The sequence below is a fragment of the Sturnira hondurensis genome, unplaced genomic scaffold (assembly GCF_014824575.4).
Source record: "Sturnira hondurensis isolate 20B ecotype Veracruz unplaced genomic scaffold, ASM1482457v3 Scaffold0013699, whole genome shotgun sequence".
Classification (NCBI taxonomy): domain Eukaryota; kingdom Metazoa; phylum Chordata; class Mammalia; order Chiroptera; family Phyllostomidae; genus Sturnira; species Sturnira hondurensis.
In genome coordinates, this window is record NW_028086330.1 from 598,209 (window position 1) to 742,387 (window position 144,179).

Genomic DNA, 144,179 nt, shown 5'->3' on the forward strand with positions numbered 1-144,179 from the left:
AACATAGGAAATACAGTCAATAATATTGTAGTAAATATTTATGATGTCAAAAGGATAATAGACCCATGGGGAAAATCACTTCATGTTATAGAAGTTTCTAAACACTACACTGTACACCTTAAACTAATAATTAATTGTCAACTTTAATTAAAAAATTAATTACCAAACATATATATATATATATTNATATATATATATATATATATATTATTGATTACACCATTACAGTTGTTCTAATCCCCCCTTCATTCCCCTCCACCCTGCATACCTCCTCCTCCACCATTCCCCCCTTTAGTTTATGACCACATGTCTCAAGTTCCTTAGATTATGTATTTCCCCTACTATTCTTGCCCTCCCCCTATCTATTTTCTACCTACTGTCTATGCTATTTTCTGTAACTTCTCCCCCCTTCTCCTCCTCCCACTCCACTGTTGCTAACCCTCCATGTGTTCTTCATTTCTATGGTTCCTCTCCTGATCTAGCTGTCCTCTTGGTTTGCTTTTGTTTTAGGCGTGGTTGTTAATAACTGTGAGTTTGCTGTTCTTTCACTGTTAATATTTTTCATCTTCTTTTTCTTAGATAAGTCCCTTTAGCATTTCATATAATAAGGTGATGATGAACTCCTTGAATTTGATCTTATCTGAGAAGCACTTTATCTGCCCTTCCATTCTAAATGAAAGCTTTGCTGGATAGAGCAATCTTGGATGTAGGTCTTTGGATTTCATGACTTGGAATACTTCTTTTCAGCCCCTTCTTGCCTGTAAGGTTTCTTTTGAGAAATCAGCTGACAGTCTGATGGGCACTCCTTTGTAGGTGACTGTCCCCTTATCTCTGGCTGCTTCTAGGATTCTCTCCTTCATTTTAATCTTGGGCAATGTAATTATGATGTGCCTTGGTGTGTTCCTTCTTGGATCCAACTTCTTTGGGACTCTCTGAGCTTCCTGGATTTTCTGGAAGTCTATTTCCTTTGCCAGACTGGGGAAGTTCTCCTTTATTATTTGTTCAAATAAGTTTTCCACTCATGGTTCTTTCTTTTCCCCTTCTGGTACCCCTCGATTCAGATCTTGGAATGTTTAAAGATGTCCTGGAGATTTCTAAGCCTCTCATTTTTTTGAATTCTTGTTTCTTCATTCTTTTCTGGTTGGATGTTTCATTCTTCCTTCTGGTCCATTCCATTGATTTGAGCCCCAGTTTCCTTTTCATCACTGTTGGTTTCCTGTGCATTTCTCTTCATTTTAATTAGTTTAGCCTTCATATGTTCCTCTAATTTGTGACTAAAATCAACCAGTTCTGTGAGCATCCTGATCACCAGTGTTTTGAAGTGTGCATCTGAGAGGTTGGCTATTTCTTGGTCGCTTAGAGCCAATGCTCTGGGGCTTTGAGTTCTTCTTGAGCCATATTTTGGACTGTTCATGCCTGTTATATATGAGGAGCAGAGCCCTAGGTTTCACCAGGGCGGGGCAACTCAGTTGCTGGGTTGTGATGCTGTATGTGGGGGCGGGGTCAAAGGAAAACAATGGCGGTCCCCTCTGCTGCCTCCCACCGCCGGGGCTGCGTGGTCCATCCCTCTGTGCACAAATATGCAACTGCGCTCAGCCCACCGCCTTGTGCACTCACTGGGTTCACCCTCTGGGGCCTGTGCGGTCCATCTCACTGCTCACTCATCTGCTGGTTTATATGCATGAGAATCTGTGACCGCGGTCAGCCTGCCGCCCTGCACCCTCACTAGGTCTGTGCTGCTAACCCGGCTGCCTATGTGCCAGGGTTGGGGGATATTTCCTGTCTGACCCTGCTCCGCTGCTGGCTCCGCCCCTCTTACTGGTCCAGTTGAAAGGTTCGTTGTTGGACTTCCATATAGTTCAATTTTCAGTTCTTTGGCAGTGTCTTTGTTTACTGAACCTTTGTTGTATTCAAACTTGGTTGTGGGAGAAGGCACAGTATTTCCACCTACACTTCCAACTTGGCAGAAGTCCAAAACATATATTTTTTGTTTCTCTGACTTGCCACTAACTCTATGGGCCATGTGACTTAAATGGCCATGTGTTAAACAATAATATTTCTCTTCCAAAGGACTAATAAAACTTCAGAGCCCAAGGCCAATGAACTCTTTGCCAAGTTATCCTTTTGTGTTTACTTGCAGCATAATAATTTTACTACTGACGGGTTCTGTGGTAGTATTAGTACCTCTACTGCTGATAACTTCTTTTTTAGTTCAGTGATCCCATTGGATACACTGGTCCAAATCACCAGCTGGTTGGTGGACCAACACATCTTTCAGATTTTTCAAGATTTTCAGCTTTTAATGTTCAGAGCCTCTACTCTTTATCAGCTGAGCTGTATCATTTTGGTTCATTATAAATATCTCTAGCAGGAGTCCAGTAGAAAGGTTAGCAGGAGATAAACTATAGCTGCTTATTAACTTATCATCTCTCTTACTTTAGGCTCCTGTTTTGCTATGGTTCACTCACAGATTTGTTAGTGTACATATCAAAACCTTATTACAATGAAAGAAATTGAGACAGTATTTCTAAACACTTTTAACATTCCCACACTCCCTCACTTGGTAGAACTTACTTAGATATAATGCAAATGGAAAGGCATGGTTTCCAACAAGGATAAATGGTTTCCATTTGTGACACATTCTCTTCATCAAAGAAGCTATCAACTTAGAGATGTAGGGCAAAGGTAAGCTGAAATACACATGCACATATTCATTTATATATTGAAAGACCATTATGGTTTAGACATTGTAACAGATCCCATAGAAGACCAAAAGATTAATCAAATGTCAATCCATATACCAAGTTGTGGATCATCTTAGCTGCCACAAATGCTTGCTTATCGTAAGAAAAAAAGGATCATTAATAAATCAAATGACTAGAAATATACATAAATAAGTGAAAATCAAAATATAAAGTGTCATGTAGAAAATAATACTCCACTCATCACCCTCATGTACTCTTTTTCATAAGAAAAAGATTGGCTTCCAAATAACATACATGCATGACAGATAGGCACAAACAGTGTTGTAATGGCCAGGGGGAAGACGATGTCAGGGCTGAGTGGAGGTGGGCAAAGGTCAGGGAAATGGGAATATCTGTGACTGTATCAAAAATAAATAAATAAATAAATAATAAAAATTAATCATTAACTTGTGTATACAAAAAACCCCACAGTTTTATCAATGAAGAAGCCCAAACTTCAGTGAGATTAAATGACCTAAATCAGACATGCAGCGATATCTTCACTAATGTATCTCCTAGGGAAAGGGATATAGAGGTGAGAATAAACAAATGGGACTACAGCAGATAAAAAAGGTTTTTTATGGTTAAATATAACATCAGCAAAATGGTAAGGGAACCAAGGAGGCAAGATGGTGGAGGAATGAATGGAAGCCACACTAACCTCCTCCCAGGACCAATCTGGAATTAAAACTAAGTTGTGGAGGAATCACCTGGAAGAAACAACAGAACAATAGCAATAGAGAAGCCTTATAACTTCAGACAGACAGAAGAATCAGCTTCAGCACTAACTGAATGGTAAGGAGAGCAGTTGATACTTGAGTGGGCTGACTAGGTGCCAACAGGGGGCAACACGAAAACAATAATTAAGTATTTGGTTGGATTACCCTGAGAAGAATAGGGACTAAACCCTAAGGTGACATCCCCAGCCTACAACACCAGGGCCCATAAAGTACACAAATAACAACCAGCAGTGAAAAGCACCAGGGTTGCTCTATGCCGAAGATGGATGGCTGGAGACACAAAGAGCCATTTAAAGGGACAATGCACAAATTTTCATTTGTAGCCACATACCCAGGGCTCCAGCAAAGGCAAAGGAAGAGTGGGCTACAGGCACCTGAGGAGAGACTGGGGGTGAAACCTTTAAAGAAAGAGAGCTGAGAGAATAGATGCTGAGATTGTGGTTCTGAGTCATGTCCCATAGGGCAGCAACCACCCTGCTCAGGCAGACCACACCCCTCAGAGCAGCCGAAGCCTGAGTGGAAACAACATCTCCAACACCAGTAGGTGTTCTGCTTTATCCTAAGGGGCTTAAGCCTCACTGTCAAGTGCAGAGTGACTACATTAACAATTGCAGGAGACATCAATAGACAGTAGATTCTTGGAAGTCCCAGAGAAAGCTGCCTAAGGTCTGACAGAATCAAACCTGACATGGCCAGAGGTGGATCCAGAAAGAAAAAACAGTGGTAAATAATAGAGGCTACTGAGATGAAATTCACTGTGATCTTCTCCATGATTAGTCATAGATTCTTTCCTGCATAGCTTTCTAACATTCATTTCTTATACAGCAAATTTGTGCATATTAAGTCACTAGAATTTATACTATTATTTATTTTTATGTTTTCTTATAATAGTTTTAATCTCCTCTTGCCCTTATTAATACTAGTTCATTTGGTGTTGATAGTGGGATTGACAGGGAGAGATATTATTGCAGATTTTGTTTCTTAGCCTGGGCTTTGTGTTTTGTTTTGTTTTTTTCTGGCAGGACCTGCACAACAGCATACAAGATGTGGTGGGTGAAGTGACCCTGTCAACCAGCTGGAGGGAAGGACTCACCAAAGAATGACTCCAAAATAATCAAAATCTGATTACATCCAGAGAGCCAAACAAAGGGCATCCCGAGAGCATCACATTCAAAAGATTAAGGAAACTGAACTACAGAATCACAAAGGTCTTCTACCATAGAAGTTCACACAACGAACTCAAGGAGTCAAAACAATCAATTTAAGAAGCAGGGGCAAATAAGAACTATCTCACAAATAAAATGAAGACAAAGAAACAACCCCTGAATGAAAGGACAGGAGGAATCCTCAGAAAGAATGCCAGAAGAAACAGAGGCAAGTCAACTATCAGATATTGAGATCAAAACAATAATTGCAAGGAATCTCAAGGAGCTCAGTGAGAATTACCAAAAACTACGGGAGAACTACCAGGAACATACTACAAACTATATCATAAGAAATGTAGAAACTGTCAACAAGATTCAAGAGGAAATTAAGAATGCAATTTCTGGATTGAAAAACACAGCAGAAAGAATCAAAAGTGAGCTAGTTGAAGTAGAAGATCGAATCAGCGAGCTGGAGAACAAGGTAAAAAAATCTCCCAGAAAGAGCAACAAAAGTAAAAAAGACCAAAAAAATGAAGAGTGGTTAAGGGTAATGCAGGACAACGTGAAACAGTATAATAAGGATACCAGAAGTAGAAGAGGAGCAAGGGGTAGAAAACCAATTTGAAAAAGTAATGATGGAAAACTTCCCTAATTTGGTGAGAGTAAAAGTCACACAAATCCAGGAAGCACAAAGGGTCCCAACCAAGAGAAAACTATACAGGCCCACTCCAATACACATTAAATTAAAATGGCAACATTCCAAGGCAAAAAGAGAATATTAAAGCCAGCAAGGGGGAAACAGAAAGTAACACACAAGGGAATACCAATAAGGCTAGCAGCTGACTTCTCAATGAAAACACTGCAATCCAGAAGGGAAGGGAAAGAACTATTGCGATTAATGAAAAGCAAAGGCCTGCAACCAATAATAATCTATCCAGCAAGGCTTTCAATTAAAATGGAAGGTGAAATAAGGAGGTTTCCAGACAAAAAGGCTGAAAAAATACAAGTCCACACAACTAGCACTGCAAGATATGCTAAAGGAGTTATTTTTTTAAAAAGGATGGTAAAGAGTGAGAGAGAAACACATATACAAAGGGAAGAAAATGTAAATGAATAAGTACCTGTCAATAATAACTTTAAATATAAATGGATTAAGTGTTCCAATCAAAGGTCATAGGGTAGCTGAATGGATAAGAAAACATGACCCACACATAGGCTTCCTACAAGACACCCACCTCAGAACAAAAGTCCTACATAGACTGAAAGTGAAGGATTAGAAAAAATATTTCAAGCAAATGGAGAGGGAAAAACAAGATGGTGTAACAATATTTCTGTAAGCCAACACTGACTTTGAAACAAAAGTCATAAAAGGAGATCCAAAGGACACTCATAATACTCAAGGGAAGAATTAATCAAGAAAACATGAACATTATAACATATGTGCACCCACTCAAGGAGAATACAAATATATGATAAAAATCTTGGAGGACTTCAAGAAAGATATAGACAAAAATGCACTTATATAAGGGAATTTTAACATCCTATTGTCAAAAATGGATAGATCTTCCAAACAAAATATCAAGTGTATTGCAGCAATGAACAATGCCCTAGGTCAAATGACTTACCTGATACATATAGAAAATTTCATCACAAACTGTGCTTTTCAAATGCACATGGAACATGTTCAAACATAGACCAGATGATAAGACACAAAACAAACCTCAACAAATTCTAGAAAATTGAATTTATAACAGGCATTTTTTAACACAAGGGACTGTAACTAGAAACCAACCTCAAATTAAAAACCCAAAAACACTCAAATTTATGGAGGTTGAATAGCATGCTATTAAACAATGCATAGGTTAGTAATTAGATCAAGAAGGAAATCAAAATGTTTCTGGAAAAAATGAAAATATACTCAAAACAATCCACAACTTATGGGACACAGCAAAGGAGGTTCTGAGAGGGAAATTCATAGTGATACAGGTCTACCTAGAAAAAGAAGAAATATTTTAAATAATCAACCTAGGAACTTGAGTAACACCAACAAACAAAGCTCGGAGCAAGAAGAAGGAGAGGGGAAAGGAAAAGATCAGAGAAAAATTAAATTATGTAGAGTCAGTCTAAAAGCACAATTCTAAGGATCAATAAATCCAGGACCTTGTTCTTTGGAAACATACATAAATTCAACATGTGTTTAAGAAAACTTATCAAGAAAAAAAGACAGAAGACCCAAATAAACACAATCAGAAATGAAGGAGGAGAGATTACAGCTAATACCCCAGAGATACAAAGGATTGTAAGCAGTGACCAGGGCCAAATATATGCCAAGAAATTTAAAACCCTGGATGAAATGGAAAAATTCCTGGGAAAAAGTAAACTTCCAGAACTGAATGAAGGAGATGTAGAAAGCCCTAACAGACCGATAACAACTGGTGAAATTAATCAATAAACACCTGTTATACAAAACCCCTGGACCATATTGTTTCACAGAATTTTACAAAATATTTAAGAAAGAGCTAACCTTTACCTTTCACAGACTATTCCAAAAATCCAAGAAGATGAAAAACTCTCAAACTATTTTCATGAGGCCAGCATCATCATAATCCCAAAACCAGACAAAGACACAACAAAGAAGATTATAGGTAAATATTGCTTATGAACATAGATGCTAAAATCTTCAACAAAATATTGACAAGCCACATCCAGCAATATATATTTAAAAATCATACACCATGATCAAGTGGGTTTCATCCCAGGGATAAAAGCATGGTAAAATATTAAAATAATCATTAAAAGTAATACACCATATAAACCAAAAAAAGCCTAAAGTCAGACAATCATATCATTAGATGCAGAAAAAGCATTTTGTAAGGTACAGCCCCCATTTATGATTAAAAAAAAAGTCAACAGAGTATTAGTATAGGGAGCATACCTCAAAATAATAAAGGCCATATATGAAAAACCTATACCCAACATCATACTCAATGTGCAAAACTAAGTTTCCCCTGTAACATCAGGAATAAGACAAGGATGTCTGCTTTCAACACTTGTATTAAGCATAGTATTTGAATTCCTAGGCACAACAATCAGAAAAGAAAAAGAAATAAAAGGCATTCAAATTGGAGAGGGAGAAGGGAAACTGTCATTGTTTGCAGATGACATTATAGTGTACATTGAAAATCCTATGGAGACCACCACAACCTTACATGACCTAATAAGTAAACTAAGAAAAGAGCAGGATACAAAATCAATATTCTGAAATCCAAGGCATTTTTTACACCAATAATAAAATATCAGAGATATAAATCAGGAAAAATATCCCACTTGATATACCAATAACAAAAAATATATATAAAGTAACTAGGAATAAACTCAAATGGAGAAGTAAAGGACCTGTGCTCAATGATTACACAACTCTGAATAAAGAAATTAAGGAAGACACAAACAAATGGAATAATGTACCATGTTCATGGATTGGAAGAATTTACATCATCAAAATGTCCATACTTCCCAAAGTAATGTATAGATTCAATGCAATCCCTATTAAAATACTAATTAAATATTTCACAAATGTGAACAAACATTATATATGTATATATATATATATATATATATATATATAACCATAAACAACCCCAAATAGCTGCAGCCATTTTGAGAAAGAACAAAGTACGAGTGATCACAATACCTGGTATCAAAATATAATCACTGAAATCAAAACCGTCTGTTACTGGCTTAAGAACAGACAAATAGACCAATGGAAGAAAATACATAGACCAGAAATAAACCAAGTCTCTATGTTCAATTAATATTCGACAAAGGTGGGGGAGAGAATCATGGGGGAAAAGGGGATGGACTCACCTGAACAAGTGTAAAGGACACATGGACAATAACTAAGGTGGGGGTGGAAATGGGAGGGAGGTGGGGAGCACTGGGGGGGCAGGGCTGGGAATATAAGACAAAACTGTACTTGAACAAGAATTAAATAAAAATAAAAAATAAAAAATATTTGACAAAGGGGGCAGTAGTATAAAATTAGCCTCTTCAACAAATGGTGTTGTGAGATCATAACAGCTACAAGGAAAAAAAAGAAAGAAAGAAAGAATATTGACCAACACACTATACATTTAAGAACACTGAAATACTAAAATATCAGGCACAATATGATGAAAGTCCTAGAGGAGAACATAGGCAGTGAACTCCCAGATATTCCATGCAGCAATATTTCCACTGACATGTCCCTAGAGGAAGGGGCATAAAGGAAAGAAAAAACAAAGTGGACTTCATCAAAATTAAAAAAAAAAACACAAAAAAACTTCTGCATGGCTAAAGAAAAGACCACCAAAATGCAAAGGGAACCAACTGTATGGAAAAATGTATTTTCAAATGATATCTCAGTCAAGGGTTTCTTCTCCAAAATATATAAAGAACTCATTTTACTCCAACCCACGAAGACAAATAACCCAATTAAAAAGTGGACAAAGGACCTGAACAGAGATTCCTCCAAGGAGGACAAACAGAGTGCCCAGAGACATATGACAGGATGTTCAGCATCACTAGCCATCAGAGAGATGCAAATTAAAACCACAATGGGATATCACTTCACACCAGTCAGAATGGTCATCATAACCAAATCAACAAACAACAATGTTTGGAGGTTGTGGAGAAAAAGGAATCCTATTAAGGATTGGTGAAAATTCAGAATAGTGCAGCCAATGTTGAAAACAGTATGGATACTCCTCCAAACACTGAAAATGAAACTGCCTTTTAACTCAGCAATATCACTGCTGGGATTCTACCCTAAGAATCCCAATACACTAATTCAAACGAACCTATGCACCCCAGTATTAGTAGCACCAAAATTCAGCAAATTGTTGAATTGTAGCAAAGTGTTGGAAGTAACAGTAGCAAAGTGTTGGAAGCAACATAAGTGCCCATGGTAAATGAGTGGATTATAAAATTATGCTACATTTACACAATGGAATACTACACACCGGAAAGGAACAAGAACTTCCTACCCTACACAACAGCATGGATGGATCTGGAGAGCATTATGCTAAATTAAATAAGTCAGGCAATGGAAGACAGATACCATATGATCTCACCTATAAGTAGAACCTAATCAAGAAAAAAGACAATCAAGCAAAATATAACCAGAGACATTGAAATTACGGACAGACTGACAGTACCCAGAGGGGAGGTGGGAGGGGATAATCAGGGAAAAGAGGGAAGGATATTCAAGGAATTTTATAAAGGACACATGTACAAACCAAAAGTTGATTAGGGCCAAGGGTGGGCAGTGGGGATCACTGGGGTATGTTCATAGTGGTGTGTGAAAAAATGGAGAGAACTATACTTGAAAGAAATTATATAACATATATAAATTATATAACATATACAATGATACCTTGGGCAAGAGTTTGATCTCCAAAATATGCAAAAAGTTCACAGGACTCAACATCAGGAAAACAAACAATCCAATTAAAAACTGGGCAAAGGACATGAACAGACAATTCTCCAAGGAGGATGTAAAGAGGGCACATAGACATATGAAAGAATGTTCAACGTGCCTAGTCATTAGAGAGTGGCAAATTAAAACCACAATGAGATACCACCCACACAGTTCATAATGGCCCTCATTAACTAATCAACAAATAAGTGCTGATAAGGATATGAAGAAAAGGGAACCCTTGTACACTGTTTGGTGAAAATGCAAATTGGTGTAGCCACCGTGGAAAACAGTACAGAATTTCCTCAAAAACCTAAACATGGAACTGCCTTTGGATCTAATGATCTGACTTTTGAGGGTTATACCCTAATACTGAAACACCAATTCAAAAAATGTATGTATCCCAATGTGCATAGCAGCATTTTTTACAATGGCCAAGTTCTAGAAACACCCTAAGTGCCCATCAGTAGGCAAATAAATCAATAAACTGTGGTACATTTATACAATAAAATACTACACAGCAGAAAGAAGGAACTCCTACCCTTTGTGACAACATAGATAGGACTGAAGAGTATTATGCTAATTGAAATGAGCCAGGAGGTGAAAGACAAATATTGTATGACCTCAGTTATAATTGGACCCTAATTAACAAAACAAACAAGCAAAATATAGCCAGAGACATGGAAATAAAGAAAAAACTGAGGGTGACAAGAGTGGAAAGGGGAGGAGCTAATGGGGCAAGGTAGGGGAATTTGCAAATCAAGGAACATATATAGAGGACTCAAGGGTACAGACAAGGGGGTGGGGATTGACTGTAGGAGCTGGGGAGTTGGGTGGTGCAGGGGAGAAGAATGGAAAAATGTGGGATAACTGTAACTGAACAACAGTAAAAATAAAACAGTAAAAAAAATGGGATTGATAACTCTGGAGGGAGGGATCCCAGCCCCAATCAGACTACCCAGCCCTGGGTTCAACCATCAGGAATATAAGGCTCCATAACTTCTGGCTGTAAAACCACTGGAGGTTGGGACATTGGAAGAAACTGCAGGGGTCTCAAGATACTTCTCTTAAAGGGTTCACAACACACTTAGGATTTATGCAGACCCAACCCTATAGATTCAGCACCAGGGCAACAGCAGGAAAGGCACAAGTGTCATACCTGAAGAAGAGGAGAAAGTGAAAAGCCTGGCAGGGGCTGAGTGATGGGAGACAGCTTCCTCTCAGCAATCTCCAGAGGCCAGGTAGTGTCAGAGTCCCCTTCTTGAATCCTCCCCACAAAAAGCAAAAAACAGTGAAACTGGTTGCCCAACACTGATCACTACCTAAGGCTCCACCTCACACAATTTCCAGGTGCCTGGCCAGGCTCTGTAGACAGGGAGACAAAATAGCACTACCTAATACATAGAAACAAGTACAGGGAGACTGCCAAATTGAGGAGACAAAGAAATATGACCTGAATGGGAAAAAAAAACAGATAAGAAAAAGGAAAAGAATTAAATGAAATGGGGATAAATAACCTACCAGATGCACAATTTATCACAGGTTATCACTGCTCAAATAAATTACTGGGTACTACTGCAATGGCATAAAAAAAGACCCAGGAAGAAATGAAGATTTTATTAGGTGAAGTAAAGAAAAATCTACAGGGTACAATCACTGGAGGGGATGAAGCCAAAATTCAAATCAATAGTTTGAAACATAGAGAAGAAGTTGCTCCTGTCCATGCAGATGTCGGGTTAGGTTGTTTATTTGAAATGCATTTATCTTTTTTAGGTTGTCCTGTGTTGCTACGAATTTCCTGTCAGGACTGCCTTCGCTGAGTCCCATAGGTTTTGGACTATTGTGTGTTCATTTTCATTTTTTTCCAGAAAATTTTTATTTCTTCCTTGATCTCATTATTAATCTGTTAATTGGTAAACCACATGATATTCAGTCTCCATGATTTTGAATGTTTTTCAGTATTTTTTTAAGTTGGTTTCTCATTTCAAACCCTTGTGGTTCGAAAAAATGCTTGTCATAATTTTAATTTTGTTAAATTTGTTGAGTCTTGCTTTGTGTCCTATCATGTGGTCCACTTTTCAAAACATTCCTTGAGCATTTGAAAAGAATGTGCATTTTGCTTCTTTGATATATATATATATATATATATATATATATATATATATATATATACATATACATATACATACATACATACATATATCAGATAAGTCCATCTGCTGTAGGGCAATTTTCAATGCTGCAAAATTTTTGCTGATATTTTGTATAGAACATTTACCTATTGTTGACAATTGGGTGTTAAAATTCAATACTACAAATGTGTTGCTGTCTATATCTTTCTGAAGTCCTCCAAGATTTTTCTTGTATATTTGGGTGCTTCTATGCTGGGTGCTATGTATTTATAATGTTTACTTCTTCTTGATGGATTTTTCCCTTGAGTATTATGAAGTGTCCTGTTTCTCTTTTTTTAGGTTATTTTCATTTAATTAGTGTTCAAGTACAGTTTTGTGTCTTTTACTCCCACCCCAGCCCACTGCCCCATGCTCCCCACCTCCCTCCCATTTCCACCCCCATTAGTTGTTGTCCATGTGTTCTTTACACTAGTTCCTGTAAATCCTTCCCCCTTTTCCCCTGAAATTCCCTCCCTTTGTTTTGAAGTCAGTTTTGTCTGGTATAAGTGTTATTACCCAGGTTACTTTTTTTCTGTTTGTTTGCTAGGAATATTTTTTCAACCTTCCACTTTCAGTCTTTGTAGGTCTTTTATTCTGGGATATGTCTCTTGTAAGCAGTATATATGTGGGTCATGTTTTCTTATCTACACAGTGGCTGTATAACTTCTGATTGGAGTATTTAATCCATTAATATTTAAGGCTATTATTGATGCCATTTATTCATTTCCCCCTTTGTACCTATGTTGCTCTCTCATTCTTTTTTTTCCTCTTCTCAAAGCAGTCCCTTTAGCATCTCTTGCAGCGCTGGTTTGTTGGAGGTGTGTTCTTTCAGCCTTCTTTTGTCTAGGAAACTCCTTATTTTGCCTTCCATTTAAATTTAGAGCCTGGCTGGATAGAGTAGTCCTGGTTTCAGGCCTTAGCTTTTTATTACTTGTAATACCTTCTGCCATTGCCTACTGGCATATAGTATTTCTGTTGAGAAATCAGCTAATAGCCTCATCAGAATCAGAACTCCCTTGTATGTTACTTCATTTTTGCCGCTTGTTGCCTTTCATTTTCTTTTTTGTCTTTAAAATTTTAGCCCTGGCTGGTGTAGCTCAGTGGATTGAGCATGGGCCTGCGAACCACATAATCATGGTTCAATTCCCAGTCAGGGCACATGCCTGGGTTGCTGGCCAGTTCCCAGCAGGGGACTCACGGCAGGCAACCATATATTGATATTTCTCTCCTTCTCTCCTTCCCTTCCTCTCTAAAGATAAATAAACAAAATCTTTAAAAAATTAATTATGACGAGTCTTATAGTAGGCCTCTTTGGCTTCATCTTGACTGAGACCCTCTGGGCTTCCTGAACTTGCATGGATTTTCCACTCTCCAGGTAAAGGAAGTTTTCTTTCTTTATTTTGTCAGACCGATTTTCTATCTCTTATTCTTTTTTCATCTTTAGGCATTCCTGTGATTCAAATGTTGTTGTGTTTCATGTTGTTCTGCAGTTCCCCTAAGGACTTAAAACATCAATCCCTTTATTACAACAAGTTGTCCCTAAAGGGACAGTAACAAAACACTTCAAAATACCATGACTCTCTTCCAGCTATTAAATACAAAATCACTACAGTCAAGACAAAGGGCCATGTCATTTCAGGAAAATAAATGTTCAGCATACAGAACCAGAAATAAAACTATTATAATATCTATCAAGTAAGTGTAGTCTTCATATTAGGCAAAATCACCAGAGTGTCAGTGGTGAAAGGGCTGTTCCACAGGCTGCCTACAGGAACATCATAAAAGGCTAGGAGCAGCTTCTCTGGGAGCTGTATCCCATGACAGACCTCTATCAACTAATTTGTGGGGGATTTGAACCAATTTCCAACGATTTCAGAGGAATCAAGAATATTCTGGAACAAATTACTTCAACCTAATAGTAAAGTGTGGCTTTTAAAAACTAATATCCACTTCTCTAAACTTCCACATGGCTGTATTAATGTCTATTTATATGGTGTTTTCCACCAACCCTGAGTGAAACTGAAAGGGGCTGTGTATCATTTTCAGAGGAGCCACATAATCTAGCCAATTCTGGTATATCACTCACACATAGTAAATGTGTAAATGATGAAAAAACTAATGCATGAGTGAAAAGGTATGTCAAGGCAGTGAAAATGTAATTATAATAAGCATAGGTTGAAATTATATTTTCAAATAAATCATCAATGCTAAAAAAGAAAATGTATGTAGGATAGTTTTTTTTTTTATTGGAGACTCACACACATGTTAAAGAGTTAATTAAGAGGTTTTTATGGACAAAGAAGTTCTCGTAAAAGGACAATAAAAGTGGATGAAAGACAGTCTCTGTGGTTGATATACTGTCTTCAAGAAATTTAAAATGTAGAACTAACAATGTTTTTATAATGACTGTTTCTTTATAAAAGAATAAAATATGAGCTGGTTTTCCATCAATATTTATCATCTCTTTTCCCCATCCATTATTCCTGCAAAATAGGAAAATTACATGGCAGAATGTCTCCTCAGAGATTAAAAATTAAACATCTGATTTTATCAAATCAGTCCAAAGATTTTCTGTCCACTACAGCAGTTCCTTTGAGACAGGATTTTACTAGCTCATCCACCACTGTGTGGGAGCCAAGTAGAAAAGGTTCACAACAGAACAGCAATACATATCCAAGTGGACTGCTATGGGAACTCATCAGAAATTTCTACAATTATAGCAGGAGTACCTTGAAGCTTAGCTGAACCTATTCAGTGGTGGGGGGTGGTATCACTACTCACTAAATAAACAATGAAGTTGTCCTAAACACTCCTGAGCGCAGAGTAAAAGATATGTTCAGATTGTAACACAAGGCAGCTGATGCTGAGTAAGTAAACTTTTGCATTGCTGCCACAAATGGTAGCACACAGTACTTAGTGTACCAGCTTCCCAGGGCAGAAGAGAATGTTTCCAGTTGTTATTAACCTCAAGGTGCTATCAGTTCTATATTGAATAGAGTGATGTGAGCATTAAACTAAGAATATCATTCTTATACTTTTTAGCCTCTCTACGGTGAATAAATGAAGCACATACCCCCTGATGGTTTTCTGAAGTTAATTCAGTGTAAGCCATTATGAATTATATTAATCTTCTAAGGAAGCTATTTTAGATCACTTGGAATTCATATTGAGATATTTATCTCCATAATACAAAAGTGTGTATCCATCAAATGTTCATCATTATAAAAAAGCCCTGAATTGAGCAGTCAAATTCCAAGAGTTTGTAGTGTTAACATTTCCTTTTAAGAGGAAATATGATACTAAACTTAAAATAAATTGGAGATTTAAATTGGAGATTCTCTTTAGGATGACATAACATTATGTTTAGTCAAAATACCTTATTCTAAGTGGATATTTTATGAAGGTAAAAATACTTGAAATGTTTTATTTATGCCATTGAACAGAATTTAGGTTAAGAATGAATTTAGGTTGTTGTTATAATAGGCTGATAAATTTGGTCACATAAAAATTCAAGTAGATAGAAAAAATTTTAAAAAGCATACTTTACAGACAAATATTATGGGTAAAAAGAATAAGAATAAATTTTGAAACTTGTACCATAGAAAGTTAATTTCTGTAATGTGTAATGTGAAGAGGAAGAACTCAGGGTAAAAATCAGCAAAAAAATAGAACAAATATTTTTTTTCAAAAACAGAGCACAACATTTGTAAAGACGTTCAATATTTTTTAAACTTCAATACAATTAAAATCTAAGATTAGATGGCAGCAAAGGGGAAACAGAAAGTAACATAAAAGGGAGCGCCGATAAGGCTAGAAGCTGATTTGTCAGCAGAAACAACACAAGCCAGAAGGGAATGGCAAGAAATGATCCAAGTAATAATAAAAAAAGACCTGCAAAAAAGACTTCTCTACCAAGTAAGGCTATCAATTAAATTTTAAGGAGAAATAAGGAGGTCCAAAGACCAAAGAAGGCTACAAGAATACACCTTCCCCAAACCAGCATGGAAAAGTATACTAAAGGGACTGCTTGAAAAAAATGAAGACAAAGTAAAAGAATAACACAGGTACAAAGGGAGAAATGGCAATGAATAAATACCTATCAATAGTATCCTTATAGGTAAATGGATTAAATGCTCCAATCAAAAGACATTGGGTAGCTGAATGGATAAGAAAACATGATCCACACATATGTTACCTGCAAGAGACCCACCTCAGAACAAAAGACTTAGAAAGACTGAAAGTGGAGGTTTGGAAAAAATACTCCAAGCAAACAGAAATGAAAAAAAAAAAAGAGCCAGAGTTGCAATACTTATATCAGACAAAACAGATTTCAAAACAAAGTCTCCAAAAAGACACACAGAGGGACAATTCATAATACTCAAGGGAATAACCCATCAAGAAGAAATAAATATGGTAAACATATATGAACCCAACATAGACCACCCTCCAAAAATGAAAATCTTGAAAGGTGGAAGAAATATATATAGAGAAAAACACTTATAGGTAGGGCATTTTAACACCCAACTGTCAACAATGGATAGATCTTCCAAATAAATAAATAAATAAGTGTGTGTGTGTGTACACATTTCATCTGAAAGAAACAAAATACACATTCTTTTGAAGTGCATAAAGAACATTTTCAAAGATACATCACAGAATAGGGCACAAAATAAGCCTAAACAAATTCCAGAAAATTGAAATTGTATAGATGATTTTCTCAGACAAAAAGGGCTTGAAACTAGTACAAACCTCAAGAAAAAAACTCAAAAACACTGAAACTCATGGAGATTGAATAGCATCCTATTAAAAAATGAATGGGTAAAGAATGATACCAAGAAAGAAATAAAAAAAATTACTGGAAACAAGTGAAAATTAACAAACAAAAGTTCAAAACCCATGAGACACAGTGAAGGCAGTCCTGAAAGGAAAGTTCACAGCAATACTGGCCTAGCTAAATATATAGAAACATTCCAGGTAAACAGCCTAACCCCACATCTCCAAGACTAGAGGAACACCTACAAAGCCCAAAGTGAGTGGAAGGACAGAAGTAACCAAGATCAGAGTATACTTAAATGGCATAGAGACTAAAAGAACAATTAAAAGGATCATTAAATCCAGGAGTTGGTTCTTTGAAAATATAAACAAAATCAGAAAGCCTTTAAGCAGACTCAACAAGAAAAAAAGAGAGAGAGAGAGAACCCAAATAACTAAAATCAGAAATGAAAAAGGGGAAATTAAAAATGATACTATAGAAATACAAAGGATTGTTAGAAATTACTATGAACAAGAAATTTGAAAGACTGGGTGAAATGGACAAATTGCTAGAAACACATAATCTTCAAAAAATGAACCTAGAAGAAGGAGAAAGCCTGAATAGACTGATAACAGCTAGTAAAATTGAAACAGTAATTAAAAGCTAGCACACAAAAGTCCAGGACTGGACAGTTTCACAGGAGAATTTTACAAAACATTTAAGGAAGAGCCAACCAGTATCTTTCCCAGACGACTCCAAAAATATCCAAGAAGAGGGAAGACTCTCAAACTATTTCTATTGTAACAGCATCATCTTAATTCCAAAACCAGATAAAGAAACAACAAAGAAAGAAAACTACACATTAATATCATTGATGAATGTAGACACAAAAACCCTTAACAAAATATTGACAAACAACACACAGCAATACCTTTAAAAGACTATACACTATGAACTAGTAGAATTCACTCCAGGAATGCAAGGGTGGTACAATATTTGCAAGTGATAAGTGTAATGCATCACATAAACAAAAGGGAAGACAAAAATAACACAATCACATCACTAAATGCAGAGAGACCATTTGATAAGGTACAGCACCTACTTATGTAAAAATAACACTTAGCAAAGTTGGTATTGAGGGAGCGTACCTCAGCATAATAAAAGCAACCTACAAGAAGAAATCACCACATCATACCCAGCAGGCAAACTGCTTTCCCAATTAGATCTGGAACAAGACAAGTGTTCCACTTTCCTCTCTTCTATTCAATATAGTATTGTAAGTTCTAGCGACAGCAATTAGACAAGAAGAATAAAAGACATCCCAATTGTTAAGAATTAAAACTATTATTGTTTGCAAATGACATAAGAATTTTCATAGAAAACCCTAGAGACTCCACCCAAAATTACTTGACCTAATAAGTGAATTTCACAAAACAGTGAGATACAAAGTCAATATTCAGAAATCAAAGGCATTTTTATACACTAACAACAAAGGATCAGAATTAGAAATCAAGACAAATATCCCATTTAATATAGCAACAATAAAAATAAAATACAAAGGAATAAACTTTACCAAAGAGGTAAAAGACCTATACTCAGAAAACTACAGAACACTGAAGAAATTAAATAAGACACAAAGAAATGAAAGCATATGCCATGTTCGTGGATTGGAAGAATCAACATCATCAAAATGTTCATATTAACCAAAGCAATTTATGGATTCAATACAATCCTTATTAAAATATCAATGACATGCCCTGGCTGGTGTAGCTCAGTGGATTGAGCGCAGGCCTGCGAACCGGACGATCGCGGTTCGATTCCCAGTCAGGGCACATGCCTGGGTTGCAGGCCAGTTCCCAGTTCCCGGTTCCTGGCAGGGGACGGATGAGAGGCAACCATACATTGATGTTTCTCTCTCTCTCTCCCCTTCCCTTCCCCTCTAGGATAAATAAAAAATCTTAAAAAAATATCAATGACAATTTACAGATATATAAAAACATTTCAAAAATTAATATGGAACCATAAATGACCCTGTATAGCTGCAGAAATTTTGAGAAAGAAACACAAAGTAGCAGGGATCAGACTACATGACAGCAAATTATATTACACGGCCATTGTAATCAAAACAGACTGGTACTGGCATAAGAACAAAGATATAGATCAATGGAACATAATTAAGAGCCCAGAAGTAAACTTATGTCTCTATGGTCAATTAGCATTCAATAAAGTGGGTAGAAGCATACAGTAGAATAAAAATGACCTCTTCAATAAATGGTATTGGGAGGTCTGGACAACTACATGCAAAAAAATGAAACTCAACCACAAATATATCATATATAAAGATAAACTCAAAATGAATAAGATATTTAAATATGCCATTCCACCTTAAAATCCCTAGAAGAAATGTAGGCAGGAAAATCTCAGATATTCCATGCAACAATATTTTCACAGATATGCCCCCCCAGAGGGAGGGACTTAAAGTTAAAAATAAACCAATGGGACTTCATCAAAATAAAAAGCTTCTGCTGAGCTACAGAACACACCAGCACAAAGAAGGCTAGGATCAAGTGTGGGGAGTGTGGATGGCTGGGATGGGGGGCTTGGAGGGAGAAATGCAAAGAACTGTACTTGAACTACAATACATTTAAAAAAAGAAAGCAACAAAATTAAAAGGGAACCAACGGTATGGGAAAATATGTTTTCCAATGATACTTTGGACAAGGGATTTTTCTCCGACATACATAAAGAACCCATAGGACTAAACACCTGGAAGACCAACAATCCAATTAAAAAAACAGGCATAGGACCTAACAGACACATATCCAAGGAGGACACACAGAGGTCCAGGGACATATGAAAGGATCCTCAGCATCACTAGCTATCAGAGAGATGCAAATTAAAATCACAACGAGATACCATTTCACACTGTTGAGAATGGCCATCACAAACAAAGCAACAAGCAAGTACTGGTGAGGCTGTGGGGTATAGGGAACCCTAGTATACTGTTGATGGGAATTCAGACTGGTGTACCACTGTGGAAAACTATGGAATTTCCTTTAAAACATGGAACTGGCTTTTTGCCCAGCAATTCCAATGTTGGGAGTACACCTAAGAGTCCTGAAATACCAATTCAGAAGAATCTATGCACGCCAATGTTCATATCAGTGCAATTTATAGTAGCCTCATGCTAGAAACAGCCTAAGTGCCCATCAGTAAATAAGTGGATCAAAATACTTTGGTACATTTTCACAATGGGATACTACACAGGAGAAAGAAGGAACTCCTACCCTTCACAGTACCATGGATGGAACAATAAAGCATAAATTATGCTACATGTAATAAGCCAGGTGATGAAAGACAAATACCACGTGATCTCACCTACAAGTGGAACCTAAGCAACAAAACAAACAAGAAAGAAAAATAGAACCAGATTCATGGAAATAAAGAACAAACTTACAATAACCAGAGGGGAAGAGGGAAGGGGTTAATGGGAAAAGAAAAGATAAGGTTTTCAAGGAACATGTATAAAGAACCCATGGACAAAGGCAGGGAGGATTGAATGTGGGGGTTGGGTATGGGAGAGTAATGAAGGAAAATGGGGACAATGATAATTGAACAACAATAGCCCTGGCTGGTGTAGCTCAGTGGATTGAGCGTGGGCCTGCGAACCAGAGGATCGCGGTTCGATTCCCAGTCAGGGCACATGCCTGGGTTGCAGGCTGGTTCCCTGCAGGCCAACTCCCAGCAGGGGACGCACGAAAGGCAACCATACATTGATGTTTCTCTCCCTCTCTCCTTCCCCTCTAAAGATAAATAAATAAAATCTTAAAAAAACAATAAAAAACTTTAAAAATGTCTCAAGTGCTCATGATATAATTTCTGAATTAACCATGCTATCTTAATCACATCTCTGATTTTTTTATGATTTTATCATTTAGTAGCCATGATGTTTGGGTAACATAAAACTAAAAGGTCTCTTCTTTCATTATCATTGTTACTACTTTATTATTATAATTTAATAATAATAATTGCACCCTGTTTTTATTAAGGAGATACTCTATTCAAGGCATTGTGGTGGGTGCTTAGCATGAATTCTCTCATTCTCATCATAGCATATCTCTTGCTAAAATCACATACTAGCATGTATCATTGACTGGTGCATGCCCACTAAACATTCCACATATATTCTTTCATTGAATACTCATAACTGTCACCCTGACTGGTGTGTCCTAGAGGATTGAGTACTGGCCTGCAAATCAAAGGGCTGCCAGTTGGATTCCCAGTCAGGGCACATGCCTGGTTTGCAGACCAGGTCTCCAGTAGGGGGCACATGAGGCAACCACACATTGATGTTTCTCTCCCTCTGTTTCTCCTCCTTTCCCCTCTGGATAAAAATAAATAAATAAAATATTTAAAAACCACAAAATAATATTTTAACTATCATATGAAATTGATTCTCTAATTTACTTCATTTTATAGTTGAAAAATGAAGCATAGATAAATTCAATTGCATTCCCTATGTCACATATTTAGCAAAAAAGCCCAGTTAAAGCCTTGCTCTATACCAGAGCAAGCCCAATTTCACACACAAAAATATTTTTATTCCTAAAAGTAATATGCATGCATATAAAAATATTATAAGAGTGAAGATAAGAGTAAAATGCAAATCAAAAGTTTGACTCATTTTTTCCTCAGAGGTATGCATCATCATGCCAGAAATTATATTATCTGGTCAGGCATATAGCCACCTACACACATGTACACATATTATCTATGTCACAAACAAGCTTAATAAGCATGTTCAACAAATTGCTTTATCCCATTACTTAATGTATTTCCAACAGTATTCTACACATCTCTCTGTCTTTATCTGTATCACTATCTATCTGTAATCTCTATCTTTCTCTATTCTATCTCCATAACTATATTGTCGGTCATGGAAGGCTTCAGTAAAATGTGACATTGAATCAAATATTTGAAGGAGGTGAGGAGGGAGCCATGAATATTTCTTGAGGCAGAATTATCAGAAAGAATGGATAGCAAGTGCGGCATCACTGAGATTGGAACATATGAGCATATACCAGGTACAACAAGGTCAATATGGCACAGGAGAGGAGCAGTTAGAAGGAAATGAGTTTTGAAATGTGAGGGTCCTGACTGAGAAGGGTCTTATGGGCTACTACTATAAGGACTTTGACTTGCCCTAGGTGAAAAGAGTAAACTTTGGGGGTTTTAAGCTCATGAGTAACTTATCTGATTTTGTTATACCTCAACTTTCTGGCTTCCATGTTATGTATGCCATGTAAGGGGCAAGGCAGGAATCAGGAACACTTGTTTGGAAGCTATTGGAATCAACCCAGACAGAGGCAATATTGTCTTGTATCAATGTAGAATTGACAAGTGAATGAGGACTGGTAAATTTCTGGATATACTTTATAGATCCAGAGACCAGAAGTTTGGAGGTTATGAAAAAACAAATCACAGTGATGCCAAGGTACTTGGCCTAAGCAACTAAAACAAGGATCAAACAGCAGTGAGAAAGTCAAGTTTGTAAGAGGTAAGATCAGCATTCAGTTTGGGGCATGTTAAATTTCACAGATGCATTTGACTTCCAAGTGGTTGTTAGGACACTGAAGATCAGGGGAGAGGGCTGATCCAGATATATAAATCCAGGCATCATTTGTACATAGATTTTATCAGTTAAAGTCTTGAAAATGTATTATATGATAAAATAAATATATAGAAATAAAGGAGAGAACTGAAATTATATACATAAATATTTTTCTTTTATTTATTAACTTGGTTTATATTATTTTTCTTAAGTTTTAATAACTACATTTGTATCTCCTAAAGGTACAACTTTTGATTTCCATTTACAGAAGCAGGAGCCATGGCAAAAAACTGAAGCTGAAAGGTATGAAGTAATATCCCCAAAGCTTAAGAACTAATAGGTTTCAGAGCCTAGATTGGCCTCTCTGTGTTCTTGTTCTAAAGCCCAATCTTTTCTTTTGAACCAAGTGTATCTTTATAGTACTCTTTTTTTAGTAACATTTGGGAAGAAAATGTGACTTCCTATGGCCAAATAATATTTAATTATAAAATAGTAGATTTTCTGAGCTACACCTATGTTTGGTGCTCCTGTTGTATTTTTTTGTAATTCAAATTTTGTATTAATTACACACAATATAATTTTGTATTAATTTCAGGTGTGCAATGTAGTGGTAAGACAATTATGTACTTTACATAGTGTTTCCTCTCCCTCAATATTTCCAGTACCCAACTGTACCATACATAGTTATTACAATATAATTGAATATATCCTCTATGCTGTACTTTATATCCCCATGAACTAACAATTTGTTAGTTATGAAATATTTTAGTCCCCCAGCCTTTCTGTTAGATTTTTGTTGGCACCTTAACATAGTGTCCCTGAGATTTACATTGAGATTCAATAATATTGTTTAGCCTTGCCCGGTTTTGCTCAATGGATTGAGCACCAGACTGTGAACCAAAGGATCAGGAGTTCAATTTCCAGTCAGCGCACATGCCTTGGTTGTGGGCCAGGACCCTAGTAGGGGGTGCTCAACAGGCAACCACACGTTGAGGCTTCTCTCCATCTTTCTCCTTACCTTTCCCTCTCTAAAAATAAATACATAAAATCTTAAAAAATAATATTGTTTAATCTGTTCCAGACACAAGTCTGAGCCCTTTCACATTCATTAATTTAAATTAGTCTACAATAAATTTCCCTTCCATTGTGCAGTACATAGTGGGGACAGGTGTCAAACATAGACCTCTAACAATAACATTATAGCTTTATTAATTCCATGAGATGTAGATTTTTTCCCTACCATGAACTTGAAAGGGCCTGACATTAATTTAGTTAGAAACCCAAGTTCCCTCTTTTGTATGCCTTATAGGCATATCTATAAAATCCATTATATACCTCTCCTATGTTCTGGAACACTGTTTTGTTCAACAAATACATCATTCCAAGTTAACTGACTTTCCCAAATTCACACATAAATTTGCATTGCTGTAAGAGTTAGACTCTGTACTTGGCTTCTGGCTCTAATCTATGACTCTATTCTCTTGGCAAAGTTATTTCTGTAGTTTTCAGGATTTTAAGTACACACTTTAACTTTTGTAGAAAATGTCACTTGAAGGTAGGAAAGGCCGTGCTACAATATCCCAGCCTGTTGCAAACATTACCTTCTAGCAGGCATATTAAGTAAAACTTGCCATATATGTTGGAGAGTTAGGGCCTGATTCATGAGTATCTGCTTTGCTGTGCACCTGAGTGAAGTGAGCACATTGTTTCTGGGTAATAAATTAGATAATTACCTTACATATGTGATGGGACCAATGTATTTCCCAGGAGGAAACTACTAAAGATGTGCTTAACCTAGTCACACAGTGGTAGACTGGCTAAGCTTCTTTTATGAGAACTTAGGGAGATTAAATAGCATTACAAATAAATGAACAGTGGGTTATTGTGAATTCCCTACAGGAACAATTTGTCACACAAGGGAATATTATCTCATTCTCAATAAATGTAATAGCATTTATTGAGCATCTAGAGAGCAAAAAAAAGAGCATCATAGGCTCATATTTTTTGTAAGTTTAAATATACCCTCAATTATAGAGCCATTTTCTTAACCTGCCTTGTTTATTGAAGGAAACAATTGATATCAAAATGGGTATGATTCAGTATTTAGATTTATAATAATTGGTTTTTAAAACTGACCAGTCTGTGTCAAATTATTTTATTCCTTTGGACATTGTTTTAATTAATTTTTTCTTCAAACTTGAATTTAGTGTATATTGAATGTTAATAGCTCCTCATTAGTTCTTTGGCTATTCCAACAAATCTAAAAGTTCTCCATTTGCTATTACACTTCATCTAGTTGAAATCCCATGCCTTTTAGTTATCAGTAAAGAATTAAATTCATTATTTTAAAATGCAAAAAAAATCTGTAAAATTTAAAATAATAATTATTTTGAAAATAGTATGATTTCAATTTGAGCTAATTTTAATGTACTGATAGCTATGAGAGTGGTGTGAATTATGCCATCATTTATGAGATGATAACTTAGATGCCTGCAGTTAAAAATATGAGTATGGGGTTCCTGGCAGTGTAGCTCAGTTGGTTGAGGTGTCACCCCATAGACCAAAACATTGCAGGTTAGACCCCCTGTAGGGCACATACTGAGGCTGCAGTTTCAATCCCTGGTTGGGTTGTATATAGGAGGCAACTGATCTATGTTTCTCTCCCACATCAGTGTCTCTCCCTCTCTCTCTCTGTTTCTGTCTCTGTCTCTCTCTCTCCCCCTTCCTTTTCCTCTAAAAATCAATAAACACATAGAATGAGTTTTTTCTTGAAAATGAGTGAATAATCATTCTAAATCAATAATTTCTTCAAAATTTCTTCTTCAATTTCGTCCAGTATAAAAAACAGATAGTATCATATACACAGGATTTAAACTGCAAAAGTCATGATTTAATGTTTTTTTTATAAAAATAAAGAGCAAGGTTTAAAATAAATATCATCTCTAGCTGTGAGAAATTCAGAATAATGATGCAAAAATACTACTTGTTCATAGTATAAAAATTATATAATGGGGTCATATAAGCATATTATAATGCATTTATTATTTAATCTCTTCATTTTAGAAATGCAAAGATGTAGTACAATAATAATAATAGAAATTATAATAATAATAATATAATAGCTGCAACTGAAAATTATTGAGCATTTATGATGTCACAGGTACTGCTGTAAGCACATTACATTAGCTTATTTCACCCGCTTGCAAGGCTATGAAGTCAATACCGTAAAGAAAACATATTCTTTCGATTCCATAACTTGATCCAATTCTTCATTTCATAGTTGTATGATTATTATGTGTATAGGTATTTGCTTTCTTCTTAACGATGAGGTATCACCTGCCATCCCAGGGAGGTTGCTTTACTTGAGTAGAGAAACTTACAGTGAGAATCAAGAAACATGTAATATGACAAGGGAAGTTCAACCTCATGATAAAAAATGTAAAAAATCTTTAAAATAATACAAAATTCCAAAAGGGATTCACTAAAGTTGCAGAATACAAAATAAATTTTTAAATAAAGTTGTGTGTATAAATGCTAACAATGAGTCATCAGAAAGGAAAATAAAGAAAATTTCACAATTGCATCAAACAGAATAAGATGCTTAGAAATAAGCATTAAAGAAAGGAGATGAAAAGTATATACATTAACAATTATAAGACACTGATGAAAGAAAATAAATAAGAGACATGTAAATGAATATTTTGTGTTCATGGATTGGAAGAATTATAGTTAGGATTTATATACTATCCAAAGTTATCTATAGATTCAACATAATCTCTATCAAAATTTTAATGGGATTTTTCTCATAAATAGATAAAAAATAATCCCAGTATTTCTTGCAAACTGCAAGATATCCCAAGTAGCCAAGGAATCTTGAGGAAAAAGAAAAAGTAAGGAAAAATCAAACCTGAGATCATCACACTTTATTTTCAAATTATATTTTTCAATGAGAGTTGACATTGAATATCAGTTCATATGTGTTTTAGGTATATAAAATATAATGGAGTTCTTGCCTATTTTGTAATATATTAATTGAACTATAGGCACAGATTTATTTCGAGACACACTATTCTATTCTATTGATCAATATGTCTATTTAATACAGTTTATGTGGTTTTCATTGATATAGTCTTATAGTATAGCTTGATATCAGGTAGCAAGATACCTCCATTGTGTGATTCTTTCTCCAGATTGCTATAGCTATTTGAGGTGATTTGTGCTTCCATTTAAATGTTTGAGTTATGCCCTGGCTGGTGTAGCTCAGTGGATTGAACACAGGCCTGCAAACTAGAGGATCCCGGTTCGAATCCCAGTCAGGACAGATGCCTGGATTGCAGGCCAGTTCCCTGCAGGCCAACTCCCAGCAGGGGACGCACAAAAGGCAACCATACATTGATGTTTCTCTCCCTCTCCCCTTCCCTTCTAAAGGTAAATAAATAAATAAAATCTTAAAAAAATAAATACATGTTTGAGTTATTTTTCTTGTTTTAGGAGAAATAGCATTCATGCAATGATAGAAATTGTATTGAACTATATATTGCTTTTGATAGTATGGATATTTTAATTATGTTATTTTTAAATACCTTATGAGAACAGTATATCTTATCTTCTGGAAATCCTTTCTTTTTTTATTTCTTTACAGTTGTCTCCATTTTCCAACCACCACAACCCCCTCCCCACACATCCCCATCTTGAATCCACAAAACTACCCCCTTTGTCATTGTTTTGTATGCTTTATAAATGTTCCTTGATGCCCGTTCCCCTATATTACCCCATTATCCCTCTCCCTCCTCTACTATGGTTATTGTCAGTCAGTTCTTCATTTCCATGTATCTGGTTATATTTTGCTTGCTTTTTTTTGTTTTGTTGATTTGTTTTCACTTATATGTGAGATCATATGATATTTGTCTTTCAATACCTGGCTTTTTTCATGAAGCATAATGCTCTCCAGTTCAACCTGTGCTGTTGAAAAGGATCGGAGCTCCTTCTTTCTTTCTGCTGCATAGAATTCCATTGTGTAAATGAACCACAGTTTTTGATCCACTCATTTACTGATGGACACTTAGCTTGCTTCAAGCACTTGGCTATTGTGAATTGTGCTGCTACAAATATTGGGGTGCATAGGATCTTTTAAATGTAACTAGAAACCAACCTCAAATTAAAAACTCAAAAACACTCAAATTTATGGAGGTTGAATAGCATGCTATTAAACAATGGATAGGTTAATAATTAGATCAAGGAGGAAATCAAAATGTTTCTGGAAAAAAAATGAAATGTTTCAGGACTCTTAGAGTATATTCCCAGCTTTGGAATTGCTGGGTGAAAAACCAGTTTGATTTTTAGTTTGTTGAGGAAATTCCATACTTTTTTCCATAATGGATACACCAGTCTCAATTCCCAAAAGCACACCAGAGTTCCTTTTTCTCCACAATCAATCCAACATTTGTTTGTTGATTTGTTTGTTTGTGATGGCCATTCTAAGTGGTGTGAAGTAGTATTTCATTGTGGTTTTAATTTCAACCTCTCTGTTGGCTAGTGATGCTGAGCATCTTTTCATATGCCTCTTGGCCAGCTGTATCAACTCCTTGGAGAAGTGTCTGTTCAAGCACTTTGCCCATTTCTTAAATTGGGTTGTTTATCTTTCTTGAGAGGAGTCATTTGAGTTCTTTACATATTTTGGAGATCAACCTCTTGTCTGAGGTATCATTGGTAAATATGTTTTTTCATATAGTTGTTTCTCTTTTCATTTTAATTGTTTTCTTTAGCCTGCAGAAGCTTTTTAATTTGATGAGGTCCTATTTGTTTATTCTTTCCTTTGTGTCCCTTGTTCTAGGAGACATATTGGTGAAAATACTGCTGAGTGGATTATCTGAAATTATCCAACCTTTGTTCTCCTGAAGGATGTTTATAGTGTCACAATTTACATTTAAGTCTTTTATCCACCTTAAATTTATTTTTGTGTGTGGTGTGAGTTTGTGATCAAGTTTCATTTTTTTCATGTAGCTGTCCAGATGTCACTACACCTTTTATTGAAGAGGCTACTTTTTACTCCATTTTATACTTCTGCCCCTTTTGTTGAATATTAATTGACCATAGAGACTTGGCTTTGTTTCTGGGATCTCAATTCTCTTCCATTGGTCTATGTATTTGTTATTATGCCACTACCATGTTGTTTTGATTACAGTGGCCTTGTAATATAGTTTGATATAAGGTATTGTGACCCCTTGTACTTTATTCTTACTAAAAGTTGCTGGGCTTCTAGGGATCATTTACAGTTCCATATACTTTTTTGAAATATTTATTCTATATCTGTGAAATATGTCATTGGTATTCTAATAAGAATTGCATTGAAACTATAAACTCTTTTGGTTAATATGGACATTTTGGTGATGTTGATTCTTCCAATCCATGAACACAATATATGTTTCCATTTCTTTGTGTCTTCTTTAATTTCTTTTTTCGGTGCTCTATAGTTTTCTGAGTATAGGTCTTTCACCCCCTTTGTAAAGTTTATTCCTATGTATTTTATTTTTGCTATATCAGATAGAATGTTTTTCCTGATTTCTGATTCTGATCTTCCATTTTTAGTGTATAAAAATGCCTTTGATTTCTGAATTTTGACTTTAAGCCTTGCTGTTTAGCCAAATTTCCTTGTGTCACATAGATTTTTTTTTTTGTGTGTGTGTGTGTGTGTGTGTAATCTACAGAGTTTTCCATGTATGATATCATATCTGCAAACAATGACAGTTTTACTTCCTCCTTTCCAATTTGGATGTTTTATTTATTTATTTATTTATTTATTTATTTATTTATTTATCTTTAGAGGGGAAGGAGAGGGAGAGAAACCTCAGTGTATGGTTGCCTTTCATGTGTCCCCTGCTGGGAGTTGGCCTGCAGAGAACCGGCTTGCAACCCAGGCATGTGCCCTGACTGGGAATCGAACCGCGATCCTCTGGTTCGCAGGCCCACGCTCAATCCACTGAGCTACACCAGCCAGGGCTTGGATGTTTTTATTTCTCATTCTTGTCTGATCATTGTGGCAAGGACAGCCAATAGTGTATTAATTAGAACTGGTGAAAGCTCACATCCATTTTTTTGTTACTGATCTTAGTGAGAAAGCTGTAAACTTTTGCCTATTGAATATGATGTATGTATCTTGTATATGGCCTTTATCATGTTAAGGAATCCTCCCTATATTTCCACTTTGCACAGTGTTTTGATCATAAACAGGTGCTGTAGTTTTTCAAAAGCTTTGTCCACATCTAGTAATATAATCGTGTGATTTTTGTCTTTCTTTTTGTTTAGGTGAATTACTACACTTATTGATTTGCTAATGTTACACTATCTCTGCATCTATGGAAAGAATCCCAATTGATCGTCATGTATGCTTTTTTAATAATGTATTTTATTGATTATTGCATTACAGTTGTCCCCTTGCCCCTTCATTCCCCTCCACGCTGCAGACTCTCTCCCACTCACATGCCCCCTTCAGTTCATGTTCATGTGTCTTAAGTCCTTTAGCTTCTACAGTTTCCACACTACTCTTGCCCTCCCCTTGTCTATATTCTCCCCACTGTCTATACTACTTATTCTCTGTACCTTCTCCCCTCTTCTAATCCTCCCACTCCCCTGTTTCTAACCCTCCATGTGATCTCCATTTCTGTGGCTCCACTCCTGTTTTAGGTGTCCACTTAGTTTGCTTTTGTTTTAGCTGTGGTTGTTAGTAACTGAATTTGCTGTTCTTTTACTGTTCATATTTTTATCTTCTTTTTCTTAGATAAGTCTCTTTAACATTTCATATAATCAGGCCTTGGTGATGATAATCTCCTTGAACTTGACTTTGTCTGGGTAAAGCACTTTACCTGCCCTTCCATTCTAAATTAAAGCTTTGTTGGCTAGAGCAATCTTGGATGTAGGTCCTTGCTTTTCATGACTTGGAATACTTCTCTCCAGCCTCTTCTTTTTTTTAATTTTTATTTAACTCTTATTAAAGTATAGTTTTCTTTCTTGTATTCCCAGCCCTGCACCACCCCAGTGCTCCCCACCTCCCTCCCATCTCCACCCCCCACCTTAGTTATTGTCCATGTGTCCTTTATACTTGTTCATGTGAGTCCTTCCCCTTTTCCCCGGTGATTCTCTCCACTCTCCCGTCTGGACCCTGAAAGCACATTCTGTATTTCAGTGGTTACATTTTGCTTGCTTGTTTATTTTGTTGTTTAGATTTCTGTTAAAGGTGATATCATCTGGTATTTGTCTTTCACCACCTGGCTTATTTCGCTCAGCATAATGCTTTCCAGTTCCATCCATGATGTTGCAAAGGGTAGGAGCTCCTTACTTTCTGCAACGGAGAATTCCATTGTGTAAATAAACCATAGTTTTTTGATCCAGTCATTGACCGATGGGCATCTAGGTTGCTTCCAACTACTGGCTATCATGAATTGTGCTGCTATGAACATCGGGGTGCACAGGTTCTTTTGGATTGTTGCTTCAGGGTTGTTAGGATATACTCCTAATAGTGGAATCGCTGGGTCAAAAGGCACGTTCATTTTTAGTTTTCTTAGAAAAGTCCATACTGTTTTCCATAGTGGTTGTAACAGTATGCAATACCACCAACAGTGAACTAGAGTCCCCTTTTCCCACAACCTCTCCAGCACTTGTTGCTTGTTTCTTTGTTTATGATAGCCATTCTGACTGGTATTAAGTGGTATCTCATTGTGGTTTTAATTTGCATCATTCTGATAGCTAGCGATATCGAGCAGCTTTTCATGTGTCTCTGGATCCTCTGTATGTCCTCCCTGGAGAAATATCTGATCAACTCCTCTGCCCATTTTTTAATCGGGTTGCTTGTCTTCTTTGAGTGGAGTCGAGTGAGTTCTTTGTATATTTTGGAGATTAAACCTTTGTCTGAGGTGTAATTGGCAAATATGTTTTCCCAAACAATTGCTTCTCTTTTCACGTTGATACTGTTTTCCTTGGCCATGCAGAAGCTTTTAAATTTGATGAGATCCCATTTGTTTATTCTTTCCTTTATGTCCCTTGCTCTAGGGGATGTATAAGTAAAAATCTTGCTGCATGGAATATCTGAGATTTTCCTGCCAATGCTAACCTCCAGAGCTTTAATGGTATCCCAGCTTATATTTCAGTCTTTTATCCACCTTGAATTTATTTTGGTGTATGGTGTAAGTTGGTGCTCGAGTTTCATTTTTGTGCATGTAGCTGTCCAGTTCTCCCAACACCATTCGTTGAAGAAGCTATCTTTACTGCATTTTATGTTACTGCTCCCTTTCTCGAATATTAATTGACTGTAGAGATTTGGGTTTATTTCTGGGCTCTCTGTTCTATTCCATTGATCTATGTGCCTGTTTTTATGCCACTACCAAGCTGTTTTGATTACAGTGGCCTTGTAATACAGTTTGATATCAGGTATTGTGATCCTTCCCACTCTGTTCTTCTTTCTCAAAATTGCAGCTGCAATTCAGGGTCTTTTATGGTTCCATATAAATTTTTGAAGTGTTTGTTCTATGTCTCTGAAATATGCCATTGGTATTTTAAGAGGTATTGCATTAAATCTGTAAATTGCTTTGGGTAGTATGGACATTTTGATGATGTTAATTCTTCCAATCCATGAACATGGTATATGTTTCCATTTGTTTGTGTCTTCCTTGATTTCTTTCTTCAGTGTTGTGTAGTTTTCTGCATACAGGTCTTTTACCTCCTCGGTTAGGTTTATTCCCAGATATTTTATTTTTGTTTTTGGTATATCGAATGGGATTTTTTTTCTTGATCTCTGGCTCTGCTGTTTCATTGTTAGTATACAAAAATGCCTGTGATTTCTGTATATTGACTTTGTAACATGCTGTTTTGCCAAATTCATTTATTAGTTTGAGCACTTTTTTGGTAGAGTCTATAGGATTTTCCATGCACGCTATCATGTCATCTGCAAACAATGACAGATTTGTTTCCTCCTTTCCGATTCAGATGGCTTTTATTTCCTTTTCTTGTCTGATTGCTGTGGCTAGAACTTCCAATACTATATTGAATAGAAGTGGTGAAAGTGGACAAACTTGTCTTGTTCCTGATCTTAGTGGAAAAGCTTTTATTTTTTGCGCATTGAGTATGATTTTGGCTGTAGGTCTTTCGTATATGGCCTTTATTAGATTGAGGAATGCTCCCTCTATTCCCATTTTTCTGAGGACCTTTATCATAAATGGGTGTTGTACCTTCTCAAAAGCTTTTTCCGCATCCATTGATATTATCATGTGGTTTTTGTGTTTGCTTTTGTTTATGTGGTGTATTACATTTACTGATTTACGAATACTGAACCATCCTTGCATCCCTTGTTTGAATCCCACTTAATCGTTGTGTATGATCCTTTTGATATATTGTTGGATGCGATTTGCCAATATTTTATTGAGGATTTTAGCATCTATGTTCATTAGCGATATTGGCCTGAAGTTTTCTTCCTTTGTTGTGTCTCTATCTGGTTTTGGAATTAGGATGATACTGGATTCATAAAAAGTGTTAGGGGGTTTTCCCTTCTTTTGGAATTTTTGGAATAGTCTGTGAAGAATCGGGGTTAGTTCTTCTTAAAAGCTTTGTAGAATTCTCTGGTTAAACCATCTGGACCACAGTTTTTGTGCGATGGGAGTTTTTTGATTATGTCTTCAACTTCATCTGCTGTCATTGGTGTGTTCAGGTTTTCTGCTTCTTTTTCACTGAGTTTTGGAAAATTATATTTTTCCAGAAATGTGTCCATTTTATCTAGGTTTTCAAATTTCTTGGCATAGAGCTCTGCATAGTAATTCCTTACAATCCCTTCTATTTCTGTGGTATCAGTTGTAATCTATCCTCTTTCATTTCTGATTGTGTTTATTTTGGTCCTCTCTCTTTTTTTCTTGATGAGCCTACTTAAAGGTTTATCTAATTTGTTTATCTCTTCAAAACCCAATTCCTGGATTCATTGTTCCTTAGACCTGTGCTTTAAGTCTCTATGTTGTTTAATTCTGCTCTGATCTTGGTTATTTCCTTCCTTCTACTTGCTCTGGGCTGTCTTTGTTGTTATTCCTGGAGTTCTTGCAGGAGTCGGGTTAGGTTGTTTGTTTGAAATGTTTCTATTTTCTTTAGATAAGCCTGTATTGCTATGAATTTCCCTCTCATGACTGCCTTCACTATGTCCCATAATTTTGGGTTGTTGTGAGTTCATTTTCCTGTTTTTCCAGCAAATTTTTTATTTCTTCCCTGATTTCTACCTTGACCCATTCGTTGTTTAATAGCATACCATTCACTCTCCATGCTTTTGGGTGTTTTGGTTTTTTTCCTGTGGGGTTAGTTTCCAATTTCAGTTCCTTGTTGTCATACAAAATGCTTGGTATGATTTCGATTTTCTTGAATTTGTTGAGGCTCATTTTGTGTCCTATCATGAGGTCTATCTTTGAAAATGTTCCATGTGCATTTGAAAAGAATGTGTGTTTAGCTTCTTTAGGATGAAGGGCTGTATATATATCAATGAGGTCCATTTCATCTAGAGTGTCATTAATTCTGCAATATCTTTGTTGATATTTTGTTTGGAATATCTGTCCAGTTTTGACAGTGGGGTGTTAAAATCCCCTACTATAATTGTGTTGCTGTTAATATCTTTCTTGAGGTAATCTCGGATTTTCTTTATATATTTGGGTGCTCCTCAGTTGGGTGCATATATATTTATGATGTTAATGTCTTCTTGGTGGATTCTTCCCTTGAGCAATATGAAATGACCTTCTGGGTATCTCTTTATGGCCTGTTTTTGAAGTCTATTTTGTCTGATAATAGAATTGCTACCTTGGCTTTTTTTCTTGTCTATTTGCTTGGAAAATTTGTTTACATACTTTCACTTTTAGTCTGGGATGGTCTTTTGTCCTGAGGTGGGTATCCTGTAGGCAGCATATCTGTGGGTCATGCTTTCTTATCCATTCAGCTATTCTGTGTCTCTTAATTGGTGCATTTAATGCATTTACGTTTTAGGTTATTATTGAAAGGTACTCATTCATTGCCATTTTTGTACCTGTGTTCCTCTCCGTCTCTCTCTTTTCCTTCCTTTCCTTAAAGCAGCTCTTTTAGTAATTCTTGTAGAACTGGTTTGGTGGAAGTGTATTCTTTTAGACTTCTTTTGTCTTGGAAGCTCTTTATTTGGCCTTGTATCTTGATTGAGAGCCTTGCTGGGTACAGTAGCCTTGGTTGTAGGCCTCTATTTCTCATTACTTGGAATATTTTTTGCCATTCTCTTCTTGCTTGGAATGTTTCCATTGAGAAGTCAGTAGCCAGCCTTATTGGGATCCCGTTGTATGTTACTTCATTTTTCTCCCTTACTGCCTTTAGGATTTTCTCTTTTTCTTGGAGGTCCGCCATTTTAATGATGTTATGTCTTGCAGTAGTCCTCTTTGGGTTCCACCTGCTTGGGACTCTCTGCGATTCCTGGATCTGTGTGACTTTATCTTTCCTCAACTTAGGAAAATTTTCCGTTATTACTCTTTTAGGTAGGTTTTCTATTCCTTGTTCTTCTTCCTCTCCTTCTAGTATTCCTATTATTCAGACATTATTATGTTTCATGTTGTCTTGCATTTCCCTTACATTCTCCTCAGTTTTTCTGATTCTCTTTTTTCCCTTACTTGGTCTGTTTGGGAGATTCGTTCTATCCTGTCTTCAGTCTCACTTATGCGATCTTCTGCCATATCGATTCTATTCTTCATATCTTCTACTGTGTTCTTCAGTTCAGAAATTTTATTGTTCATTTCCTCTTGGCCTTTACTGATGGTTTCTATTTCCTTTTTCATGTTGGTATATTTTGCAGAGAGTTCACTGTAGCTCCCCTGTAGTTTCTGGTAGCTCTTTGTAAGCTCTTTGAATTTCCTGATAACCAGTGCTTTGAATTCTACATCTGATAGTTGACTTTCCTCTATTTCATCTAACATTCTTTCTGAGACTTCCTCCTTTTCCTTCATTTGGGGATTGTTTCTTTGTCTTCCCATTGTTTGTGATACTCTTCTTGTTTGCCTAAGCTTCTTAAATTGATACGTTCTGGTTCCCTGGGTTTATGGTGTGAACTTCTGTGGTAGGATACCTGTCAAATTCAGTGGTGCAGTCTCCTTCAGGTATCTTGGTGTTCTCCACTTCCACCTACTCCTTTCTTTATTGTGTGTGTGTGATCAGTTGGGGGGGGCAAAATGGTTTATGATAGCAGGAGATTATTTTATGTTTTTTACAGACACAGTGGGCAGAGAAGTAATAGACAATCTTTAGGCTATCTATAGAGTTAACCGTGCTCTTCAACCCAGCTTGCCACTTTTAGGAATGGTTGGACATAAGTCTAGTTTTGGGAAGGGGGCCTTTTGAGTTGTATCTAGGAAGCAGTGTGTTTGCGCGTGGTCAGATTTGAGGTATGGTGACAGTACAGGTTAGTAACTAGGTGTAGCATGTGAGTAAATAGAGTAATAAAATTCAGGAACCTGTAAGGTGGTCTAAGGTCCGTGAGATGTGTTATGAAATATTACTGTTGTATAGAACAGCTCTTCTTTACAATAGTATTAGAGCAACACTCACATGATAGACTCTATGTGATCTGTCTAAGTGGGGGTTATAGAGCTTGGGTAGTATGGCAAAGGAAAGCAAGTGAAGTATAGAAAGTTAGCAATACACTGTGGAGGAAAGAGCAGTGGGAACCTGTCAGGTAGTATAATATAACCAGCCAGGACTAAGAAACCTGTACAGAAAGAGGAGGGATACAAAGATATTCTTAAAGTAAAAAAAAAAAGAAGTAAGAATAATGCAAAAAATAATAATGCATCTAAAAGAAAACTAAGCAACACACAAACAGACAATCCAACACACACACACACACACACACACACACACACAAATGAGGAGAAAAGAGGAGTAAGTGGAAAATTTGGGAAGAACAGAAGGACTAAAACCGGACAAAAAGAAAAAGAAATGAGGGACAGAGTATTGAAAGATGGAGCAACAATACGGTTTAAAAGATATAAGATTACTTACAAAAGAAGTTGAGAGAGAGAAAAAAGTGGGAAGGGGAATAAAAACCACACACACACACACACACACACACACACACACACATTAAAAAAAAGCACCCTTCCTTTGTTGGTTTCGAACTGTCCAAACTGGTTTTTCTGGTTGTGGCCTCTCTGCGGGCAGGTATGCAGACGTTTGCCAGCAGGCTGCTGGATTGGGATGTGGGCGCCCACACCCCTGGGAAGCTGCCTGTTTCCTTCAGTATCTGGCACTGTCCTTCTCAGTCCCGTGGCGGGACCCAAGTGTTCCCACCCCTCCCTTGGATGGCTGCTGGGTGGTTGGGCCGTGAGGCAAGCTGCTGTCACAGAGCACCTCAGTTCACTTTCCAATAGAGACTTCTCCACAAAGCCTGCCTCTCAGCCCAGCCCAATCCCAAAAGATGGGCAATGACAGTGTCCTTCTTAAATCCCCTGGGCTGGCGGGCTGGTGGGCTGGCGGGCTGGTGACCACAGAGTACACAGTTGCCACCCTTTATGTTAACTTAAGCCCCCGGTCTCTGCCTGGTATTAACCTGCCTGCCTAGATGGGGAGTGGGGAGTCAGTTCTCTCCCACGGAGTCTGTTGCCTGCCCACCTGGTGCCGGGGCTCTGGAGTTCCCTCCGCCACAGGCGCCCTGGCCCTGGATTCAGATGGGGCTTCTGTTTCCCACTGATGGTGCCGGCCCAGATTCCTGCGGCTTCTCATCCTTACACACGCTCTGCTGGAGGTCGCCCACCTTGGGCGCGGAAGGTATAGCCCACAGCCTAGAAGGCTGCAGGTGTGCAGCAGCTTTTGTATTCACTTGCCTTCTGGAGTCCTCAGCGACCTGCAGGTGTCTGGTTCCTCTCTCACACTCTCTGGTTTCTTATTTTCATAAATGTTGGGGGATTTTTGGTTCATTATGCTGTTCTTTGGTAGATCTGCCTGGATTTTCTATGAGATGCACAGGAGCTGGGTTCCCTCCGTGCTACTCTGTCGCCATCTTAACCTTGGTCCTCCCTCTCCAGCCCCTTCTTGCCCGTAAGGTCTCTTTTGAGAAATCAGCTGACAGTCTGATGGGCACTCCTTTGTAGGTGACTGTCCCCTTATCTCTTGCTGCTTCTAGAATTCTCTCCTTTATTTTAATCTTGGGTAATGTAATGATGATGTGCCTTAGTGTGTTCCTCCTTGGGTCCACCTTCTTTGGGACTCTCTGAGCTTCCTGGACTTCCTGGAAGTCTATTTCCTTTGCCAGATTGGAGAAGTTCTCCTTTATTATTTGTTCAGATAAGTTTTCCACTTGTTGCTCTTCCTCTTTCCCTTCTGGTATCCCTATAATTTGGATGATGGAACGTTTAAAGATGTCCTGGATGATCCTAAGTCTCTCCTCATTTTTTTTTAAATTCTTGTTTCTTCATTCTTTTCTGTTTGGTTGTTTCTTTTTTCCTTCTGGTCCAGTCCATTGATTTGAGTCCCAGTTTTCTTTCTAGCACTATTGGTTTCCTGTGCTTTTTCCTTCATTTCACTTAGTGTAGCCTTCATTTTTTCACCTAATTTCTGACCAAAATCAACCAGTTCTGTGAGCATCCTGGTCACCATTGTTTTGAACTGTGCATCTGATGATAGGTTGACTATCTCTTGGTGGCTTAAAAATATTGGCTCTGGGGCTTTGACTTGTTCTTCTGTTTGAGCCATGTTTTTTTGGTCATGTTGTGCCTATTATGTAGTGAGGGGCAGAGTCTTAGGTGTTCACCAGCGCGGGGCAAACCAGGTGCTGGGTTGTGACACTATATGTGGGGGTCAGAGAGGGAACCATGGTGTTTGTTCCTCTCTCTTTCAGATTTCAGTCCCCTATGTGGCTTCCCACAAGCAAATTTGGCCATTCTGATGCTGGTTCCCCAGTGGGTGGGCTCATGTGCATTATAGGACCCTGTGGGTCTTTCCAACAAATTCTCTTGTGAGTGTGGGAGTCTCTCCTGGCACCTTTTTAATCAGTGCTTTTAAGCTTTATTTCCCATCACTGGAGCCCTGGGTTGTACGGTCTGTCTCACTGCCCATTTTTGCCTACTTTATCTGCAAGTGAATGTTTGACTGCAGTCAGCCCCATGCCACCTGCACTCCTGGGTCTGGCAGCCACAGCTTTCTTTTCTTTTCTTTTTTTTTTTTTTTTTGCCACAACTGACCTATCTCCACAGGTCATTGACTCCACCCCTCTTATCAGTCTGGTTGAATGGTTGTCAGATTTCTGTAAAGTTCAATTTTCTGTCTGTTGTGGTTTTGTTTTTGTTTCTAAATATTTATTGTCCTTAATTTTCATTGTGTGAAGGGCACAGTGTTTCCACCTATGCCTCCATCTTGGCCAGGAGTAGTGTATGATTTTTTTAATGTTTTGCTGGATGCAGTTTGCCAATATTTTGTGGAGGGTTTTCATGTCTATATTCATCAGTGATATTTGTCTGTAATGTTATTTCTTTGTTATATCTTTATCTGGTTATATAATTAGTATGATGCTGGCTTTGTCAAACATGTTCACGAGTCTTCCTTCTTCTGGGATATTTTAAAATAATCTGAGAAGGAAAAGAGTTTGAATCCTTAATTTTTTGGTAAAATCTCCCGTGGAACCATTCAAGGCTTTTGTGTGCTATCATTTTTTTATTACTGCTTTGATTTCATTAGGTATTATTCATCTGTTCAAGTTTCTACTTCCTCATTTACTTGTGGGAGATTATATTTTCCTAGAAAATTGTTCATTTCACCTAGGTTTTCATATTTCTTGATATATAGTTGCTTTTACTAATTTCTTACAGTCCTTTGTATTTCTGTGATATCACATGTAATATCTCCGCTTCCATTTGTGATTTTGTTTCTTTGGATCCTCTCCAAAGAAACAATTAAAAAAAGATCCTCTCTCTTTTTTTCTTGATGAATCTGCTTAAAGGACTCTCAATTTTGTTTATCTTTAAAAATAATCTTAATTTTGTTTATCTTTTAAGAAATGATTTTATAGATTTATTAATTATTTGAATGTTTTTTCTTATGTTTGTGTCATTCAGCTCTGATCTTGATTATTTCCTTTCTTCTACTCAATCTGGACTTTGTTTATTGTTGTCCCTCCGTTTCTTGTAAATGTAGGGTTAGGTGATTTTTTTGAAATATTTCTATCTATTTTATGTATGCCTGCATAACTACAAACTTCATTGTTTGGACTGCCATTTTCTGTATCCCATAAGTCTTGGACCATTGTGTGTTAATTTGCATTTGTTTCCCCAAAGTTTTTGATTGCTTCCTTTACTTAATTATTAACCCATTCATTATTTAGTAGCATGCTATTCAATCCCCATAAATTTGATTATTTTGAGTTTTTTTACCTGAAATTGGTTTCTAGTTTCATTCCTTTGTGGTTTTAGAAAATGCTTGATATTCGTTCAATTTTCTTAAATTGGTTGAGGTTAGTTTTGTGTCCTGTTATGTTGCCTATCTTTGAAAATATTCCATATGCATTTGAAAAGGATGAGTACTTTGCTTCTTTGGGATGAAGTGTGTGTGTGTGTGTGTGTGTGCGTGTATATAGAGGGGAAGGGAAGGAGAGAGGGAGAGAAATATCAATGTACGGTTGCTTCTTGTGCATCCCCTGCTGGGAACTGGCCTGCAACCCAGGCATGTGCCCTGACTGGGAATCAAACCGCGATTGTGTGGTTCACAGGCCCATACTCAATCCCCTGAGCTACGCCAGCCTGGGCTATATATATATAGTTTTGATGGATTCTTCTCATAAGTATTGTGAAGAGTTCTTCGGTGTCCTTTTTTAAAAAAAATATTTATTTATTTTTAGAGAGGGGAAGGGAAGGAGAAAGAGTTGGAGAGAAACATCAGTGTGTGGTTGCCTCTCATGTGTCCCCTATTGGGGACCTGGCCTGCAACCCAGGCATGTGCCCTGACTGGGAGTCGAACCCATGACCCTTTGCTTCACACCGCTGGGTTACACCAGCCAGGGCTTTTCAGTGTCTTTTTATTGCTTTTGTTTTGAAATTTATTTTGTCTGCCATAGGTATTGGTGCTCCAGGTTTTTTCCCTATCCAATTGCTGGAAATATTTTTTATCCCAACACTTCACTTGTAGTCTGTGTATGAATTTTGTTCTGAGGTGGGTCTCTTGTAGGCAGCATATGTCCAGGTCATGTTTTCTTATCCATTCAGCTACTATATGCCTTTTAATTGGAGCATTTAATCCATTAATATTTAAGGTTATTATTGGTAGGTATTTATTCATTTTCCTCCTTTTAACATGTGTTACTCTCTCACTCACTGGTTTTCTTCCTGTTCTTAAAGAAAACCCTTTAGCAAATCTTGCAATGCTTGTTTGGTGGAAGTGTATCCTTTCAGTCTTTTTTGTATGAAAAACTCATAATTTTGCTTTCCATTTTAATTGGGAGCCTCTCTGGAAAAAGTAGTCTTAGTTGGAGGCCTTTGCTTTTTGTTCCTTGGTATACACTTTTGCCATTCTCTCCTGGCCTGAAGTGTATTGTTGAGAAATCAGCTGCTAGCCTTATCAGATCCCCCTTGTATGTTACTTCTGGTTTCTCTCTTGCTTTTAAGATTCTCTCTTCGTCTTTAAAACTTGCATTTTAATCATTGTGTTTTGGAGTAGGCCTCTTTATGTTCATCTTGACTTGGATGTTTTGTGATCCATGATCTTGTGTGGGTTTTCCCCTATCCAGGTTCAGAAAATTTTCTGTCATTATTTTTTCAAACAGGGTTTCTATTCCTTGTTCCTTTTCTTCTCCTTCTGGTATTCCTATTATTCAAATGTTATGTGTCATGTTTTCTTGCAGTTCCCTTAAGCAATCTTCATATTATAAATCTTTTTACGAGCTGTTGCTCTACCTGGACATTTCTTTCTACCTTGTCTTCCAGTTTACTAATTTGGTCCTCTCCTTCAATCAGCCAGGTTGTCATTCTTTCTAGTGTATTTTTTTTTTATTTCAGAAATGATATTCTTCATTTCTTCCTTGTTATTGTTTACACATTCTATTTTTTTCATACTATTGTACTTCTTACTCAGTTACTTGTAGTTGTCTGTGAGTTCCTTGAGCATTCTTATGACCATTCTTTTTTATTCTATATCTGACAGTTTGCTTGCCTCCAATTCATTTAGCTCTTTTAGTGGGGAGTCTTCCATTACTTTTGATTGCTGTTTCTTTCTTTGTCTCCCAAATTTAAGTGGTTCTTTTTGTTTGTTTCTGAGCTTCCTGATGTTCTTCTTGGCTAGCTGCATTTGTAGGGCAAACTTTTTTGATAGGAATTCTATGGGTTTTGGTAGTGTGGTCTCTATGATCTCCTTGTCTGGATATTCTAGGTTTGTCCATTCTTCTGTTTGTGTGGACTCTCTTGTTGTACATGGTTTTTGCCTGTGGCCGATTCCTTTGTTGATAGATTCTCTCCTCCAGTGAGTTTACTTGTGCTAAAAAATTCCACCTTTTTTGTATGTGATAATTGGCATGGCAAACACAAATTGGAATAAAACAGTGGGAGAGTATTTTATAGGCTATGAAGTACCAAGAGTTAGAGGACAGATATGAGATCCATTGCAGAAGTACAATGATAATTGTGATATTTCACATAAGTGTCTAATTATGTAAAAGGTGAAAAATACAGGAATCTTTTTAGATGGGAGAATGAATGTGAGTTGAGTCCAGAAAACAGAGTGCTTTTGCGAGGTTAGATGATGTGATATAGTGAGAGTATGTGATAAAAACTAGGTGTAGTGTGTTAGAGAATATAGTCAACCACAGCAGTAATAAAGATCAGGAAGATAGTGAAATGGGCCAAGACCAGGGAGAGGTGCTACATAGTATGTACAATAATAAGGAAAAACAAATATTTGCAGTAATACTGAAACAAAAATAATATGACTAGAAATATATGATCTGAATGAAAAATAGAAAGTAAAAGACCAAGAGGTATTTGTTAGTGGAATATAAGTGAAGTGAAAGAAGAAAAATTAAAATGCAATATGAAAGGGAGAACAAGGAAAATCAGTGAAACAATGCACTTAATCAAGATGAAGAAAACTGAACAGAAGAAAGAGAAAGAAATAAAACTATTAAATAGTATTCAAAATAAACATTAACTGACTGTAGAAAGTTGAGTTTATTTCTAGGCACTCTGTTCTGTTCCATTGGTCTATGTGCCTGTTTTTATGCCAGTATCAGGCTGATTTGATTACAGTGGCCTTGTAATACAGTTTGATATCAGGTATTGTGATCCCTCTTACTTTGTTCTTCTTTCTCAACATTGCAGCTGCTATTTGGGGTCATTTATTGTCCCATATAAATTTTTGAAGTGTTTATTCTATGTCTGTGAAATATGCTATTGGTACTTTAATAGGCATTGAATCTGTAAATTGCTTTGGGTAGTATGGACATTTTGATGATGTTAATTCTTCCAATCCATGAACATGGTATATGATTCCATTTGTTTGTGTCTTCCTTGATTTCTTTCTTCAGTGTTGTGTAGTTTTCTGAATACAGGTCTTTTACCTCCTTGGTTAGATTTATTCCCAGATATTTTATTTTTATTTTTGCTGTATTGAATGGGATATTTTCCTTGATTTCTGCTTCTGCTGATTCATTGTTAGTATACAAAAATGCCTTTGATTTCTGAGTATTGACTTTGTATCCTGCTGTTTTGCCAAATTCATTTATTAGTGTGAGCAGTGTTTTGGTAGAGGCTATAGGATTTTCCATGTTCCCTATCATGTCATCTGGAAACAATGGCAGTTTTGTTTCCTCCTTTCTAATTTGAATGCCTTTTATTTCCTTTTCTTGCCTGATTGCTGAGGCTAAAACTTCCAATACTGTATTAAATAGAAGTGGTGGAAGTGGACAACCTTTTCTTGTTCCTGATATTAGTGGAAAAGATTTTAGTTTTTTCCCATTGAGTATGATTTTGGCTGCAGGTCTTTTATATATGGCCTTTATTATATTGAGGAATGCTCCCTCTATCCCCACGTTGTTGAGAGCCTTTGCTGTAGCCTTTATAAATGCTACAGTCAATTAATATTTGATAAAGGGGGCAGTACCATAAAATGGGGTAAATATACCTCTTCAACAAATGGTGTTGGGAGAACTGGACAGCTACATGCAAAAAAAAATGAAACTCTACCACCAACTTACACCATACACCAAAATAAATTCAAGGTGGATTAAAGACTTAAATATAAGCTGTGACACCATTAAAGTCCTCAAGGAGAATATTAGCAAGAAAATCTCAGATATTTCACGCAGCAACATTTTTACTGCTATGTCCCCTAGAGCAAGGAATATAAAGGAAAGAATAAACAAATGGGATCTCATCAAAATAAAAAGCTGCTGCGTGGCTAAGGAAAACAGCATTAAAATAAAGACAACCAATGGTATGGGAAAACATTTTTGCCAATGATACCTCAGACAAAGGTTTAATCTCCAAAATATACAAAGAACTCACACAACTTCATTCTAAGAAGACAACTAACCCAATGAAAAAATGGGGAAAGGACTTGAACAGACACTTCTCCAAGGAGGGCATACAGAGTATCCAGAGACACATGAAGAAATGCTCAATATTGCTTGCTATCAGAGAGATGCAAATTAAAACCACAATGAGATACCAGTTTACACCAGTGAGAATGGCTATCATAAACAAAGCAATAAACAACAAATGTTGGAGAGGGTATGGGGAAAAGGGGACTCTGGTCCACTGTTAGTGGTATTGCAGACTGGTACAACCATTATGGAAAACAGTATGGAATTTTCTCAGAAAACTAAAATTAGACCTGCCTTTTGACTCAGCAATGCCGCTGCTGGGATTGTATTGTAAGAACCCTAAAATGCTAACCCCAAAGAACATATGCACCCCAATGTTCATAGCAGCACAATTTACAATAGCTGAGAGTTGGAAGCAACCTAGGTGCCCATTAGTAAATGAATGGATCAAAAAACTATGGTACATATACACAATGGAATTCTATGCAGAAGAAAGAAAGAAGGAGCCCCTACCTTTTGCAACATCATGGATGGAACTGGAAAGCATTATGCTGAGTGAAATAAGCCAGGTGTTGAATGACATATACCATATGATCTCACCTTTAACAGGAAGCTAAACAACAAAACAAACAAGGAGGCAAAATATTACCAAGGACACTGAAATAGAGAACAGGCTGACAGTGACCAGAGGGGAGAGGGGAGGGCATTTCAGGGGAAATAGGGAGGGATTTAGAGGAACAAATATAAAGGATGCATGGACAACAACTAAGACGGGTGGAATTGGGAGGGAGGGGGGTTGGATGGGATGAGAGCAATAGACAGAAAACTGTACTTGAAAAATAATTAAATAAATAATAATAATAATAACAAAATAAACATTAAAATGCAAGTTCTATAGAGTATCAAAGTGAAGTTTGTCTCAGTTTCTCAGTTGTTGCCATTGAACTTGTGATCCCGCTCTGGATATGTTTTTTAAATATTTTTAAATATTTTTATTTATTTATCTTCAGAGGGGAAGGGAAGGAGAGAAGGAGAGAAACATCAATGTATTGTTGCCTTTAGTAAGCCCCCTGACAGGAGCTGGTCTGCCACCCACGCGTGTGCCCTGACTGGTAATCGAACCACGATCCTGTGGTTCGCAGGCCCGCACTCAATCCACTGAGCTACACCAGCCAGGGCTTCTTTGGATATGTTTTTGGTCCTTTCATATCTCTAGGTCTTATTGTCTCACATTTGGGAAAAGAAAAAAGAAAGAAAGAAAAGAAAATGCATCTTCCTGACTTTAAACTATGGAAGGGAGTTTTGCTCATCTTCCTGAATGCCGCAGGCTGAGGGTGGTTGGGCTTTCTGGTTTTTCCTTTCCTGTGGTTTTGTAAGAACTGAGGCTAGGTTTGGGCTGCAATATTCACAGGTGGCCACTCTCCAGCCCAGGCCTTCAGAGTGCTGCCAGGCCCCCACTGTCCAACTGAGCCAGACCGATGCCTTTAATCCACCACCATATTCCACCTGTGAGGTGCCCTGTTCAGGAGGAACTTAGACCCCACCTACTCCCTCTTTGTTGGCCTGGGTGCTGCACACTCTCAGAGTCCCTTCAGGGCAGTTTAGTATCTTTATTAAATTAAGTCTCTCTGGGGACAGCTACCCCTCTGAGCCCCTGCTGCCCCACTTTGATCATGCCCCTCCTCTTCCCTCTTCCCTGGCCTAGCAGATGTGAGAGTTCCTTAAACAGTGGCTGAGAGCCTTTTTATTGAGTAAGTTTCTTTTGTTTGCCCTCACCTTGACAAGTACCTGTCTTTTCACACAGCCCAACTCTCTGATCAGTCCAGAAACTATCAGAATCAGGTTCCGTAATGGCCCAAAACTTTTCCTTTCTCCAGGTGTTACCCAGCTCCCTAATTTCGATGGTAATGTCTTAGCTGGTGACCACAGTCCCAGCATGGGCACACCGCTTCTGTGTATCTTCCACTACAACTTTATTCCCCCCAGCAACTTCAAGTTTCCAGGTCTCTCCTAGTGCAGGGCTGTCTTCCCTGCTCTGTTAGGGGAGGAAGCTACAAAGTTGTATTTGTTGATCCAGCTTCCCTCCAAAGGTCCTTCTGCAGCCTCAGACCCAGGGCCAGGTGCCATGATGGGAACCACAGCAGCCTTGGTCCATGTGCAAGTCCCAGGGACCTTACCATCTCAATGCAATCTCCTTACCCTCTGGTTTTCAATGTCCGCTATAATTTTGGCTTCCAAACTTCATAAAAGCTGGGATTCCATTTGCTGTTCACTCTATTTTTCAAAAGATCCATTAAGTAGCATGGGTGGGTGCATGGGCAGATGTGTTCAGATCTCACCTACCTAGCCACTATTTTGAGTCCCCTGTTTCAGGACTTTTAGTGTATAATCCCAGGAATGCAATTGCTGGGTCAAAAGGAAGTTTCATTTTTAGATTTCTGATGAAATTCCATATTGTTTTCCACAGTGGCTTACACCAGTCTGAATTCCTACCAACAGTGTACTAGGGTTACCTTTCCTTCACAACATCTCTAGCATTTGTTATTTGTTTATTTGTTCATGATAGCCATTCTGACTATCATGAACAAATAAACTATCTAGTGTGAATTGCTATAGTATTTTGCTTTTAATTTTCACCTCTGATTGCTAGTGTTGCTGAGCGTCTTTTCATGTGTCTCTGGGCCCTCTGTATGTCCTCCTTGGAGAAGTGTCTGTTCAGATCCTTTGCTCATTTTTTTTTTATTGGGCTGTTTGTCATCCTGAAGTAAATGGTGTGGGTTCTTTATATATTTTGGAGATCAAGCCATTTTCTGAGGTATCATTTATAAATGAATTTTCCCATATGGTTGGTTCCCTTTTCATTTTGTTGAGTTTTCTTTAGCTGTGCGGAAGTTATTATTTGATGAAGTCACATTTGTTTATTATTTCCATTATGTCCATAATTACATCCCCTAGAGCAAATTTCATAAAGGAAAAATAAACAAACTGAAATTCAATTATTTTTTCAATGACAGTTTCTTGAATACAGGTATTTTTCTTTCTTGATTAAATTTATTCCTATGTATTATTTATTTATTTATTTATTTTAAAATTACCTTACTGTTGTTCAATTACTGTTGATTGCATTCCCCCCCACCACTACACCTCCAGAGTAGCCAAACCACCTCCCTCTCCTTTAACTGGAACATAATCAACAGAAAAAAAAGGAAACAAAATATCGCAAGAGACATTGAAATTCAGAACAATCTAACTATTTTTATTATTTTGATGTTATTAAAACTGAGGTTGTTTTTTAGATTACCTTTCTAGCAATTTAATATAAGTGTAAAAATGTAACAAAATTTGGAATATTTATATTTTGTCTTGCTAATTGACTGAATTTTTTCATCAGCTTTAGTAGTGTTTGGTGGAATCTTTAGAGTTCTCTATAACATTATATTTTGTACAGATAATGAATGTTTTTTCTTTCTTTCTTTATTTTTAATTGGCATGTGCAGGAAAATGGTGGTGGAGTAGGAAGGAGCGACTCCAGTTCTCGTACCCCTGGGAGAAAATCCTGGCAGATTTACTGAAGAACAGCACAATCAATTCCCCAAACAACAATTACCTATCATTTATGAAAATAAGAGACCAGAGATAGTGATGAACCAGAGGGCTACAGGTCATTGGGGTCTCAGGGACGCGAGAAAGGATGGAGGCGGCCAGGTGGTGGTGGCAGCCCTCCGCTGGCACATAACGGCCCTGGAGCCAAAGCTGCCTCAGCGGTCAGGGCCCAGAAGCTTCCATCTGTGCCCAGCAACAGGGGCAACAGGGGCATCTGACATAGAGGACTCATTGGGAGCCCAGCACCTGTGAGTAAAGACAAAAGTGGCAGTGGCGGGACCAGCAGCCATTGGCAGGCACGTAAAGACCTTGGAGCTGCTGCTACTGCAGCTTCCAGGGCCCAGAGGCTTCTGTCTCCGGCCAGAGTAGGGGCGTCTGTCACAGAGGACTCATCAGGAGCCCAGCACCTATGAGTAAAGACAAAAGCAGCAGCAGCAGGGCTCACTGCCCTCAGCCAGCCCGTAATGCCTCGGAGCCACCGCTGCCACTGCCGCTTTAGGGGTGTAGAGGCTTCTGTCTGTGGACAGTGCCACGGAGGATTCATAGGGAGCCCAGCAACCAGTGGAGCATTGGGCCACCTGCAGGGTCCTTGGAAGAGCTGGCTCCCTCCCTCATCATCTAGGTGGGGCTGAGTGGCAGAGCCTGGTCTGCCTAGGTATGCAGGGAGGGTGGGGAAAAACAGGGGACCATGTTCAGTTGCAATCTTTGTGGTTGCCAGCCCACCAGCACACCAGCCCAGGAAATTTGAGAAGAGCATTGTCCTAACCAGTCAGGTTGGGGATTGGGCTGGGCTGAGAGGCATGCTTTCTGGAGAAGTTTTTACTGGAAAGTGGACTGAGGTGTTCTCCTGTGAAGGAAGCTTGAGTTGCATCTCACCCAGGCACAGGACATGAAAGGACCAGTACCAAGATCCCGTGGGACTCAGGAAGCCTGTCGGGTGGGCGGGTGCCTGCACCCCAGTCTGGTATCCTGGCTGGTGTGTGGGTGTGTGCCTGGGCCTACAACACAGGCAACAGAGGGATCCAGCTGAAACCAGAAAAACCAGATTGGACAGTTTGAAACCAACAAGGGAGGAGTTCTTTTGGGTCTCTTTTAACTTTTTTTTTTGACTTTTTAAAAAGATTTTTTGAAGCCCTGGCTGGTGTAGCTCAATGGATTGAGCGCAGGCCTGCGAGCCAGACTATCGCGGTTCGATTCCCAGTCAGGGCACATGCTTGGGTTGCAGGCCAGTTTCCGGCAGGGGCCAGTTCCCTGCAGGGGATGCACAAGAAGCAACCATACATTGATGTTTCCTTCCTCTCTCCTTCTCTTCCCCTCTAAAGATAAATAAATAAAATATTTAAAAAAAGAATTTTTTCAGTAATCGTATATTTTTTTTAAATTTTATTGTTGCTGTATCTTTCAGTACTCTATTCCTCTTCTTTCTTCTTTCCTGTTTCCTTCTTGCTTTCATGCCAAACTTATTGCTTTTTCCACACTTCTCTTGCACTTTTTCTGTGTATTTGTTTGTTTGTTTGTCTGCTGCTTTCTATACCACTGTAAATAATTCACAACACATCTCTTAGGTCTTAGCCCACTTTACAGGTTCCTGAATTGTATTGCTGTAGTGATTAACTCTACTTGCTCACACGCTATGTCTATTTACTATTTTAACTCTCACTTTACCTCAAAATTTGACCACCCGCCACCTCACTGCCTTCTAGATACAATGCACAAGCCTTCCCTCCCAAACAAGAGGCTTATCTTTGGTCTAATCTTTCTTAAAAGTGGCAAATTGGGTTGAAGATTACAATTAACACTATATAGAGCCTAAAGATCTTCTATCTCTTCTCTAAGGGCTGTGAATGTAAATATCATCAAGTACTCTCCTGCTGTCATGAACCATTTTGCCTCCCCCTCCAGCTGATCACACATAAACAAAGAAAGGAGTAGGTGGAAGTGGAGAACATCAAGATACTTGCAGGAGACTGCACCACTGAATTTCACAGGAATTCCACCACAGAAGTTCACACCATAAACCTAGGGAGTCAGAACAGATCAATTTAAGAAGCTGAGGCTAACAAGAAGAGTCTCATAAGCAATGGGAAGACAAAGAAACAATGCCCAAATGAAAGAAAAGGTGGAAGTCTCAGAAATAATGTCAGATGAAAGAGAGGCAAGTCAGCTATCAGATATTGAAATCAAAGCACCAGTTACCAGGAAATTCAAAGAGCTCACAATGAGCTACAAGAAATTAAATGGGAGCTACCAGAAACTAGAGGGGAACTACAATGAGCTCTCCGCAAACCATATCAACAAGAAAAAGGAAATAGAAACTATCAGCAAAGGCCAAGAGGAAATGAAGAATACAATTTCCAATCTGAAGAACACAGTAGAAGGAATGAAATGCAGGATTGAAGAGGCAGAAGACCGGATCAGCGAGTTGGAAGACACAATAGAAAGAATCTCCCAGAAAGAATAAGAAAGAAAAAAGAGGCTCAAAAAGAATGAAGAGGGACTAAGAGAAATGCATGATAATATGAAATGTAATAATATCCAAATAATAGGAATACCAGAAGGAGAAGAAGAAGAACAAAGGATAGAAAACCTATTTAAAAGAGTAATGATGGAAAATTGTCCTAATTTGATGAGAGAAAAACTTACAAGAATACAGGAATCACAGAGAGTCCCATTCAAGAGGAACACAAAGAGGCCCACTTCAAGACACATCATCATTAAAATGGCAAAATTCCAAGACAAAGAGAGAATCTTAAAGGCAGCAAGGGAGAAAAAGGAAGTAACATACAAGGGAGCCCCAATATGGTTAGCTACTGACTTCTCAATGGCAACACTCCAAGCAAGAAGAGAATGGCAAGAAATATTTCAAGTAATGAGAACCAGAGGCCTACAATCAAGGCTACTTTACACAGCAAGGCCCTCAATTAAGACCGAAGGCCAAATAGAGAGCTTCCAAGACCAAAGAAGTGTAAAAGAATATGCCTCCACCAAAACAGCTCTACAAGAGATGCTAAAAGGACTGCTTTAAGGAAAGGAAGGAAAAGATAGTGTCAGAGAGGAACTGTGATACAAAAATGGCAATGAATATGCACCTATCAATAATAACCTTAAATGTAAATAGATTAATGCTCCAATCAAAAGACAAAGTATAGCTGAATGGATAAGAAAGCATGACCCACACATATGCTGCCTACAGGAGACCCACCTCAGGACAAAAGACCATCACAGAATAAAAGTGAAAGGCTGGAAACAGGACTTCCGCCAAGATGGAGGCATAGGTGGAAACACTGCACCTTCTTCCACAACCAAGTTTGAATACAACAAAGGTTTGGAGAACAAAGATACAGCCAAAGAACAGAAAATTGAATTATACAGAATTCCGATAACAACTAACCTTTCAACTTGGACGGTAAGAGGGGTGGAGCCAGCAGCAGAGTATGGTTGGGCAGGACAGATCCCCCGACCTAGGCACTCAAGTGGCCCGGACCCAGTCAGGGTGTGGGGCAAACCGACTGTGGTCGAACATTCGCGTACAGTGAGACAGACCACGCAGTCCCCAGGGGGCAAGGGCTGATGGCAGTGGCACACTCTCATGCAGTGTGATGAAACTCGTGGGCCCTGGTGACAGTGGCAGCTTCTGCACCTGTGGGGGCGGCAGCAGGAGGTGGCAGAAGGGACAAGCATTGCTCCTTGTTGACTCCGCCCGCACATACAGCTTCACAACACAGGGACTGAGTGGCCCTGCTCTGGAGAACACCTAGGGCCCTGATCCTGCTTCATAGCAGGCAAGAACAGCCCAAAAGATGGCACAAGAAGAACTCAAAGTCCCAGAGCCGATAACTCTAAGCGACCAAGATATTGCCAGCCTCTCAGAAGCACAGTTCAAGACACTGTTTATCAGGATGCTCACAGAACTCGTTGCTTATAGTCACAAATTAGAGGAACATATGAAGAATAAACTAATTGAAATGAAGGGAGATGTTCAGGAAACCAATAGCTATGGAAAGGAAACTGGGACTCAAATCAATGGAGTGGACCAGAAGGAAGAAAAAAACATCCAACCAGAAAGGAATGAAGAAATGAGAATTCAAAAAATGAGGAGAGGCTTAGGAACCTCCAGGACATCTTTAAACGTTCCAACACCTGGATTATAGGGGTACCAGAAGGGGTAAAGAAAGAGCCATGAGTGGAAAATTTATTTGAACAAATTATAAAAGAGAACTCCCCAAGTCTGGCAAAGGAAATACACTTCCAGAAAATCCAGGAAGCTGAGAGAGTCCCAAAGAAGTTGGACCCAAGAAGGAACGCACCAAGGCACATCATAATTACATTAGCCAAGACCTAAATTAAGGAGAGAATCCTAGAAGCAGCAAGGGATAAGGGGACAGTCACCTACAAAGGAGTACCCATCAGACTGTCAGCAGACTTCTCAAAAGAGACCTTACAAGCAAGAAGGGGCTGGAAAGAAATATTCCAAGTCATGAAATCCAAAGACCTAAAACCAAGGTTGCTTTATCCAGCAAAACTTTCATTTAGTATGGAAGGACAGATAAAGTCTTCTCAGATAAGATCAAGTTCAAGGAGTTCATCATCACCAAGTCCTTATTATATGAAATGCTAAATGACTTATATTAGAAAAAGAAAATGAAAAATATGAACATTGACAGGACAGCAAACCCACAGTTATTAAGAACCACACCTAAAACAAAAGCAAACCAAGAGGACAGCAAGATCAGGAGTAGAACCATAGAAATGAAAAACACATGGAGGGGTAGCATCAGGGGTGTGGGAGGAGGGGAAGGGGGGAGAAGGTACAGAAAATAGTACAGACAGTAGGTAGAAAATAGGGGAGAGGGCGAGAATAGTGGGGGAAATGGAGAATCTAAAGGACTTGAGACACGTGGTTATAAACTAAGGGGGGTGAATGGTGGGGGAGGGAGTGTGTGTGGGGGGGAATGAAGGGGGGAATAGAACAACTGTAATCCAATAATCAATAAAATATATTTTAAAAAATAAAAATACTCAAGGGAATAATCCACCAAGAAGACATTAACACCATAAATTTACATGCAGCCAACTTAGGAGCACCCAAATATATAAGAAAAATCCTAGAAGACTTCAAGAAAGATATTGACAGAAAACACAATTATAGTACGGGATTTTAACACCCCACTGTCAAAAATGGACAGATATTCCAAACAAAATATAAACAAATATATACCTGCACTAAATAACACCCTAGATGAAATGGACTTGAGTGATATATATATATAGAGCCCTTCATCCCAAAGAAGCTAAATACACATTCTCTTCAAATTCACATGGAACATTTTCAAAGATAGACAACATGATAGGACACAAAACGAGCCTCAACAAATTCAATAAAATTGAAATCATACCAAGCATTTTCTATGACCACAACAGACTGAAATTAGAAACCAACCACGCAGGAATGAACTCAAACCACCGAAAGTCATGGAGACTAAATGGTATGCTATTAAACAACAAATGGGTCAAGATAGAAATCAGGGAAGAAATAAAAAAAAAATTCTGGAAACAAATGAAAATGAACTCACAACAATCTAAAACTTATAGGACAATTCCAAGGCAGTCCTGAGAGGGAAGTTCATAGCAACACAGGCTTACCTAAAGAAAATAAAAACATTTCAAACAAACAACCTAACCTGACACCGGCAAGAACTAGAAGTAGTAGAAAGAAGAAGTAGAAAGTGTCCACAGACAAATAACAGCAGATGAAATTGAAGCAGTAATCAAAACAACAACAAAGATAGCCCAGAGCAAGTAGAAGGAAGGAAATAACCAAGATCAGAGCAGAATTAAACAACATAGAGACTTAAAGCACAGGTCTATGGATCAATGAATCCAGGAATTGGGTTTTGAAAAGATAAACAAAATAGATAAACCTTTAAGTAGGCTCATCAAGAAAAAAAGAGAGAGGGCCCAAATAAACACAATCAGAACTGAAAGAGGAGAGATTACCACTGATACCACAGAAATAGAAGGGATTGTAAGGAATTACTATACAGAACTGTATGCCAAGAAATTTTAAAACCTAGGTGAAATGGACAAATTTCTGGAAAAATACAATCTTCCAAAACTCAATGAAGAAGAAGTAGAAAGTGTCCACAGACAAATAACAGCAGATGAAATTGAAGCAGTAATCAAAAAACTGTCATCACACAAAAGCCTCGGACCAGATCGTTTCACAGGAGAATTCTACAAAGCATTTAAGGAAGAGCTAACCCCTATTCTTCACAGACTATTACAAAAAAATCTAAAGTGATGGGAAACTCCTAAACTCTTTTTATGAAGCCAGCATCATCCTAATTCCAAAACCAGATAGAGACACAACAAAGAAAGAAAACTTCAGGCCAATATCGATGATGAACATAGATGCTAAAATCCTCAAGAAAATATTAGCAAATTGCATCCAACAATACATCAAAAAGATCATACACCATGACCAAGTGGGATTCATCCCAGGGATGCAAGGATGGTTCAATATCCGCAAATCAGTAAATGAAATACACCACATAAACAAAAGCAAAGACAAAAACCACATGGTCATATCAATGGATGCGGAAAAAGCTTTTGAGAAGGTAAAACACTCATTAATAATAAAGGTACTCAGCCAAGTGGAAATAGAGGGAGCATTCCTCAATATAATAAATGCCATATATGAAAGACCTACAGCCAAAATCATACTCAATGTGCAAAAAATAAAAGCTTTCCCCCTAAGATCAGGAACAAGACAAGGTTGTCCACTTTCAGCACTTCTATTTAGTATAGTATTGGAAGTTTTAGCCTCAGCAATCTGGCAAGAAAAGGAAATAAAAGGCATTCACATGGGAAAGGAGGAAACAAAACTGCCATTGTTTGCAGATGACATGATAGGGAACATAGAAAATCCTATAAACTCTACCAAAAAACTGCTTGAACTAATAAATGAATTTGGCAAAACAGAGGGATACAAAGTCAATATCCAGAAATCAAAAGCATTTTTCTATACTAACAATGAATCAGCAGAAGCAGAAATCAAGGAAAAAATCCCATTCCGTATAGCAAAAATGAAAATAAAATATCTGGGAATAAATCTAACCAAGGAGGTAAAAGACCTGTATTCAGAAAACTACACAACACTGAAGAAAGAAATCAAGGAAGAAACAAACAAATGGAAACATATACCGTGTTCATGGATTGGAAGAATTAACGTCATCAAAATGTCCATACTACCCAAAGCAATTTACAGATTCAATGCAACACCTATTAAAGTACCAATGGCATATTTCACAGACATAGAACAAACACTTCAAAAATTTATATGGAACCATAAAGACCCCGAATAGCAGCTGCAGTTTTGAGAAAGAAGAACAAAGTAGGAGGGAACACAATACCTGATATCAAACTGTATTACAAGGCCACTGTAATCAAAACAGACTGGTAATGGCATAAAATCAGGCACATAGACCAATAGAATAGAACAGAGAGCCCAGAAATAAACCCAACTTTCTACAGTCAATTCATATTCGACAAAGAGGGCAGTAACATAAAATAGGATAAAGATAGCCTCTTCAACAAATGGTGTTAGGAGTACTGGACAGCTACATGCAAAAAAATGAAACTCGAGTACCAACTTACAGCATACATCAAAATAAATTCAAGGGGGATAAAAGACTTAAATATAAGCTCAGACAACATTTAAGTCCTAGAGGAGAAAATTGGCAGGAAATTATCAGATATTTCTTGCAGCAACATTTTTACTGCTATGTCCCCTAGAGCAAGGAATATAAAGGAAAGAATAAACAAATGGGATCTCATCAAAATAAAAAGCTTCTGCGCAGCTAAAGAAAACAGCATTAAAATAAAAAGACAACCAACTGTATGGGAAAGCATATTTACCAATGATACCTCAGACAAAGGTTTAATCTCCAAAATATACAAAGAACTCACAACTTCACTCTAAGAAGACAACTAACCCAATTAAAAATGGGGAAGGGACTTGAACAGACACTTCTCCAAGGAGGGCATACAGAGTATCCAGAGACACATGAAGAGATGCTCAATATCGCTTGCTATCAGAGAGATGGAAATTAAAATCACAATGAGATACCACTTTACACTGGTGAGAATGGCTATCATAAACAAAGCAATAAACAACAAATGTTGGAGACTGTGTGGGGAAAAGGGGACTCTGGTCCACTGTTGGTGGTATTGTAGACTGGTACAACCATTATGGAAAACGTTATGGAATTTTCTCAGAAAACTAAAATTGGACCTGCCTTTTGACCCAGCAATTCCACTGCTAGGATTGTATCCTAAGAACCCTAAAACACCAATCCCAAAACACATATGCACCCCAATGTTCATAGCAGCACAATTTACAATAGCTGAGAGATGGAAGCAACCTAGGTGCTCATCAGTAAACTAATGGATCAAGAAACTTTGGTACATATACACAATGGTATTTTATGCTGCAGAAAGAAAGAAGGAGCTCCTACGTTTTGCAACATCATGGATGGAACTGGAAAGCATTATGCTGAGTGAAATAAGCCAGGTGTTGAAGGACAAATACCGTATGATCTCACCTTTAACAGGAAAGTAAACAACAAAGCAAACAGGTAAGCAAAATATAACCAAAGACACTGAAATAGAGAACATGCTGACACTGACCAGAGGGGAGAGGGGAGGGAATTTCAGGGGAAATAGGGGAGGGATTTTAAGGAACACATATATGGGATACATGGACAACAAGTTAGAAGGATGGAAATGGGAGGTATGGGGGAGCATGGGGGTTGGGAGGGCATGGGGGTAATAGACAGAAAACTCTACTTGAAAAATAATTAAATTAAAAAAATTGAAAAAATGTTTTATTGTTTTCAAGTATATATTTCTGCATTTACCCCCAAACTCTCCCCACCAGCAGAGCAATCTTTATCTCTGTCCCCTGATTTCAACCTCTCTTGGTTTGGTTCATAAGTCCTTATAGTTGCTCCAGAAAACCCTTCCTTTTCCCCCTTTCCCCCATTTTGCCTCACCACCTCCCCTATAGTTACTTTCAGATTGCTCTTAATATCAAAATCTCTGGTTATATTTTGCTAGCTTTATTGTTTTGTTGATTAGCTTCCACTTATAGGTGAAATCTTATGGTATTTGTCTTTCATCACCGGCTTATTTCACTTTCAAAATGCTCTCCAAATAACATCCACAATCTCACAAAGGGAAAGAGCTCCTTATTTCTTTCTGCTGCATAGTATTCCATTGTGTAAATGTACCATAATGTTTTGATCCATTCATTTACTGATTGGCACTTAGGCTGCTTCCACCACTTGCCTGCTGTAAATTGTGCTTCTATGAACATTGCATTGCATATATTGTTTTACATTGGTGTTTCAGGGTTCTTAGGATATAATCCCAGTAGTGGAATTGCTGGTTCAAGAGGCAATGCCATTTATAGTTTTCTGAGGAAATCTCACACTGTTTTCCACAGTGGATAGACCAGTCTGCATTCCCACTAAAAGTGCAGTATGGTTTCCTATTCATCACATCCTCTCCAACACTTGTTGTTTGTTGATTTGTTTATAATAGCCATTTTCACTGCTGTGAAGTGATATCTCATTGTGATTTTAATCTGCATCTCTCTGATGGCTAGTGATGCTAAGCATCTTTCCATATGTCTCTGGGCCCATTTTATTTACTCCTTGGAGAAGTGTTTGTTCAACTCTTTTGCCCAATTTTTTAAAATTGAGTTGTCTTCCTGGAGTGGAGTTGTGTGAGTTCTTCATATAGTTTGGAGACCAAACCCTTGTCAGAGATATCATTGACAAGTATGTTTTTCCATATACTTGGTCCCCTTTTCATTTTTATGCTGTTTTTTTAGCCATGCACAGGCCTTTTATTTTGATGAGATCCCATTTTTTAATTATTTCCTTCATGTCCCTTTGTCTAGGCAACATATTGGTGAAAATATTGCTGCATGGAATATCTGAGATTTTGTTACAAATATTTTCTTCTAGAACTTTTATGGTGTCCTGACATGTCTAAGTCTTTTATCCACATTGAGTTTATTGTTGTGTATAATGTAATTTGGTGATCAAGTTTCACTTTTTTGCATGTAGCTGGCCAGGCAGGTATCCCAACACCATCTTTTAAAGAGGCTATTTTTACTCCATTTTATAGTTCTTCCCTGTCTTGTGAATATTAATAGACCATAGAGACATGGATTTATTTCCAGGCTCTCTAATCTGTTCCATTGGTCTACATGTCTGTTCTTAAGACAGTACCAGGCTGTTTTGATTATCGGTGCCTTGTGATACAGTTTGATATCAGTTATTGTGATCACTCCTACTTTATTCTTCTTTCTTAATATTTCTGCAGCTATTCTGGGTCATTTATGGTTCCATGTAAATTTTTGAAATGCTTGTGATATATCTGTGAAATATGTCATTAGTATTTTAATAGGGATTGCATTGCATCTACAAATTGTTTTGGGTACTATGGTCATTTTGATGATGTTAAGTCTTCCAATTCATGAGCATAATACATGCTTCAATTTTTTTGTGTGTTTTCTTTAATTTATTTTTTCAGTGTATAGTTTTTTGAGTACAGATCTTGTACATACTTGGTTACATTTATTTCTTATTTTATTTTTTCTTGTTGCTATGTGAGATAGGATATTTCTCCTGATTTCTGATTCTGATATTCCATTGTTGGTGTATAAAATTGTCTTTGATTTCTGCATATAGACTTTCAGCCTTGCTGTTTTTGCAAATTCACTTATTAAGTCTAGCAGCTTTTTGGTGGAATCTATAGCATATTCTATGTACAATATCACATCATCTGTGAATGATGATAGTTTGCTTCCTCCTTTCCAACCTGTATGCTTTTTATTTCTTTTTCTTGTCTGATTGCTGTGGCTAGGACTTGCAATATACATTGTGTAGGAGTGGTGAAAGGGGACATCCTTGTCTTGTTCCTGATCTTGGTGAGTAAGCTCTAAGTTATTGCCCATTGAGTATGATGTTGGCTGTCGTTTTCTCATGTGTGACCTTTATTATGTTGAGAAATGCTCTCTTTATTCTCATTTTGATGAGTGTTTTTATCATAAATGGGTGCTGTGCCTTATCAAACTTTTTTTTCTGCATCTATTACTATGATTGTGTAATTTTTGTTTTTTTTTTTGTTTTCTTTATGTGCTATATTACAATTATTGATTTGCAAGTATTGTACCATCCTTGCATCCCTGGGTTGAATCCCACTTGATAATGATGTATGATCTTTTAATATATTGCTGGATGCAATTTGGCAATATTTTGCTTAGGATTTTAGTGTCTATGTTCATCAGTAATATTGACCTAGAGTTTTTTTTGTTATGTCTTTTTCAAGTTTTAGGATTAGGATGATGCTGGCTTCATAAAAAGAGTTTGGGAGCCTTCCATTTTCTTGGATTTTTTGGAATTCTCTGTGAAGAATAGGGACTGGCACTTTCGTGAATGTTTTGTAAGAGTCTTCTGTGAAACCATCTGGTACAGGGCTTTTGTGTTTTAAGGTTATTATTATTATTATTATTATTATTATTACTGCTTCAATTTTGTCAGATGTTATTTGTCTTTTCAGACTTTTGGCTTCTTCATTCAGTTTTTGGAAGATTATATTTTTTTTAGTAATTTGTTCATTTTCCTAGGTTTTGAAATTTCTTGGCATATAGTTCTTCATAGTAATTTCTTGTAACTTTTTGTGTTTCTGTGGTATCAGTTGTAATCTCTCCTCTTTCATTTCTGAATGTGTTTATTTGGGTCCTCTCTCTTTTTTTCCTGATTACTCTACTTAAAGTATTGTTGACTATGTTTATCTTTTCAAAGAACCAGCTCTTGGATTTATCAATCCTTATAGTTGTACTTTTATTCTCTATGTCATTTAATTCTGCTCTGATCTTGGTTATTTTCTTCCTCAGACTTGCTCTGGGCTCTTTGTTGCTGTTCCAGGACTTTTTGTAGGCATAGATTTAGGTTGTTTATTGGAAATGGTTTTATCTTTTTTAGGTTAACCTGTATTGCTATGAACTTCTCTCAGGACTGTCTTTGTGTTCCAGACGGTTGTGAGTTCATTTTCATTTCTTTTCATAAGTTTTTTTAATTTCTTCCCAAGTCTTACTCTTGCCTCACTCATTATTTAATAGCATGATAGTCAATCTCCATGAGTTTGAGTGTTTTTGAGATTTTTTCCTTGAGGTTGATTGTCATCAGAGAAAATGTTTGATATGATTTAAATATTATGAATTTGTTGAGACTTGTTTTGTATCCTATCATGTGTTCTATTTTTGTAAATGTCCCATGTGCATTTTAAAAGAATGTGAGCTTTGTTTCTTTGGGATGATTGGCTCTCTATATCCAGTTAAATCCATTTGTTCTATGGCATTGTTCTGTGTCACAATATATTTGTTGGTATTTTGTTTGGAAAATCTGTCCATTTTGACAGTGGGGTATTGAAATCCTATACTATAATTGTGTTTCTGTGAATGTCTTTCTTGAAGTATTCCAAGATTATCTTTACGTATATGGGTACTCCTATGTTGAGTGCATATATATTTACAATGCTTACATATTCTTTTTAAAAATATCTTATTTATTTATCTTTAGAGGGGAAGGGAAGGAGAGAAATATCAATGTATGGTTGCCTCTCGTGAGTCCCCTGCAACCCAGGCATGTGCCCTGACTGGGAATCGAACCACGATTGTGTGGTTCGCAGGTCCGCGCTCAATCCACTGAGCTACACCAGCCAGGGCTGTTTATATATTCTTGATGGATTCTTCCTTTGAGTATTATAAAGTGACCTTCTGGGTCTTTTTTTATGGCTCCTTTATGGAAGTCTATTTTGTTACCTATTTTGTTACTATTATGAGTATTGTTACCCCACCTTTTTTTCCCTTTACATTTGCTAGGAATGTTTGTTTCCAGCCCTTCACTTTCAATCTGTGTAGGTCTTTTGTTCTGAGGTGGGTTTCTTGTAGGCAGCAAATGTGTGGGTCATGATTTCTAATCCATTCAGCTATTCTATGTATTTTGATTGGGACATTTAATCCCTTTATGTTTTAGGTTATTATTGATAGGAACTTATTCATTGACTTTTCCAATACCTGAGTTCATCTCTACCTCACTGTTTTTCTTCCTGTTCTTAACTCAAACCCTTTAGCATCTCTTCTAGAGCTGGTTTATAGAAGGCATATTATTTTAGGTTTTTTTTTGTCCAGAAGTTCCTTGTTTGTCCTTCCATTTTGATTGAGAGCCCTGATGAATAAAGTAGTCTTGGATGTAGGCCTCTGGTTTTCATTACTTGGAATATTTCTTGCCATTGTTTTTTCTTGGAACATTCCCACTGAGAATTTAGCTCATAGTCTTATCAAGGTTCCCTTTTATGTTACTTCCTGTTTCTCCCTTGCTGCCTTTAAGATTCTCTCTTTATGTTTAAAATTTGCCATTTTAATTACGATGTGTCTTGAAGGGGGCCTCTTTGGGTTCCTCTTGATTGGAATTCTGTGTGTTTCCTGGATTTGTGTGACATTTTGTCTTACCAAGTTAGGAATATTTTCCATCATTACTTTTCCAACAGATTTTGTATCCTTAAAAGAAACCTGAAAGAATATACCTTGCTCTTCTTCTTCTCCTTCTGGTATCCTTATTATATGGATTTTATTACATTTCATGTTGTGCTGTATTTTTCTTAACCCGTCTTCATTCTACCTTAGCCTCTCTTCCTTTTATTGCCCTTTCTGTGTGTTTTTTCTTCCTTGTCCTCCAGCTCCATGATTCAATCCTCTCCTTCCTTTAGCCTGCTTTTGATTCCTTCTACTGTGCTCTTTAATTCAGAAACTGTCTTCTTTATTTTATCTTGGTCCTTGTTGATAGTTTCTATGTCCTTTTTCATGTGATATAGTTTGCAGTGAATTCATTATAGTTTCCCTGTAGTTTTTGGTAATTCTCTGAGCTCATTGAGCTTCCTGACAAACACTACTTTGAACCCAGTATGCAGTAGTTGACTTGCCTCTTTTCCCTTTAGCAGTCTTTCTGAGGGTTTCTCCTTTTCTTCCTTTTGGGGATTGTTTGTCTTCCTGTTGTTGGTGACACTCTTCTTGTTAACCTTGCTTCTCAAATTGATCTGTTATGACTCCTGAGTTTCTGGTTTATACTTCTATGTTAAAGGACCTGTGAGATTCAGTGGTGCAGTGTTCTTGATCTCCTGAGCTCACTGCTCTTGGGCTGCCATATGCTGGCTCTCTGTATGTCTTTGGGTTTTGAATGATGTTGGATCTTTGTTTGGTGGGCCCTTCCTTCCAGCTGGTTAATTGAGGGTCACTCTGCCCCCACCTCATTTTGTATTCTGTTGTGCAGGTGTGGGTAGTGTGTGTTAAAGCTGATTTTTTGTGTGTGTACAAGGTTTTGAGGTTTCTCTCTCATTCTTGTTCAGTTGTTTATTCTGGGTAATTTCTCCAAAATTCAGTTGTATTTCAAAGTCAGTCCTTGGAAATAAGGTTAGTGTGGCTTCTACTCCCTCCTTCACCTTCTTCTATTGTTATCTGTTGGTTTTCATTTGTTGGTGAGTTTCCTCTTCCAGCAGGTATAGTGGTGTTCAAAACTCCTACCTACTCTTTTTTGTGATCAGTTGTAGGGAAAGCAAAATGGTTTAAGAGAGTGGGAGTGTATTCTATGGTATTTAAAGTACCAACATGTACCAACATGGGATCTCACCAAAATTAAAAGCTTCTGCATGGCTAAGGAAAACAGTATCAAGATAAAAAGAGAAGCAACAGTTTGGGAAAACATATTTGCCAATTACACCTCAGACAAAGGTTTAATCTCCAAAATATACAAAGCACTCACTCGACTCCACTCAAAGAAGACCAGCAACACAATTAAAAAATGGGGAAAGGACTTGAACAGACATTTCGCCAAGGAGGACATACAGAGGATCCAGAGACACATGAAAAGATGCTCGATATCGCTAGCTATCAGAGAGATGCAAATTAAAACCACAATGAGATACCACTTTACACCAGTCAGAATGGCTATCATAAACAAAGAAACAAACAACAAGTGCTGGAGAGGTTGTGGGGAAAATGGGACCCTAGTTCACTGTTGGTGGGATTGCATACTGTTACAACCACTATGGAAAACAGTATGGAATTTTCTAAGAAAACTAAAAGTGAACATGCCTTTTGACCCAGCAATTCCACTGCTGGGATTATATCCTAAGAACCCTGAAACACCAATCCAAAAGAACCTATGCACCACGATGTTCATAGTAACACAATTTACAATAGCCAAGAGCTGGAAGCAACCTAGATGCCCATCGGTCAATGACTGGGTCAAAAAGCTATGGTACATTTACACAATGGAATTCTATGCTGCAGAAAGGAAGAAGGAGCTCCTACTTTTTGCAACATCATGGATGGAACTGGAAAGCATTATGTTGAGTGAAATAAGCCAGGTGGTGAAGGACAAATACCATATGATCTCTCCTTTAACAGGAAGCTAAACAACAACACAAACAAGCAAGCAAAATATGACCAATGACACTCAAATACAGAATGGGCTGACAGGGTCCAGAGAGAAGAGGGGAGAGAATCATAGGGGAAAAGGGAGGGACTCACGTGAATAAGTATAAAGGACACATGGACAATAATTAAGGTGGGGGTAGAAATGGGAGGGAGATGGGGAGCACTGGGGGTGCAGGGCAGGGAATATAAAATAGAAAACTGTACTTGAATAAGAATTAAATAAAATAAAAAATAATGTACCAACATGTAGAGAAAAGATAGAATATCCTTTAGATAAGTATAGTATTAACTGTGATATTTCACCCAGCTAGCCGCATTTTAGAAAGGTTGGGGAAAAAATGTAAGACCCTGTTAGAGGCAGGAAATGATTGTGAATTGGATCTAGAAAGCAGTGAGCTTGTGGGGTTACAGATTATGAGGTAAAGTGACAGTAAAGGGTAGAAAATAGGTGTAGTGTGCAAGAGAATAGAGTTAACCACCACAGTAATACATTTCTGGAAACAGTGAAGTGAACTATGATTCGGGAGTGGTGCTGTGTAGTATTTACAGTTGTATGGAACAGCAATTATTTACAATAGTAATGGAGCAACATTCCTAACAGTCAAACAATGCAATTTAACAAACCAACTGAAGAAGACTAAACAGAGAAAAGAAATACAAAAATACTAATAAATGAAAGATGCAATAATTATGAAAAATAATAATACAAATATGCAGTAACTTGCAAGATATCTAGTGTAGCAAAGTGAAATTTGTCTTACTGTCTCAGTTGTCGAGCTGACCATTCTTTGGGTCTAATTCTGGCCTTTTCACAGCTCTAGGTTTTATTGAGTCATTGGTGGGTAAAAAAAAAAAGGATGAGAGAAGGAATAAAAAAAGAAAGAAGGAAAGAAAGGAATAAGGAATTTAAAAAAAGAGCTTTCTGCTGTCTTTAAACCGGCCGAGTCAATTTTGTTGGTCTTCCTGGCTTCAGCAGGCTTATGGGGAATTGGTTTCGTTTTCTCTCTCCCTGAGCTGCACTCTTTGCATTGGCCCAGCCTCCAGCCCAGTTCCTCTGTTTGTTCTGGGCCCTCAGTGTCCTTCTCTGCCCAGCCTACTCTTTTAGTCCACCATTTGCTCTGTCATTGAGGTGCACCCATTAGGGGCAACTCGCACACCACCTTCCTGTTTTTTGCTGTCCTAGATGCTGGACGCTCAGAGCCCTTTCAGTGTAGTTCAGCCCCCGCCCCCCGCTACACTGAGTTAAGTCTTTCTGAGGATTGCTGACTCCCTGATTCCTGAAACTCTCCTCTGTGGGGGCATCTACTCCCTACTCTTAGAGAGCTAGTCAACCATGCAATGCCCTGGGGGCAGGGGCTGGGTGGACGGTGCCTCTGGGGGATGGGGTCAGGCACACTTTTTCCTGGGCCTTTGGAAAAGGCTCCTCTTGAGCACTTGGCCTCAACTACTGGGGTGGTACAGGCAGCCACAGAGCCACTGGACTGGGTGCACATTGTCTCTGGGGCTTCAGGTGTGAACATGTGTGGTGGGGGTAGGAACACAGGAGGCGAGGTGGCTGATGTGAAGAATTCCCCAAGCAACTGCTGAGTGCCTATTTTTTTCTCTTTGAAAAATCCCTCCTATTCAAGCCTGCTGCTCTAAACAAGTACCTGGCCTCTCACACAGCCCAACTTGCCAACCTGAATGGGGGCTGACCGGTTCAGTGTCCGTCACTGCCCAATTCTTCCCAGCCCAACTCTTCCCAGCTGGTGTCCACAGTCTCAGTGGGTGCACAACACCTCTCTGTGTTTAACACTTAGTCCTTATTTCCCAGCCCCCTGTGACTTGAAGCATCCAGCTCCCTCCTGGTGCTGCTCAAACCTTGTTTGACAGGAGAGAGAGCCATTAACCTGGCTCTCTCCCAAGAATCCTGTAGCAGACCCACCAGTGCTGGGCCTGGGGCTGCAGCCACGCTGTTCCCAGGGACCTTATTGCCCCAAACCACTCTTCTTATCATCTGATTTTTCAATGTCCTCTACAATTTTTGATCTCCAATCTTCATGTATGCTGGAATACTGTTGGCTGTTCACTCTTTTCCTCAGAAGATTAGCTTAGTGTTTCACCTGTGCTCAGGGGGAAGCAGACTCTGCTCCCACCTGTCCTTTCTTCCTCCAGGTCTTGTAGGAGTAGGGTTAGATTGTTTATTTGAAATGTTTCTTATTTTTAATTGCAGTCCTGTATTACTAGGAACTTTCCTCTTAGGACTGCCTTTGCTATGTACCATAAGTTTTGGATTTTTGTGAATTTATTTTCATGCCGGAAACATTTTGATATTTTCCTTGATCTCAGTCTTGAACCATTCATTAATGACATGCTGTTCAATCTCTATGAGTTTGAGTAGTTTTGAAGGTTGTTTATGGTCCCATATGCTTTTTTGAAATGTTTATTTTATATCTGTGAATTAGGTCATTGGTATTTTTTTAAAGGACTGCATTGAATTTATACATTGCTTTGGATAGTATGGACATTTCAGTAATGTTAATTCTAACCCATGAACATGGCATATTCTACCATTTATTTGTGTCATCCTTATTTGCTTTTTTCAGTGTTGTGTAGTTTTCTGAGTACAGGTCTTTTACCACCTTGGTTAGGTTTATTCCTAGGTACTTTTCTGTTTCTGATATTTCCTTGTTGATATACAAAAATGTTTTTCATTTCTGAATATTGGCATTGCATTCTGCTGTTTTGCTAAATTAACTTATATGTTGATCGGATTTTTGGTGTAGTCTATAAGGTTTTCTATGTAAACTATTATGTCATTTGCAAACAGTGACAAGTTTACTTCCTATTTTCCAATTTGGATGCCTTTTATTTATTTATTTTATTTTTTAATATATTTTATTGATTATACCATTACAGTTGTCCTATTCCCCCTCTTCATTCCACTCCACCAGCACACTCCTTTCCCCCCTTTTATTTCTTTTTCTTGCCTGATCACTGTGGCTAGAACTTCCAGTACTATGTTAAAGAGAAGTGGTGAAAGCAGAAATCTTTGCCTTGTTACTGATCTCAGTTAGAAATCTTTTAGTTTTTGCCCCCTTGAGTATGATGTTGGCTGTAGGTTTCTCCTATATGGCCTTTATTATGTTTATGTATGCTCCATCTATGCCCATTTTTCTTAGTGTTTTTTCCATAAATGGGTGTTAGGTATAACATTAGCATTATCAAATGCTTTCTGTGGATCTATTGTATGATCATGTGATTTTTGTATTTCCTTCTGTTTATTTGAGTTACCATGTTTCTTGATTTGCAAATGTACTATTCCACCCTAAAATGAATCCAACTTGATCATGTTATACAACCTTTTTTAGTTTATTTCTGTATATGGTTTGAAAATTTTTTGAGCATTTTAGTATCCACATTCATCAGCATTATTGGCCTATTGTTTTCTTTCTGCATTGTGAATTTATATGGTTTTGAAATTATGATGAATTTGACTTTATAAAAAGTGTGGGAGTTTTCCCTTTTCTTGGAATTTTTGTAATAAATAGTCTGAGAAGGATAGGTGTTAGCTCTTCCATAAATGTTTTGTAAAATTCTCCTGTGAAACTGTCCAGTCCAGGCCTTTTCTCTGCTGGGAGGTTTTTGATTACTGTTCATTTTCATGAGCTGCTATCAGTGTTTCAGTCTTTCTGATTCTTCTTCATTCAGTTCTGGGAGGTTACATTTTTTAAAGAAATTTGTCCATTTCACCCTGGTTTCAAATTTCTTGGCAAATAGTTGTTCCTGTTAATGTCTTACAATCCTTTGTATTTCTTTGGTGTCAGTTGTAATCACTTGTCTTTTATTTCTGACTTTATTTGGGTACTCTCTCTTTTTTTTTCTTGATGAGTCTGCTCAAAGTCTTGTCGATTTTGTTTGTCTTTTCAAAGAACTAGCTCCTGGATATTGATCTTTTGAATTGTTCTTGTACTATCTATGTTGCTTAGTTCTGACCTTGGACATTAACTTCCTTTTACTTGCTCTGGGCTCTGTTGTTATTCCTCCAGTTCTTGTAGATTTACAGTTAGATTGTTTATTTGAAATGTTTCTATCTTTTTTTTTAGGTAGATCAGTATCATTATGTACTTCCCTCTGTGGACTGATTTTGCAGTGTGCCATAAGTTTTGGGCTGTTGTATGTTCATTTTCATTTGTTTTCAGAAACTTTTTTTATTTTTTTCATTGATATCATTCTTAATCCAGTTATTCTTAATAGCATGCTTTTCAACCTCCATTTTGAGTGTTTTTGAGTGTTTGAGGTTGTTTTCTAGTTTGAAGTCCCTGTGTTCTGAGAAAATGCTTGCTATGATTTAAATGTTCTTGAATTTGTTCATGCTTTTTTTGTGTCCTATTATGTAGTCTGTTTTTGAAAATGTTCCATGTGCATTTGAAAAAGAATGTGCATTTGTTTTTTTTGGTTGAAAGGTTCCATATATATCAGTTAAGTCTATTTGATCTAGGGCATTGTTCAGTGCTGACATATCTTTGATATTTTGTTTGGAAGATCTAACCATTTTTTGAAAGTGCATTGTTAAAATCCTGTAGTGTAAATGTGTTGCTGTCTGTATCCTTCTTAAAGTCCTCTTGATATTTTCATTATAAATTTGGGTGCTCTGTGTAAGGTACATAAATGTTTATAATGTTTTTGCCTTCCTGATAGATTCTTTCTCTGAGTATTATGAAGTGTCCTTCTGAGTCTCTTTTTATAGCCCTTGTTTTGAAGTCTGTTTTGTCTGATAAAAGTATTTCTACTCCAGCTTTTTCACCCTGGCTGGTGTAGCTCAGTGGATTGAGCGCGGGCCTGCGAACCAGAGGATTGCAGTTCTATTCCCAGTCAGGGCACATACCTGGGTTGCAGGCCAGTTCCTGGCAGGGGACACACGGTAAATTGTGTGTTTCCGGCAGAGGCAACCATACACTGATATTTCTCTCCCTCTCTCCTTCTCTTCCCTCTAAAAATAAATAAAATTTTAAAAAAAAGTATTTCTACTCCAGCTTTTTTCCTGTCCATTTGCTTGGAATATTTTTCCCAACCCTTCACTTTCAGTCTATGTAGGTCTTTTTTTTTTTTTTTCTGAGGCTGGTCTCATGCAAGCAGCATATGTGTGGGTCGTGGTTTGTTTTCTGTTTTTTTTTTTTCTGTCCAGCTACCCTATTTATTTTGATTGGAGCATTTAATCTAATTATATTTAAGGGTATTAATGATAGGTATTTATTCATTTTTTCCATTTTTTAGCTGTATTTCTTTTTCTCTGGCTTTTTCCTTACTCTCCTTATAGCAATCACTTTAGCATATCTTCCAGTGCTGCTTTGGTGGAGGTATATTATTTCACCCTTCTTTTGTCTTGGAAACTCCTTATTTCACCTTCCATTTTTGTTAAGACCCTTGCTGGGTAGAGTAGTCTTAGTTGTGTGTCTTTGCTTTTCATTACTTTGAATACTTCTTGCCATTCTCACATGGCCAGCAGTGTGTCTGTTGACAAATCAGATTCTAGCCTTATTGGAGCTCCCTCATATGTTACTTCTTGTTTCTCCCCTGCTGCTTTTAAGATTGTATGCTTTTTTTTTCAGTTTCCATAGCAAGGTATATACAAGATTAATTAGCTGAGCTGGTGAAAATTGAGCCAAAACATATTGGTTTGGAGTGTATCAGCATGATGTATCCCTGACTTTACTCAAAGCAATACTGGACAGTGCTGTAGAAAAACGTGTCAGCTTTGTGAGAGTGGATGTTAACATTTACTCAAGACTATACTTCAGGGATCATTTCTATATTTAGTTAAATTTGTTCAGAAGTTTTGTTAAGGCAAATTGCAGGACTCAATGCCAACCAAGCAAACAATATTATTGAATTGCAACAGAAAATCAACTGAGAACAGCTGAAGAAAATGATGGAACTGGGTCTAAAATCTTTCCAACAGTGTGCTAGATTTATCAGAATTAACCAGGATTGTATTAATAAATTTTACTGTCCCCAAACTGAATCTTAGGCACAAATTGGGGAGCCTCTGTGGCATGTCCAACAGGTGTTGGGGTCACAAATGAGAAGCCATGAAAGTAGAAGAGCAAAACCACATCAAATGTTGTACTGAAGCCAGATCCTTTGGACCAAACTTGTATTCACCCGGAGTCATATGATATAGCAACACAGTTTTTATCATTCATTGGAGGAACACTGTGTGAAATTGGAAAGCCTGAAATGCAGCCAAAAATAAAGTCATTTGTTGAAAAGGAAGGAATAGAGGAAACAGCAGAAAGATTAAATACAAACCACAGGGCACACCTTACAGATCATCATAGATGGTCTCAACCAGCCTGAAAGCTTTGACTTATGGACAGATTTTCTTAAACCCCATTTCAAGAAAAGCATAGTCTGCATAGAAGATCTGTGGGTAGGCACAATTCTTATAGGCAAAGTTGAGAATGCCACTTTATTTGGAATCTTTGTGGATATAGATAGGAGTAGAGACAGCAGGGCTGATTTCCATATGGAATATAACAGAAGCAAAACGTTCTAAAATGAAGAAGAGGAGTATTCAACTGGGCCCTAGAGAAAGAGTGGAAGTCCAGGTACTCAACACCAGTGCTTCCAGATCTCAGATTACTGTGGACCTTGTTATAAGTGCTCCACTAAAGGCCAGACACTTTCTTTCCTCATTTCTACAGATCGACAATTAGAAGTCACCATGTTGGAGAGAGAAGATGGTGCAGTAGGACGGAGCAGATTCCATTTTCCCTGTACACATTGGAGATAATCCTGGCCAATCTATGGAGGAACAGCACAAACAGCCAACAGTTCTGCAGCATATATGAAAATAAGAGACCAGGAATTGTAGCTGACACTAAAAAAAAAAAAACAGATGGTAAGGAGACGACTGCAGGACAGTAGGGTCTCAGGGACCTGAGTGGAGACAGGAGTGGCCATAGTCTCTGACAGCACCTGGTGGGTCTACTACGGACTCTTTGGGAGCCCCAGGCTTGTTGCAGAGTTCTTGGGAGAGAGCCATGTAATCAACTCCCTCCTTCCCAGGCCAAGCAAGGTTGGGCATAACCTGGAGAGACCTGTTTGCATGAGGTCACAGAGAGGGTAAGAAGGACAAAGGGCCTTGATCAACCATGGAGTCTGTGGTCACCAGCTTGAGAGAATTGAGAGGCATAGTGTAGGACTGACTCTGATAGTCTCCGGTCTGGCCGGGGGATTGGGCTGTGCTGAGGCAGGTTTTCTTAAGGAGAAATTTTTTGGAAAGTAAACTGAAGGATTCTCCTGCAACAGCCTGTTAGCCTTCTCCCCACCCAGCCTAGCAATGATCTGGATGTTGGGAAGAAGGCCTTGCATTCCACCACAGAACTGGGAAGGGTCCATGCCCAAACCCACAGGACCCAGGCAGCCGGGCCTGTGCACAGGTGCACTCACACCCCAGCCAGGGGCGATGACCCCAGGGGAAAGGGTGCTCTGAAGAGAACCTAAATCTCCTTCCTGGAATGCTGGGGAGAGGCTCCAGGTTAGCTCTTGGGAGAGCACTCCCACACAAATTGCCCCTCCACCCGCTGCAGCCAGTGAGACCAGAAAAACCAGTTTAGCCAGTTTGAAACCAACAAGAAATGTGTTTTTTAAGTGATATTTTATCATTTTAATTTTTTATTATTTTATCTTTTAATACATTTTCCCTCTCTTTCTCCTTTCTTGTTTTATTCCTTCTTCCTTTCTTTCCAAACTTATCACTTATTCCTCCCTTCTTTTGCCTTTTTCCCCCTTGTACCCACAAGTGACAAAAACAACTTGGAACTGCAAAAATACCAGAGTTGGATGGAAAGAGGGGGCATCCCAACAGTAGAGATAGAAAGACAAATTTCACTTTGCTATAGCAGAGAAGCCACAAGTTGCTGCATATTTGTATATTTTTTCCATTATTCTCACATCTTTTATATTTTATAGTATTTATGTATCCCTCCTATTTTTGTATAGGCTTCTTTGCTTTGGCTGGTTATATTGTATCATTTGTCAGGTTTCCCATGTTCTCTCCTCCACAGTGTATTGCTAATTTTCTATACTTCACGTCACTTGGATTCCTTTAGCACAATACTCAAAGTTCTATACCACCTATTCTTGTTATCCAGATCACATAGAGTCTGTCATATGATTGTTGCTCTAATATTATTGTAAATAATAGCTGTTCTATACAACTGTAAATACTTCACAACAAATCTCCTGGATCTTAGCCCACTTCACAGTTTCCTGAGCTCTATTACTGTAGTGGTTAACTCTATTTGCTCACACACTACATCTATTTACTATCTTTTACTATCACCTTACTTCAGAATCTGACCTCCCACAACATCACTGCTTCCTAGATCCAACTCACTGCCTTCCCTCCCCAATAAGAGTCTTATCTTCTGTCCATCCTTTCTTAAAACTGTCTATTGGGTTGAAGATCACAGTTAGTACTATGCATAGCCAATGAATCTGCTATCTCTTCTCTACTGGCTGCTACTGTAAATATCATAAAATACTCTCCTGCTGTCATAAACCATTTTGCCTTCTCCAACTGATCACACACAAAAAAGAGTAAGTGAAAGCAGTGAACACCAGGATACCCACTGGAAGAGGAAACCCAACAACAAAGAAACCACCAACAGATAATAACAGAAGAAGGTGAAGGACAGAGTGGAAACCACACAAATCTCAATCCAGGACCTATCTGGAAATGAAACTAAATAGTGGTGAAACTGTCCAGTACAAAAAAACTGAACAAGAGCAAAAGAGAATCCTCAAAACCTTGTACACATGGAAGAACTAGCTTCAACACAACTGGCTTTCACCAGCACCACAAACTACAAGAGGTAGTGGACAGAGTGAACCTCAGTTAACCAACTGGTGAAAAGTTTCCACAAAAGAAAACCCCCAAACGATCAATACCCAAAGACAAGCATAGAACCAACTTAAACGACAGCCCAAGACAAGTGAGCTTGGGAGATCGAGAAGACTACACCACTAAATCTCACAGGTACTCTACCACAGAAGTTCACACCATAAACCCAGGGAGCCAGAACAAATCAATCTAAGAAGCTGAAGCTAAAAAGAAGAATCTCACAAACAATGGAAAGACAAAGAAACAATCCCCCAATGAAAGGAAAGAAGGAAGCCTCAAAATAAATGTTACATGAAAGAGAGGCAAGTCAACTATCAGATATTGAATTCAAAACCCTGGTTATCAGAAAGTTCAAATAGCTCACAATGAGCTACCAGAAACTACAGAATAACTACATTGAACTCACTGCTGCCGCAGTCCAGCCGCAGCAGGGTCCAGGGGTCGCTCGAGGTGAGGATAGGCGCCAGTGATGGGTAACAGGCTACTACACAGCTCAAAGGCAGGTGAAGCACTGTTCCGTTTATTGCAAGTACAAGCAGGTTTTCTATATTTTCATTTCTGGTAGTGATTAACATTTACAGGTGCATAGTATAATCAGTTAAGGAGAAAAAAATCAATACAAAGGTAATTAGGAAAAAATACGAAAGTTCTCATAGTTTCAATTATATTAAACAAAAGTTATTTTGACCAGGAGAACTATTAATCAGACAATTTGAAATAGCTCTATGCTATAAACTCTATCTCCCTAGTAAATGTTTTCTACATGCTTAATAGCTAACTAGCTTCTCCTATTTCTTTGCCTGTCTAATTCTAATAGATATATATCCCTATTCAAGGTAAAGGAGGGGCTGTTATTCTAACAACTTTAGACATTCAGGGGCTATTTCGTTAGAGGGGATTTGCCTCAGGACTTACTTAAGGGGGCTGCCTTGGGTATTCCAGGTCCCCTATTAGCTGATATCATCATATCCTACAGTCGCTTAATCAGGTCAGGGAAGGAGGTGTTATTTTGGGGAAAGGCCAAGGTGATATTGTTCTCAGCCTGACTTCTTTGCTGTTCAGCTCTGAGAATGGTCAGCATTTCTAGGAGATTCCAAATTATCAGAAAGGTAAAGGTTAGAACACCAAAAGACAGCAACATTAAGATCAACACCACATATCCATTCATGCCACGTCCACCAAGCTGGAACATGCTTCTTTGAAGTCGTCTTCCCCATGCTTGGACTTTGTCAGACAGCATGGTTGGCACTGGGACTGGACGTGGCACCACAAGATAGAAAATAAAACATGGAGTTACAAAGGGCCCAGAGACAGATTGAAAGGGGGAGCACAAGGCTAATTCCAAAAACTGAGAAACTGAGAAAATGTCACTATGCTATTCCATAGAGCTGGCATTTTATTTTTATGCATATTATTATTATTTTTCATTATTTTTACCACCTTTATTTTATTTGTATTTTTTAAATTTATCTTTCCTATATTTAGTTTTTCTCATTTTATTATTTAAATAATTGTTTTTCTTTTTAAATTATATTTTATTGCTTATGCTATTATAGTTTTTTATTATTTTTATTATTTAATTGTTCAAGTACAGTTTTCTGTCTTTTACTCCCATCCCAGCCCACTCCCCCAGTGCTCCCCACCTCCCAAGGGAGGATGCAAATCAACACAATCAGGAATGAAAGAGGAGAGATTATAACCAATATCACAGAAATACAAAGGATTGTAAGAAAGTACCATGAAGAACTGTATGCCAAGACATTTGAAAACCTAGGTGAAACGAATAAATTTGTAGAAAAATACAATCTTTCAAAACTCAGCGAAGAAGCAGAAAACCTGAATAGATCAACAGCAGCTGACAAAATTGAAGCAGTAATTAAAAATCTCCCAGCTGACAAAAGCCCTTGGCCAGTTGGTTTCACCAGAGATTTCTATAAAGCATTTAAGGGAGATCTAACCCCTAAACTTCACAGACTGTTCCAAAAAATCCAAGAAGATGGAAAGCTCCCAACCTGATTTGTGAAGGAGCATCATCCTAATCTCAAAAACAGATAAATACACAAGAAAGAAAGAAAACTTCTAGCCAATACCACTGATGAATATATACTCTAAGTCCTCAAGAAAATATTGCCCAACTGGATCCAGCAATACATTAAGGAGGTCATACACCATGACCAAGTCGGATTCATTACAGGGATGCAAGATTGATACAATATTCACAAATCAATAAATGTAATATATTACATAAACAAAAGCAAATACAAAATCACATGATCATATCAATGACACAAAAAGCATTTGATAAGGTACAGCACACATTTATGATAAAAACACTGAGCAAAGTGGGAATGGAGGGACCATTCTTCAACATAATAAAGGCCATATATGAGAGACCTACAGCCAACATCATACCCAATGTGCAAAAACGAGAAACTTTCTTCCTAAGATCAGTAACAAGACAAGGTTGTCCACTTTCACTTCTTTTTTTAAAAGATTTTATTTATTTATCCTTAAAGGAGAAGGGAAGGAGAGAAGGAGAGAAATATCAATGTATGGTTGCTTCTTGTGAGTCCCCTCCTGGGAACTGGCCTGCAACCCAGGCATGTGCCCTGACTGGGAATCGAACCGTGATCGTGTGGTTCGCAGGCCCGCGCTCAGTCCACTGAACTACACCAGCCAGGGCAACTTTCACTTCTATTCAACTTAGCATTGGAAGACCTAGCCACAAAAATAGGAAAAGAAAGGAAAATAAAAGAAATCCAAATAGGAAAAGAGGAAACAAAAATGTCATTGTTTGCAGATGACATGATAGTATAACATAGAATATTCTATAGACCCCACCAAAAAACTGCTAGACCTAATAAGTGAATCTGGCAAAACAGCAACATGCAAAGTCAATATCCAGAAATCAAAGGCTCTTGTGTATACCAACAATGAAATATCATAAACACAAATCAGGAAAAAATTTCATTTGATATAGCAACAGAAAAAAATAAAATACCAAGAAATAAATATATCTAAGGATGTAAAAATCTGTGCTCAGGAAACTATAGAACACTAACAAAATAAATTAATGAAGACACAAACAAATAGAAACATACACAATGTTCATGGATCAAAAGAATCAACACCATCAACATATCCACACTACCCAAAGCAATTTATAGACTCAGTGCAATAACTATTAAAGTACCAATGGCATAATTCACAGATAGAGAACAAACACTTCAAAAATGTACATGGAACCAAAAATGACACTGAATAGCTATAGCAACTTTGAGAAAGAAGAACAAAGTAGGGTGATCACAACAGCTGATATGAGACAGAATTACAAGGCCATTGTAATCAGAACGGCCTGGTAGTTGCATAATAATGGAAAGATAGACCAGTGGAACAGAAGAAAAACTCCAGAAATAGAGAAAAACTCTCTCCATAGAGACCCAGGTCTCTATGGTCAATTGATATTTGAGAAAGAGGGAAGAAGCCTAAAATGGAGTAAAAACAGCTTCTTTGACAAATGGTGTTGGAGATTGGGACTACATGAAAAAAAAACGAAACTTAAGCACCAACTTACACCAAACACAAGAATAAATTCAAAGAGAATAAAAGACAAATATGTCATGACACCATAAGAGTCCTAGAGAAAAGCATCAGCAAGAAAATACCAGATATTCCATGCAGCGACATCTTCACTGATATGTCACCTCAAGCAAAGGACAAAGGAAATAATAATCAAGTGGGACCTCGTCAAATTAAAAAGCTTCTGCATGGCTGAAAAAAAACAGTATTAAAATGAAAAGAGAACCAACCATATGGGAAAACATTTTTTTTTTTGCCAATGATACCTCACACAAAGGCTTTATCTCCAAAATATATAAAGAACTCACACAGTTCCAATCTAAGAGAACAAGCAATCCAATTAAAAAATAGGTAAAGGACTTGAACAGACACTTCTTCAAAGATGACATACAGAGGGCCCAGAGACATATGAGAATATGCTCAGGTTCACTAGCCCTCAGAGAGATGCAAATTAAAAGCACAATGAGATACCACCTCACACCAGTTTGAATGGCCATCATAAACCAAGCAACAAACAAGTGCTGGAGAGGTTGTGGATAAAAGGGACACCTAGTGCACTGTTGGTGCACTGTTGGCGCAATTGCAGATTGGTGCAGCCACTGTGGAAAACAGTGTGGAATTACCTCAGAAAACTAAAAACGGAACTGCCTTTTGACCTGGCAATTTCACTGCTAGTATAACATGCTAAGAACTCTGAAAGAACAATCCAAAGGAACCTATGCACCCCGATGCTCATAGCAGCAGTTTACAATAGCTAAATGATGGAAGCCACCCAAGTGCCCATAAGTGAATGAGTGGATCAAAAAACTGTGGTACATTCACACAAGGGAATGCTATGCTGCAGAAATAAAGAAGAAGCTACTACTGTTCACGACAGCATGGGTGGAACTGGAGAGCACTATGCTTAGTAAAATAAGCCAGGTGGTGAATGGCAAATGCCATATGATCTCACTTTTAACAGGAACCTAATCAACAAAATGAACAAGCAAACAAATATAACCACATACACTGAAATTGAGAACAGGCTCACAGTTAACAGAGGGGAGGGGATAATGGGGGAAGTGGTGAAGGGTTTACAGGAATAAAAGGACACATGGACAATAACAAGGGGGTTGATAAGAGGGGAATTAGGTGGGGCAGGCTGTGCTGGTGGGGGGTGAGGGGAATGGCAGAGCACTGTTCTTGAACAACAACAACAAAAAGAAACTAAGAGGGGAAACATAGGACAATTCATGTGTTAGAGTTTAGCCATAATTGATGGACTTAGGTGAATAAAGCAGTGACTTGATAGGCCTCAGTATCTGCTTTTGAAAAGAGGCCTTTCCCTCTGAAATTTTTGCTTCTAGAGAGAGAGAGAGAGTGGGCAGCATAACCCAAAGTGCTGTTTGGTAACACACCTATTTATTGCCATGTGATTTACATTAGCCAACATTTGTAGGCAGACTTAAAGCCCATCAGTATATGAATGGGAAAAGAAGCCTGAGAAATTCTTTTCATATTATGCTCCATCACTCATTTTATTTACAATTACGGGGTTTCCCAGAAAACACAGTTTGTGGGAATAGCAATTATGTTTCAATTTTTTAAATAACTGATTCTAGTTTCCTACAATTCTGGCCATATTTTTAAAACTCAGTACTTTGAAATAAAACTATTGTTATCTAATCACTTTATTCCACATTTAACTCTCAAAACAGCCCTATAAGTCAAGTGGTTTTCAATATCCCATTATTAGAAAAAAAGGCAAAATGCAAATTCTGTACTCTGTGGCTGCTTCAAGATTCTAACATGAAATTTTTGGCCACATTGTTTCCCAGTATCTTTCTTAAACTGTAGGAGAAAACCTCAAAGAGTGCAGAATATGTGAAGAAAATAGAAGTATTCTCAAAGATTTCATAATGTTTTGTACAACTGTCTTCGTGGAGCTAAACTTCAGAGAGTCCGGCCTCAGAACTCTCCGAGGCCATTAGAACTGGTTGGTGCAAGCTGGGAATGAAGAATTTGTGTGTGAAGTGCATAATAACAAAGCCATCAGCTGCACTGAAAAGGCTAAAACAGTGCACCCCATAAGATAGACTTGGACTAAATCTAGACATTGACTAGGACATCCTCACTCACAATGCAAGATTCTTCTTTCAAACACACACTCTGTGGTAACATGAGTCAATTTTTCTGAAGTCAAAGCTTAATCACATTGTTAAATGTTCCTGTGATTTATAATTATGGACAGTGTTGGGAGCATGCCTCCAAATGCACAGTAAGCTCCAAAGATACCATCTGTGCTACATGGAGAAGAGAACCATATGATGTCAATTTTTTCTGTTTCTACTAAAACTGAATCTCTGAAATTATGAACAATTTTTTCATAAGTTACACTGTGTCACAGAAAGTGCCTGCAGCTAGCATAATGAATTTTATATGTGTGTGTGTGTGTGTGTGTGTAATGATTCTATATCAACTAAATGTACATATGAAGTTTATTTATTCATATATATATATATCTATATATATATATATATTTGAATAAACTCTATGCAACATTTTACCAAATATCTGAGTTAGCCTGGGGATTCTCTGCAGCACCCAGAGTTTCTTAATCCAGCCACAACAAGGACAAAATCCATGATAAGAAAATTTGCATATATAATTTCTTAACAGGTTGCTTTTCAGGTATTTTTCCAAAGTCTCAATGGCCACAGGCCAGGGAGGAAAAAGACAGAGAACTTCTCATGAGAAAATGGAAAGTTACAAACACGAAGGACCACAATATTTCCATCAGTATATTATACACAACAGAGTAGCAAGTATGCACTGGCCATGGCTGATACAATTAATTCCTCTAAAAATTACACACACTTTATTTAACTATCCACTTTTAGAGAGGCAAAATGATGCTCAAAGGGATGATGAATATTTCCAAACAGAAGCGAAAGGTAGACAGGGTCATCTTGTGCTGTTGAGAAAGCCAACAATCATGCAGTGGAAAGCAGGTCCATGATGTACTGTGTGGTATTAAATGCCAGATAGTTGAACAACTAGGTAGTCATGTACACAAATGATGTACAATGAATGGTAAGTAATACAGATACATGGGACACCCAATTCTAATGCCTCCTGGGTAGCCCACAACTTGAAACTTTAATTAACATATAAGCTGGTGTTATCTTCACAATAAGTAAGTAGTAAAGAGACATAATGCAGGCAGCATCCCTAGGAACCACACCAAAAGTATAATCATGTGAAAATCTCTCAGAAACTCTGAGTTCTTTATGGACATGGGTGAAGAAATAAAGATTTTTTAAATAAAAATAATCTGAGCTAGAAATGTACAATTTGTGTTTACTGGTTTGAGAAAATACATACAATTATTGCTTCAGGGAGTTTTGTTAGGGGGGGGAACAACAGATCTTCCTGTAGGAAGTCTGTCTTAAGACCTTTGTCCCAGTGAGTCTGCAAGAAACACTCTTAGTATAGAGACTAGAATACAGAAGGTTATGGACTTGAATGGCTCTTCAATCTCTTTCAGGTCAGAACTGACAACCCACTAAAACACATCTCTCCACATTCTCTCTAAGATACTGAGGCTTGACCTGCCCCTGACATGAAACAAAATGATCTGCAAGATGTCATCCTTTTCCAATTTGGAGGCACTGCGTAAAAAAAAAAAAAAAAAGACACATTATGTTGGGAACCGCCCTGCCAAGTTTCAGGAGTTGTAACTGCCCTTCGTGGATAAGGCTGAATGAGCGACCTTTGGACCATAAGCCACTAAGGAGACAAAGCTTATCTCTGGCAGCAGTGCTGCTTCTGATTCATCCATCTCTGGCCCCCAATACTTGGTCGGTTAGTCAATGATGGGTACAACCACTCAGAGAGGGGGAAACCTAAGCCAGACACAATCACTTGGGAGGCCCTCAAGGAAGGACCCAGGGAGCTGCAGCAAAGAGTGGGTGATGGACCCTTCCCCCCAGCTTTGGTGAAGCCTGAGTTCTCAGTCTCTCTGCAAGAAGTCTCCGAGAATTCCTTGGTTATCTGCCTCCTCTGTCTGACTTAAGCCTGAAAACAATGACTGAGGGTGGTACAGCCCTGTGCTGAAAATGGTGGGCTCCCTGGGTAATTAGACCTGAGGGAGGATATGTGAAATCCTGTGAAACTTGCTTTTCTAAGAATGCTCGTAGTTAAATGGTAAAGGACCAAGCAGAAAATGAGTTTGTTTTCCCAAAGTTCTGTAGCCTTTTAGCTGATAGACCCTGACTTAGAAGAAGCCCTAGTAATTCTTTGTATGCTATCTACTATTTACTGCCTGACAATGATTAATAAGTTGTACCTGAACTCCTGTGCAAAAATAAAAAATAAAAAAAAATATGCCCTGGCTGGTGTGGCTCGGTGGATTGAGCTCGGGCCTGTGAACCACATGATCGCAGTTCGATTCCCAGTCAGAGCACATGCCTGGGTTGCAGGCCAGTTCCCAGCGGGGGACTCACGAGAGGCAACCATACATAGATATTTCCTTCCTCCTCTCCTTTCCCTCCTCTCTAAAGATAAATAAATAAAATCTTTTAAAAAATAAAAATAAAAATAAAAAAAACAGAAGCCTGTTTAGACAAGGGTCAGCATGCTCTCCCCTTGAGAGGGCGGCCAGGCCATTCTGAGGCTCTCCCTCCTTCAGGGAGTAGCTGAGCTGTCCCTTTTCCACCACAGGACTTGGTATTCCATGTTAATTTGTCTTGATTTTCCATCCATAACACTGTGGACACTGCAGGCCAGTGCATATATCAACATTATAATAACTTTTAAAATTTCAAGTAAGAGTGTTGATTGTTTTTCCTGCTGCAGTAAATCAAATTTTCATACCCTCATTATGAACATTTTAGATTTAGCAAAGAGGTAATTGGACAATTTAGTTGATGAGTCAGTCCAATACAGGGAAAGAATTTGAGCCAATAACACAGGAATAGACAAGCCTTTATGTGGCTAATGGACTTCTGATAAATCCTTATACTAACAATAAAACAAGGGGCTATAAAGGAACAGTAAGAGACCACGAATAACCTGACATCAGGTAGGGTTAAAACTAAAAGAATAATTATGCATGCCTTGTAGGTCAGGTCCCCACTAGGGGGTGTGTGAGAGGCAATAACACATTGAATTTTCTCTCCCTCCCTTTCTACCTTCATTACTCTCTAAAAACAAAGAAATAAAACCTTAAAAGAGAGAACTCAGAATTAGATGCATGTTCCTGCCAAGATGTAGGTAGAAAGCCTTTGCTTCCTTGCACAACCAAAAGGAGAATAACAACCAAACTAAAATCAATAAACAACCAGAAGTGCCACAAAAATCAAACTGCATGGAACTCTGACAACCAAAAATTTAAAGAAACAGTGAACCAGACCAACTAGACTGGTAATACAAGCATATGGAGAGGACCCATGGTGATGTTTTGTAAAGTGTGGGTAGGGAAGTCCTAGAGAAAAGAGGTGTGAAAGCAGACCAGGTGGGTCAGGCTGGATGAATGGGAAACTGAGACCCAGAGCTGACTGTGGAGTACTGTGGGGTTTGTCTCAGTGAGAGAAACCCTCAGTCTCACAAGAGGGTTCCTTGGGAAGTGGTCTAGAACCCAGCTGGTGAGGTGCATAGTCACTTTTCTGGCCCCTCCCACACAGGGCGGAGGGGCAGAGATAGGGAGACACAGTGGAGAGTACTCAGAGAAAGGTGTTGGCTGCAGTATCAGGGCAGGTGAGGCCGTGGCTGGTGGACTGCTTGAGGCAGCTATGGGTAGAGCTGAGGGTTCTATATTTGCATGTGGATAAACCAGGAGGAACACTTGGGGTGTGAGCAAGAACACACAAATTAGGGTTGCAGTGTTGAGAAATAAAGCCTCAAAACCACTTACTGCAAAAACCTGTTGGGGTTGAGGTGGTGGGAGAATCTCCCAGACTTGCAGGAGCATCCATAGAGGAGACCCACATGGTCCTAGAATGTACACAAAACCACCCACATGGGAATCGACACCAGAAGGGCCCAATTTGCTTGTAGGTAGCTGAGGAAGTGACTGTAAGCACCCATGAGTCAGGCAAGCCACGCTGGTTGCTATCAGATCTGTCCCAAACATACAGCCCCACCACACAGTGGTGTGGGTTGTCCGCCCCCCTCCAGCAAATATCTAACACTCCACCCCCTACTATATAACAGGCATGCTGAGACAAAAAAATACAACTCAAATAAAATAACAGATCAGAGCTTCAGAAAAAGTACAACTAAGCGATGAAGTGATAGCCAACCTATCAGATGCAGAGTTCAAAACACTGGTAATCAGGATGCTCACACAAATGGATGAGTATAGACACAAATTACAGGAATAAGTGAAGGCTATGCAAAGCAAAATAAAGGAAAATGTACAGGGAACCAACAGTGACAGGAAGGAAACTGGGACTCAAATCAATGACTTGGAGCTAAAAGGAAATAACATTCAACCAGAATGAAGAAACAATAATTCAAAAAATAAGGAGATGCTTAGGAACCTCCAGGAGAACTTTAAATATTCCAACATCTCAATCACAGGGGTGCCAGATGGAGAAGAGGGAGAGCAAGAAATTGAACACTTATTTGAAAACGTAATGAAGGAGAACCTCTGTAATCTAGCAAAGGAAATAGACTTCCAGGAAGCCCAGGAAGCTCAGAAAGTCCCAAGGAAGTTGGACCCAAGGAGGCACAAAACAACGCACATCATAATTACATTACCCAAGATGAAAGATAAGGAGAGAATCTTAAAAGCAGCAAGAGAAAAGGAGACAGTTACCTATGAAGGAGTTTAAATTAAACTATCAGCTGATTTCTCAAAAGAAACCATATGGGCAAGAAGAGGTTTGGAAAGAAGTATTCAAAATCATGAAAGTCAATGACCTATAAGCTATATTACTCTATCCAGCAAAACTATCATTTAGAATGGAAGGGCAGATAAATACCTACCCAGATAAGAATGTGTTGAAGTAGGTCATCATCACCAAGCCCTTATTATAGAAAATGTTAAATTGACTTATCTAAGAAAAAAAGGATAAAAATATGCTTGGTAAAATGATAAAAATCACAACTAGCAACAACCAAACCTGAAACAAAAACAAACAAACTTTGTTTATGGTAGCCATTCTCACCGGTGTAAAGTGGTATCTCATTGTAGTTTTAATTTGCATCTCTCTGATAGCTAGTGATATTGAGCATCTTTTCATGTGTCTCTTGATCCTCTGTATGTCCTCCTTGCAGAAGTGTCTGTTCAAGTCCTTTCCCCATTTTTTAATTGGGTTAGTTGTCTTCTTAGAGTGAAGTCGTGTGAGTTCTTTGTATATTTTGGAGATTAAACCTTTGTCTGAGGTATCATTGGCAAATATGTTTTCCCATACAGTTGGTTGTCTTTTTATTCTAATGCTGTTTTCTTTAGCTGCGCAGAAGCTTTTTATTTTGATGAGATCCCATTTGTTTATTCTTTCCTTTATAGTCCTTGCTCTAGCCAAGAGTTGGAAGCAACCTAGGTGCCCGTCAGTAAATGAATGGATCAAAAAACTATGGTACATGTACACAATGGAATTTTATGCTGCAGAAAGAAAGAAGGAGCTCCTACCTTTTGCAACAACATGGATGGAACTGGAACGCATTATGCTTAGTAAAATAAGCCAGGTGTTGAAGGACAAATACCATATGATCTCACCTCTAACAGGAAGCTAAACAACAAAGCAAACAAGCAAGCAAAATATAACCAGGGACACTGAAATAGAGAACAGGCTGACAGTGACCAGAGGGGAGAGGGGAGGGAATTTCAGGGGAAATGGGGGAGGGATTTAGAGGAACCTATATGGAGGATACATGGACAACAACTGGGAGGGGTGGAGATGGGAGGGGGGAGGGGGGGTGGAATGGGATGGGAGTAATGGACAGAGAACTGTACTTGAAAAATAATTAAATAAAAAATTGAAAAAAAAAACAAACTAAGTAAACAGAAAGAGGAACGGATTCATAGAAATGGAGATCATATTGAGGGTTATCAGTAGGGGGTTGGTTGGGAGCCGAATGGTGGTACATGTTCAGGGAATGAAAAGCATAAGTGGTAGGTACAAAATACACAGGGATAGGTTAACAATAGTAAAGGAAAAGTAGAAGCTAAAGAACTTACATGTATGACCCAAGGACATGAACTAAGATGGGGGAATCCTGGTGAGAGGTGGGGTAGGGGGTGGAGGGAAATAATAGGTTGAAAGAAATGGGACAACTGTAATACCATAATCAATAAAATAGATATAAAAATGAAAAGAAAAAATCTCAAAGGATGCCACAGGTTTTAAAAATCATGAAAAACATAAATAATTAAATACAAACACATATGACAATCTAGATAAAATGAAGTTTTCTCAATAACATAGAATCTCCCAAGACTCAACTAGAAAGAAAAAGTGAAAGCCTATAGAACAATTCCCAGCAGTGAAAGTGAAGCTGTAATCAAAACTTCCTGCCCTGGCTGGCATAGCTCAGTGGATTGAGTGCGGGCCTGCAAACCACATGATCTTGGTTCGATTCACAGTCAGGGCACATGCCTGGGTTGCAGGCCAGTTCCCAGGAGGGGACTCAGGAGAGGCAACCATGCATTGATATTTCTCTCCTTCTCTCCTTCCCTTTCCCTCTAAAGATAAATAAATAAAATCTCTATAAAAAACTTCCAAAAAACAAAATCCCAGGCCCAGGTGGCTTATAGGTGAAGTCTGCCAAATATTTAAATAATAATTAGCACACTTTGTCTTCAAACTATTTGAAAAACCATAGAGTAACACTGGAGTGTATGAGTGAATTGTCACAGAGGCTTTGTGTGTAAAGCAGTGAGAATGTACTAGGACCTCATTTGGGGGGAATTCTTCCATAACTCTTCCCTTCCACTGTGCTTTCATCCTCAACCTCACATGTTTTGTCTGTCTCCTAGGATCACTTCATTGCATGGCATGTGGCTTTGGACCAAGTGAATAGCCAGATGGCAATTTGAACTTATTCTCAACTTGTCTGGGCAAAAAGGGGGGGGGGCGGGCAACAGGTGGATGTGTAAGAGATCACCAGTGGCTCTGATGAGAAATCATTTAGAGTCTCTCAGAGAAATGTGATGCCTCTGGGGGAGATAGAAATGTCAGCAAGTTTTGCCTTCCCTCACACTTCATCCTCTATTCCCTCAGTGACTGGGTGTCCATAAGATGAAATGTGCAGATTGGCCCATGATCACATCATTGTGGTTGGAAAAGAAAAATAATAGAATTTGCCACAACATTTGATGAGGGATTGACATCCAAAATTCATAAAAAATGTAGAAGATCAACACAAAAACAAAAGCAATCCAATTTTAAAAATAGGAAAACAACTTGAGTAGACACTTCTGCAAAGAGGGGATTAAAGGTTAATAGACATATGAAAAGATTCTCAATGTCACTAATCATTAGAGAAATGCAATGTCATATTAAAAGTCAAGTGTCATGTGTTTTGAAGTGTTTTTTTAGGCAATAAAAGTTACAGTGATTATCACAGTGAATTACTAATAAAAGCCTTTTTAAAAAAATATATTGTGGTTATTTACTTTTAGAGAGAGAGTAATTGAGGGAGAAAGAAAGGGAAAGGGAGAGCAATGTAAATGTATGAGAGAAACATTGATCTGTTTCCTCTCAAGTGTTCCCAAAATGGGACCTGGTATGCATCCCAGGCATGTGCAGGAGACATTTCAGTTCATAGAATGATGTTCAATATGCTGAGTCACACCAGCTAAGGCAATAAAATGCTTTATAAATATTTATGATGTCAAGTGTTTGAATGTGGCAGGTAAGGCTCATTCAATTAATTATTTATAATTAATTTATTAATATATAGTATTATAAATGAAAATTACTGCTCTTAAAAATTTTATTCCATGTTTATTATCACAAGGACATTTTGAGTTAAGTCCATTTTAATCTCAGTATTTCAGATAAAAATCACAAAAGGTAAATTTTGTACATTAAAATAACCACCTATCTCTGGCAGTTGCAAAATTTTAGACTTGGAACCATGTACATTTTCAGCTCTTCATATCTTCTATAAGTGTAGCCACAACACAAGGAGAGTTTGGATAAACCTGGGAAATGAAATGAGCTTTCTCACCAGTGGTCCTAACCAGGTTTTTTTATAACTGACTGTGGAACTTGACTTTACAGGATCTGGCTGCATGTCCTTTTATGGCACAAACTAGTGATGCTGAAGGTTATGGTAATGGACCCTACCATGGAGCCAGCACCAGAAATGACATAAAATAGAAGACACAAATTAGGATGGGCTTGGAGCAAATCTAGGATTCTGCCATGCCTTCCTCACCCACAAACTAATGCTCTCCAATGAAACCTATGTTCTGTAGAAACACGCTGTTTTTATTTTGGAATGAAAATCACTCCCTTTGCATATGGTCCTGTGATCCATCCTGATCCATCCTGATCTATCCCTCTAGTCACCTTCAAAAATTGCTCCCAGATGCAACAAAGGCTGTGAAAGTACCATAAGTGACCTATGGCAAATATAGTTCAAATAATGCCTTCTACAGCTGTCTGACTCTCCTACTAAAACCTAAGTTAACAGATTTTGTTCTGCATCCTTCACTAGTGTTGCAAGTTGTCTCAGAATATGTCTGAATTAGAGGAGTATAATATATAGTTTTATGATTGAAGTGTATTCAAAATTACATGAAAAATCTGAATGGGCCTTGGAATTTTTGCTACCTGCCCAAATGCCTTTCTGGCTACCAGAAAACACAGCAATACACTAAAAATGGCATAACAAGCTCTGTGGAGGTTGTTTTTTATGTACTTCTTGAAACTTATAATGGCCACAGGAAAAAGAGAAGTGATTTTTATGGGAAAATGAAATTCATGAAATACAAAACCAAAGATAGGCCAGCTGCATACGCTGCAGGAAGAAGCATCAGTGGAAAACCTGCCATGACAGATCCATTTAATCCATCTAAAATTACACAGGGTTTATTTTATACCAACCAATTTTCAGACATGCAAATTTTATCTCATACAGATAACAGGATACTCTGATGATGCTAACTACATGTTGGCAGAGTCACCTTCAGCCAAGGGAATGACCAGTGTCCACTTTCTCAAAAGCGGGTCTGGAGTGTGTTGCCAGATAAGTTAGCAGGTAGGTAGTCATGTAAACCACGGTTGTACATAGAAAGGTCGGTACCATACAACACTTTGTCTCAATAAATTCACTCAGAAAAGAGTCTGTGGATAGAAAGATAGACAGGTGAAATATTTATATATATTGTAACTATAGCCTGAGCCCAAACCCAGTAGGAGTTGTGACATTGTTATCTCTCTGTGATTTTAGCCACTTTATAGCAAACAGACTGACTGTGAATTTAGCATTCTTTTAAATAGAAACTGCCCTTGTGTTCTAGTCATCAAATATGTTTTTCCACTGGGCATTCACGAGCAGTTGTTTTAATGATAATTTGAAGCACCTGTAGACTGGGTTACCTGCAAAACAGATTTCTTCTACCCTGACCCATCATTCAGAATCCTTGTTGGAATGTGCTAGTACTGTTACTGAAATCATTAAGTATTTGCCACTTTTAGAAATTTGGAATCTCCATAATAGGAGTATCAAATTCAATTTAAAGTAAACTAAAAACAATCAGTATCTTCATTTGAAATCAAGAAGGTTCTCGTGTGTGTTGTTCCTGCACACTGTCTCCAAATGGGGAAGGAAGGACATTCTGTGGATATTTCCCTCCATTTCACATGCAGATGAAGGTTCAGAGCTTAAATCAAACATGATTCTTCTGGACTTTAGGGGGTTTGTAATTCTGGCCTCTGAGCCTTTGAGAGGACAATTTTAAACCTTGAGGCCTCTCTATTCTTTTCTTTTTAATAATCTCTAAGCCTTTCTTTTTAATTGCAGTCTTTATTCATTTATTTTTATTGTATTTTATTCATTTTTATTGTTGTTTAAGTACAGTTGTTTCCCATTATTATTTCTATAATCAAGTGGTTGGTTTCAGACTCACTGAAACAGTACTCTTAATGCAGACTACCCATTAAGGGGTGGGGGGAGCAGTTGTTCCTCAGCTAACAATATGCCTTGAAAAGAATAATTGAATAATTTCCCCCACTACTAAACTCAAGTTATACATTTATAGATAAGAGGATTTTTTGTCTTGTGCACACCTTTCCCTGCAAAAACATCCCTGAACTGCTGAGTGTTTGTGGGTTACCTCCAGAAGTTTATTCTTCTGTTTTTTTTTAAATGTAATGTGGCTGGCATTTTGTATCTTTTTGTATCATTTATTGTGAGGATGACATCACTTTGTCCGTGGATGAGGCTTGCACATTGAAGTCTCTCCAAAGGCATAATGCTGAAGTGCCTATAGTGTCCATGGTACTCAACTTCACATGTCAGACTTTCATTTACATGATTACTTACTTATTTTTCTTTCTGACATTTAATAGCACCCAAAATATCCTGGGCCAATTTTTCCCTAGGTGAGCACTGGCCAACTCCATGTCACATGGTGACACTGCTCATTTCTAGGATGTGCCATGGGTCTAAACATTCGTGTTTCTGAGCCTCACTTCGCTTCAGTGAAAGTTGTTAGAAAATATATATGTATTTGGAAGGATATAATGGATCAGTCATTGCTGGTATTTATCTGGTGCTTGGTTTTGCAGAATACATTGCTGGACCTGCTATGCTTGTTGATCTTTATAAACTTTCACTTGGAAATAAAATATAAGAAAAAACAAAAACAAACAATATATTTAGGAATTAACCAACAAACTACCAGGCACTCAGTGAGTCCAAAATTAAAATACAAGGCCCTGGATGGATTGTTAAGTGGATTGACATCCAGCCTGCGAATCAAAGAGCTTCTGGTTTGATTCCCAGTCAAGGCACATAGTTGGGTTTCAGGCCTATTCCCCCGTAGGAGGTGTGCAAATGCAAAAATTCATTAATGTTTTTCTCCCTCTCTTTCTCTCTCCATTCCCATGCTCTAAAACAAATAAATAAATAAAAACTTCTAAAAAATTAAAAGAAACAAAAAGCCCACAAGTACACTCAGATAAATAAAAATTCAAATATTGTGTAGAAAACCTGCACTGGTCACAACCTCCTATAAAAGGAGCCTATAACAATACAGTTCTAACTAAAGAGCAAAACAATTTCAATAAAATCACTTGGGTTTTGAAATACCTTAGAAAAAGAAGTAACTAAACCAAAACTAAGTTTAAATAAAAATAAAATGAAGGTCAGTGTCATAATAAAGAAAGAATAGAAATAATGTAGACTAATAAAACTAATAGCTGCTTCTTTGAAATGGTAAATAAGTTTGAAAAGTCTCTGATAAGACCCATCAAGCAATAAAGAGAGAAAACAAACAAACCATAAAAACATGAATAACATTCAACACTACAAAAACACAATGAATTTTTACAGAATGTCATCAACAAACATATACGACAAATTTGACCATTTAAATATAATTTGCTTGTTTACTTTTATTTTTAGAGAGAGGAGAAGGGAAGAAGAAAGAGAGGGAGAGAAACATCAATGTGTGGTGGCTTCTTGAACACCCCCTACTGGGGACCTGACCTAAAACCCAGGCTTGTGCCATGACAGAGAATCAAACCAGAAATCCTTTGGTTCACAGCCCACACTCAATCCACTGAGCTACACCAACCAGGATAAAATAGAAAATTTTAAATCATACTCCCTTTGAAGGCTAATTGATGACATATCAAATTATCTGAACAAACCTATTACTAGCTATATATTTAAATTGGCAATTAAAACACCCAGAAAGAAAATCCCAGGCCCAGGTAGATTTACAGGGGGATTCTAATGAATATTTAAAAAATTACCAGTACATATCTTTCTCAACTAATCCATAAATTGATGAAGTTCACTTACAAATTTGTTTTGTTTACTTCTGAGGCCAGCATTACTATGATTCCCAAACTAATGCAAGTAATGAAAAATACTTGACTTACAGAAATATTTTCTTGATAAGTGTACATGCTGAAATTGTCAACAAAATATACCAAACTAAATTGCATGATATATTAAAATGATTATACATCTTGATCAAGTGTGAATTATACTAATGATGTAAGAAAGGCATACCATCAGGGAAACAATTGATGTGATTCAACATATCAAAAATAATCATATGATTATTCCAGAGGTACAGGAAAAGAAATAGAATGATGTAGGCACTACAGAGAAATCAGCCACATGGATTAGGTAGCTTAGTCAACTCCCATACTGCAACAGCCATCCTGCTCATGCAGAACACTCCCCTTCAATCAGGAGCAGCGTGAGAGGAAACAATAGGCACAAAAACAGAAGGAATTCTGCTCTGCCCTATGGGGCTTCACCCTGACTGCTGAGTGCAAAGTGACTAATAAACAACTGAAAGAGACATCTATAGACAGCAGATGTCTGGCAGGCTCAGAGAAGAATGCCTAGCGTCAAATAGGGTCAACATCTGACACCACTAGAGGCAGATCCAGAAAGAAAAAAGACTGCAAAATACAGAAGGTTACTGAGATGAAAGCAACTGTGGTCTTCTAAATGATGAGTGATATTTTCTTTCCTGCATAGCTTTTCAATGTTCTTTTCTTGTCCAGCAGTTAGTGCATAGTAAATCACTAGAATTTATACTATAGGTTAATTCTCTTTTTTCTTATAATAGTCTTAATCTCTTTACACCCTTAGTAATACTTGTTCATATACCACTGATACTGTGATTATGGGGGGTGAGATGTTTGCAGAGTTGGGTGTGTTCCCTGAGCCAAAGCAATTGATAGATTCAATGCAATTCCTACTAAAATACAAAAGACATATTTCACAGATATAGACCAAACACTTCAAATATGTATGTGGACACATAAATGATCCTGAATACCTGCAGCAACTTTGTGAAAGAAGAACAATGTTGGAGGATTAGCAATACCTGATATCAAACTTTATTACAAGGCCACTTTCATCAACACTCTGGTAGGGTTGTAAGAACAGACACATAGACCAATGGAACTGAATAGAGCACCCAGAAATAAACCCAAGTCTCTGTTGATAATTAATATTTGACAAAGTGGGTAGAAGCATAAAAAGGAGTAAGAAGAGCCTCTTCAACAAATGCAGTTGGGAGAGCTGGAAAGCCACACGCAAAAAAATGAAACTCGATCACCTACTTATACTATACACAAAAATAAATTCAATGTGGAAAAAAGACTTACATATAAGTCCTGACACTATAAAAGTCCTACAGAAAAACATAGGCAAAAAAATCTCAGATATTCCATGCATCAAAATATTTACCAATATGTCTCCTAGAGCAAGGAACATAATGCAAAATATTAAAAAAGTGGAATCTCATGAAAATAAAAATAAAAATCTAAAGAGAACAGCGTTAAACAAATTTGCCAATACTGCATCAGGCACGGGTTTTATCTCCAAATTATATAAAGAACTCAGATGAGTCCACTCAAAGAAGACAAATAAACCAATTAAAAAATGAGCAAAGAACTTGAACAGACACTTCTCCAAGTAGGACACACAGAGGGGCAAGAGACGTATGAAAATATGATGGGCACCACCAACCATCAGAGAGATGCAAATTAAAACCACAGTGAGATGCCACTGCACCCCAATAGACAGGCTGTCATAAAGAAATCAACTCACAAGTATTGGAGAGGATGTGGAGAAAAGGAAACCCAAGTGCATTGTTGGTGGGAATGGAGACTGGTCCTGCCACTGTGGAAAACAGCATGGAATTCCCTCAGAAAACTAAAAATGAAATGGCTTTTTATCCCAGCAATTCCACTGCTGGGATTAAACCCTAAGAATACTGAAACACCAATTCAAAGGAACCTATACACTCCAAAGTTCATACCAGCACTATTAAAGATAAATGCTGGAAGCAAAGTAAGTGCACATCAGTAAATGAATAGATCAAAAAAAACATGGTATATTCACATGACAGAATAAAATACAGCAGAAGGAAAGTGAGAGGTCCTACCCTTTGCAAAAATGTGGATGAAACTGTACAAAATAATGCAAAGTGAAGTAAGCCAGAAGGTGAAAAACAAATACCATATGATCTCATCCATAAATGGAACCTAATAAACAAACAAGCAAAATATAACCAGAGAGATTGAAATTAAGAACAATGTGACAGTGAACTGGGTGTGTGTGATGAGATAATGGGAGGAAAAATGGAGAAGGTTTTTCTGGTACATATATAAAGGACACATGGACAAAACCAAAATGGGGTAGGATCAAGGGTTGGAGGTGGGCATCATTGAGCTGAGGGGAGTAGTGAAGAAAAAATGGAGACTACTGTACTTGAACAATAATTTTAAAAATAATTCTGAGTACACTATCATGTCATCTACAAATGCTGACAGTTTTCCTTCTTTTTATTTAGAGGCATTTTATTTATTTTTATTTTGATCGCTATGTCTAAATATTCCATTATTATTTTTAATAATAGTAATGGGAGTAGACATTTTGACATGTTTTTGGTCTTTCAAATGTTTCCATTATTTCACAATTGAGTTTATGTGAGCTGTGAATTTGTTATATGTAGCAGTTATCAACTGAGATCTTTCCTTCTATTAGCAATCTTTGAAATATTTTTACTAGTAATGCATACATAGTTCTTCAAAAGCTTTTTCTGTATCTCTCAAATAATCATTTGATTCTTGCTTTTGGTTTTCAATGTGATGGATTACATTGTTTCCCTGATTTTGAGCGATTCTTGCATCAGCAGTAAAATTCACAAATGATCAGGGTGCATAAACCTGTAAAATATTATTAAATTCTGTTTGCTACTGTTTATTTGATTATTTTGGCCTGGAAACTTTTCAACAATATAGGCATATAAATCTCTCTGGTGACCCTTCATTCACAGGCCAGTGTTCAATCCACTAAACCACACCAGCCAAGGCTCTATTAACCACATTTTCTGACCACGCTGGTAAGAAACTAGAAATCAAATATAGGTAAGAAAACAAAAACAGATAATACATTTGAAATTTATTCAAAATACTACCAAACACTCAATAAATCAAAAATTAAAACAAACGGCCCTGGCTGGTGTGGCTCAGTAGATTAAGCACCAGCCTGTGAAACAAAGTTTTGCTAGTTTGAATCCTAATCAGAGCATATGCCTGTGTTTCAGGTCAGGTCACCAGGAAGGGGCATGTGAGAAGCAACCACTAAGTGATGTTTCTCCCCCTCTCTTTCTAACATCCCCCAATCTAAACAAATAAATTGATAAAATCTGTTATTCTTTTATTTATTTTCAATGTATTTTTAATTGTTCAAGTACAGTTTTATGCCTTTTTGTCCCACCCCAGCAAAACCCCCCAGCCCTCCCCACCTCACTCCCATTTCCAACCTCCCACCCATTATTTTCCATATACCCTTTATAATTTTTCCTGCAAACCTTTCACCTTTTCCCCCTATAATCCCCTCCCCTCTCTCCTCTGGTCACTGTCAGCCTGTTCTGAATTTCAGTGTCATTTTTTATATTTTGCTTATTTGCTTGTTTTGTTGATTAGGTCCTGTTAAAGGTGAGATCATATGGTATTTGTCTTTCACCACCTGGCTTATTTCGAATGGCATAATGCTTTCCAGGTCCATCCATGCGGTTGCAAAGAGGAGGAGCCCCTTTCTTTCTGCTGCAAAGAATTCCATTGTCTAAATGTACCATGGTTTTTTACCCATTCATTTACTTATGGGAACCAGGGTTGCTTCCAACACTTGGCTATTGTGAACTGTGCTGTTGTGAACACTGGGGTCATAGGTTCTTTAGAATTGTTTTTTGGGGGGTTCTTAGAATATGATCATAGCAGTGGAATTGCTGGGTAAAAACGTAGATTCATTTTTAGTTTTCTGAAAAAATTCCATATTCTTTTCCATAGTGGTTGCACAAGTCTGCAAACACCCCAACAGTGCACTAGGATCCCTTTTACTCCACAACCTCTCCAACACTTGTTGCTTGTTGCTTGGTTTATGATGGCCATTCTGACTGGTGTGAAGTGGTAATTCACTGTGGTTTTAATTTGCATCTCCCTGATAGCTAGCAATACCGAGCATCTTTTCATGTTTTTCTGGACTCTGTCTATGTCCTCCTTGGAGAAGTGTCTGTTCAAGACCTTTGCCCATTTTTTGAACTGGGTTGCTTGTCTTCTTAGAATGGAGTTGTGTGAGTTCTTTATATATTTTGGAGATTAAACCCTTATCAGAAGTATCATTGGCAAAAATGTTTCCCCATATGGTTGGTTCTCCTTTCATTTAAATACTGTTTTCTTTAGCGAGGTAGAATCTTTTTATTTTGATGAGATCCTATTAGTTTATTCTTTCCTTTATGTTCTTGCCCTAGGGGAAAAATAAGTGGAAATATTGCTGTGGGAGATATCTGAGATTTTCCTGCTTATGTTTTCCTCAAAGACTTTAATGGTGTCATAACTTATATTTAAATATTTTATCCACCTTGAATTTATTTTTCTGTATGTTGTAAGTTGGTACTCGAGTTTCATTTTTTTGCAGGTAGCTGTCCAACTCCCCCAACATCATTTGTTAAAGAGCCTATTTTTATTCCATTTTATGCTGCTGCTCCCATTGTCAAAAATTAATTGACAGGTTTACTTCTGGGCTCTCTGTTCTGTTCAATTGGTCTGTGTGTCTGCTTTTATGCCAGTACCAGACTGTTTTGACTACAGTGAATTGGTACAGTTTGGTATCAGGTATTGTGGTCCCTCCTACTTTGTTCTTTCTCAAAATTACAGCAGCTATTTGGAGTTGTTTTTGATTCCACATAAATTTTTGAAGTGTTTATTTTATGTCTGTGAATATGCCAATGGTACTTTAATTGGAATTGCACTGAATCTATTAATTGCTTTGGGTAGTATGGACATTTTGTTGATGTTAATTCTTCTAATCCATGAACATGTTTCCATTTGTTTGTGTTTTCCTTGATTTCTTTTTTTAGTACTGTGTAGATTTCTGAGTACAAGTCTTTTATGTCCTTGGTTAGGTTTATTCCTAGATATTTTATTTTTCCTGTTGCTATATCAAATGGGATTATTTTCCTTATTTCTTCTTTTTATGTTTCATTGTTGGTATACAAAAATGTCTTTGATTTCTGGATATTGACTTTGTATCCTGCTGTTTTGCCAAATTCATTTATTAAGTTGACCAGTTTTTAGGCAGTGTCTATTGGATTTTCTATGTACACTATCATGTCATCTGCAAACAATGACAGTTTTGTTTCCTCCTTTCCTATTTGTATCCCTTTTGTTTTCTTTTCTTGTCTGATTACTGTGGCTAAAACTTCCAATACTATGTTGACTATCAGTTAAGTCCATTTCATCTAGGGCACTGTTCAATTCACAACATCTTTGTGAATATTTTATCTGGAAGATCTGTCCATTTTTGACAATGGGGTGTTAAAATCCCCTACTATAATTATGTTGCTGTTAATATATTTCTTGAAGTCCTCTGAGATTTTCTTTATGTATTTGGGTGTTCCTATGTTGGGTGCATATATATTTACAATGTTTATGTCTTCTTGGTGGATTCTTTCCTTGAGTATTGTGTAGTGACCTTCTGGGTCTCTTTTATGGGCCTCTTTTTGAACTCCATTTTGTCTGACATGAGTATTTTTATTTTGGCTCTATTTTTCCTCTCCATTTTCTTGGAAAATTTGTTTCCAGCCCTTCACTTTTAGCCTGTGTAGGTCTTTTGTTCCGAGGTAACTCTCTTATAGGAAGCATATGTGTGGGTCATGCTTTCTTATCCATCCAGCTATTCTATGTCTTTTGATTGGAGCACTTAATTTATTTACATTTAAGGTTATTATTGACAGGTACCTATTCCTCGCCATTTGCATACCTGTGTTCCTCTCTCCCTCTCTCTTTTCATTCCTTTCCTAAGTGGAGCCCCTCTAGCATCTCTTGCAGAGCTGCTTTGGTGGAGGTGTATTCTTTTGGACTTATTTTGTCTTGGAAGCTCTTTATTTGGCCTTCTATCTTGATTGAGAGCCTTGTTGGGTAAAGTAGGCTTGGTTGTAGGCCTCTGGTTCTCATTACTTGGAATATTTCTTGCCATTCTCTTCTGGTTTGAAGGGTTTCCATTGAGAAGTCAGCTGTTAACCTAATCAGGGCTCCCTTGTATGGTACTTCCTGTTTCTCCCTTGCTGCCTTTTAGATTCTCTCTTTGTCTTGGGATTTTGGAATTTTTCCATTATAACTATGATGTGTCTAGAAGTGGGCCTTTTTGGGTTCCTTGTGACTGTGACTCTCTGTAGTCTCTAAAATTGTTTCACATTTTTCTCTCCTCAAATTAGGGAAGTTTTCCATCATTACTTTTTTGAGCAGGTTTTTTGTCCCTTGCTCCTCTTCTTCTTCTAATATCCCTAGTATATGGATATTATTATATTTCATATTATCCTGCATTTCCCTTAATTCTTCTTCATTCTTTCTGAGCCTCTTTTCTTTTTCTTGCCCTTTCTGGGTGTTTTTTTTTTTTTTTACTTTGTCCTCCAGCTGATTGATCCAATTCTCTGCTTCTTTGATCCTGCTTTCAATTCTTTCTACTGTGTTCTTCAGTTCAGAAATTGTATTCTTCATTTCCTCTTGGCCCTTATTAATAGTTTCTATTTCCTTTTTCATGTCAATATAGTTTGCAGTGAGTTCACTGTAGTGTCCCTGTAGTTATGGTAATTTTCCATGAGCTCATTGAGCTTCCTAATAACCATTGCTTTGAACACCATATCTGATAGTTGACTTGCCTCTATTTCATTTAGCATTCTTTCTGAGGCTTCCTCCTTTCTTTTCATTTGGCGATCATTTATTTATCATCCCATTGTTTGCAAGACTCTTCTTTTTAGCCTCAGCTTCTTCAATTGATCTGTTCTGACTCCCTGGGTTTATGGTGTGAACTTCTATCATAGAATACCTGTGAGATTTAGTGCTGCTATCTCCTTGATCTCCTGAGCTCACTGGTCTTGTGCTGTTAAGTTGGCTCTGTATTTGTCTTCAGGTTTAGATTGTTTTGGGGCCTTTCTTTTGTGGGTTCTTCCCACCAGCTGGTTAACTATGGGTCACTCTGTCCACCACCTCTTGTATTTTGCTGTGTTGGTGTGAGGAGGTTGCATTGAAGCTGGTTCTTCCATGTGTACAAGGTTTTGAGGATTGTCTCTTACTCTTCTTCAGTTGCTTGCTCTGGGTAATTTCTCCACTATTTAGTTGTATTTCCAGATAGGTCCTGTATTGAGGTTATTGTGGTTTCCATTCCATCCTTCACCTTCTTCTGTTGTTATCTGTTGGTGGTTCCTACGTTGGTGTTTTTTTTTTCTTCCAGCACATACCCTGATGTTCACAGGTTCCATCTACTCTTCTTTGTAATCACTTGGAGATGGAAGGCAAAATGGTTTAAGATGACAAGGGTGTACTCTATGATATTTACAGTAGTAGTCCATAGAGGAAAGATAGAAGGTTTTGGGGGATACGTACAGTGTTAACTGTGATAAATCACCAAACTAGCCACTTTTGGAAAGGGTGGAAAGAAGACAAGACACTAGTTGGGGAAGGAGGGATTCTGAGTTGACTCTAGAAAGCAGTGAGCTTGTGGGAGGTCACATTGTGAGGTAAGGTGAGAGTAAAGAATAGGTGTGGAGTGGAAGAGAATAGAGTTATCCACAACAATAATAGAGTTCAGGAAACCATGAAGTGGGCTAAGATCTAGGAGGAGTGTTGTGTAGTTTTTACAATTGTATGGAACAGCTATTATTTACAGTAATAATGGAGCAACAATCATATAACAGAATATATGTGACCCGGATAACAAGAGTAGGAAGTATAGGACCTTGAGTATTGCGCTAATGGAACACAAGTGAGATGAAAGACAGCAAATTAACTATGCACTTGAAAGAGAGGACAAGAAAAAACAGTCACACAATACAATTTAATCAGTCAAGCAAAGAAGACTAAACAGAAATAATAGGAATAAAAATAGTAATAAAATAAGAGATGTAAGAATAGTGAAAAATAATAATACAAATATGCAATAACTTGCAGGTTCTCTGTAGTAGCCAAGTGGAATTTGTCTCACTGTTTCAACTGTTTGGATGACCCCTCTTTGGGTCCAAATCTGGTCATTTCACAGTTCCAGGTTTTTTTGTCTTATTTGTGGGAATTGAAAAAAAAAGAGGAAGAAAGGAAGAAGAGATAAAATGGGAAAGAAAGGAAGAAGGAATAAAACAAGAAATAAGAAAAGAGAGGGAAAAGTAGTTGAGAGATAAAATAAATATAATAAAAAATAAAAAAAAATTACTTAAAATAAAAAAATTAAAAGCCTCTTGCTGGTTTCAAACTGGCCCAAACAGTTTTGCTGTTCTTCCTGGCTGCAGCAGGCTGAGGGGCAATTGGTTTTGCTTTTCTCCCTTCCGGATCCACACTCAGTCAGCCTCCTCAGTCAGCATCCAGCACAGTTCCCCTGCAGCCTCTGGTCCCTCTGGTTCCACAGGGTCAGGTGGGTACTCTCCCTAGGGCTATGAGTGTGAATATTGGGTGCCTCTCCCCGGTGCTTTGGGTGTGGGCACCAATTCTTCCTCAGTGCTCACTCTCCCTGGGTTGTTGGCATGCACACTCAGCCACGCACCGCTGATCCCTCAGGTTCTGGCACACACTCTTCCCAGGGCTATGGGAGTGAGCACAGGGCCTTCTGCACCACTTTGGGACGACTGCACAGCTGAGTGGGGAGGCGGCCAGTGTGGCTGCTGCAGGAGAATTCCCCAAACAGCTGCTGAGTGTCTGTTTTTTCACTTTTTCTTTTTGAGAAATTCCTCCTGCTCAAGCCTGCCTTTACATACAGAGGCCTAGCCTCTCAAATAGCCCAAGTCTCCAACCATACCATGGACTACCTGGTTCACAGCTCAACATTGCCCAACTCTCAACTATCTGCACCCTGCATCCACAGACTCCGTGGGTACTCACAGCCCCTGTGTGTTAGTCCTTATTCCCCTCTCTGTGACTTAAAAAATCCAGGTCTTTCCTAGTGCTGCCAGATCCTTGTTTGGCATGGGAGCCATTGACCCAGCTCTCTCCCAAGAACCCTATAGCAGAACCGACAGGCACCGGGCCTGGGGCTGCAACTACTCTGATCCCTGTGCTTGTACCAGGGACCTTATTGTCCTGAATCACTCTCCTTAGCATCTGGTTTTTTAATGTCCTCTACAATTTTTGGTCTCCTATCTTCATATATGCTGGGGTACTATTGGCTCTTTGTTCTGTTCCTCCATTGATCAGCTAGGTTCTTCTCCCATGTGTAGGGGGAAGTGGAATCCGCTCTCTCCTACTGCATCACCATCTTCAGTCTCTTCTTTTCACCTCTTTTTAATTTCATTTCACAGGCATTTATTTCCTTTCCACACAATTGCAAATGGGATTACTTTCTTTGCTTTATTATGGATAGTACTATGGATAAGATAGACTTCTGTATATTCAGTTTGCATTTCATTTTAAATGAATTATTGTATGAGTTCTATTAATTTTGTGGAATTGTTTAAGAAATTCTGGACAGGCTGCTAGATGTCAGAGAACTGTGAGGAAGCCACACTAACCTCCTCCCAGGACTAACATCAAATTATAACTAAATAATGTAGAAATTACCAGGAACAAACAATTTAACTATAGCAAGAAAGAGGTCTTTGAACCTTGGACAGAGAGAAGAACCACCTTTGGCACAACCTGTCTGGTCAGGAGTGCTATGGGGACTTGAGAAGGCTGGTTGGGCATCCACAGGTGGCTACACTTGTGGTGTAATTAAGCAGCGGGTTAGTCCCCCCAAAAAAAGAATGGGGTATAAACTCAAAGTTGGTATCTGCAGCCTAGAACACCAGATCCAACAAAGTATGCAGAAAACAACTGGTGGGAATAATCAGAGTTGCTCTCTACCAAAGATGGATGGCTGGAGATGCAAATAGTCATTTAAAGGGCTAACATGCAAATTTACATTTATTGTCCCTTACCCGGGTTTCCAGCAAAGGCTGGGGCATACTGGGCAGAAGACTCCTGAAGAGAAACTGGGTGTGGAGTTTTTGGAAGAGTGCTGAGAGAGTAGCCACAGGAAATCCGGTGCTGAGTCAGTCTCCAGACCCAAGCAGCTATCATGTTCAGGCAGACTACTCCCTTTGAGCAGCAGCACCCTGACAGGAAACGACATCCCAGCCCCCAAGAGAGACTCTTCCCTACCTCTCATTTACTTAAGCCTGTCTGCTGAGTGCATAGAGACTAGATTAATAACTAAAGGAGAAAGCCACAGGTGTACATTCCTGGCAAAGTGGGAGCAGAGTGGACTAGAAACTCCTGAGGAGAGAATGTGAATGGAGACTTGAGGGAGAGAACTGAGACTGGCTGCCAGGATCCTGGTGCTTAGTCAACTCCCATACTGCAGCAGCCATCCTGCTGAGGAAAACCAAACCCCTCCAAACAGCAGCAGCCTGAGGGGAAACAATAGCCTCAACCCTAAGAAGAATTCTCCCCCACCCTATGGGGCTTAAGCCTGATGGATGAGTGCAAAGTGACTAATTAACAACCGAAACAGACAACTATAGACAGCAGATTTCTGACAGTCTCACAGCAGGCTGCATAAGGTCAGACAGGGTCAACATGCAATACCACTAGAAACAGATCCAGAAACAAAAATATATGTGGTAAATACTAAAGGCTATTGAGATCTTGGAAGATGGCAATGGAGTAGGACAAAGGATTTCGCTTCTCTCCACGCACCAGAGAAGGACCTGGCTGATATATGGAGGAGCACAACAGATGCCCAACGGGGACCCAGCATATAAGAAGGCAGGACTCCAGAGAGTGTAGTGGACACTGAATGACCAGAGGTTGAGGAGAGGAGATGACTGTGGATCAACAACGTACCAGAGAGCAGTGCAGAGGCGGCGGCAGGCCCTCCACCAGGCCGCACTAGGGCCCTGGCCGGCCTCCCCAGTCTCTGAGAGCCAACAATGGGCAACACCAACTCGGAGAGAACTGGTCACCGGCGCCCCCACCCCCATCTGGCAGGGTGCAGATTGGAAAACACCATAAGAGATCAGTCTGCCACTAGTGGCAGAGAGAGGAGTGAGCATTCCGAAGAAAACCAGAAAGCTCTGATAACCCGCGGAGTCAGGCTGCCGGCTTGGGAGACCTGAGAGTTGCCCAAGCATTCCCTTGCCCGAGCAGTCCCTGCTTTGTGGGGCCTGTGCCAACGCTCGAAAAGTCTCCGGGAATCTTGGGTTGCTGGCAGGACCTCTAGAAGTGAGTCAGTGTGAGCTCCATCCCTACTCACCCTGCGAAGACCAGCTCCATCCCTGCTCAGCCAGCGCAGACTGGGAGGCACCGGGAGTCAAGCCGTGGCCTTGGACTTGGGTGGCTGTGGGTCACCCGTGCCTCCCGGGCCCGGCGGGTCTGTGCTGACCATCGGCCCAAACGACCGCCAGGAGCGCGTGCCCTGCCGGCCCTCGAGGGGCCCGAACCAACCCTCTGCTTGACTGACTGCTGATTGCCCGTGCTTTCCCAGCGGCATGGGGTCTGCGCCGGTCTTCGGCTTGGGGAATTGAGAGTGGCCCGGGCGATCCCTGTGGTGCTGCACCTGTACCGGCTCTCAGTCACGGGGAGTCTCCGGATGCTGGCTGGGCCCCTGGAAGAGAGCCAGTCACCAGCTCCATCCCTACTCAGCCGGCACAGACAGGGAAACACAGGAAGACAGGCTGTGGTTGTTGGTTTGGGAGAATTGTGAGTTGCCCTGTGTGTTCAGCCACAACACAGGGAAGGGTCCACACCCAAGCCTACGAGAACAGGAAAGCCTGGCTGGGAGGGCGCACCCTCACGCCAGACCAGGGCTGGAAATCCTGGGAGAAATTCTGCTCTCAGTAGGGCACGGGAGAGCCATGCCACTCTGGAGCTTAGGAGGGCACTGGTGAGGCCAGTCGAGTTCACCGAGAAGGGAGAAAGGACACAATAATAGCCCCTCAGGCTGCTGCAGCTAGTGAGACCAGAACACAAGGTTTGACCAGCTGGAAACAAAAAAAAAAAAAGTAGGTGGAAGCAGAGAACACCAAGATACCTACAGGAGACTGGACCACTGAATTTCACAGGTATCCTACCAGAGAAGATCACCCCATAAACACAGGGTACCAGAACAGATGAATTTAAGAAGCTTAGGCCAACAAGAACAGCATCACAAACAATGGGAAGACAAAAAAACAATCCCCAAATGAAAGAAAAGGAGGAAGCCTCAGAAAGAATGTTAGATGAAATAGAGGCAAGCCAACTGTTAGATATTGAAATCAAAGCACTGGTTATCAGGAAATTCAAAGAGCTTACAACAACCTACCAGAAACTACAGGGGAGCTACAATGAACTCTCCGCAAACTATACCAGCATGAAAAACGAAATAGAAACCATCAGCAAAGGTCAAGAGGAAATGAAGAATACAATTTCTGAACTGAAGAACACAGTAGAAGGTATTCATAGTAGGATTGATGAGGTAGAAGACTGTATAAATGAGCTCAAAGACAGGGTGGAAAGAATCTTCCAGATGGACCAGGTAATGGAAAAGAGAATCAGAAAAAAATGAGGAGAGTCTAAGAGAAACAGAGTCTAAGAGAAATGCAAGACAATATGAAACATAATAATATCCGAATAATAGGAATACCAGAAGGAGAAGAAGAAGAACAAGGGATAGAAAACCTACTTGAAAGAGGAATAACGGAAAATTTTCTTAAGTTGAGGAGAGAGAAAGTCACATGAATTCAGGAATCACAGAGAGAGTCCCAGGCAGGTGGAACCCAAAGAGGCCTACTGCAAGACACATCATCATTAAAATGGCAAAATTCCAAGACAAAGAGAGAATCCTAAAGGCAGCAAGGGATAAAAGGGAAGTAACATACAAGGGGGGGGGTCCCAATAAGGTTGGCTACTGACTTCTCAATGGAAACATTCCAAGCAAGAAGAGAATGGGAGGAAATATTCCAAATAATGAGAACCAGAGGCCTACAACCAAGGTTACTTTACCCAGCAAGGCTCTCAATCAAGGTAGAAGGCCAAATAAAGAGCTTCCAAGACAAAAGAAGTCTAAAAGAATATGCCTCCACAAAACCGGCTCTACAAGAATTACTAAAAGGACTGCTTTAAGGAAAGGAAGGAAAAGAGTGAGATGGAGAGGAACACGGGTACACAAATGACAATGAATAAGTACCTTTCAACAATAACCTTAAACATAAATGGATTAAATGCACTGATTAAAAGACATAGAATAGCTGAATGCTTAAGAAAGCATGACCCAGACATAGGCTGCTTATAAGAGACCCACCTCAGGTCAAAAGACCATCACAGAATAAAAGTGAAAGGATGGAAACAAATTTTCCAAGCAAATGGACAAGAAAAAAAAAAGCCGGGGTAGCAATTCTCATATCAGACAAAAAAGACTTCAAAAAAAAAAAAGGGCCATAAAGAGAGACCCAGAACGTCATTTCATAATATTCAAGGGAAAAATCCACCAAGAGACATTAACATCATAAATATATATGCACCCAACATAGGAGCACCCAAATATATAAAGAAAATCATAGAGGGCCTCAATAAAGATATTGACAGCAAGAAAATTATAGTAGGGGATTTTAACACCCCACTGTCAAAAATGGAAAGATCTTCCAAACAAAATAGCAACAAAGATATAGCAGCATTAAACAACACCATAGAAGAAATGGACCTAATTGAAATATACAGAGCCCTCCAACCCAAAGAAGCTAAATAAACATTCTTTTCAAGTGCAAATGGAATATTTTCAAAGATAGACCACATGATAGGACACGAAACAAGTCTCAACAACTTCAGGAAAATAGAAATCATACCAAGCATCTTCTCTGATCACAAGGTACTGAAATTGGAAACTAACTACAAAGGAAAAAACCCAAAACACCCAAAAGTATGGAGACTGAATGGTATGCTATTAAACAATAAACAAGATTGAAATTAGGGAAGAAATAAAAAACTCGAAACTAATGAAAATGAACTCACAACAACTCAAAACTTATGGGCCACAGTGAAGGCAGTCCTGAGAGGGAAGTTCATAAGAATACAGGCTTTAAATAAAATAGAAACATTTCCAACAAACAACCTAACCTGATGCCTCCAAGAACTTGAGGAACAACAAAGACAGCCCAGAGCAAGTAGAAGGAAGGAAATAACCAAGATCAGAGCAGAACTGAATGACATAGAGACTAAAAGCACAATTCTAAGGATCAATGAATCTAGAAGCTGGTTTTATGAAAAGATAAACAAAATAGACAAACCGATAAGTAGGCTCATCAAGAAAAGAAGAGAGAGGACCCAAATAAATACAATCAGAAATGAAAGAGGAGAGATTACAACTGATAACACAGAAATAGAAGAGATGGTAAGAAATTACTATGAAGAATTATATGCCAAGAAATTTGAAAACCTAGGTGAAATGGACAAATTTCTGGAAAAATATAATCTTCCAAAACTCAATGAAAAAGAAACAGAAAACCTGAACAGGCCAATCACAGCAGATGAAATTGAAGAAGTAATCAAAAAACTCTCATCACACAAATGCCCTGGGCCAGATGGTTTCACAGGAGAATTCTACCAAGCTTTTAAGGAAGAGCCAACACCTATTCTTCACAGATTATTCCAAAAAATCCAAAAGGAAGGAAAACTCCCCAACTCTTTTTATGAAGCCAGCATCATCCTAATTCCAAAGCCAGATAGTGGCACAACAAAGAAAGAAAACTTCAGGCCAATATCTCTGATGAACATAGACGCTAAAATCCTCAATAAAATATTGGGAAATTGCATCCAACAATACATCAAAAAGATCATACACCACGACCAAGTGGGATTCATCCCAGGGATGCAAGGATGGTTCAATATTCATAAATAAGTAAATGTAATACACCACATAAACAAAAGCAATGACAAAAACCGCATGATCATATCAATAGATGCGGAAAAAGCTTTTGATAAGGTACAACACCCACTTATGATAAAGGTACTCAGCCAAGTGGAAATAGAGGGAGCATTCCTCAATATAATAAAGGCCATATATGAAAGACCTACAGCCAACATCATACCCATTGGGCAAAAAACTAAAAGCTTTCCCACTAAGATCAGGAACAAGACAAGGTTTCCCACTATCACCACTTCTATTCAATAGAGTATTAGAAGTTCTAGCCAGAGCGATCAGAGAAGAAAAGGAAATAGAAGGAATCCAAATCGGAAAGGAGGAAACAAAACTGCCATTGTTTGCAGATGACATGATAGTGTACAGGGAGAAGCCTATAGCCTCTACCAAAAAACTGCTGGAACTAGTAAATGAATTTGGCAAAAGAGCAGGTTACAAAGTCAATATCCAGAAATAAAAGGCATTTTTGTATACCAACAATGAAACGGAAGAAGCAGAAATCAGGGAAAAAATCCCATTTCATATAGCAAAAACAAAAATAAAATATCTGGGAATAAACCTAACCAAGGAGGTAAAAGACCTCTATGCAGAAAAGTATATAACACTGAAGAAAGAAATCAAGGAAGACACGAACAAATGGAAACATATACCGTGTTCATGGATTAGAAGAATTAACATCATCAATATGTCCATACTACCCAAAGCAATTTATAGATTTAATGCAATACCTATTAAAGTGCCAATGGCATATTTCACAGACATAGAACAAACACTTCAAAAATTTATATGGAACCATAAAAGACCCCGAATAGCATTCGCAATCTTGAGAAAGAACAAAGTAGGAGGGATCACAATGCCTGATATCAAACTGTATTACAAGGCCACTGTAATCAAAACAGCCTGGTACTGGCATAAAAACAGGCACATAGACCAATGGAATAGAACAGAGAACCCAGAAATAAACCCAACTCTCTACAGTCAATTAGTATTCGACAAAGTGGGCAATAACATAAAATGGGGTAAAGATAGCCTCTTCAACAAATGGTGTTGGGAGAACTGGACAGCTAAATGCAAAAAAAAAAAAAAAATGAAACTCGAGCACCAACTTACACCATACACCAAAATAAATTCAAGGTGGATAAAAGACTTAAATATAAGCCATGAAACCATTAAAGCCCTAGAGGAGAACATTGGCAGGACAATCTCAGATATTCCACACGGCAAGATTTTTACTGATACATCCTCCAGAACAAGGGACATAAAGGAAAGAATAAACAAATGGGATCTCATCAAACTTAAAAGCTTCTGCATGGCCAAGGAAAACAATATCAACATAAAAAGAGAAGCAACAGTTTGGGAAAACATATTCGCCAATGACACCTCAGGCAAAGGTTTAATCTCCAAAATATACAAAGAACTCCCAGGACTCCACTCAAAGAGGACGAGCAAAACAATTAAAAATTGGGCAAAGGACTCGAACAGACATTTCTCCAAGGAGGACATGCAGAGGATCCAGAGACACATGAAAAGATGCTCGATATCGCTAGCTATCAGAGAGATACAAATTAAAACCACAATGAGATACCACTTTACACCAGTCAGAATGGCTATGATAAACAAAGAAACAAACAACAAGTGCTGGAGACGTTGTGGGGAAAGCGGCACCTTAGTTCACTGTTGGTGGGATTGCAGACTAATACAACCACTATGGAAAACACTATGGAATTTTCTAAGAAAACTAAAAATGAACGTGACTTTTAACCCAGCAATCCCACTCTTAGGAGTATATCCTAAGAACCCTGAAACACCAATCCAAAAGAACCTGTGCACCCCGATGTTCATAGCAGCACAATTGATGATAGCCAAGAGTTGGAAGCAACCTAGATGCCAATCAGTCAATGACTGGATCAAAAAACTATGGTACATTTACACAATGGAATTCTATGCTGCAGAAAGGAAGAAGGAGCTCCTACCCTTTGCAACATCATGGATGAAACTGGAAAGCATTGTGCTCAGCGAAATAAGCCAGGCTGTGAAAAACAAATACTATATGATATCACCTTTAACGGGATTCTAAACAGCAAAACAAACAAGCAAGCAAAATGTAACCAAAGACACTGTAATACAGAAGGTGCTGACAGAGTCCAGAGGGGAGAAGGGAGCGGACTACAGGGCAAAAGGGGAAGGACTCACATGAACAAGTATAAAGGACACATGGACAATAACTAATGTGGCAGGCGGAGATGGGAGGGAGGTGGGGAGCACTGGGGGGGGCAGGGCTGGGAATACAAGAAAGAAAACTGTACTGGAATGAGAGTTAAATAAAAAATAAAAAATAAATAAAGGGTATTGTGACAAAGTCAGCAGTTGTCTTTTCCATGATTAGGGAATTTTCTTTCATGTATAGCTTTTCAAAATTCATTTCTTGTCCAGCATGTTTGTGCATAATAAGTCACTAGTATTTATACTGTAGGTAATTTGTCTCCTTTCTTATATGAGTTTTAATCTCTTTGCATTCTTACTAATACTTGTTCTTTTGCCATTTATACTGAGATTGTGAAGTCGGGGATATTTTTTGCAGACCTGGATTTGTTCCTGGCACAAAGCAATTTATACTTTCAACACAATCCCTATTAATGTACCAAGGAAATATTTCACAGATGAAGAACAAACATTTCAAAATTTATATGAAACCATAAACAATGCTGAAAAACTACAAAAATTTTAAGAAAAAATAACAAAGTAGGGGTGATGACAATACCTAATATCAAACTGTATTAAAAGGCCCATCAAAAATCTGATACAGGTATAAGGACAGACACTTAGACCAATGGAAAAAATTAGAGAGCCCGAAAATAAACCCAAGTCTCTATTGTCAATTAATATTTGATAAAGGGGGCAGAAGCATAAAAAAAGTACAAAATGGCCTCTTCAACAAATGGTGTTGGGAGAGCTGGAAAGCTACATGCAAAAAAGAAAGAAACTCAATAACCTATTTACACCATACACAAAAATAACTTCAATGTGAACAAAATACTTATATATAAGTTCTGACACCATAAATGTCTTAGAGGAGAATATAAGAAAGGATATCTCAGACATTCCATGTAGAAATATTTTCACTGATATGTTCCATAGAGCAATGGACATAAAGGAAAGAATAAACAAATAGAATGTCATCAAAGTAAAAAGCTTCTGCATGTGTGAATACAACAGCATTAAAATAGAAAGAGAACCCACTATATGGGAAAACCTATTTTTGAATAAAACCCAAGAGAAGGGTTTGATCTCAAAAATACGTAGAGAGGTCACATGAGTCACTTCCAGGAAGACAAACAACCCAATTTTTAAAAATTGGCAAAGGACTTGAACAAACACTTCTTCAAGGAGGACATAGAGAGAAGCCAGAGACATATGAAAGAAATGCTCAGCATCACTAGTTGTCAGAGAGATGCAAATTAAAATCACAATGAGATACCATTTCACATTGGTTAGAATGGCCATATAAACAAATCGACAAGTAACAAGTGTTGGAGGGGATGTAGAGAAAAGGGAACCTTAGTGCACCGTTGGTTGGAACTCAGACTGATTCAGCCACTGTGGAAAACAGTATGGAGTTTCCTCAGAAAACTAAAAATGGAACTGCCTTTTGACCTGGCAATTCTACTGCTGGGACCATTCTCTAAGAAACCTGAAAAATCAATTCTATAAGAACCTACATCCCCAGTAAATAAATGGATAAAAAAACAGTGGTACATTCTCAGTATGGAATACTACACAGCAGAAAGAAATAAGGAGTTCTTACCCTTTGTGACAACATGAATGGTACTGGAGAACATAATGCTAAGTGAAATAAGCAAGATGGTGAAAGACAAATACCATAAGACCTCACCTATAAGTGGAATTTAGTCAACAAAACCAAGAAACAAGCAAAATATTTTGAGACATTGAAATTAAGAACAAACTGACAGTAACCAGAGGAGAGGTGGGGTGGGATAATGGGGAGAAAGGAAAAAGGCTTTTCGAGAACATATATAAAGGACACATGGACAAAACCAAAGCAAGATAGGATTGGGGTTGGGAGGTATGGATGGGTGGGCTGGGGTGAGTGGTGTGGGGAAAGTGGACACAACTGTACTTGAACAATAATTTTTTGAAAAAGAAAGAAAAAAAGAAATTCTGCATAGAATATCATGTCATCTATGAATGCTTACAGTTTTCTTTCTTTCTTATTTAGGTGCATTTTATTTATTTTTCATTTTTGATTGCTGTGTCTAAATATTCCATTATTATTTTTAATAAGAGTAATGGAAGTAGACATTCTTGACATGGTTTTGATCTTTAAAAAGTTTTCATTTTTCACAGTTGAGCTTTATGCTAGCTTTGAGGTTATCATATATTGTCTTTATCAAGCTGAGACCTTTCCTTCTATTAGCATTCTCCTGAAATATTTTTATCAGTAATGCATAGTTAGCTCTTCAAAGGCTTTTTGTATCTCCTAAATAACTACATGGTTCTTGTTTTTGGTTTTCAATGTGATGAATGGCATTGATTGATGGATGTTGAGACATTCTTGCATCAGTGGTAAAATTCACACCTGATCGGGGTGTATGTATAATTATTTAAAAATATTATTAACTTTGGTTTGCACCTATTTTGTTAAGAATTTCAACCTACATTTATCAACAATATAGAACTGTAAGTCTCTGTCTCTTTCTCTTTCTGTATCTTTTTATAGTTTTGGTATTAAAGTAATGCTGTTCTTGTAAATTAAATTTGGAAGTGTACTTCTTCAGTTTATTAGTTATTTTAAAATAAGTGTTAGAATTCACATGTAATTCTATCTGATCCCTGGGATTTTGCCCTTTGAGTGTTGTGATTACTGCTAAAAATGTGTTGCTAGTAATTACTTTGCTAAGCTAATACAATTCTTATGGGTTTAGCCTTCAAATGGTGAATTTTCAAAAAAATTTCTCATTTTATGCCCTGGCTGGCGTAGCTCAGTGGATTGAGCGCGGGCCTGTGAACCACACGATCGCGGTTCGATTCCCACTCAGGGCATATGCCTGGGTTGCAGGCCAGTTCCCAGTAGGGGACTCACGAGAGGCAACCATACATTGATACTCCTCTCCTCTCCTTCCATTCTCCTCTAAAGATAAATAAATAAAATTTAAAAAAATCTCATTTTATTAAATTGTCAAATTAAATGTATATAATTGTTTATGGTATTTCTCAAGAGTTCTTTGTGCTTTTCTGGTGTCAATGGTAGTTTGTCTCTTTTTCTCATTTTATCTGTGTTTTCTCTATTTACTGCTTGATGAGCCTTTCTAGAGGCCTTTCAAATTTATTTATTATTTCAAAGAAGGAGCAATAGGTTTTATTAGTCTTTTCTATTTATTCTAATTTATTTCTTATGACAGTGATCTTTGTTTTATATTACTTCAATTTACCTTTGTTTTGTTACTTTTTAAAATGTATTCAGAAATAAATTCAAATGATTGTACTGAAATTTTTCAGTTGTTTAGTTATAATAATAATGTTTCATTATAATGTTTCCTCTTATAACAGCGTTTGCTAGATACAAGTTTTCTAAGACTGTGTTTGTATTTTTACTTCTTTCATTATACTTGTAGTTTTTCTGGTTTCAATTTTGATTTATCGGGTGTTTGGTAGCTTGATGTGTGACTTCCACATATTTGTGTTTTTTTTCTATATTTGATTTCTAATATCCTAGCATTATGGTCAGAATATATGATTAATATCAATTTAGATAGTTAAACTCTATTGAGGATTGTTTTTTCTCCTGGTACCAGATCTCTCTTGGAAAGTTTTGCATGTAAACTAGAGAAAAGTGTGTACCCTGCAGTTTTAAATGCAATGCTCTTAAACATCTCTCAAATAAACCTGCTCTAAACTTGCAGTAGAGTCTATTTTTATTTCTTAATTTATTAAAACAAAGTGTTTTTAAATAAGATTATTGTTCTCTAACCATCTCATACCACATTTGATATTCAAAAGGACACTTTGAGATAATTCATTTTTTTCATATCAGCATTACAGATAGGAAAGTAAATGGTATTATATCTACTTGAAAGTCACAACAGTTATTGTGTCATTTCCAGGTTTCAAACTGGAACAATCTATTTCCCCAGCCATTCCCCTAAGGGTACAGGAAGGACTTCTAAAAAGATTAAGGAGAAAGCTGGAAAAGAGAAGGTGCTCTCAGCAAGGGGCTCTCACTAGTGTCTGTACAACCAATTCTATGGGTCGGAACTTTACAAAGTCTAGCTCGATGCTCTCTGTAGGCACAGGGTGAAGATGGCTTAATTGATGGTGAAAATGCATTATCAAAACACCATCACTTAAAGGAAATAAAATGAAGTGGAAACAATTTTGAAAATTTCTTCAATAAGTGATCTTCACAAATCAGAAAATAATACAGGCCAAAAATAAACCTGCCCAACTCTATAACAGCAATAACAAAAAAAACATATATAATAATCTCAGGCCTGCCTCCTCTCCCAGAATTTCAACATATGGAAGTTCCATGCACCTTACTTTTGTTTATGATTCATTCTAGCCCTATCCAACTTCCATTTCTTCAAACTGACAGCAGTACCATACCTCTCCCTGCATTCCAACTGATACTGTTCCTGCCCACCTGTCTTTGACTTCAAACTGACACGAAGTCCACACACTTTTTCAGGGGTCCACCTACTCCAGCCCTGCATACTTCTCCCTTTCCTCCAACTGAATCCAGTCTCACCATTTCTTCTTACCAAAGGCTTCCTTCTGAATTCTTCTAACCTTTAGTTTCTAATATAATACATGCAATATTTATGATCTATAAATGTAAAAAAAAAAAAACCTAAAAGGGATTTTGACTTAACCTGGAAAAAAATTTGGCTTTCCTGCCAGTGTTTATAACTGGATTTGTACAAGTGACTCTGGAACTTGACTACAATGACTGGCCACATTCCTTTATGGCAGAAACCAATGATGGTGAAGGTAATGGTGATGATACCATAGCAGGTCCAACACCTGAAGTGAGATCAAATAGAAGAAGACACAAATTAGGATGGACTTGGAACAAATATAGGATTCTACCATGACTTTCTCACCCACAAACTAATGCTCTCAAGTTAAACCTATCTTCTGTAGAAACATGTGTTTTTTCTTCTGAAACAAACCCCCTTCCTTTGTATATAGTCCTTTGATCCATCGTGATTCATCCTTCTAGTCACCATTTGAAAAATGCCACCAGATGCAGCAAAGGCTATGAAAATACCATAAGTGACCTACGTCAAAGAGATTTCAAGTAATGTCTTCTGCAACTATCTGACTCTCCTACCCAAACTGCAGTTAACAGATTTTTTGTCTGCATTCTTCACTAGTGTCTCAAGTGCTCTTAGAATGTGTCTTCATTAGCAGCTGTATAATATATAATTTTCTAAATGATGTGTATATAAAATCATGTGAAAAATCTGATTGGGCCTTGGTATTTTTGCTCCCTGCATGAATGCCTAATCTGGCTACAGAAAAACAGAAACCAAGACTCCATAAATGGAATCCCAAGCTCTTTGAAGGTTGCTTTTCACGTACAGTTTAAACCTCAAATGGCCACAGGTCAGTGAGGAAAAAGGTATGTGATTTTTACGGAATGTTGAAATTCATGAAATACAACAATCACAGCTGGGCCAGCTGCATATTCTGCAGGAAGAAGCATCAGGGAGACACCTGCCATGAAGAATCTATTTAATGCACCTAAAATTACTCCAGGTTCACTTTATAGCATCCATTTTTCAGAGATGGAAACTGTGTATCATACAGATGAGGGGAGACTCCCATGACACCAACTAGAGGTTGACGGAGTCATTGGAGCTAAAGGGATGACCTAGTGCCTACTTTCTTGAAAAGCAATTTCAGAACATGTTATTTGGTGTTATGCTAAATAAGTGAGAAAGCAGGTAGTTATGTAAACCATGGTTGTACATAGAAGGGCTGGGATCATACCACACATTGTCTCAATAGATTCACTCAGAAATGGGGCTGTGTATAGAAACATAGGCATATACAGAGTAGCTATAACACAATTCCAAAATGAATGGGTAGTAGCTATCACATTGTCATTATCTTTCTCTGATTTTAACTACTTTATTGCAAACAGCCTGACTGTGGATTTAGCACTCTTTTAAATGGAAACCACCCTTGTATTCCAGTACTCAGATGTGTTTTTCCATTGGTTATTGATGAGCACTTGTTTTAATGATACTTTGAGGCACCTGTAAACTGGTTTACCCACAAAACAATTTCCCCCATACTCAATCATCACACAGATTCTTTGTTGAAATGTGCTATTTCTCTCCCTGAAATCATTAAGTGTTTGTCACTTCTAGGAATTTGGAATCTTCATATAAGAGTATCTAAATTCAATTTAGAATAAACCAAAAAGCAATAAGTATCTTCATTTGAGATCAAGAAGTTTCTTATTGTATGTGTTGTTCCTGCACACTGTCTCCAGATTGGGAAAGAAATGCATTCTTCAGATATTTCCTTCCATTTCACAGGCAGATGAGGATATGGAGCTTGATCAAAATGTGGTTCATCCAGATTTTAGGGGGTTTGTAATTCTGGCCTCTAAGCCTTTGAGGGACAATTTGAAATCTGGAGGCCTCTCTTTTCTTTTCTTTTTCATAATCACTAAGCCTTCCTTTTTGTGCACTCATTTATTGATTTTAAGTGTATTTTATTATTTTTATTGTTTTTCAAGTACAGTTGTCTCCCATTCTTATTTCTATAATCAGGTTGTTGGTCTCAGACTCACTGACACAATGCTCTTAATACAGACTACCCATAAAAGGGGGTTCAGTTTTTCCTCATCTAACAAAATGCCTTGAAATGAATAATTAAATAATTTTTCTCATCATTAAACTCAAAGTATATATTTATAGCTGAGAGTTTTTTCATCTTATGCACCCCTGTCCCTGCAAAAATAGCTCTGAAGTGCTGAGTGTTTGTGGGTTACCTCTAGAAGTTTATTCTTCTGCTTTTTAGATGTAATGTGGCTGACAATTTTTCCATTTCAGATCACTTATTGTGAGGATGATATCAGTTTGTTCCTGGATGAGCCATACAACTTGATGGATCTCCAGAAGGCATAATGCTCGAAGTGTCCATAGGTACTAAACTTCACATGTAGGATCATCGTTTACATGACTAATTGCTAGGAACAACCCTGCCTGGTTTCAGAAGGTATAACCCCCCATGGCTAAGGATGAATAAAAAGGCCTTGGGACTACAAACCACTAAGGAGACAAGCTTATCTCCCTGGCAGGGGTTCTGCCTCTGCCCCCCTTTTACTTCACCTTGCTTGGCCCCAGGCAGATGGCTCGTTAGCCAATGACAGGTAATATTCCTCAAGGGAGGGACAATCTATGACAGACACAGTCACAAAGGGGCCCTCAGGGAAGGACTTTAGGGGCTATAGAAAAAGGGGGTGATGGACCCTTGCTCCTAAGCTTTGACATAACCTCAGTCCTCATTCTGTCTGCAAGAAGTCTCCTAATGTCTTGGCTGCCTTACCTCCCCTTCCTTCCTTAAGCCTGAAACCATGCTGGAGGTGGGTGTGGCCCTGTGCTGGAAAGGGCAGATTCTCCAGGGTGATCAGGCCTAAAAACGAATCCATAAAATTCTGCGAAAACTTCTTTGCTAATATCCTCAATTTAAATAAGGGTCCAACCATAGAATGAGTTTGTTTCCCCAGTTTTATGACTCTTTAGCTAACTGACCCTGACTCAGAATAAGCCCTCGTAATTATTTGAATATTATCTATTTTTTATCATTACTGCATGACAATGATCGATAAGCTTTACCTGTATTCCTATGCAAATTGAACCCAATAAAAGCTAATTGAGGAATAGGATCTTGGCTCTCCTCCATTGAGAGATCAGCCACCTTTCCTCACCAAGCAGACCATGTCTTGGTAGACTTATTCTCATCCATGGTGGACTGGGGGACCCTGAGAGCAGAGCCCCCCAAATAATTACATTTTTTTTCCTTTTTGACAATCCACAGCACCCAAAATAAACTGGGACAGTTTTTTTCCACCAGATGAGCAATGACCAAATCCATGTCATATGGCGACTCTGCCAGTTTCTAGGTTTTGTGTTGGGGCTAACCCCTCATCTCTCTGAGTCTCAGTTTGCTTCTGTGAAAGTTGTTGTTAGAAAAATATATTTTATATAAATTAGGATGGATATAATGGATCAACCATGGCTGGTGTTTACCTGGTACTTGGTTTTGCAGAGTATATTGCTAGACCTGCTGTGCTTGTTTACCTTTATAAATTTCCATTCACTCATAGAAGGCCTTCTTTACTTGAAAAATATTTTTTAAAAATATAAATAAATGAATAAATAAATAAATAAATAAATAAGAAGGCCTTCTGCCTTCATCTTCACTAGCCTGTGCTCTTCCAAAGTTTGGGTGGGAAACCCTGAAGAGCAAACTGTCAAGAATTTTCAGATTGATTAGTCCTGGTTCTAGGTTTTGGTGTAGGTGTTTATTGATTTGGGAGGCAGCAGAAAATCTTCAGGCCCACTCAGATATTTGGCATCATTTTGGAAAGAGTTCACTATCCAACTCTGTATCTCATTTACCTCATTCAAACTGGCCCACACTGAAACACTTATCATAACCCAGTGATAAAATAAAGCAGGCACAATAATTAATCTTTAGTTTTGGTCAGAGAATCACGCAGTCAAACTATAAAACACTTGATGTCTTCTCCACATATGTTATATGCAGAGTTTTCTTAGTATTCTTTGTATCCATAAGCATTTTCCACATGTGGACTTGAGTGAAGGATCACAAGAAATACATATAGGTTATTGATCTTTGACTGCAGAGAATGTGCATCCCATTTTTATAGTACACACCCTGGGGAAGAGAGAATGGTCAGAAAAGCCTGGAAGTGCCCTGGATTTGTTCCAACCCCTTTCTAAACTTGTTACCACTCTTTTTACACTTCAACTGCTGGCATTTTTCTAATGCCATTGCATGAACAAGTGTATCATCTTCACCCTGTGACATATAGACCACCTAAGGCTAGATTCTGTGAACTTCAGATCCACAGAGTTAGTATTACAAATACTGCTGAAAGCTCCTATCTAGAGCCAACTAATTCTCTTTTCCATCCATGTTATTAATCTTTTTAAACATCTTTATTCTATTATTACTAGATATGGATGGCTTGGGAAACAGACAATTTCTGGATGAAAAATTGGAAATGCTATTAATGGTTTTGTGAATTTAAAATAGCTAAAAGACCCCTTACTTTCTTCATCCATAATGCTGAGGTTAAAAAAAAAAGCATTTACTTTCAAAGTTCCTTTTGAGAATTAAATATGGTATGAGGTGGGTAAGGAAGAATAATCTATTTTAGAACCCCGTGTTTTAGAAAATTAAAAAAGTAAAATTAGACTAACTGCAAAATGGGTATCCTTGATAGATACTTATAGACAATTGCATTAAAACTCCAGGATACATATTTTTCTCTATTACACATGGAAATTCTTCCAAGATAAACCTTGTACTAGGAGAAAAAAAAACAACCCTCAATAAATTTAAAATTTTAAGTTATATTATGTTTCTTTTTCCTTTTTTTTTAAAAAAGTACTTTATCCATTTATTTTTAGAGAGAGTGCAAAGAAAGGAAAAAGTTAGGGAGAGAAACATCAGTGTATGGTTGTCTCTCCAGTGCACCCAACTGGGGACCTGGCCTGTAACCCAGGCATGTGCCCTGACAGGGAATTGAACTCATCTCATTCGCAGGCCAGTGCTCAATCCACTGAGTCACACCAGCCAGGGCTATGTTAACCATATTTTCTGATCACAGTGTTAAGAAACTGGAAATCAAATACAGGAAAGATAACAAAAACAAGCAATACATTTGGAAATTAATCAACATACTACTAAACACTCAAGAAATCAAAAATTAAAACAAATGGAGTGAGGTGGTGTGGTTTTGTGTATTTAGTGCCAGCCCTTGAACAACCAAAGTGTTGCTGGTGCAATTCCCAATCAGGACACATGCGTGGGATGCAGGCCAGGTCCCCAGTAGGGGGCACGTGAGAGGCAACCACCTATTGATGTTTCTCTCCCTCTCTTTCTCCCCCCTTTCCCCCAGTGTAATAAATAAATAAATAAATAAATAAATAAATAAATAAAATATTTAAAATAACAAAAGATACAGAAACCTCACAACTGCACTGAGACAAATATAAATTCAAATATGTTCTTGGAAAATCTGCATTTAGGAAAAGCTCTTATAAAAGGAGATTATAACTATACAATTCTAACTAAAAAGTAGAAAAATTACAATAAAATCATCTGAATTTTGAAATACGTTAAAAAAGAATTAACCAAAATAGTAAGTTGAAATAAAAATAAAACAAAGATCAGTGTCATAATAAAGTGGATAAAAATGTAAAGATTAATAAAACTAATGGCTGTTTCTTTGAAATGGTACATAAGTTTGAAAAGGCTCCAGTAAGACCCTTAAAGCTGTAAAGAAAGAACAAAAAATAAAATAAAACCAGAAAAAAAAAACAGAAGCAACAAGCAACAGTTTAAATACACAGAGAAATTTTAAAGAATAGACAGAAAACTGTACTTGAAAAGTAATGAAATAAATTAAAAATAAATAAATAAAAAATAAATTTAAAAAAGAATACTATCGACAATTATATACAACACATATGTCCATCTAATAAAATGGAAAAGTATTAAACCATACTCCCTTTGAAGGCAAAATCATGACAAATCACACTATCTAAACAAACCAATTACTAGCAATATATCTGAATCAGAAAATAAAACACCTCAAAATAAAATGCCAGGCCCAGAGAGATTTATAGGGTGATTCTAATAAATATGACAACAATGGTTAGTACATATCCTTCTCAATTAATCCATAAATTATGAAGTAAACTTACAAATTTATCCTATGAGGCCAGCATTACTGTGATCCCCAAACTAAGGCCAGAAACGAGAGAGAGAGAGAGAGAGAGAGAGAGAGAGAGAGACTTACAGGCCTATGTTATTGGTAAATGTACACACAAATTCTCAACAACATTGAGCCAATCCAAATTGAATGATATAGTAGAAAGAGTACACACCCTGATCAAGTGTGAATTATAGCAGTGATGCAAGAATAGCTGAACATCCAGGAAACAATTGATATGATTCACCACTTCAAAAAATCCTTTAAATATTCAAGAGATACGGAAAAAGAAATAGAATACTATATGAATTACTGATAAAAATATTTCAAAGAAGGCTTCTAGAAGAAAACAATCTCAGCTTGATGAAGAGTGTATGTGATCACCTGGTGACAAACTATATATTCAATTGTAAAATAATGAAAGCATTTTCTTGAAAATCAAAACAATTGAAGAATACCCACTTGCATTATTATTATTATTTGAAATAACATTGGAATAATTACTCTAGCCATCAGAGGGGAAAATAAATAAAGCACCTCTCAAAGAAAAACTACTAAAACTGCCACTATTGGTACAGGAGGAGAAAATGGTGGCGGAGTAAGACAGAGCGACTCCAGTTCTCATACCCCTGGGAGAAAATCCTGGCAGATCTACTGAGGAACTGCACAATCAATTCCCCAACCAACAATTCCCCAGCATTTATGAAAATAAGAAACCAGAGATAGTGATGGATCAGACAGCTACACATGGGTGGGGTCTCAGGGATGTGAGTAAGGACTGAGGCAGCCGGGCTGGAAGCTCTTGGCTGGTGTGTAATAATGGCCTCAGAGCCGCCGCAGCTGCTTCTGTCTGTGCCCAGCGACAGGGGTGTCTGCCACAGAGGGCTCATTGGGAGCCCGGCACCCGGTGGAGCCTTGGGCTGGCTGCAGCTGCGGGGTCCTTGGAAGAGAGCTGGCTCCCTCCCTCCCCATCTTGGAAGGGCTGGGCAGCACCAGGCAAAGACCTGTCTGCCTTGGTTTGCAGGAAGGGTGGCAAGGATAGGGGGCCATGTTCAGTTGCGATCTCTGTGATTGCCAGCCCACCAGCCGGGAAGATTTGAGAGGAGCATTGTTCTTAACCTGTTGGGTTGGGGATTGGACTGGGCTGAGAGGCAGGCTTTCTGGAGAAGTTTTTATTGGAAAGTGGACTGAGGCATTCTCCTGCGAAGTCAGCTTGACTTGCTTCTCCCCAGCCACAGGACTGGGAAGGACCAGTACCAGATCTCATGGGATTCATACAGCCTGTCAAGAGGGCAGGTGTCCGCACCCCACGCTGGTAGCCAGGCTAGAGGGGAGCTACAAGAAAGGAGAAGGGAGCTACAATGAATGCTCTGCAAACTATATCAACATAAAAAAAGGAAATCGAAATCATCAGCAAAGGGCAAGAGGAAATGAAGAATACAATTTCTGAACTGAAGAACACAGTAGAAGGAATGAAAAGCAGGATCGATGAGGCAGAGGATCGGATCAGCGAGTTGGAGGACACAGTAGAAAGAAGCTCCCAGAAAGAGCAAGAAAGGGCAAAGAGGCTCAAAAATAATGAGGAGGGACTAAGAGAAATGCAAGATAATATGAAATGTAATAATATCCGAATAATAGGAAAACCAGAAGGAGAAGAACAACAACAAGGGAGAGAAAACCTATTTGAAAGAGGAATGATGGAAAATTTTTCTAATTTGATTACAGGAAAAGGTACAAGAATCCAGGAATCACAGTGAGTTCCATTCAAGAGGAACACAAAGAGGCCCACTTCAAGACACATCATCATTAAAATGGAAAACTTCCAAGCCAAGGAGAGAATCTTAAAGGCAGCAAGGGAGAAAAAGGAAGTAACATACAAGGGAGCCCCAAAAAGGTTGGCTACTGACTTCTCAATGGCAACACTCCAAGCAAGAAGAGAATGGCAACAAATATTCCAAGTAATGACAATCAGAGGCCTACAACAAAAGTTACTTTACCCAGCAAGGCTCTCAATCAAGATAGAACACCAAATAAAGAGCTTCCAAGACAAAAGAAGTCTAAAAGAACACAGCTCCACCAAACCAGCTCTGAAAGAGATGCTAAAAGGACTGTTTTAAGGAAAATAAGGAACAGAGAGGAACACAGGAACAAAAATGGCAATGAATATGTACCTATCAATAATAACCTTAAATGTAAATGTATTAAATGCTCCAAACAAAAGACATAGAATAGCTGAATGGATAAGAAAGCATGACCCACACATATGCTGCCTACAGGAGACCGACCTCAGGACAAAAGACCATCACAGACTAAAAGTGAAAGGCTGGAAACAAATTTTCCAAGCAAATGTCAAGAAAAAAAAGCCGGGGTAGTAATTTTAATATCATACAAAATAGATTTCAAAAAAGGGTCATAAAAAGTGACCCAGAAGGTCACTTTATAATACTTAAGAGAAGAATCCAACAAGAAGACATTAACACCTGGCTGGTGTAGCTCAGTGGATTGAGCGCGGGCCTGCGAAACAGACGATTGCGGTTCGATTCCCAGTCAGGGCACATGCCTGGGTTGCAGGGGCCATTTCCCAGCAGGGGCCAGTTCCCAGCAGGGGATGCATGAGAAGCAACCATACATTGATGTTTCTCTTCCTCTCTCCTTCCCTTTCCCTCTAAAGATAAATAAATAAAATATTAAAAAAGAAGACATTAACATCATAAATATATATGCACCCAACATATGAGCACCTAAATATATAACAAAAATCCTAGAGTACTTCAAGAAAGATATTGACAGCAACACAATTATTGTAGGGGACTTTAACACCCCACTGTCAAAAATAGACAGATCTTCCAAACATAGATATCAACAAAGATATATCAACAAAGCTATATCTTTGATATATCTTCTATATCAACAAAGATACAGCTGCACTAAACAACACCCTAGGTGAAATGGACTTGACTGATATATATAGAGCCCTGCGTCCCAAAGAAGCTAAACACACATTCTTTTCGAATGCACATGGAACATTTTCAAAGATAGACCACATGGTAGGACACAAAATGAGTCTCAAAAAATTCAAGAAAATTGAAATCATACCAAGCATTTTCTCTGACCACAAGGGACTGAAATTAGAAACCAACCCCACAGGAAAAAACCCCAAACACCCAAAATCATGGAGACTGAATGGTATGCTATTAAACAACCAATTGGTCAAGATTGAAAATAGAGAAGAAATCAAAAAGTTTCTGGGAATAAATGAAAATTAACTCACAACAACCCAAAACTTATGGGACACAGCCAAGGCAGTCCTGAGAGGGAAGTTCATAGCAATACAGGCTTACCTAAAGAAGATAGAAACATTTCAAACAAACAACTTAAACCTACGCCTGCAAGAAATCAAAGAACAACAACAAAGACAGCCCAGGGCAAGTAGAAGGAAGGAAATAACCAAGACCAGAGCAGAATTAAATGACATAGAGACTAAAAGCACAATTCTAAGGATCAATGAATCCAAGAGTTGGTTTTTCGAAAAGATAAATAAAATAGGCCAGCCTTGAAGTAGGTTCATTAAGAAAAGAGGAGAGAGGAAACAAATAAACACAATAAGAAATAAAAGAGGAGAAATTACAACTGATACCACAGAAATAGAAGGGATTGTAAGAAATTACTGTGAAGACCTGTATGCCAAGAAATTTGAAAACCTAGGTGAAATGGACAAATTTCTAGAAAAATATAATCTTCCAAAACTTGATGAAGAAGAAGTAGAAAGCCTGAACAGACCAATAACAGCAGATGAAATTGAGGCAGTAATAAAAAAATTCCCATCACACAAAAGCCCCAGACCAGATGGTTTCACAGGAGAATTCTACAAAGCATTTAAGGAAGAGCTAACCCCTATTCTTCACAGACTATTCCAAAAAATCCAAAATGATGGGAAACTCCCAAACTCTTTTTATGAAGCCAGCATCACCTTAATTCCAAAACCAGATAGAGACACAACAAAGAAAGAAAACTTTAGGCCAATATCGATGATGGACATAGACGCTAAAATCCTCAATAAAATATTGGAAAATCGCATCCAACAATACATCAAAATGATCATACACCACGACCAAGTGGGATTCATCCCAGGGATGCAAGGATGGTTCAATATCCGCAAATCAGTAAATGTAATTCACCACATAAACAAAAGCAAAGACAAAAACCACATGGTCATATCAATGGATGCGGAAAAAGCTTTTGAGAAGGTACAACACCCATTTATGATAAAGGTACTCAGCCAAGTGGAAATAGAAGCAGCATTCCTCAATATAATAAAGGCCATATATGAAAGACCTATAGCCAACTTCATACTCAATGGGCAAAAACTAAAAGCTTTTCCACTACAATCAGGAACAAGACAAGATTGTCCACTTTCACCACTTCTATTTAATATAATATTGAAAGTTTAGCCTCAGCAATCAGGCAAGAAAAGGAAATAAAAGGCATTCAAAGTGTAAAGGAGGAAACAAAAGTGTCATTGTTTGCAGATGACATGATAGAGTACATGGAAAATCCTATAGCCTCTACCAAAAAACTACTTGAACTAATAAATGAATTTGGCAAAACAGTGAGATACAAAGTCAATATCTAGAAATCAAAGGCATTTTTTATACTAACAATGAATGAATCAGCAGAAGCAGAAATAAAAAAAATCCCATTTGATATAGCAAAAACAAAAATAAAATACCTAGGAATAAACCTAACTAAGGAGGTAAAAGACCTGTATTCAGAAAACTACACAACACTGAAGACAGAAATCGAGGAAGACGCAAATGGAAACATATACACATGTTCATGGATTGGAAGAATTAACATCATCAAAATGTCCATACTACCCAAAGCAATTTATAGATTTAATGCAATACCTATTAAAGTACCAATGGCATATTTCACAGACATAGAACAAACACTTCAAATATTTATATGGAACCATAAAGACCCCGAATAGCAGCTGCAATGTAGAGAAAGAAGAACAAAGTAAGAGGGATCACAATACCTGATATCAAACTGTATTACAAGGCCACTGTAATCAAAACAGCCTGGTACTCCATAATAACAAGCACATAGACCAATTGAACAGAATAGAGAGCCCAGAAATAAACCCAACTGTCTACAGTCAATTAGTATTCGACAAAGTGGGCAATAACATAAAATGGGGTAAAGATAGCCTCTTCAGCAAATGGTGTTGGGAGAACTGGACAGCTACCTGCAAAAAAAATGAAACTCGAGCATCAACTTTCACCATACACCAAAGTAAATTCAAGGTGGATAAAAGAGTTAAATATAAGCCGTGACACCATTAAAGTCCTAGAGGAGAACATTGCCAGGAAAATCTCAGATGTTTCACGCAGCAACATGTTTACTGATATGTCCCATAGAGCAAGGAATATAAAGGAAAGAATAAACAAATGGGATCTCATCAAAATAAAAAGCTTCTGTGCAGCTGAAGAAAACAGCATTAAAATAAAAAGACAACCAACTGGATGGGAAAACATATTTGCCAATGATACCTCAGACAAAGCTTTAATCTTCAAAATATACAAAGAACTCACACGACTTCACTCTAAGAAGACAACTAACCCAATTAAAAATGGGGAAAGAACTTGAACAGACACTTCTCCAAGGAGGTCATGCAGAGGATCCAGAGACACACGAAGAGATGCTCAATATCGCTTGCTATCAGAGAGATGCAAATTAAAACCACAATGAGATACCAGTTTACACCAGTGAGAATGGCTATCATAAACAAAGCAATAAACAACAAATGTTGGAGAGGGTTTGGGGAAAAGGGGACTCTGGTGTACTGTTGGTGAGATTGCAGACTGGTACAACCATTATGGAAAACAGTATGGAATTTTCTCAGAAAACTAAAATTGGACCTGCCTTTTGACCCAGCAATTCCACTGCTAGGATTGTATCCTAAGAACCCTAAAACACCAATCCAAAAGAACTTATGCACTCCAATATTCATAGCAGCACAATTTACAATAGCCAAGAGTTGGAAGCAACCTAGGTGCCCATCAGTAAATGAATGGATCAAAAAACTATGTTACATATACACAGTGGAATTCTATGCAACAGAAAGAAAGAAGGAGCTCCTTCCTTTTGCAACATCATGGATGAAACTGGAAAGCATTATGCTGAGTGAAATAAGCCAGGTGTTGAAGGACAAATACCATATGATCTCACCTTTAACAGGAAGCTAAACAACAAAACAACCAAGGCGGCAAAATATAACCAAAGACACTGAAATAGAGAACAGGCTGACAGTGACCCGAGGGGAAAGGGGAGGGCATTTCAGGGGAAATAGGGGAGGGATTTAGAGGAACATATATAAAGGATACCTGGACAACAACTGAGAAGGGTGGAAATGGGAGGGGGGGGAACACGGGGGTGGGATGGTATCAGAGTAATAGATAGAAAACTGTACTTGAAAAATAATTAAATAAAATTTAAAAAATTAATAAAACATAAATAAACACAGGAAGAAGAGGTAAAGACCACAATTCCATTGACAACTTCATGAAAAAGAAATAATTGCCTCTAAATTGGCAACAATAAGGAGGTGAAAGACCTGTCCTCTTGAGATATAGAACATTGAAGAAAGAAATTAAAATTAACACACAAAAAATGGAAAGATAAACAGCTCCTTTATATTGGAAATGTAAAACTGTCATAATTATGATATCTCCCAAAGCATATAATTGGCTCAACTGAAATTCTATCAAACTACTATGTACATTCTTCTCAGAAAGGAAAATCTTAAAATTTATATGGAACAAGAAATGCCTTAAATAACCAAATAAATTTAGAGAAGAAACAATAAAGTCATAGGTGTCACTCTCCATGTTCTCAAACAATAGTATAAAGTTGCCCAGTTTTGACTTTTGAAATTGGCATTTCAAAACAGAAAGGTATGGACACAAAGCAGAGACTTAAAACTTTGGAACAGTATAACGTGCCCAGCATTAAGCCCTCTTACATGAACAACTAATGTATGACAGAGAAGTTAAAGATATACACTGCTGAGTTATCAGACTTTTCAACAGCTCATCCTAGCTAAACAGAATACACATAATCAATAAAAACTGAATACTCTCTTACATCATATTAAAAATAAGATTAAACAGATACCAGCCTTGTCAGCTTCTATACATTTTCAACTGAAAATGCCAGCCCTGCTTCTCTCTTATCTACAACTGCTTGCCCTCCAATAGAAGTTAGCACCCCACTGTTCTCTGCCTCACAGATAATGCTAGATCCACCCACCACTTTTTGCCTTCCAACAGACTCCATTTATACCTATATTCCCTGCTTTCCAAATAATGTCAGGCATGATTAACTTTCCTTCTGTTTTAACTTATGCCAGATGTAGGGTAAATGGAGGCAGTTTGGCTTCCTCACCCAGGTATCTGGGCAACTAAGAGAAGTAGTTTCCCATAACCTTGAGAATGAGCCTGAAAAGTATTGTTCTCATAGCCTTGAGACTTGGTCCAAAGCTTTGTCCCCACAACCTTGAATGGGCTTGCAGGCATTGTATGAAGCTCTGTTGCATTATTCTGTTGGCACCTTGCTGGATTTCTCTATAATCTAGTATTTTAGGATTTAGAGGATCCCTCTAGGTTACATGCTGGGTGATGAGATAAATGCAGTGGGCCACACCGGTTGCCATGCTGGGTTGCTACACAAAGGGGATGGGTGACAATCAGGGGGATATACAGCTTAAAGTGGTTGTGCTTTGACCTCTCTTGGATAAAAGCATGTCAGACATCCCAATGGCTCCCTGAATATTCTTCTGTCTGCATGAATCTCATGAAATTGTGTATCCTGGAATGGTCACAACACACCAGTCATATCATATATAGTTGATTCAGTGAAACACATTCAAAATAGTACCAGTTATCTCAGGGGGCATTATACTTATCCACTGCCCTGAAAGATCTTTAATCTGACCATAGAAAGGACAAAAATCAAGACCAGATAAAGACCATCTCAAATTCCTTAAAAATTGAATTCTACCTCTTTTTCAAATTCTCAAGGTCAACAAGCCAGTGAAGAAAAAAGCAGATAACTTTTCATGGGGGACTGAAATTTATTTAATTGAAAGCTCACAGCAGGCTCAGCAGTATATACTGCAAGACCAGGCACTAGGTAAGCACTTGCCATGGCTGATCCAGTTGATCCTACCAAAATAATACAAGGTTTGCTTTCTAACACCCACTTTGTATATAAGCAAACTGAGCCTTGGATAGATAAGAGATATTCCTAGAACAAAACCTGGTGTTGGGAAGAGTCACATGGTACCAATGATGTGGCCAATGCTCACACAGTAAAAAGCTAGTCTAGTATACATTGTACTGCACTAAATACCAGACAAATGAATAAGTAGGTCTTTATTTTTAAAATGTTTTGACAGGGGTAGGCTGCTATCATGGACATTATGAAAATACTCTGTATTATTCATTCTAAAAGGATCCTCAAGATGACAGCCAGATGTTACCTTCATATTTAGTTAAACAAAAAAGAGATATAATGTAAACAACATTACCAAAAACCACTAAAAACTGACAATGTGGAGCTCCTACAGGAACTGCAAGTTTTTCAGGGCCACATGTATAAAGACAGGGTGTCCAAACTGAAACAATTTCTGACCTTTAAATGAGCTATCATGAGATAGTTGATGAAGAGGAATTATAAGATCATTCTTTTCAAGGCATTTTTTAAATACGGAATAGTCCGTATAAAGAGCATTTTCTCAGTGACTCCACAACAAATAACCCAAATGCAGGGATGGGACGATGCAGACTTAAATATATCAAATGGTTCTTAAGATCATTTGTGCCAGCACTTAGAACTGCCAAAATTCTGGTATTACCACATTCCTTCTGAGCTACTGAGGCTTGGCTTCCCCTGCCATGAAGTGACAGGATCTGGAGAATTTTAGCCTCTGCAATTTAAAGACAATGTACAGGAAACACACTTTAGTGAAATCCACTTGATTTTTTTAAATGCACCAATCATTCTTTTTATTTAACCAAGCTTTGATATCTTCATTGTAGAAATTTCAGACTTAGTAAAAACAAATACTTGGACATTTAAGAAAGAAATACGACCCTTCCCAGGGAAAGTATGTGATCACATGACTTGTAAAATAAAACATCTATACACTGGTAAATGGCTGACATCTGCCAAAAAATATTGGTAAAATATAGTGCACATTAATAACAACTGTGATAGCATTGGGCAACTTGAAATTATGAGGATTGGGTTTGAAACAATTATAAATTTCAAGTGAGGCTTGGTTCAACAAACAACCACCACCAGAGACAACTGGTGGCAATGTCATGGGCACAGAATTTTTAGTTCAAATTTGGCTGTAGCTGTGAAACACATAAATATATTACACACATATCTTTTTTACCTGCAGATTTGTTTCACTGTAAGTCTCTCTTCAGGCAAGCTGTGGCATATGTTAAACGCTCAAATTTGTCTTCAAAAGTCAAAATTTGAAGTCTAAAGGCCCTTTACCTCACAGTGAGCATGCATTTAGATTGATAGTTTTTAGGGAAATAATGTTAAGTGAATTAATTTCAGGGGGTCCTAATCTAATAAGAGTGGAGCCTTTACCAAATGGTCAGGTCACAAAGAAACATAGAGCACCCACTTACACCATACACCAAAATAAATTCAAGGTGGATAAAAGAGTTAAATATAAGTCATGACACCATTAAAGTCCTAGAGGAGAACATTGGCAGGAAAATCTCAGATGTTTCATGCAGCAACATGTTTACTGATATGTCCCATAGAGCAAGGAATATAAAGGAAAGAATAAACAAATGGGATCTCATCAAAATAAAAAGCTTCTGTGCAGCTGAAGAAAACAGCATTAAAATAAAAAGACAACCAACTGTATGGGAAAACATATTTGCCAATGATACCTCAGACAAAGCTTTAATTTCCAAAATATACAAAGAACTCACACGACTTCACTCTAAGAAGACAACTAACCCAATTAAAAAATGGGGAAAGGTCTTGAACAGACACTTCTCCAAGGAAGACATACAGAGGATCCAGAGACACATGAAAAAATGCTCAGTGTTGCTTGCTATCAGAGAGATGCAAATTAAAACCACAATGAGATACCAGTTTACACCAGTGAGAATGGCTAACATAAACAAAGCAATAAACAACAAATGTTGGAGAGGGTGTGGGGAAAAGGGGACTCTAGTCCACTGTTGGTGGATTGCAGACTGGTACAACCATTATGGAAAACAGTATGGAATTTTCTCAGAAACCTAAAATTGGACCTTCCTTTTGACCCAGCAATTCCACTGCTAGGATTGTATCCTAAGAACCCTAAAACACGAATCCCAAAGAACCCATGCACTCCAATGTTCATAGCAGCACAATTTACAATAGCCAAGAGTTGGAAGCAACCTAGTAAATTTGACCCGTCAGTAAATGAATGGATCAAAAAACTAGGGTACATATACACAGTGGAATTCTATGCAACAGAAAGAAAGAAGGAGCTCCTTCCTTTTGCAACATCATGGATGGAACTGGAAAGCATTATGCTGAGTGAAATAAGCCAGGTGTTGAAGGACAAATACCATATGATCTCACATTTAACAGGAAGCTAAACAACAAAACAAACAAGCAAGAAAAATATAACCAAAAACACTGAAATAGGGAACAGGCTGACTGTGACCAGGGGGGAGAAGGGAGGGAATGTCAGGGGACATAAGGGAGGGATTTAGAGGAACATACATAAAGGATACAGGGACAACAACTGAGAAGGGTGGAAATGGGAGGGAGGGGTGGAACATGGGGGTGGGATGGTATCAGAGTAATAGATAGAAAACTGTACTTGAAAAGTAATTAAATACAAAGATTGGGAGAAAAAAAAGAAATGACCTATGACTCCGAAGTTTCTCAGGCATTCCACAAGACATGTATAGATTAAAGCCGCTCTGAAAGAGAAAACTGGTCTCATTCTGGGAAGATCTCTATGGGTTTCTCCCATTCATTCTACTTTATCATTAAGAAATGCACTCATGACCGAAACTGAACTGTGAGCCTCTTGTTCATCTCGACTGTTATGAAAGTGGTGCAGATCAGGTGATAGGCTCTGCCTGCTTGTCTTCCTGTTGAGATGCTTTTCTGGTGAGAAAGATCCCTGGACTTCCGCCAAGATGGAGGCATAGGTGGAAACACTGTGCCTTCTTCCACAACCAAGTTTGAATACAACAAAGGTTTGGAGAACAGAGACACAGCCAAAGAACAGAAAATTGAATTATAGGGAAGTCCAACAACAACGAACCGTTCAACCGGGACAGTAAGAGGGGCAGAGCCATCAGCAGAACATGGTCAGGCAGGAAAGATCCCCTGACCTAGGTGCTCAGGCAGCCTGGACCCAGTCAGGGTGTGGGGCAGACTGACCGTGGTCGCACATTAGCACACAGTGAGAGGGACCGCGCAGGCCCCAGTGGGCGAACCCACTGGTGGAGGGTTGATGGCAGTGGCACATTCGCATGCAGGGAGACAAAGCGCTTGGGTCCCGGTGCTGGTGGCAGCAGCAGCACCTGTGGCAGCGACTGGAGGTGGAAGACAGGACAAGCATTGCTCCTCTTTGACCCCGCCCCCACATACAGCGTTACAACCCAGTGACTGAGTTGCCCTGCTCTGGTGAACACCTAGGGCTCCGATCCTGATACCTAATGGGCACAAACAGTTAAAAAGATGGCTCAAGAAGAACTCAAAGCCCCAGAGCCCATAGTGACCTACGTGACCAAGAGATTGCCAGCCTCTCAGATGCACAGTTCAAAACACTGGTGATCAGGATGCTCACAGAACTGGTTGATTATAGTCACAAATTAGAGGAACATATGAAGGCTAAACTAATTGAAATGAAGGGAGATGCACAGGAAACCAATAGTGATGGAAAGGAAACTGGGACTCAAATCAATGGAACGGACCAGAAGGAAGAATGAAACATCCAACCAGAAAGGAATGAAGAAATGAGAATTCAAAAAAATGAGGAGAGGCTTAGGAATCTCCAGGACATCTTCAAACGTTCCAATATCCGGATTATAGGGGTACCAGAAGGGGTAAAGAAACAGCCACGAGTGGAAAACTTATTTGAACAAATAAGAAAGGAGAACTTCCCCACTCTGGCAAAGGAAATACACTTCCAGGAAATCCAGGAAGCTCAGAGAGTCCCAAGTAAGTTGGACCCAAAAAGGAACACACAAAGGCACATCATAATTACTTTAGCCAAGATTAAAATGAAGGAGAGAATCCTAGAAGCAGCAAGTGATAAGGGGACAGTCACCTACAAAAGAGTACCCATCAGACTGCCAGCGGATTTCTCAAATGAGACCTTACAGGCAAGAAGGGACTGGAAAGAAGTATTCCAAGTCATGAAATCCAAAGACCTACAGCCAAGATTGCTTTTCCAGCAAAGCTTTCATTTAGAATGGAAGGACAGATAAAGTGCTTCTCAGATAAGGGCAAGTTCAAGGAGTTCATCATCACAGAGCCCTTATTATATGAAATGCTAGAGGGACTTATATAAGAAAAAGAAGATAAAAAATAGGAACAGTGAAAGGACAGCAAACTCACAGTTATTAACAACCACATCTAAAACAAAAGGAAACCAAGAGGACAGCTAGATCAGGAGTGGAACCATAGAAATGAAGAACACATGGAGGGTTAGCAACAGGGGAGTGGGAGGAGGAGAAGGGGGGAGAAGTTACACAAAATAGCATAGACAGTAGGTAGAAAATAGATAGGGGGAGGGCAAAAATAGTACGGGAAATATAGAATCTAAAGAACTTGAGACACATGGTTATAAACTAAGGGGGAGAGAATGGTGAGGTAGGGAGTGTGCGGGTGTAGGGGAATTAAGAGGGGGAATAGAACAACTGTAATGGTATAATCAATAAAATATATGTTAAGAAAAAGAAGGATCCGTAAAAGAACCCTGTACTCTGATGGCAACTTCTACTTAGAAGATCCCACTGTCCTAGGCTATCGATCCACATTTGCTGATGGAAAATATTTTCCAAAGGGACTCAAATGAACAAGTATAAAGGACACATTGACAATAACTAAGATGGAGGGCGGAGATGGCAGGGAAGTGGGGAGCACTGGGGCGGGGCAGCGCTCGGAATACAAGACAGAAGACTATACTTGAAAAAGAATTAAATAAAAATTAAAAAAAAAGAAAATATTGTCCGAGGCTCTTTTGCTATCAAGCACTCCTTAGAATTGCTACCTAAGGACGGCACTTCAACACACTGCTGAACACAGTACATATATTCCCAGATACCACCTACTCCATCTTGTTCTACAGTGAGTAACATCATAAGGCAAACAACAGTGTAGATATCTTTCATCAGAAACCAGCTTGATACGAAGTGTTCCTATTGCCCAGTATCGTAGAAAAGTAGTTGACACAGTGCAAGGCTCTGAAAGTCCCAAAATGGTTTCTCTGGTATCATATTCCCTTAGGCCTTCGCCGTTCTGTTCAAGGTTGCATAGTACACTTTAGAGGCTTTTCCTAGTCAGGCTTGGCTTTTCTTCTCCAAAACCACTTCTGAGTCAGACTGCGAGATAGTTGTTTACTGGGTGTCACGCATGATATATAATTGTGTGAGTTCCCTGAGTGGCTGGCAGAAGAGTAATCCCACAGCTCTCTGGCTATTGAACCCACCACAATAGTGACTGCAGAAAAATACTGCTACACAAGTGGTAAGAAACAGTATTTATCGCCAGAAACACCACCTGTTTCCACTTTCCCTGAATAAACTCCCATGACTAAGCATTTGAAACACAGCAGACAGCCTCCTTAAGTTACTCTTCTGGCAAAACATGTTCATTGCCCAGTGATTTGAAAGGGTTCGTTCAATTCACTACTGTTAGGAAAGAGAGAAATGCACTGGGTGTTAGCTTCACATTCTTAGGACATTCACACAAGGATTTCTTCCCAAGTCACAAAACACTCAGTGCTTGCATGTCCTCATTGCTCTGTTCTTTCGTGCCCAAACATTACCTGGCAGATCCACTACTGCATATGATTATTCTACTTAAAATGCGCCACAGCCTTGTGAATCTATTCCTTATTTGAGGAGAGAAAACAGTTTTCAAATGCAACGGGGACTCAGCGTCCCAGGCCAGAGGAAGTGCCAGCCGGGCGGTCCCCCCGGGCCCTGTGGCCCACCCAGTGTTAGGCTCGAGCCAAAGACAGCCCAAAGCCACTCTTCCCGGTCACCTGCCGGGCACCATGGGCTTCCGGTAGGCGGAAATCCTAGCCTCTGGCAGGGGAGGAGCATGCGGAAATGCTGCGGGCGCTCTGCGAAGCGCCGCCCCTGACCCGCCGCTGGCGCGGCCCACCCCTGGCCTCCCGTTTCCCCGCTGGCCGGGTCGGAGGCCTCGGGTGGGGGCTCACCCCAGGGAGTCCCCTGATGGACCTCGCCCCGTCCCCCAGGCCGAGGATCCAGGGCCAGAACGCCCCTTTGTCCCCCACCCCGGAAGGAACCCCTGTGGGTTGCTAGGGTTGCTGGGATTGCTGGGGTTACCTGGGTTGCTAGGGAACACGGCGCCCGTCGAGGCCACGCCCCCTCGGCCCCCAGAGTTACCCTGGGCAGCTCTTACGCCAAGCGGGGACCGGAGGGGCCGCCTCCGCCGCCTGGGTCGCCTCTGGGGCCACGCTGGAGGTGGGCTGGCGGCCGGCTTTGGCCTCCGGAGTCCTCTCCGGGCCCCAGAGGCGCCCTGCCCGCCGCCGCGGGCCTCGGCCGCGACCGCCGGAACGGGAGGCTGAGGCCCAGCTCAGGAAGGCTGCCCTTGACCGCACTGCTGCTCCGGAAACGCCCTGGGCCGCAAAGGCCTGATGGGTCCCGACAGCCCGATGGCCCCCTCCGCCCTCCGTGCCTGAAAACGGGCCCACTGAGGTGCCAGAAAGCGCCCGAGCCTTCCAGACGGGGGGGTGGCCTCTCGTGGCCGGCTGGGGAGCCGGTGTCGCGGCCTGAGTCCTCCTCGGGTGCAGGAGGAAGGGGACCTACGAAGGCGTCCACAGCACTACCTGCGTCCCCGGGGTGGGGGTTTGGGGAACCTCTTTCCAGGCACTTGTCCGGGTGGCCCAGTTCACTCACCCGGGGATACCCAGAACCTTGACGCCTCCACACTGTCCCCTGGTGGGCGCGTGTCTCTCCCCGGGGCGTCCTAGCTGCACTTCCCAAGACAAAATCGCCCATTTCCTGAAAACATCCTGAGATGATTTTCTCTTCTTTAGTGTTTCTGTATTCAATGGGTGGCGGGACACAACTCCTCTTCTTCCTGTGAGGCCCACAGACGCCGGAACCTGGGAGAACCTCTGCTGGGGCTGTGGCTGTGGCTGGGGCTGGGACTTGGGCTGGGGCTAGGGGCCATCCAGGCTCTCCCGAGGCCTTGGTTCCCAGCTAGGCGTGCCATCTTCCGTCATCTGGACTTCTCTTCTTGCCCTGGCATCCCAGCCTGTTTCCTGCTCTCCTCAGGCGGCCTCACGGGGCTTGAGGGCTCAGGAGCAGGCCCAAGGGGGGATGGGCCTTGAGGGCTCAGGAGCAGGCCCAAGGGGGGAGTAGGCCGTTGTAGCGGAAGGGGCGACTAGGGGCTGAGGCTGGAGGGTGGGGGGGGGGCTGGGTCAACCCCGCTCACCACCAAGGTTCTCAGGTAGTCACTGTCACTCCACCCTTGGGGTCCCCCGTGTCATTGTGGGTGAACTGGGGGCAGGGCGGGGGTCCTGGGGACATCCACACACTGAGATGACCTCCCTGAAGGCCACTGGTTCACCAGCCCCACCCGGGTAACTCACCTTGGCGATCTGTCTCTACCCCATCAGCCCCAGCCAGCCAACCCTCCTACCATTCACTCATTCATCATTTGTACCTCGCTCTTGCTTCCCTTCCTTCACTCATTTTTCTCTCCTTTCAGCAGAAAATACCACTCTAGGACTCACTACACAGTCACGGTTCTTGATGCCCAGAGGCCTAAGGACCAAAGGCGGGGGCCCAAGCGTGACCACACACACACACACACACACACACACACACACACACCCCTACACCTGAAAACGGCCCCCAAATCACACACGCACCCCCCCCCCCCCGTGCGGGCCATTCTCCCGGTCAGCTCCACCAAAAAGCATGGAAACTGCCCTCGGCGGGCCAAGGGTGCTTGGCATCCAGGCAACAGGAGAGGCCGCCAGCAGAGGCCCGCAGCCGAAGGCCCTCAACTGAGAAGAGGGAACCAGGGCAGAAGGAGCCCTTCAGCCCCGGTGCAACCCCTCGGTCCGGGTCTGCACCGTTGCAGGCTTGTCACGCAGCGGGCTGCACCTCCCCCTTGGGAGAACAGGGGAGGGCCCTGGACACAGGAAAGGAGAGGATATTGTGGAGGACACGAGAGCCCAGTGAGGCAGAGCCAGGCAGAGGAGAACCGTGGCCCCGGCCGGCCACACACACACACACACACACACATACACACACAGGGAAGACTTGGACCTTCTCAGCCACCTTGCAGCGGGAGGCCCTGAGCCTGGCCAGGGCTTCAAAGAGGAACGACCCTGGCCTGCACGCAGCCCCACCGGCCATCCGGGTCTCAAGCCGGTGGGGGGCCTGCCCTCCCTCAGGCAACCAGCGGGCAGGCCCTGGAAGCCAGTTGGGGGCTAGAAGAGAATCCCTCCGGCTAGCCCTGGCTGGGGTGACAGAGACAGCCCATCCCTCTTGTGCCCCCTGCCGCCCAGGGCTGCAGCCTCTCTGCCAAGTCTTAGACACGTGCTGCATTTCCGTCTGGTCCCCGAGGGCCACGACAGCCCCACCTCGGGGAGAACTCGTGGGGTGGCTCCTCCCTGCCGGGTGTGGGAGGAGGGTTGTGTGTGTAGGGGCGGGGGAGAGGTGCCGGGGGGGGGGGGAGGATCCGGCAAGGGNCAGCCCCACCTCGGGGAGAACTCGTGGGGTGGCTCCTCCCTGCCGGGTGTGGGAGGAGGGTTGTGTGTGTAGGGGCGGGGGAGAGGTGCCGGGGGGGGGGGAGGATCCGGCAAGGGGTCTTCCAGTCCCCAGCCATCCTTGGGCTCACACCCTTCCCTTGCTGTCAGGTCTCCGGGAAGAGGGCCGAAAACTGGCCCCTGGAGGGCCACTGGCCTGCCCTGCCCTTGTCCCAGTCGGGACAGTTGCCGGATTGTCCCAGCGCTGTCAGGCCTGGAGTGGGCACAGACACCCCCCCCCCCCGCCAAGGGGTCCTCGGTGCTGCGGAGGCCCACGGCAGGGTCCCGACCCACAGGGCCTCCTGCGTCCTCTGCCCGAGGTGGGGTCAAAGTGCTCCTCTGGCCAGGGCTCACGCCCCACCTCCGCCACACCTGACTGCTTGCAGGCACTCCCGGGCCAAGAGGTGGGGGAGAATGGGTGGAGGGTGGGGGGTCGCCTGGGACGAGCTCCAATGGGCCAGGTGTTCTGGGGCTGCCGCGTGGTCGAAGACAAGGGAGGACAACGGATGTCCGGCGCCTCACTCGGAAGGTCCCTGTGCCTGTCAACATAGGGCTCCTAGCCCTTTGTCAGGTGATCGGGTACCCCAGGCGAAGCAGTGCCCCCTGGCAACCGGGACCCAGCATCGCAGGCAGCAGGAAGGGCCAGACAGGCGGCACCCAGGGCCCCCTGGCCCAGCCTGTGTTGGGGGACCGCCAAAGACAGCCAAAAGCCACTCCTCCAGGTCACCCGATGGTCACCCGACTGGTCCGCCTCATTCAGTTACTCTTGTGGCAAAACGTGTTCATTGCCCAGTCATTTGAAAGGGTTCACTCAATTCACTCATCTTAGGGGAGAGAGACATGCACTCAGTGTCAGCTTCATATTTCTGAAGACCTTCACGCAAGGATTTCTTCCCAAGTCAGAAAGCACTCAGTGCTCTCTCCCATGTCTTAGCTGCTCTGTTCTTTGCTACAGAGTGGTGACCCGGAGGATCCTCTGCTGCATATGATTATTCTACTTAAGGCTCGCCTCAGTGTGCTGAACATACTCCCTTATCGGAGGGCAGAAAACTGTTTTTGAAACGCTGTCACCGTCCAACTATCCGAAAAACACATCTTTCTGTGAGACACTTGAAAGAAGTGATGAAAACCGTCAGGATTACCAGGAATTTTCAATTGAATTCCTCTTGAAATGACCTTGTACTCCTAGCTTTCCTGCGCGTTCCACGGGACATGTGGAGATGCAAGCCGCTTCGAAGGAGAAAAACGGTCTCATTCTGGGAAGATCTGTGGAGGTTTCTCCGATTCATTCTAGTTTATCATGGAGAAACGAACTCATGTCCGAAAGTGTCCCGTTAGCCTCTTGCTCATTTCCACAGTTAGAAAAGTGGTGCAAATCAAGAGATAGGCTCTGCCTACGCGTCATCCTGTTGCAATGCTTTCCTGGGGACAAAGGTACCTAGGGGAACACTGTACTCTGATGGCAACTTCTGCCTAGGAGATGGCATCGTCCTCGGCTGTCGCTGAACATTCGCTGATGCAAAATCATTTCCCAAGCCCTTTGGTTATCAAACACTACTTAGAATTGCTACCTGACAGCAACACTTCAACACAGTGCTGAACGCAGCACATACATTCTCAGACACCGCATACTCCCTCTTGTTCTACACTGAGTAAAACCAGAGGGCAACAAACGGTGTAGCTAGCTTTCCTCAGAAACCCACTTGATAAGAAGTGTTCCTACTGCAAGCTAACCTAGGGAAGTCAAAACGCTTCACTCTGCCCTTGACATGGGGCAAGGCTCTGAGAGTCCCAAAATGGTTTCTCTGGTATCATATTCACTAAGGCCTTCGCCCTTCTCTTCAAATTTGCAAAGGACATTCCAGATGCATTCCTTAGTTAGGCTTCGCCTTTCTTCTCCAAAAACACTTCTGAATCAGACTGCCAGATACTTGCTTCCTGTGTGTCACAGATGATATATTGCAGTGCTTGAGTTCCCTGATTGCCTGGCAGAAAGTTAATTGCACAGCTCTCACCTTATCCGACCTACTGCCATAGTGACTGAAGAAAACTATGTCTGCACAAGTGGTAAGAAGTAGTATTTCTCGGTAGAGACACCACCTGTTTCAACTTCCCCTGAATAGACAATAAGGACTAAGCATTGTAAACACAACAGTCCGCCTCCTTCAGTTACTCTTGCAGAAAAACCTGTTCATTGCCCAGTGATTTGAAAGAGTTCACTGAATTCACTCCTGTGAGGAGAGAGAGAAATGCACTCGGTGTGAGCTTCATATTACAGAAGACACTCACGCAGGGATTTCTTCCCAGGACAGAAAGAACTCAGGCCTCACATGTCTTAGATGCTCTCTTCTTTGGTACAGAACGATGACCTGGAGGATCCTCTACTGCATATGATTATTCTACTTAAGGTACGCCTCAGTGTGGTGAATCTACGCACTTATTGGAGAACAGAAAACAGTTTTCAAAATGCTTTCACTGTCAAAGTATCCAAAAAACACATCTCTCTGTAAGACACTTGAAAGGAAGTGATGAACATTGTAAGGGTTACTAGGTATGGTAAAAGTAACTTCTATTGAAATGATTTTTAATTCATAGTTTTATTATGTGTTCCACAGGACACGTATGGATTAAAGCTGCTCTGAAACAGAAAATACGATCACGATCTGGGAAGATCTGTGGAGGTTTCTCAGATTCATTCTACTATATCATAGAGAAATGCACTCATGACCGAAACTGAACTCCTAGCTTCTTGTTCATTTCCACAGTTAGAAAAGTGGTACAAATCAGGAGATAGGCTCTGCCTGCGTGTCGTCCTGTTGCTATGTTTTTCTGGGGCCAAAGATACCTAGGAGAACACTGTACTCTGATGGTAACTTCTACTTAGAAGAACACAGCGTCCTCGGCTATTGCTCAACATTTGCTGATGCAAAATCATTTCCCAAGCCCCTTGGCTATCAAGCACTCCTTAGAATTGCTACCTAAGAGCAACACTTCAACACAGTGCTGAACGCAGCACATACATTCTCAGACACCACATACTCACTCTTGTTCTACAGTAAGCAAAACCAGAAGGGAAAAAATGGTGTAATTAGCTTTCGCTAGAAACCCGGTTGATACGAAGCGTTCCTACTGCAAGGTAAACCTCGGGAAGTCAAAACGCTTCACTCTGCCGTTGACACAGTGCAAGGCTCTGAGAGTCCCAAAATGGTTTCCCTGGTTCATATTCACTGAGGCCTTCGCCCTTCTGTTCAAAGTAGCATAGGGCCTTCCAGATGCATTCCTTAGTTAGGCTTCAACTTTCTTCTCCAAAACACTTCTGAATCAGACTGCCAGATACTTGCTTCCTGTGTGTCACAGATGATATGTTCCTGTGCGCGAGTTCCCTCATTGCCTGGCAGAAAGTAAATTGCACAGCTCTCACTGTATCCAATCTACCGCGATAGTGACTGAAGAAAACTAGTTCTACACAAGTGGAAAGAAGTAGTATTTCTCAGTAGAGACACCATCCGTTTCAACCTTCCCTGAATAGACTGCAATGAATAAGTATTTTAAACACAGCAGTCGGCCTCCTTCAGTTACTTTTCTGGCAACAAAGGTTCATTGCCTAGTGATTTGAAAGGGTTCACTCAATTCACTCCTGTTAAGAGAGAGAGAAATGCACTCGGTGTGAGCTTCATATTACAGAAGACACTCACGCAGGGATTTCTTCCCAGGACAGAAGGAACTCAGGCCTGGCATGTCTTAGATGCTCTCTTCTTTGGTACAGTACGGTGACCTGGAGGATCCTCTACTGCATATGATTATTCTACTTAAGGTACGCCTCAGTGTGGTGAATCTACGCACTTATTGGAGAACACAAAACAGTTTTCAAAATGCTTTCACTGTCAAAGTATCCAAAAAACACATCTCTCTGTAAGACACTTGAAAGGAAGTGATGAACATTGTAAGGGTTACTAGGTATGGTAAAAGTAACTTCTATTGAAATGATTTTTAATTCATAGTTTTATTATGTGTTCCACAGGACACGTATGGATTAAAGCTGCTCTGAAACAGAAAATACGATCACGATCTGGGAAGATCTGTGGAGGTTTCTCAGATTCATTCTACTATATCATAGAGAAATGCACTCATGACCGAAACTGAACTCCTAGCTTCTTGTTCATTTCCACAGTTAGAAAAGTGGTACAAATCAGGAGATAGGCTCTGCCTGCGTGTCGTCCTGTTGCTATGTTTTTCTGGGGCCAAAGATACCTAGGAGAACACTGTACTCTGATGGTAACTTCTACTTAGAAGAACACAGCGTCCTCGGCTATTGCTCAACATTTGCTGATGCAAAATCATTTCCCAAGCCCCTTGGCTATCAAGCACTCCTTAGAATTGCTACCTAAGAGCAACACTTCAACACAGTGCTGAACGCAGCACATATATTCTCAGACACCACCTACTCCCTCTTGTTCTACAGTGAGCTAAAACCAGAAGGGAAAAAATGGTGTAATTAGCTTTCGCTAGAAATCCGGTTGATACGAAGCGTTCCTACTGCAATGTAACACAGGGAAGTAAAAAACGCTTCACTCTGCTATTGACACAGTGCAAGGCTCTGAGAGTCCCAAAATGGTTTCTCTCGTATCATATTCACTGAGGCCTTCACCCTTCTCTTCAAAGTTGCAAAGGACGTTCCAGATGCATTCGGTACTTAGTCTTCACCTTTCTTCTCCAAAACACTTCTTTTTGTAAAGAGTTTATTTATGTATTTACCTTTAGAGGGGTAGGGTAGAAGGAGAGAAACATCAATGTGTGGTTGCCTTTTGTACATTCCCTGCTGGGAGTTGGCCTGCAGGGACCTGGCCTGTAACCCAAGAATGTGCCCTGACTGGTAATCGAACCGCGATCTTCTGGGTCACAGGCTTGTGCTCAATCCACTGAGCTTCACCAGCCAGGGATTCCAAAAACACTTCTGAATCAGACTGCGAGATACTTGCTTCCTGTGTGTCACAGATGATGTGTTCCTGTGTGTAAGTTCCCTGATTGCCTGGCAGAAAGTTAACTGCTCAGCTGTCACCGTATACAACCTACCGCGATAGTGACTGAAGAAAACTACTTCTACACAAGTGGTAAGAAGTGGTATGTCTCGCTAGAGACACCAACGGTTTCAACATTCTCTGAACAGACTGCAGTGATTAAGCATTTTAAACACAGGAGTCGGCCTCATTCAGTTACTCTTCTGGCAACACAGGTTCATTGCCCACTAATTTGAAAGGGTTCACTCAACTCACTCCTGTTAGGAGAGAGAGAAATGTACTCGTTGTTAGCTTAAGATTTCAGAAGACACTCGGGCAGGGATTTCTTCCCAGGTCAGAAAGCACTCAGGCATGGCATGTCTTCGATGCTCTCTACTTTGGTAGAGAACAGTGACCTGGAGGATCCTCTACTGCATATGATTATTCTACTTAAGGTACACCTCAGTGTGGTGAATCTACTCACTTGTTAGAGAACAGAAAACAGTTTTCAAAATGCATTCACTTTCAAAGTATCCGCATAACACAACTTTCTGTAAGGCACTTGACAGGAAGGGATGAAAACTGAAAGGATTACTAGGAATTTTCAATTTAACTTAAATTGAAATGACCTTTAACTGCTAGCTTTATTGCACGTTCCACAGGACATGTATAGATTAAAGCACCTTTGAAAGAGAAAAACGGTCTCATTCTGGGAAGATCTGTGGAGGTTTCTGCCATTCATTCTAGTGTATCATAAAGGAATGCACGCATGACCGAAACTGAACTGCTAGCCTCTTGTTCATTTGCACAATTAGAAAAGTGGTACAAATCAAGAGATAGGCTCTGCCTGCATGTCTTCCTCTTGCTATGATTTTCTGGGGGAAAAGATACCTGGGTGAACATGGTATTCTGATGGAAAGTTCTACTTAGAAGATCACACCATCCTCGGCTATCGCTCAACATGAACTGATACAAAATCATTTCCCAAGCTCTTTGGCTATCAAGTACTCCTTAGAATTGCTTCCTAAGAGAAACACTTCAACACAGTGCTGAAAACAGCACATAGATTCTCAGATACCACATATTCCATCTTGGTCTACACTGAGTAAACCCAGAAGGCAACAATCCGTGTAGCTAGCTTTCCTCAGAATCCCGCTTCCTACAAATTGTTCCTACTTCCCTGTGGCATGGGGAAGTAGAAACGCTTCACTCTGCGGTTGACACAGTGCAAGGCTCTGAGAGTCCCAAAATGGTTTCTCTGGTTCATATTCACTGAGGCCTTCGCCCTTCTGTACAAAGTTGCATAGGGCCTTCCAGATGCATTCTGTAGTTAGGCTTTGCCTTTCTTCTCCAAAACACTTCTGAATCAGACTGCAAGATACTTGCTTCCTGTGTGTCACAGATGATATGTTTGAGAGCGTGAGTTCCCTGATTGCCTGGCAGAAAGTTAATTGCACAGCTCTCACTGTATCCAACCTACCGTGATAGGGACTGAAGAAAACTACTTATGCACAAGTGGTAAGAAGTAGTCATTCCCGATAGAGATACCAACCATTTCATCTTTCCCGGGATAGACTGCAATGACTAAGCATTTTCAGCACAGCTGTCCGCCTCCGTCAGTTACTCTTGTGGCAAAACCTGTTCTTTTAGGAGAGAGAGAAATGCACTCGGTGTTAGCTTCATATTTCAGAACACATTCAAGCAGGTATTTTAGCAGGTCAGAAAGCACTCAGGACTCGCATGTCTTAGCTGTTCTGTTCTTTGCTACAGAATGGTGACCTGGAGGATCCTCTACTGCATATGATTATTCTACTTAAGGTACGCCTCAGTGTGGTGAATCTATTCACTTATTGGAGAACAGAAAACAGTTTTCAAAACACTTTCACTGTCAAACTATACGCAAAACACAACTTTCTGTAAGACGCTTAACAGGAAGGGATGTAAACCGCAAGGATTACTAGATATTTTCAATTTAACTTCTATTGAAATAAACTTTAACAGCTAGTTTTACTACGCCTTCCACAGGACAGGTATAGATTAAAGCCCGTTTGAAAGAGAAAAGCAGTCTCATTCTGGGAAGATATGTGGAAGATTCTCCCATTCATTCTACTGACGATACTAGAGGTACAGAAACGCAATATCCTTTGAAATACTTCAACTTTTCTGGCACTTCTCTGAAAGTGTAATTGTACTCAGAAAGGTTTCCTGTTAAGTAATAAACCAAAACATACAAAATTGACTTGTGCACCTCATGTGAATGATATCCAAAACTATGCTGTCTGTGAAATAGAGGAAACGTGTATAGTTTTCCAAGAGGAAAGCATATCAATATGTAGATATGGAAGTACCTGTGCTTTATAGGAGAAAGTTTTGTGATGATCGAAGCAAGCATGAAAAAAATGCTCGACTTTTGGTCACCTAGTTCCTATTTCTTAGAGAGAAGCATACGGAAACGTTCGAACTTAACCAAATCAAGATGGCAATACACGGATTCAACAAAACCGTCTCTGGCAAAACAATGTTCAAAGTGTTTCTAACTCCAGGACAATACTTCTATTTCAGACAAGCTGAACAGTAATGTTTTGCATCAGGAATATTGCATTTTTCGCTGCTGCTTAAGTATTCCCCATCATCCCCTTCTAACTAAGTTGGAGATTAGAGAACGAACAGCTAAAATCATGTTTTCTTTCCGTAAAAAGTGAGCAGATATGTAACCCCATTACACTTTAAAGGAAGGGAAGATCTACTGAAAGGTTCACTGAAACGCATTCCTTCCTGGAGATCATAAGAAGGAAGCAGAGACGTTCATGTACTCTGCAGGACCTGATTGGAACAAACCCGTTTGTAAATGTCAAAACGTAAAGCAGATGAGCAGTTTACTTCTTTCATTCAACTGAATTTCCTGTGTTCTAACCACTATGAGATGTTGGGAACTAAGGAAATGACCTGGAAATGAACAAGTTCCATACAAAGCCTGTTTGAGGAAAATTCTGTTTGAAATGTTTCCAATCTTAGTGCAGGCGACTCCTTTTAGAGGTACAGACATGCAATGTTTTTGAAATACTTTAACTATTCTGGCACTTCAATGAAAGTGTTCTTGTGCACAGACACGTTTCCTGTTATGTACTATACCAGAACATTCACCAATACACTTGTGCCCAAATATGAATGATGTCCAAAAGCATGCTGTCTGTGAAATACAGGAAACTTGTATACTTTTCAGAGAGGAAACATATCAAAATGTAGATATGTAAGTACGTGTGCTTTGTAGGAGACAGTTTTGTGATGATTGAAGCGAGAGAGAAAAAAATGCTAATTTTTTGGTCACCTAGATAATATTTCCTAGAGACAAGCATAAGGAAACGTTGGAGCTTAACCAAATCAGGACCGAAATACAGGCATTCAATGCAGCAGATTTTGGGAAAACAATGTTGACAGTGTTTTTAACTCCAGGATGATAGTTCTGTTTCAGACAAGCTAAACAGAGTAATGTTTTGGATCATGTACATCGCGTGTTTCACTGCCGCTTAAGAATTCCCAAATCGTCCCATTCTAACGAAGTTGGAGAATAGAGAAAAGGCAACTCAAATCACGTTTTCTTCCTGGAATGAGTCAGCAGGTATGTACGCCCATGTAACTTTAAAAGCAGGGGAGGTATTACTGAAAGGTTCACTGAAACGCATTCTTTCCAGGAGAAAATCACAAGGAAGAACAGACAGTAATGTACTCCGCAGTCCCTGATTAGAACAAACCCCTTTGTGAATGCCAAAATGTAAAGCAGATGAGCAGTTTACTTCTTTCACGCAACTGAGTTTCCCTGCGTTCTAACCACTATGAAATGTTGGGACCTTGGTAAATCTCTTGTAATGAACTAGTTCCTTAAGAAGACTGTTTGAGGAAAACTTTGTCTGAAATGATTCCAACCCTGGTGCAGGCAACTCCTTTAGAGAAACAGAAATGCAATGTTCTTTGAAATACTTCAACTTTACTCGCAATTCTGTGAAAGTGTTCTTGAGCGCGAACACGTTTCCTGATAAATTCTATCCCAAATATTCACCAATTCTCTTGAGCGTGACATATGAATGATGTCCAAAACCGTGCTGTCTGAGATATAGGGGAAACTTGTATAGTTTTCCTAGAGGAAGGCATAACAAAATGTAGATATGGAAGTACATATGCTTTGTAGCAGACACTTTTGGGATGATAGAAGCGACCGTGAAAAGAATGCTCCATTTTTGGTCACCTAGTTCATATTGCTTAGAGACAAGCAT